Raw genomic sequence first — 144179 nt, 5'->3', positions numbered from 1 at the left:
TTGATCTATATGAGGTGACATTCTGTTTATAAAAGAGTGATGTCAAAGTACAACCAGGGCACACTGGTGACATCATTGCTGTGAGACTCAGCATGGGGTTCAGTGTCTGCTAATTAGTGTACTTGCTGTAGTTGTAGTCTACTAACTGTAGTACTAACTGTAGTTCTAGTAAAGTTTAGTGTCCCAAATGGTATCTAATTAGCCCTGTATATCTGTAAATCGCTATATTGGCATTTGCTGGCGGCCATCTTGGAAAATGGCGGCCATATTGTTTTTAACTCTGCAACTCTGCGCCTCGCAAATACTGTAAATACTTTTAAAAAACAGCTCAAAACCCACCTTTTTAGGCTGGTGTTTGAGACCTGCTCTTAAAATATGTTTTCAATTTTTATTTCATTTTTTATTATTTTTTATTTTTCTCTGTGTATGTCATTTATTGACCCTAGGGTCACATTGTGTTTTTTATGCTTTTAAACGTCTGCTCTGTTAAGCACTTTGTGATGTTATGTCTGTGAAAAGCGCTCTATAAATAAATTTCATTCATTCATTCATGTGTTCTCTACACAATTGTGCACACATAGATATTCTCCTGAGAAAGACAAAACCTCACTTTTACTTTCTTAAATATTCAGGTTTGAGGTTTATTAACATTTTGGATTGACCGAGAGCTCTGTAGTTGTTCAAGAATAAAATGAATCCTCAAAAATACAATTTGCCGAATAATTGTGCACACAGTGTAGATGTGTTGTCCCATCCAATTTTATATAATCCTGCCCTGACAAATGTGAGATTTGAGTTCATAATTCATGAACATATTTTTTAAATCCACACACACACAGGTGCATAAGTGCTTGTGCGTTATTCAATCACAAAACACTGTATCTTATTCACATTACACACATTTAATGGATTATGTAACACAACAATGTGCCTAAGGTCCTGCATCAAATGCAAACAGGAATGCACACACACATCCGGACAAGTATACACACACACACACAGTGAACAGAAATAAAGAGTGGGTGTATTCTTGTCATTCTTTGCTGTGTGTCAGTGGACTTTGCCCTTAGGTTTTCCATCTCAGTAAAAAAGCCTTTAAGACGAAGAAGAGCCATCAGTCATACACCTGAAAAAGACTCAGAGTACATCCACATTACTCCGTTTCCATTACGCCGGAGTTTTAGAGCACCGTAAACGGATACGTTTGAAAACGCTCCCGAGGACGGATAAGTTTGAAAACGCTCCCGAGGACGGATCATTTTGAAAACTCCGGGGTTGAGTTTTCGTGTGGACGGCCGAAACCGGATAAGATTAGAAACGATGACGCCCACACTATTCACTATTTGATTGGTTCTTAGCAGTCATGATGTGTCCTTCCCTGATTCGTCACATGCCTATCACCGTGATAGTATCACGTGACCCTTATCCGGAAGCTCACAAACGACAACATTGAATACCGATCGACTTCCAGGTTAATTTAACATGGACAACTGATTACAGGCGATGCTGAACTTGTTGTCTTTACTAGCAGCTGTTGTTCAGTCTGCATTATTACAGCTGTTATTGGAGCGATCAGTGACCACCGTGACCAGCGGCGTTATCAGCCCTATGGAGCGGACGTCTGAAGTCGCGGTTAGCAGTAAATACAATTCAATAGGACAGATAGCTAAGCCACCAGCAGAGCTACGAGTCAGAACAGACAACAACACAGAGGAAACGAGTGAGAGACGTGTGTTGACCACATTTATGGACCCATAATATAGCGAACTGTTACGTGTAAGTGTTGATTTTAAAGTAAATTTGATATGTGAGAGAGAGCGAGAGATAGAACAAGACCTGCAGCGCTGTAACTAAGTCTGAAAAATAAAACTTCTAAAACTTTCCACGAACTGTCTGTTTGAGTTCATAGAGGAAGACTTTAGAGAAGATCTTAAGTATCAAACACAACCTTTCATTATTAAAGACTACTTTATTACTCTGTCGTATTTTTTTAAACTAAGCAACCAATCTACTTCCTGTTTACGTCGACACCCAGGCGCATGCCCAGTGTACGTGAAGAGTCACATGATATTCGTTTTCAGGCGCGTTGTACTTTTTATATTCAAGCTGCAGCCAAGACTTAAAAGTCTGTCCATTCTGCAACACAATGGCCCTGCCAGAGACAGTATGCCTTACAAATATTCAGTTGAGGACATAAAGGCCTTCTTTTCAGCACCACCTCAGATCCTGAAACCAGGGCTGTTTGTGAGCAGAGCTATGTTAAATGGCTTCCCTCTATCCAGCAAATGTTTGAGAAAACACAGACATGGGTCTGCACAGTGTCAGCACAGAGTGGGGACAACAGGAATACATCTCACAAGAGGAGAGCAAGATCCGCTCCCTTCCAGCTCAAATGGAAGTTTTCTGAGGAATCGCTGGAATGCCTCCGATAGCATTTACGCAAAGTGACAGTGCCTGAGAAAATCAACATAATCTGTCCATAAGCCTTTACTCTGCGGTGGAAGTATGATTTGCACCGACCCACTGACTTGAACTACAATGAATTACTGTACCAGCTAACACTTTCTTAAAAATGTGCCAAACAAACGCAGCAGCCTGGGAGAGTTTAAACACAAAAGATGAATGTAGGGGTCAGCACCGACACTTCCAGTCCTTAACACAAATACAATTCCCCGTAAGGCTGAAAGAAGACAAGAGAAAATGGATCTGTTTGTGCAGAAATATAAATCATTTTCCTGCTGTGACTCAGCTTTGGCAGCTCAAAGTTTGATAGTGTGGATTGAACATATGATGTTCCAGCTGCTTTTTGTGTGCAAATACATTCACAAATTGTCATATACGGTAGTCTAATGCGCTTGCACATATACTAGGGGTTATACGGGTGACACACGGTGATCCATTAAACGGAGTTGAGCAACTAAGAAGCCTCTATTGCTTTACTTTACATGGTGTCAGAAGTGAAAACGGAGTTATGGCAACGTTCAATCCCCCGATAAACTTTTCCTTCGATAAGCCAGGAGAATGGCCGGAGTGGAAGCAGCGTTTTGTAAGATTCAGAACCGCCACTAAGCTGGACAAAGAAGATGGCGCCGTGCAGGTTAGCAGCCTGATATACGCTATGTGAAGCGAGTCGGAGAACATCTTCCGTTCGTTTGCATTTACCGAAGATGGACATAGAGATCATTTTGTTCGGGTGCTTGGAAAGTTCGATGAGTACTTTGTGCCAAGAAGGAATGTAATACACGAACGTGCTTGTTTCCATCTGCGCGTGCAAAGACCGGGAGAGAAAGCTGAGACTTTTATCAGGGCTTTGTATGAGCTAGCGGAGGATTGCGAATTCGGCGCGAGCAGAGATGAGAATATCCGCGACCGAATCGTCGTTGGAATACTCGACAAAGACGTCTCATGGAGGTTGCAGCTGACGCAGGACCTGACACTAGCGCTGACTATAGAGACAGTCAGGCAGTCGGAAGTGGTTGCTTCGCAAGTCAGCATGCAAGGAGAGGCAACGGGGGTGATACAAGAAGTCACTCACGAGCTCAGAAAATACCCCAGCCACTACGGTAAGCCAAAAGGGGGAAATAAAGGGCAATGTGGACAGTGTGGGAAAGCGTGGCACAGTAAAGATGAAAATTGCCCGGCCAGAAAATCCACATGCAATTCATGCAACAAAGTTGGACATTGGAGTAGAGTGTGTAGCAGGAAGACAGTGAGTGAGGTTACAGAGCAAACGGAGCAACAGCAGTCATACTTCCTTGGGGCTGTGAATAAAGCTGGCGGGTCACCAGAGCAATGGGCCGTCGATTTGCTGGTGGGCTCTACACCAGTTGACTTCAAAATCGGCAGGGGCCGATGTTAACATCATCCGTGAGGAGACCTACCACTCACTCATCCCCAAAAGACTGCTGGAGCCTGCAGATATACCGCTGGACAGCCCAGGTGGCGAGCTGCAGTGCATCATAGGACAGATCCAGAGCACTGTGACCTACAAAGGAAAGACTTACCCATTCACAGCATATATCATACAGGACATACTGTAAACAACCAACTCAGCAGGCCGTTGTCTGTGAAAATTAATCTGGTGAGGAGAGTGGATGAAACTGTGTGCGACAGAGAACATCCACAGGCATATGGCGAGCATGGGACATTAAAGACTGAACCGGTGAGAATTTTGCTGAAAGACAACACTCAGCCATATGCTGTATACACAGCATGACGCGTACCTCTCCCGATGCTGCAAAAGGTAAAGGAGGAGCTCCAGAGGATGGAGGGAAATGGCATCATCGAGAGGGAGACAGCCCACGGACTGGTGTGCACCCATGGTGCCAGTCTTGAAGAAGAGCAGAGGTAAAGCCTGCATCTGTGTTGATCTCAAGAGGCTGAATGAGGCTGTGAAAAGAGAACAGATGATCCTGCCTGCCTACTACTCATTGGTGACAGTGGCCTCATTCAGCAAAGCTGAATGAGGCCACTGTCTTCTCTTCGCTTGATGCCGCCAGTGGGTTCTTCCAGATACTGTTGCACCCAGACAGCTGTAAGCTCACTACCTTCATTACACCATTTGGCAGATTCAACTTCAAGCGGCTACCGTTCGGAATAACGAGCGCACCGGAAATCTTCCAGAGGAAGATGATGGAGACCCTGCAGGGGCTGGAGGGTGTCGAGGTCTTCATGGACGACATTCTGGTCTATGGGGCCACAGATGAGGAGCATGACGGTTGCCTGGAGAAGGTAATGCAGCGCATAGAGACAGCTGGTCTGAAGCGCTCCATCAGGCAGAGTCAGCTGCGGTTCCTCGGGCATCTCATTGACCGGTCCGGGATCCGGCCTGACCCCGACAAAGTGGAAGCTATTCGGCAGCTGTCACCACCAGCAGACGTGCAAGAGTTGAGAAGGATACTGGGAATGGTGAATTATCTCGGAAGATACATCCCCGAACTCTCAATGGTAGGACAGCCACTATACGAGCTCCTGAAGGACAAGAATACATAGACATGGAGCCACGCACAACAAACAGCTTTTGAACACATCAAGGAGCTGTTGACAACTGCACCAGTACTCGCTTTCTATGACTTGAGCAAGCCCACGGCTGTGTCAGCGGACACAAGTAGTTATGGGTTGGGGGGTGTACTCCTTCAGCTCCACGGGGAGCAGTGGAAACCTGTGGCATATTGCTCCAGACGCCTCACTGAAGCAGAAACACGCTACGCCCAAATAGAAAAGGAAGGTCTGGCTGGTGTGTGGGCATGCGAGAAGTTCGACAGATACCTCAGTGGACTGGAGCAGTTCAAGCTAATCACTGACCACAAGCCGCTAGTGCCTCTCATTAACAGCCGCAGCCTGGACAATGTACCTATACGATGTCAGCGTCTCCTCATGAGGCTCATGAGATTCAATCCAGTGGCAGAGTATGCTCCAGGGAAAACTCTGGTCGTCGCGGACACCCTGTCACGCAGTCCACTGGGCAGCACGTGCGCAGACACAGACACACACAGTGAGGTGGCATGCTACGTGGCTAGTGTAGTAGAGGGGATCCCTGCGTCTACAAGCAAGATGGATGAAATCAGAATGGCGACAACAGCCGACGCCGAACTGCTGTCAGTTGTGAAGCTCATAAAGAAAGGATGGCCTGAACACTGAAGCAATGTGCCCATGGACGCAAGAGAGTACGTCCAAGTGAAATCAGAGCTATCAGAACACAATGGCCTTGTCCTCAGAGGAAGCAGGATGGTCGTGAATTTAGGGCGCTGATTGGCTAAATTGTAAGTCACTCATTTATTTCTTCAATCAGTGATTGGCTAAGCTGCTTATTAGACCCGTCTTCCTTGGGCCAAATCGATCTGGCCCCAGCACGTGCACGCGCAGTAGAGACGTGCACGGGGACAGCTGAGAGATGCACCAGCGGAGAGGACAAGCAGGGAAAAGCATTTATTTTGCGCAGATATCCTATTTTACAAATATTACTGGGTATATTACATAGCTCAAAAACACAAATATTGACAATGTGTATAATTTATTAATATTAAAAAAAATTTAAATTAATAATATTATAATTTTTTATTTTATTTTTTTGTGGCTCAATGTGGGTGGGGCCAGGCCCCGTGGCCCTCTATTGGCCGGCCGCCACTGCTGGGGGTTATACGGGAGTTCCAGATGCATGTATAGTGAGACACACGGTGATCCATTAAACAGAGTTGAGCAACTAAGAAGCCTCTGTTGCTTTACACAAATGACTTTCAGAAGGTGTTTCTATTACAATGAGTTAAAGAAAATGGTTTGAAAACATGTTTGACTGGTGCTGGATCAAATGTTTCCCTCAAATATGTTGAATATGACTGATAAACCAGATTGACCTGATTCTGATAATAGATATTCAGCCGGTGTTCACAACTTTATCTTCATGTGTGTAAGAGATGCAATTTAAAATATACACCTTGAAAACTGCAAACCTATCGACTTATTTTTTTTACATTTGTTAAATTCTCAGTAGCGACAACTAAATGACATGGTTATTATACATATTCCAAACAAAAACACAAAAAAATGTTGGTCAGACACATATGCAAGGCTGATTACCGTAATATGTGTGGTACTTGTTATAAATGTACGTTGGTACATAGAGGGTGATAAGAAGCTGTGCTGGAGGGACGTAGGACCCAGGGGAATGTAGGTGAAGCATGGGAACCTGAGAAGTCTTGCTAAGAGAACATTTAAGGGCAGTTTGTTCTCACGCGCTTATGTGTTTTATTTAAAAACACGACAATATGTATTTTAATATTGTCACGTTTGATCCTGTAACGAGACGATCGCGCGCGCGCGTGTGTGTGTGTGTTTTTGAGACAGGAGGGACCAACGGTGACGGAGTGAAGGGGGGTTCCGGATCGGGCCACACAAACACAGCTGTTCACCGCTCGCTCGCTGCCCGGTTCTTGTGTTAAAAATGTCCGCTTAATAAAAAAGAAAAGAAAACTGCGTTAATTAATTAATGCGTTAACGCGATAATAATAACTTGCCCAGCACTACTAAAAAGGCATGAATGAATTGGAAAAGGCAGCTATGAGATATGACAAGTATACTTGTTTTTTTTTATCTGAGGTCTGCAGGGTCCCCAGTTGGTAAAATTGAGGTTAATGGTAAAAATATACCATGATATGTTAAGGAATTTACCACAATGCAGTAAAATGACAAATGCCCTTTTTAATAAATTATTGACAAAATGTTACTATTTTGAACATTTCTGAAGTGTTCAATAGCAGCTTGTACATGTTTAAATAAACTGTGTTAGCCTAGCTAGCTAGGGCTGCTACTGTAGTTCCCAAACCCCTGCCAATGAGCCTCGTCTGTAACGTTGTAGTGTTCCCTCCAGGCTCTGCCCGGTGACACCTGTTTTTAATATTTGGACGTAGAAAATGTCGCCTGCCATGATCTAAATAGTTTGTATGTACAGATTCACTATTACACATGTACTGTATGTGCAAAGTCTTTAGCTGTGAGCTTTTCATCATTTTCTCAACAGAGTTTTTGAGTGATGCCATAATTGATTGCCTCTCCACCCCTGTAGAAGAGAATTGGTGCATGATGGCACCCAGCTGACACGTTATCGTCTATTTTCATGGCCTCTCAGCTTCTTGATGTGATGAGTTGAAATGTTTTTTAAGTGGAGTGATTTGTATGGCCCCTGTTCATATTGTAAGTCTGATATTTGTCTCAGCAGTGGAATGTGTACAGTGGCCAGGGTTGTCCGAGGAGTGAGTCTCATCATGCCCACGCAAAGCCAACTCAAAAGCCCCACAAAACTTGACACAATCAATTATTTTTGATAAAATGTGCCGGTTTTTATCCACCTCCTCGTTGTGTTTCTTTACCGCAAGCCGGTGACCGTCGTCCAGCTGGGTAGCGAGAACACGCGAGATGAGAACTAGACATGGGCACTCCGGGAGAAAAAGACTTCCGGGAGGGTCTGGTCCTCCCGGAAGTCTTTTTAGGGCGCTGATTGGCTAAATTGTAAGTCACTCATTTATTTCTTTAATCAGTGATTGGCTAAGCTGCTTATTAGACCCGTCTTCCTTGGGCCAAATCGATCTGGCCCCAGCACGTGCACGCGCAGTAGAGACGTGCACGGGGACAGCTGAGAGATGCACCAGCGGAGAGGACAAGCAGGGAAAAACATTTATTTTGCGCAGATATCCTATTTTACAAATACTACTGGGTGTATTACTATTATTTAAAAAAGAAAACGTCATGTCAACCTAGTGCTTGTGTCACTAAAGGAAAAACCAGGGGATTATCAAAGTCATTAGGATTCATCCTCTGGGGACCATGCATTTCTTACAGTAATTCATCTAATAGCTGTTAGTTAGATATTTCAGTCCGGACCAAAGTGGTAGGCAACTAACATTGCCTTCCCTAGAGTCTTGCTGTAAGCATGGCAAACTAGTTTTTGACAAAACAATGTCAACTAATTGTCCGTTTACTCCGCAGCTTTTGACTTCTTCACATTATGTCCATCAGCAAATGGTGTTCGCTCAGTTACAGAACTGCAATTTCAAGCACTTTTTGCCCATGTTGGCTCAAAATGTTGCACAGCAATCAGAAGTAGAAACCTTCGAAGTAAACAATGGAACGATACCCACCTCACAACTAATAAATACACAGTAACCGTGACTGTACTTAATAATAGTAACTAATAATACAAATAACCAATACAGACACAGTAAGCATCACTGTCAGAGTAGAGGTGTTGTCTCTCTGTAGCCTGTTACCTCTGTCTTCTGTGTCCTGTTTATAAGCGCAGGACCGATGCAGAATGCGTTTATATATTTATTAATTGTGACTGTGACATCATTATTAAACATCCCAGAATATGATTATGGTTTCTCTTAAATGATATAACTCATCAAACAAGACACTCAGGAATGATCAGCCTCACCTGACTGAATGAAATGATGATAAATGATGTAAAAAGCTCTCTCTGACTTGAATTGTTTCCATAATAAACGTTATTGAGGAAATATCAGATCATGAAAAGACAAATCTTTCTGATAAATGAAGAAAGTTGTTTGTGGTACTTTTGTTGTTGAGTTTACAATGAACATCGATTTAAACCAGACGGTGAATCAGAAAACTAATCAAATATGAAGCTTGAGTTTAATCTGTGATCTGTTTCCACTCTGGTATGAAACTCCAGTAAGTCAGCCCGATCAGCTGCAGCATCCAATCACATGACTGATGAACAATGAGGGGGCGTGTCGCCCATTAAAACACTTCCTGGAAGGCTGTTCTCGTGCGTCCTCGCTCATGGCTCCTCGGAGATATCTCCTCGATCATCGATCCTCCGAGCTAAATAAGAGCTTTGGGACGGCCGTCAATATGGCGGCGCAGAACAAACTTCCGGTTCAAGCGAGGACCGAGAAAATAACAATTAAGAGACTTGGGATGTACCCAGCGAGTCCCTGTCTTAGATGCACGTCCGCTCGCAAGTGACTGAAAGCACAACTGGAACGAATGAACGAATGGTTTGAAAAATATTCTGTTCAATTCCTTTCATTCACCCAAAAGATTGGTTCTTTTGAACAAATGGTTCGCAAACTTTCCTAGTTCCTGAACCACCATTTCGATCAACCAATCACAGCCCTCTGACATCATTGCTGTGCTGCTCATTTGCTTCTTTCAAAATTAATTTGTGGTTCTTCAGAGGAAAGCTATGTTATCCTAAATAGTTTTTCAAACAAAATCCTCAAGAGCTATTGCAGGGTTAGCGAGTTAGCTTGCAGCTATGCCAACAAGTAAGCTTGTCAATAGGCTAGAAAATGAGCCAGTTTGCTTTCTAACAAGCTATCTAAGATCACAAATAGGCAGGAATATTAAAGAACATTAAAGAGTAAGGACAATGTTATTTTGCAGTCAATAATCTGTTTAAAAGACCTGTGATAAGCACATTTTCCTACATTTAGTAGGCTATTCAAAGCATTTTTTTTTCAAGATGGAAGCACGAGTGTTGATCCAGGAACATCACTGCCATGTTGATCCTGGTGAATTAGTTTACGTTGATCCAGGACCATGATCAGCATGTTGACCCTGGACAATTTGTTTGTTGATCTATTGGATTATGGAATGGTATAACATGCCACTACCACAGAAACAAATTAACAGTAGAAAAACATAATGGTTGTCCTTAAAATAAATGAACGAAGTAAAATACTAAATATGTCACAAACATCACACGTCCTCTGTTTGTTTGACCCATCCTCCTCAATGAAGTAGTCTATCTCACTGTGTATACTACATCACTAGCTCTGAGCATTGCATATTCACATAGATGCGCTCAATTTGTTTGTCCACTACTACAAAGACTTTTAATGGACTTTCCATTGCATACAAAATAAGAACACAAACGTGCCACCAGGTAGTGCGCTGTTACGAGGATGTGGTAATTTCATGTATTTCTATAAGATTCGGCAACAAGGAATTTTGAAAGAAACAGGAGCAGCACACTGTTGATGTCAGAGGGCTGTGATTGGTTAATGGCAATGTTGGGATGTTGATCCAGGAACTGTCCTACTTGGCTAAATTGCAACGAATCATCTGTAGGAAAAGGCACCAAAAACACCTGTGTGTGTTTCTGAAAATGATACTGAGGGTTTAAACAACAGAAGCAAAACAAACAACCCATCATATTGAAAAAGCTCCAGATAATTAGTGTAAAAACAGAAGCTTTGTTTTGTACCTCCTCTGTTCCTTCTACCTGCCAATTTCAGGTGTTTGTTCGTGTGTGTGTGTGTGTGTGTGTGTGTGTGTGTGTGCATGGAAAAAGCCCCCCGTGGAAACACTATGAGGAAAAAATCAATGTCGAGTGGAAAAACACTCATTAAAGCTGTTAGTGTGTGTGTGTGTGTGTGTGTGTGTCTGAGAAAGAGAGAGAGAGAGAGCGAGAGAGAGAGAGAGAGAGAGAGAGATGCCCCAGGGTTGTGCTCAGATGGTGTTTGGTTTCCTCTGTACGTATAAACTTGTACACACTACTGCACACACACACTGTGTCAGTCCCATGATGCACTTGTGCCCACACAGGCCTGATCAGTGCAAACTGCTCACCCACATGCTCCCTGGTCAATACTTATAGTGCACAGTGCAGGTAGGAGTTACCTGGTTCGTCAGAGTAGAAACACTGTGATTACAGAATTGTAGTTTGGATAGAAGACCTGCTGGTGAACTCAAATCATTATGAAAGGTACATTTAAAGCAACTATGCCGAGAATAAAACAAATCCTGCCTTTGGTGCCCTGTCAGTGGCCGTATTCAAAAAGAGGCTGAGAGACATTTTATCATTATTGTCGTTGGGCCTGTGTCCACATCGTTTATTTTTCTGTCTCGGGCTCACAGCTGTAACGTTAGAGTAAGGAGGACGATCCGTCGGAGACAAAGCATATGAAAGCACAACACTCAACACCAACATTCATTGTCCGCCCGGCTGATCTGCACCAACAAATGGGTTTTTGAGCTTTGTTATGATAGTGTCTGACATATAAAGCTCAGGACAGACAGACACTTCCAAAACAAGGTTGTCTTCCATTCTCAAAAGTGATGTCACCAGCAGTTTTCTGAAAAGTTCGGAGATTTTCAATGAAAAGCACGGAGTAATATTATGGTAATATTAACCAACTGAATGTAAACTACTTTAGAATACTGTTTCACATCAAAAAATAATCAAAGACGTTGCTAATTAAAGTTAACGAAGCATTAGTTGAGAATCAGTCAATAGAAGAAAAAAAATGCTTGTATGTCTTCTATAATTTACTCAAGAAAGTGGAATTTGTGTTACGTTTCTCTGTAGTCTGGAGTTTTCACAGCAGCTATTTGGAGATGTCAGAATGGCTGCTGTGAAATACAGGTGTAATTAATAACATGTATTGTGGCCCTGTTCCATTTCGACCCTGGTATTGTGCATGTTGGTTTGCTGGAATGGCTGTAGAATGGGACCATCATGTATTTGATCAGTTAGACCTCTATGTTGTTCCTGCTATGACATGTCACCAACATACCTGGAATCTCCACGTCTTACAGTACATTAAACATGAACTAATATTGTAGATCGCAGTGTGTGAGAGCTGTGACACAATCATTGCTTGTACATCCAGTTCCCAATGAATGTCTAAAATAAACCGTCTATCTTGCCTCTGGCAATTATGAATTTTATCTACGAATAAATGCTGAACAAGCAGATAATGTGTCCGTTCACTGTGAGAGGAACTGAACTTCAGTCTGTGAAGCAGAGAGCACGAACACACCTCTGACAGGGCCACTGATGACTAATCAGGACAGCAGTTACACTAACATGCTGCCAGTAGCATTCAGCTGATATTCTAGTTGTTTTTATGGCGTCTGAAGGTGACTGAGCTATAATTATAAGCTTTTGCAGTGTATAATTGTAATCAGTTAATAAATGTATCAATTTAAATACGCTATTGCAATCCATTGTTATATTTCCTTATTCTACCTTTCAACGATAATGACACATGAAGTCAACAGTTTGTTACCTTTAGCTTGCTGTGGAGTTCTACTTCAGGTAGCAAATAGCAACGAATAGGAAACATATTGGTCATGACTTCATATGGTGACAGTGTCTCCTTGTTGTGACTGCTTGTTCTGTAATCAATCAATTCATGAAGGCCTTTTTGGCTGATACATTTATTAGTAGAGTATATTCAAACTTTGTTAAAGCCTGTAATTATTTCAGTGGCACACTCCAGTGAGAACCGTATCTAAAATAATACATTTGATGTTGCTTTGATAAGAAACCTCAGCACTGTTCACAAAGAGAATAAATCACCGGAGCCACATTTCCAGCATTCTATTAGATGAAAATATGCACCCATTATTAAATATACACCCATGCTCTCTATGCCCTCAGCGGGCTCCTGTGCTGCATGTCTGCTCTGCTAACTGGATTAGCCCCAACGCAGCAGCCTGCTGAGGAATAGCCAGCAGTTGGTGTTTGGTAACGTGTTGGGGGATAGCTGGTCCTGGGTATCCATCACAATCATCTCCCACCGGGGAGGTCTGCTCTGGATGCTGACGCTCAGCTGGTTGGCACTGTGGCTGTGGAGGGGCGGGTTGGTGAAAGTGGAAGGATGGCAACATGTTTTCTTACTCATACTATGGTATCATACTCCTGGTATCAAATCTAATGGGAAGGAGTTTCTATTTTTGTTTTTTAACTGTCATGGCCAAATACACCAATTTGGAGGCCCCTAGTGACCCACCAGTACCTCCATTCTTTCTGTGCATTGTGTACATACCACAACCCTATCTCCAGACAAGAACATTGATATTGGATCATTCCACAACACATTGGATTACATTCAATGCCAACATCGTTTGTTTGACTTCCAATGCTAATGTTAACAAAGTTCTCTCTTTCTACAATATCAGCCTAAGACGACTCCTTCGAGTCAATAAACTGAACCGAATGTGTAACTGGACCTTAATGACGGGCGAGTCTGCACCGTTGCTACTGTGTTGTTTGTGTGGTCAGTCAACTACTAAGCAGGTTTCTCTCTACACAAAATAAAGGGTTTGGGTAAGAACAGAAACAACTTTACTGTAAACTGCGAGTTGTTGTTGAGGCACAAGCAGAGGGCAAGAGGCACGTTTGAGACAAGCTTCTGCTGGAGCTGATGTCAAAACTTACCAGAAGAGTATTGATGTCAGGAATCAGTACTCTCTGAGCAGATATCTCTAAGAGCGAAACAAAGCGTGAAGCAGCTTGTCCACATCTGTCCACTTCATTCTGGCCTCTCCCCCTGGATCACCACTTTTCTCCTATGTCTCATCTCATTTTTTGAAGTTATTTTTAACCAAGCATTGCTTGCAATAGCTCACATCCTGAAATGGAAATTTGGGATGAACACAATGGGAACTTGGCTCCATCACTGTCACCCCCTGAGGGAATACATGACTCATGTAGGGAGGGGGGGGGGGGGGGGACTAAACAACAGAAACCCAGATTCATGCCAACACTTTTCCATCTCCAAACATCACACAGTGTAAGTACGGACATCTTTGATCTCACTTTTTTTATTTTCACATGATGCAATTGTCGTTCCTGACGTGATGAAGAGCATATGGTCTTTGCTTACATGTTCCCATTATAAAGTAATAACTTCCAAGCGGGACTCGCACACCTAATCCAAATCCAGCCAAAGACCAGGACCATTAATCAAAGCGTTACACCCAAAAGGCTTTTCTCCCGCCAGAGCAAATCTCTCTCTATGAACACACACGACTGTCCACTGTGTTTATATCTAATCAGGGGTTAGAACCATCCTCAGTCACCGCAGTAACGGATGGATGAATGTTTGAAATGCCAAAGGCAACTTTTAATCGGTAACTAAAAGAATTGTTATGAAACCGGTTTAAAGCTGCATTCATTGATCGTTAGCTGCAGTAACAAGCTGTGTTATATTATCACCTTGTAAAGTTGTTATCGCTGATGTTGAAGCAAACAGTTATTTACACATGCAGCGAACACGAAACAAGACTTCGTGACCATTGAACAGTGAAGCCAGTTCTTCAGTATTTCTTACAGGAATATGGAAGTTCTAGCGACCTAAGGGAGTTCACATTGTACAATCAAAACATAGATATGGTGGGTGTTTAATGGGCAAATTGCTGTCTTTTTAGATTTTATATATTTGAAGTTTTCTACTTTTAGGCCAATAACAATATGTTAAAAAAGGATTCATTATTTCTTTACCAGAACTGTGTTGTAGAAATCAACAAAAAAAAGAAATGAATGGCAGAGCTTTCAGTCAACCTAAAATGAAGCAAAACTCCAAAAGGCTGTGGACCTTTTGATGTCCTAATGAGAGTATCCTAATAATACCTTCCAATGGTTGAGCAGCTGAGACAGTTTCCACTTTGCTTCATTTCCTACCAATCCTGTAATTCCTCCACCATGCACACATCAAGGCTCAGAGCTAAACCACCCCTACGTGCTTCATCCCATCCACTTCATTTTAAAAGTCTGCAGCAGATAAACACACGATAATAATAAACAGATCGTATTAAAGGAAACAAAGCAAAAAGAGCCCTTGAGATATTTCCAGCGTTAAGGAGGCCAGATTGCAGTACGAGGAGTGGGACCAGAGCAGAGAAGGCAGAGACCTTATATAGTCAGAACAAAGTTCAGGTAGCCAACAACTGATGCTGACCTCTCGTTGATAAGCCCCCAGAACTGATGAACTGATAGAGAATAAGAGGAAAAGTGTCGGTCCTGAGCTCAGTGGGGAAAAGCATAGGGAAGAAATGAACAACCCTGGTGTTTATGTGAGCATAGTTGTGTAAGAGAGAGATCATTTGATCTTGAAAAGTTGAAAAGGAAACTGAAAGCACAGGGGACAGGAGACAGATAATACAAAAACAGACTTTATCCAAAAGAAAAACTGACCAGTCGACACGCCAAGTTATCCGCTTCCCTTAGCTGATCCGTCCAATCACAATAATACATGGTGAAAGAGGGGGGGGGGGGGGGTCAAAGGTTTCCTGGCCTTAGCTTTTTAAGCTCTGTCCCCCAATCCCTGGAGCCAGTTCAGATTCACTCCACAAATCCCATGACCTCCATTGGACTGGTGCCGCTGCAGGGCGGTGGGATCTGTGCCGACTTTTTAAAGTGACGGCACGTGTTTATTAATGTCTCTGTGGGCGGCAACAATGACACATGAAAAATCATCCCAGGTTGTGTGAGAGTTGACATGCTCAGTATGAATTTACTGAATGAAGCCATGCCACTGGAGGACAAATAGTTTGGACACAAACAGAGAACCAGCTTGACTTGGAACTTTTTGCTCGGAGTTCAACTTCCCCTTGAGGCATTGAGACAGCAGTCCTCTTAAGTTGTGTTTTCCTTACATGCCAACACCACTTCTCTGTCAGTACAGTGTAAAAGTCTCACTCAGAAGGAATTACATTCACATTGTTCCATTAGACAATTATAGTAACAGGTCTGCTCAAATAAAACACACACACACACTCTGGGCTCTTAGCTTCATTACAGTCCAGTCACACAAACTCGTCCTCCTTGAAAAAGCAGAAAACTTTCCAGGCTTCATCACTCTCCCTCACACACAGGAACCTTAAACACACACACACACACACACACACACACACACACGGGAAACGCTGTCATTTGTAGTTGTGGTTGTGGTCTATCTATTCGGCAGACCCCATCCTGGACTGGAGTATCATACTCACCCCATGGCATTAGAAAGAAGTCCTTTTGGATCTGTGTGAGAAACCTCTTCATCTTTAACATACGCACTCATGCACATGGGAGTCTAACAAGGGGGTTTCCTCTCCTCTGTTCTTACTCCCAACCCTCCTGTCCCTAGCTTAAGCGGTATCCTTTTTTGGAATTGGAGGGGAGACAGAAAAAATGATTAAGGGATGCAGAGGCGGTATCATAATAATTGCTCCCTGTGTTCCACACTAGGGACCTTCACTACTCTCCCTCCAATCACCCTTCTTTTTCCCCCGCTCCTCGTCCTCCTCCTCCTCCTCCTCCTCAACGAGTTACTTACCTGTTTGAGGAAATTATTGGTGTCGCTTGCACTCATGGTTACAAACTAGATCCTGCTGATGGAAGGCTTTATTTAAGCAGATGCCTTTGACTGTTACTGGCTAATGATTATCAGTGTCCTATGAGGACAGAATATGACTTAAATATAAATAAATAAATGCATTAATAAATGTATGAATAAATCCAGGAATAAATAAATAAATGCTTAAATAAATGTTTCAATATAGAAATAAATAAATAAAAGAATTAAATGAATAAATGCTGAAATAAATATGGAAATAAATAAATGTATGTATAGATAAATAAATAAAAGTTGATAATCAAACAGGACATAAAGAAATACATATCATATATTTATTTCTACATTTCTGGTCACCTACATTTATTAATTTATGTCTAATGAGGTGGGAGGTCCTGGTTGGCTAGCCCAGCTTCCTCACAAAGTCCGAATTTTATACAACTGAACACAGCAAAACGAAATGATGTTTTTGGCCCCATAGAAGAACTTAAAGTTGGTGCACACCTCGCAGCTTGTCTGTACAGTGCTGCAGAGACTATAGAACAGCTGACAGTATCCTACCTACTGAATAGGGGACAGACACAAAGCATGCTCAGTTCTTTCTCTTTCGAGGAACCGGATGTGTTCAGATCTGCAATTTTCTGTGTGTGTAGGAGTGGCAGGGATTTAAGCATGTGTGTTATTGATGTGCATACATCTACTCTGTCTGCAGGTGTGTGTGTGTGTGTGTGTGTGTGGCCACCTGCTGCAATAGGTGGGGACACTCTGTCTTTGTTCTCAGCCGATGGAAGTAGATGAAAAATAGCCGCTTCAAAGGTCAGTGAAGGTTCAGACAGGACGGGAATAGAACCGGCGACCACGTCTTTCTTTTCGGCTCCATTCAGCTTTTTTACAAAACACTGGTATAGATCAGCAGGGGTAAAACAGCTGGTCTCCTCTTTCATAATCTCTATTGACCCGTTTTAAACCCTGCAGGTGTGATGATCCGTTAGAAGAGGCCCTGTCTTTTGATTGAATCAGATTTAGAGATCATTTTATGATCTCTAACAACATCTATTGGGATTGCAATAAAATATTAACTAAACATTGGCAGTGAACATGAACCGTCAGATGCTGAATCACCCAATATGAGCATAATTCCAAGTAATATAGGCTGATTTACCAATCACATGCTGGGCATTCATATATTAGCTGCTTGTGTTTTGGAGCTCTACCACCTGGAACAGTTGGCAATTCACAACGGTTTTGTGAAACAAAAGACAGCATCAGTTTCCTACATTTAGTGGTTCCAGTAAGCAGTAAACAACCACACGGTGATTATCCTGTACCATGACACTGAGGTTCCTTCAACCAGAGCGCGAACATTTCTAGAACAGTGGCAGAAGGGGTCGTTAACATGTTACATTTAAGAACATGTAGAAAACGCCAGCCTTGCAGCTTTCATCCACTGATGCAAAGTGCTCGGGGGGTTACGTTCATGTCGCCTGCCGCTAAAAAAACAAACCCTGTGCACTGCGATGGCAATGTTCATGAAGTTGCGGTCGACAAATGGATTTCCAGAACCGTAAATCGCTCACAGCAGCTTTACTGCTCAATTTGTCTGTGGAAAAAGTCTTCAGCTTGGCTGACATTTCAACATGAATAAATAACAAACCGTACTTAGTGGACTTTCTTATGTAGCGTTACCTAACAGACGTAAAAAATCAACATTTACTTTTAGTTTCACACAGGACACGAACAGTGGACTCCTGGGTGAAAGTCCACCAAACCCTCCTAATATCCCTGAGAGGACTTCTTTGCTACTCTTTATTATACCACAAACCTTTCAATAACGCCGCTCTATGTATCGTTCTGTGCTACCCTTTCTACTACGTCACTTGCTCTGACCGCATGTAGAAGACATATTCATAAAATGTCCATATTCAATGTATGTGTGGTTTGCAGAAACGTATGAAGCCAACATTTGATCCTTCCTGCCGTTCCATATACCTGCATTGTACCTCTCCACTTTGGTCTGCTGTTTTGATGTGTCAACATAACTTTCATTACAGCGCAGAGCAAAAGCTCCATCCTACCACATTTGATCTTTCTAAATATCTGTTCCGTATCTCTCTGGGCTCATTTCCATTTCAGAGAGAGGAAAGCTGACAGATGTGGATCTTTTTCTGCCTGCTTAGCATTTACATCTCACATCAGTGCTCAGCTTCTTTCAACGCTCTGCCGGCCTCTCCTCCCTTTCTGCCTGCATTTCCTGCTGTGGTTCCCTTCCTAATTTCTCATTTTCATCTCGCTTGGTGTTCTTTCTTACTTTCTTATTTTGCTCATGATTACTTTGCTGACTTCTTGATTTGTTTGATTTCACAAAGCTGCTAAAGTAGGCGTCACAATATGATTATTGTGTTGTGTCCAACATGATCTCAGTTTGTGGTCATCTCTGTGAGACCAGGTTGGTTGCGTCGCTGCTTATAAAGCTGCGCTCATTGTTTTGCCACTAAGGGGCAGTGGAACAAGCTGAAATCATTGACATATGATCACCGAATAAAGTTGTCTTGGACAACATGTTAACAAACCGTTGCCTATTCAAACACCCAGCAGACAATGTAATAAAACTATTTCTTATGTGATGCACATCTGTTATAGAAATAAACATTACATTCTGCCTGTTTTACATTTATTGTCCACTTGATGCACAGTAGAGCAAATGAAGCGCCATGAATCTTCAGCCCATTGGCTGAGTGAACCAATTGGATGGAAAGCTTCAATGCTTCATGAAGCTTCATCTCACCGTCACTAGTCACACCCAACTGGTAATTTCAAGATTATTTAGGGACACCAGTATTTAGAATAGGCAAAAGATAATACATTTAAACTGCATGTTTATTTTCGGGATTATCGTGGAGTGGACTCGTCTGTAGATGGGAGACTTGGCAGTTGGTACCATTGAACCCATTTTGAGTCACATATCTTGAGTTGAGAAGTTCTTCCTCAACCTAAAAAGAGTTCTTGACTCAAGGTTCACATACTAGATTTCTTCCTGAGCCTTCTACTGCATCAAACTCCATCTGCTGACAATGTGTCTGAGAGCTTGTCCAATGCATTCATTACAGTAATATAGGTAGTAGAAGTTTGAATTTAAAAAGAGGTTATTCAAATAAAAGTTAGAATAGAGATGCATTTTAGGGAGTGGAGGGCAGTAAAACATTCCGCATCAAAATACTCTACAACAAAACAAAGATATTTCTCCCAGAAATATCAGAATACATCAAATTGCAAATAACACTTTTAATGTCCTAAGAAGACTTGAATCTGTTAAACACATTAACTCTGCGAGTAAATGCATAAAGTACACAGAGTGTCTTGCAACATGTGAAGCCTTCATGACCTCAAGTGTGTTCAAATGTCCAAAGACAAAGGGAATACCAGAGAACATTGTAAAGTGCTGGACAGCAAGGAACTAGCCATAGCTCATCGCCTTCAACATCACAGTGTAAAATCAGTCACTGTACATTCCACAGTAAGGAGAAGTGGTGCCTTCACCTTTCAGAAACATGAATGAAAGCAGGGGTGTGTGACTTTTCACCACCATCACCTTAAACACAAACGCTTACAGTGCATGATGTAGTGCATGCCTATCGATCTAGTTTATAAGACACTGGAAGTTATCCCACACAGTGAGACACAGAGGACATGAATGGCCTGTACACTGACACCGTTGTTGTTCTGCCACTGTTCTGGAAACAGTAACTGGTTATCCGTCAAGCTCCGGTAAACAAGCACTGTGGGAGATAACGCAACACTGCCATCATGTGGCCAGAGCTAAACTCACCGGATGTTGGTTTCAGCTCACGTTTCAGTTCAAAAAGACGAATCTTGAGGACATTTTGAATGCCATCTGGAACAAAACTTCATGAAACAAGGAGAGCAAAAAGCTGTCGAACCAGCCTACTGACTGAATGATCTAATAACGGTGTCCGGTGTCTGTGCAGGGCAACTAGTAAAGTGGGATTACAGTGCACAGAAAGCTGTCAGGCCAAATAACACATTCACTTGTTTAACTATTCACTTTAACTTACTAATAAGTTTAGGGCTCACACATTGAACACACAACAGTACAGGACAAACGTTTGTGTGTTAAGTTAAAGGAGTATTAATAGATTATATTAAGTGCAAGATGATGAATGGATGGACGTAAAATTCTTGATTCACGGTCCACTTTCGAGATTGTTTCCACAGCTTTCACCTGACTAGATGGATTCTAGACCAATGGGCGACTGTGGCTCAGTGGTAGAGCAGGATCGTCCTTCAATCGGAGGATCGGCAGTTTGATTCCCGGCTCCGCTAGTCCATGCCGATGTGTCCTTGAGCAAAACACTTAAAATGAATGTTAGAGTCCTGATAGGCAGGTGGTACCTTGCATGGTAGCTGCTGTCATCAGTATATGTGTGAATGGGTGAATGATGAAATGAAGTGTGAAAGCGCTTTGAGTGGTCGGAGGACTAGAAAAGAGATGTACAAGTACAGTCCATTTACCAATGTCCCCCTTAAACCATGAACCCTCAGGGACTTAACTGACGTCACCTGTTGGGTGCGAGAGGCTGCGAACAGCACTTTGCTGCAACATATTACATGTTACGTTATGTACAATTGTGGTTTAAAAAAACAACAAACGTTTTACTCCCTGATTTGAACATCTTCTTGTCTTATGAGATGAGAGGTCAAATAATCGATTTACCGGTACTCAGTTTTAGTTTCAAAACAGCTTCAATGACAAAATGAAATGGGTCAAATCTGTGTAATATCGGCTCTGCTTGCATTTCTCTGCTTTCATGTGTTTTCATGTTCCAGTGTAAATTGAATATGCCAGACCGGACACCCATGTGCCGTCCTCTTAGTTTACCCGTTTCTCTTTTTTTTTTACGTCTTTTGCTTCCACGAGTAACCGTGTTTAATGATAAATGTAGCAGACTTACGGAAAGTGTTCATAAAGGGCTCAAAATGTCTGAGAGTCCTCAAACACTCGATGATCTGACAGTGGGACAGTGAGTCTGACAGAACTAAACCCTCCACGTCTGTACAGCCTTGAGTGTGGAGATTGGGATTGGGCCTAATGCTGCTGTGTCTGCTGGATTTGTAACTAAACTATAAGGTTAATATGTCAGATGTCAGCTTGTTCTGCTGGCCCCAAAATCAATGAATGCAGATTTAATTCGTTTTACTTTTGTTGAAATACGTATACTAGAAAAAAACAAGTAAATGGTTAATATTTAGAGAAAAAATGAGTTGTGTTATTGTTGTAAAATTGAAAAAGGCTGCTATATACAGAAAACAAATACCAACTTTGGGTGTGTATGCATTTCAATGAAAAAAAACAAAGGCAAATGCTCCTTTTATGTTGCTTTTTAATCTACGACACTTGCTAACACTGTTAAGAACAGTATTTGAGTTTATATAAAATGACTCGCTTGTGATTGCACAGCTGAGAGACTGCATGAATGCTGAGGTCACTTAGACAGAGCAGCGAGCTTCTTTGCTCTGCGAGCTGCTCCAGACTTCCTCTTAGCTTTAGGCTTCAACAGCGGCCGATGGGAAACACGTTTGCCTCCACTCTTGGCATTGGACCGATGGCTGGAGGGGCGAAACACAGACAGACACACCGACGTAGAAGAACAAGTTAAGACGTGTAAATATTGAATGTTATTGGCACATTGCCAGAGTCCAAAGAGTGGGCCCAACACTCACCTGATCCTGTGTGTGTCTTTGAGAGGACACGCTTTGCGTTTGTGCTCCAGGCTGCCACAGTTGAAGCAGCCCTCCTGCCCTTCACCTTGTCCACATGGGTGGTCTGGGAGAGCACAGCGGCCACAGCGCTGGCAGTGTCTCCAGGCTTAGAGGGAGGACAACACGCACATTAATCGGAGACAACAGATAAAGTGGTGCGACGTCTTTTGCTAGTCTTGACAAGTAGTATCCAATGTGTAGACATTTACGTACATGGTTTCACACATTTCTCACACATAGAGCAGTGCTTCCATTCTCGGCCATCCTGGAGACAGAGAGAAGCACAAGTTGTAACTTATGTCTTCATTAGAGACAGCAGAATGTATGCAGTTGTGGTTTTATACCTTGGATGGACAGACGTTGCATTTAGCACAGTGCTTGTTAAGGGACAACACAAATCTCTGACACACGGAGCAAAATCTAAAAGGAGGAAGAGAAGAGAACAAACATGGTTCTTACAGCGAGCTACATCTGAAATGTGCCCCTGATGGAGGATTGACATTTGGCATCGAAAGCTTCGTCAGATTGTTCATTTGCTCTTTGATAGTGAGTCATAACTTCCTTTAAAGTTGTTGTATTTTGATTGTGTTATAACAATCTTAAACAGCTGTTGGGCTGGTTTGGTTTAATAAACAAAAGAGTGTGCACTGTCTCTACCAAAAAAAAACAAGAAATACATTTCTAAAAGTATGGAAACGCTATCATTACCACCAGCGTGTGGCTGGTGAGGATACCTTTGAATATTGTTTGATAATATCATTTTTTTGGTTTCGCAATTGAAAGTAATGGTATTGTACAGACAGTCTTGAAAAATGTCCAACGGTACTCAGGGTCAAATAGCTCCACGTTTTAATATTAGAAGGATAAAGTATATGCTCGCTTATATCTATTTCTGATGTTTTTACAACTAAAGTTAACGCCACACAGTTGTATGCCTCCGCCAACCAGTCTGTCCAAAATGTCATCCCTTTATCATTTTATCCAATTAGATATTTGTCTGAAATTGTCATTAGTTCCTAGTTATGGCCAAAAATGGGTTTTGTGAGGTCACAGTGACCTTTGACAACCTAATTCTAATCAGTTCATCCGTGAGTCAGAAACATAAAGCCTCTGTCCACGGAGAATAATAAAACACCTAACATTACCAACAATGTAGAATACCGATCTGTTAAACTCAGGAATTATAGCACCAGGGATGAGCATAGTGAGACAGTCTAGACAGTGCTCTCTGGTAACACTGTTTCTATGTTACCTTCTGGACTGAAATGCAGCGTCATTAATCGTCCGACACGTTCATCTACACTGAATTATGGGAGATCATCAGTGTGTTGATACCTGTAGCCCTCGTCTTTGGGCAGGACAACGTCTCTGGGTGAAATGTTAGTGAAGAGTCTGACAGGAGACTGCTTCCTGCCCGTCTTCCCGTGTTTGTACATAGGATGGTTGTCATAGTCCACCTGGAAACAAACCAAATACTGACTAATCGTTTATAGTCCACAAAAAGAAGCATAGTTACTTTACAGTCTAATTACATTTCTACCTATCAATTCAAAAGGAGATCCCTCTAAAGAGGACAGTTAAATATTGATCGAGGATCACAGACAATCCACGAGACTATTCCATTTCATAATCGCCCAAAATATCACTGCATTCTACAAAAGGCAGCAAAGTCTATATGAATTTATCAAGAAAGGAAATTGCATGTTTTTCCGCAGACGTTTCTCATTAGGTTCATCACTGCCACGGTGTTGACACAGTGAAACACAAGGCTCTCCTGCTGTAGCAACAGTGAACCTGATAGCATGACGGGCTTCTTCTTGGGTTCGACTGATAATCGCCAGTTGTTCCCTGGAAGAAGTCTGGCCATCTTGAACTTGACAGTAGGGATGGCACAATGCCAGAAATGTTGTAGTCGATACTAATTCTTGGGAAATACTCAGGTTTTATACCCAAATAGATCCAGGGTAAAAAACTAAATATACGCTTCAAGCTAGCTGTAGGAAATTAAACAAGTCATAATGCCCTCTCTAATATCTACTTCATGTGGCTGTGAAAACATCTGGATATATTCAAGTTCATAATGATGACATTTGAACACATCATGATCATTTTATGAATTTACCTTCATCTGATACTGTTTTTTTTCTTTATGACCTTATAGTGTAACTCAATACAACACCTGTTAACATTAGCTGTTAGCTCCTGACTGGCTGCTAACAGCTAACGTCATGAGCTTTCCTCATGATTTCAACACAGATTTGGAGTTCAGTTATCAGGGAAAAGAGTGCACGTCCCCCGGACACGTTGATAGTGAGTTTGTGCGTCAGGTATTCTTGAATGAAAAAAGGTCCCTCACAGGTGCATGTTTCCTGATAGTAAAGCTCCAAAGCTAAGTATGTCTGTATCAATCAACACTAGTGATGCACTGGCATCACTAGTGTTGGCATCACCTGGTAGTCCAGCATGGTGCATGAGGGAAGACACTCCAGGATGCGAGGCTCAAAGAAATATGGGAAGATCCACATCATGGGAATGTCAGTGTTACTGCAGTCTGCACACAACAACACCTGGAGGTTAGCTTCAAACACTGCATGCTAGCATTCATTTAAAACAGACAATAAGTACCAGAATCATTCAAATATTTGATTGCAGCATGAATCTAAATTGTTATGGACAGTGGATTAAAGAACTTTGCAGTTTTCCTTGTCTCTACAGAGCTTTTTAGCCTCTTCCAGCGCATTGTTTTGGTTGACTGTTGGTTCAGTGATAAGCACACTGTCCTCTACCTGCTCAGCCTGAAACAGCACACACAGCGTTAGAGACTAGCGAGTGAACATTGTGGAGCTTTTAGTAGCGAAAGAGACAGATGACTGTCTCAGGAGTTGGTGGAGACCAAACCAGCGCTAAAAGGAGAGTGAATTTTGGCACAACTCCAAACGAATGCTAAGGGTTGTTCCCTTCTGCTAGAATGTACAAATAACAAACTGTTTGCAAACTAATTATTGCAATATCATCTTTATACAATGATGACGTGTCAATTCTGGGTTTACAGCTTGTTCTACTGTCATCTGCTGGCCAGAAAGAAATGGACTGCTTTAAATATAAGTGACCCAAAAAAGTGTTTCCATGCTTTTCAGCTGTTGAATTTGGTATATAGTATTCACACTTCAATGTCCTCTATGTTTCACTGTTTTAAGCTGCCTTACTGCAAAAAGAATGTCCTCTAGTGCAGTGATTCTTAACCATTTCAGTTTTGCACCTGTTATCAATTGTAGTTACAGCCCTATACTGTCCTTTACCTGTACAGATACAGCCACCGGCAGTTATTTATACTGAAACATACTTTTTTATTTTATGCGGACTCCAAAGGCCCACTGCTCTGTTTCTGTATGACCTGCAGGTGTTCTGACACTTTTGATGCATATAGTCAGAGTGGTTCAGAAGCTACAGCCATTTTAATTTGGGTATGTCATTTTAGGCGGTTTTGCTCCAAAATAGGGGTGGAGTTGAACAGGTAACAATATAGTTATTGAATACAAATCAAAACAAGAGTGAGATCAATTCGTTAAACTAATAGTGTTAATATTTGAATGGGCCCCGGGACACTTTGTACTTGAAAAGTTGGGCCCCGAGTTCAAAAAGGTTCAGAACCCCTGCTCTAGTGGAGCCACAAAGATCAGTGCTAAATATACCATGGAGCTGAACGGTCATAGAGAAATATATGGAGATTAAAAAAAAAAATTAAAAAAAAGACACTTTACCGTGACACTCACCAGAACTCTGCAGCTTCCTCCATGTGTGTGAGATCAGAGAGAAGCTGCTGGCCAGAGGCTTCACCAGGCCACCGAACGGAGGGTCGGCCACCATCACCACCTTCTGGCCGTCACACTCAGTGAGGAAGGCCTGCAGTACTGCACCGGAGGCCTGGCAAGACAAGAGGCTGTTACACTGAACTGGAAGGCAAACGTATGAAACACAGGAGTTTAACTCTTACCTCTCCATCAAAGAAGTGATGGTTGAACATGTTGTAGTGACAGAATTCATCCTGGCTGTAGAACTGAGTGTATCTGAAACATTATGAAAAAAATCATATGATGTATTATTCAGCATTGAACTTTCAACATTCAGACAACTTTCACGAGTTCTGTTTCCTTCGTAACAGGAGGCTGAAAAAAACAGAGCATGTTGGAACTTATCTGCTGTACGTGCAAACACAGTGGATCCTGAATATGTATCCAGGTAACGGAGAGGTGACTGCAGGCTGAAGCTTGTTACACAGAACACACCCTCTGCACATTCTTCACAGAAACACACAGCAGAGACGCAGCGCAAACACACCGCAGGTAAGAAACACGAACACATTTAAGAATACAAAGGGACTCTTTCTGAATATTCATCATGAATATGTTGATGTAAAAAGCCTCCTGTGGACAGGTGTTGTAAATTAGCATTTCGCTTCAAACACTTAACACAGTGCATCTGGGCTTTGTGCATAAATGTATGTTACAATTCTAATGCTACTGTGATGTCCATATCAAATAAAATAAACATAACATAACAGCATGCAGATGTCTAAAAGTTCCCAGTCACCAGAGAACTGTCGACTGTAACAAACATGGTATTTTGCAGCTGTATATGCATAACATGACAAAATTGAATGCTCAACATAGAGGAAGTTGTGAGCTGTGACTTTGTGTTTCATTGGTTTTGTTTTGGTTAATCTGCAGAGAAAAATAAACATCGAACAAAAAGTTGAGAAATTAGTGTTGGTAGATTATTTCTCTGTTGTAACAATGCTTCTTTTTTAATTTTATACCGTTGGAAAGCCTGTTTATTTACCTTTTTAAACGGTGCCCCATTTGTCAGGAACATGCATTTCTGGGCTGAGCAGCAGAGCTGAGTATGTGGGTTGCGCCCATGAAAAATTTGCCAAATCTTCTCTGCCAATGCCAACAGCTTATTCTGCTGTTGCTGTTGCCTCTTGTTTGGTGGATTGGATGATTGAAGTCTATCAGTAACAAGGAAGAAACAAGACATATTGGCAATTTTAAGAACCATACACAGCCACAACGGCCTGGCACCTCCTCCTCATGCTGGTCAGCAGCCTGCTCACACACTGCTGTGGGATGGCATGCCACTCCTCAAGCAGGATTTGTCGCAAGTCAGCCAACGTGGTTGTGTTGGTCACTCTGGCACGAGCAGCACGCGAGATTCTGCAACCAGTGGCAATCCCATTTCTCCACTGTCTGGGACCGAACTCCATCCTCCAAGATGACAACGCTCGCCCCCACAGAGCGCTTTATCAGAGACTACCTCCAGAATTTGGGAGTAGAGGATGGAATGGCCTGCCAACAGTCCTGACCTCAACCCAAGTGAACACTTCTGGGATCAGCTGTTCGTGCCAGAGTGACCAACACAACCACGTTGGCTGACTTGCGACAAATCCTGCTTGAGGAGTGGCATGCCATCCCAAGAACAGAGAAGATTTGGAAAATTTTTCATGGGCACAACCCACATACTCAGCTCTGCTGCTCAGCCCAGAAATGCATGTTCCTGACAAATGGGGCACCGTTTAAAAAGGTAAATAAACAGGCTTTCCAACGGTATAAAATGTATTGCCAAGAAGCATTGTTACAGAGAAATAATCTCTCAAACACTAATTTCCGAACTTTTTGTTCGATGTTTAGATCATATCCTAAACAAGGTTATGGAAGAAAGCTTGGCATGGACTCAAAAACCTGAAGAACTGGTTTACTCTGAAAACATAAGCAGGAAATGCTTTGGAGAGTGCAAACGGGGAATATCTGCTGGTAGAGGTTTAATATGAGTTTGTTGTTTTGTTCAGTCCACAGAAATGGCAGAACAAGAGGCTTCATCTGTTGGTAATGGTCAGTCAGCACACAGTGGTCTCGCTCCGCCCTCTGCAGGCAGCCACAGTGTACTGCAGGACAGACTGAGCTTCACCCCACTGGACTCCAACACTGACACCGTTCAGCCTTTCCCCCGTTCTCCAAAACTACAGAGGAAGATAGCCAGTGCTGGACAGCCCTCTCAGGTGGGTGCGGACGCACGCACGCACACACACACGTGAAATTAACTCAAATCAAAGCCACGTCACTTCTATTTTAAGTGCTGAAACTACGGTGGCCCAGAGAGCTCAATGAACTGCAGCCTAACAAACTAAGCACAGACCTACAAATGGACAAAACGGAAGCAACAACAGGTTGGTTGCATGAAGAGGAGACACTGAGAAACAGATACAGAACTGACTTACAAGTAAACAGGAGGTTTGTGGAGAACAATACAAACAGTAGGTGTAGATGTAGGTGGTTGAAGCAAAGACGTAAAGCAGTGGTTCTCAACTGGTCTGGCTGCGGGACCCACCATCACCCCTTAATGAGAAGCCGCGACCCGAATTTTATATATATATATATATTAGGGGTGTAACGGTTCACAAAATTCACGGTTCGGTACGATACAGTGGAGCCACGGTTCGGTACAGTAGAAAACTATAAATGCCAGAGAAATGTACTTGATTTTAAAATATATTTATTCATTACAACTAACATCATGAAGTTATTCTTTGACTTTGAACAATGATGGAACTATACCTGAGTGACCCATCTTCTGGGGTGTCTTCTTAGCAACACATAAGCATCAAAAACAAAAGCTGCTCCTTAATGTTATGTAGTATTGTTACTTACATCTTGCAAAAGAGATTTTTAATCTCAATGGGACTACCTGGTTAAATAAAGGTTTAAAAAAAAAAATAAAATAAAATAAAATTGATTCAAACGTATTGGGCTCGTCATGCGTACCGAACCGTGAGCCTCGTACCGAACGGTCGGTGTATGTATGTGTATGTGTATGTGTATGTGTATGTGTGTATATATATATATATATATATATATATATATATATATATATATATATATATATATATATATATATATATATATATATATATATATATATATATATATATATGTGTGTGTGTGTGTGTGTGTATATGTGTGTATGTGTATATATATATATATATATATATATATATACACACATACACATACACATACACATACACACACATATACATATATATATACATATATATATACACATATACATATACATATACATATATATATATACATATATATACACACACACACACATAGTCAAGAAGTCTAAAATAAATTTTCACCAGGCCTGACAAGTGTGGAAAATTTGGTGAGTTTTCGAGTGTGGCAAGTCCCCCAAATATGCGGCCGATGTACTATGTGTATTTGAATTTCAATGGGGCCTTCGCTGGCCCGACGTTGACTGTTGCTCGGGCCCTAATTAGCAGAACAATAGGTCCTCCGCGCTGACTACGTCAGAGCTCGGGCCCTAATAAATGTCTCCTGCTTCCTATCACAGTAGACTGAATATCTTTGGGTTTCCGACAAGACGCTTGAACGCGAGGTTGAGGGAATTGTGACTTTTTCGCCGTTTTATGACATTTATAAAACAAAAAATCCTTGTTTTCAGAACTAATTCATTTTGTCAAGGGACAGTGTAGTTTCTAGTCCACATTGTTCATGAGGTTAAAGCTGAAAATAATGTACACTCATGTCAGCACTGATGTAACTCTGCAGGAGCAGCTGTCCAGACGGATGGAGGAGCTGCAGGCAGAGCGGTCCAGGACTGAGGCTCACATCCAGTCCCTGAAGAAACGCAAGGCAGATCTCTCTGTAAGTACGGACCAGAGGCTCTCAATACTTAAAGTGCACACCATACACACAGTTATCAGACCACCAACAAGGAGTGTAAATAAATAGATGACGTGTATTAATCTGGTGTGTGTTCAACATGTGGCCTTCATGCTCTGTGTTCCTCCCTGAAGACGAGCACAGAGGTGATGAAGCAGCAGGTTCGAGAGGACTTCGAGAACATGCGGTGTGTCCTGAAGCAGGATGAGCAGGCCGTCCAGGAGTATCTGGAGCTAGACCTGAGGCAGACCAGGACCAGACTGGACCAGGTTCTCAAGAACTGGAAACACCACCAAGACCAGGTCTCCAAGAGCATTGGCAGCCTCCAGAGAGCACTGAGCACCGGCCCGGCGGCAGAGGAAAAAAGGAAGGTCCGCGCACTGACACCGTTTAAAAATACAGTCACTCAAGTATTTTCCTGCTGTTTTAATCTGTATTTTGTTTTTGTCTCATTTCAAGGGTCAGTCTGACAATCTGAGGTAAAACACTGCACCATTAGACAGAGCTGCTGCAGACCTCTCTGTCCCATTATAATCTCTGTGATCTCTCTCGCAGTCCTAAGAAGCCAGATGCCTCTGAGAAGGAAATCAGACTGAATGAAGAGAGATTTGAAAGGCTCCTAAAAACATTATCCTCCATCTCCAAACAGCTTAAAGCTCAGCTGCAGAGGAAGGCTCTCCTGTTAGGTACTGAGGCCATCAACTCTCCACGAGCTAACTCATTCATGGCAGCAGGAGTGTGGTTCATTAGAGTCAGGTTTGACAATAAGTTACAAAAATGCCATGTCAGCTAGTAAATCTTGTAAATCCAATACTGCTAAGAAACATTGGCTGCAGGAACAGGTCAAGTCACACTGATGCATGGCCAAAGGTCAAATGTCATCAACATACCGAAGGATTCTCTGTATATTTTCAGATTCATCCCCCATGGTGATTGACAGGCAGACTTGCCAAAGCCAAATCACGGTGACCTCAGAGGGGCGGGGCATGTCCTTCTCCGGCTCTGTCCGCTCAGCTCCGGAGCATCCCCTCCAGTTTGACAAGGTGTGCTGCGCTCTGGGCTCGTCTCCCGTCACAGCCGGTCAGCGTTACTGGGAGGTGGACGTCCACTGCTGCTCCGCCTGGGCCGTGGGCGCCGCCTACGGCAGCCTGGAGAGGAAGGGCCGGGACAAGGGCACCAAGCTGGGCCGTAACAGGAACTCCTGGTGCGTGGAGCTTCGCAACGGCCATTTGACTGCCTGGCACAACGACCGGCACATAGCGTGCCAGGGCGCCGGGCAGACGGCGCTGGGAAAGGTGGGAGTGTGGGTTAGTTACGATAAGGGCCAGCTGGTGTTCTACGACGCGGACACCATGGCTGTCCTGCAGAGGTTCTCGGCGGCTGTGTCGCCGGTGTTCGACCGGGCTCATCACCAGTTCACTGAGCCTCTGTACCCTGCCATGCGCTTCCTGAGACCACCGGAGAACCAGATGTGGCCCAATCACCTGGAACTCAGTCACATCAGCACTCCATGATACTGCGGTCAAACTCCACATACAGTGATGGGGATTCTATCCCTCCATATAAATATAGCGTCACATCAGAGCAGCATTACAGTAGAAAATAATATGATAACAAATGAGACAAACCAACCTGAAGTCAATGTCCAGCAGCAGACTCTTCATTGGCTCATGTTTCTGCTCCAGGTTTCTCAACTTGATCAGCTCCTGAAGTCTGGCCCGAACAACAACAATCATTTTGGAGTAAAACTTAGATAAAACACTGATTTCTATCCGTGTTTTAAATCTTAGTCATTTCACCATTTTGTTTCTTATGGCAGTCACTTAAACTTCTGTGTATTTTCTCTAAAATGTCATTGCTGCTCAGGCTGTACCGAACAGGCTGAAGCCTGAAAGCTTCATTCATAATGTCGAGGATAATATTCTAAAGCAACATTTGAGGGCTGCACTGCTTTTATTTTTTTGCATGTCTATTCATTCTGTTTACACCCGGTATTTCTGCACAGTTGCAGATAAACATCAGGCTACACTAATATTATTGGTACTATACTATTTGTAGAATAAGATTCCAGTGGTGGCTTGGTAGTAGTGATGTATATCATGGGTTCAGATTTGTGCTAATGTAATGCAGAAAGTTGGGTGTTTGTGTGTTAGGTGGTCTTGATTTGCTCTTATAACGCGTTGGGGGTGTGCTGGTATTAAACATGTCTGACCCAAGCATCACCTCACGCAGTAGCGTGGGATTGTTTTCAAAAATTCAGTTTTTATATCATGAAATATTCTGCTTATATCCACATCTGTTGGCATTCAGCCTTTCAAAAACAAAGAGTTCACAGGTTTGCTCTCCTGCTCGCCAGTCTTTGAGCAATGCATATCATAATTGACTGTACTGTGATGAAACACAATGCTGGTGTTAATATTGACATGAATTCATAAATAATATAAAATTGTAATGGTTGAAAATGGCTCAAACTGCCATATACTGTTTAATATGAGTCCTAATCTTCAAGGCCAATTCACATAGACACATAGGCCAAGACATAGAGTTGACCATTTGGGACTAATCTACGTCATGAAATAAAATAATGAACGCCGTCTCATCAGACCCCCCACTTCGCCTCTTTCCACAACGTCTAACATTTTTATTTTTAATGTTCAAATCGTGTCTTTCATCTCTCAGCCCCTTGCCTACTTTTTCAAAATGATGCAGTGGGTGGATTTAGGCTAAACGTGGTGGTATCTGCAAACGTAAAGCTCAATGTCTCCCTCACCTGGGTGTGCCCACACACAGCACCTTCTTGTATCCCAGACCAGCCAGGGTGTCCAGCAGAAAGTGGGAGCTGCGGTCGGTGAACAGGTACTGGGCGTTGCTCTTCTTGTTGTCCAGTGGACGCAGCAGCACGCTGGGCCTCCTCAGCTGATCCGTGGAGACGGCCGTGGTTCTGTGAGAGGAGTGGGCCCCGTGCTCTCCTGGCAGGAGCAACATCTGGCAATCCTGACAGAACTTCTTCTCATCCAGTGGGAGGGAGGAAAACTTTCTAAACCTGAGGGACAAATTACAGACCTTTGAGAAAATAAGATCACTTCATGTTCGGGAGTTCAATTTGACATTACAACCATTTGAATCCTGTTAAAATTCAGCCTACAGTGAATTCAATCGTATAATGTTATGAACAGAGACAATAATACAAACGCATGTAAATCTGTGGGCCGAGCGGTTAAAGATACATAGTCCACGTTGTCAGTTGGCTTCTTACCTGCTACAGTTCTCCTGCTGGGTGAACACAGGTCTCTTTGACTGGTTCTCTGCTTCTCTGGCCAAAAGCCTGACCTCAGACACCTTCAGAGCAAATGAATCAGAATGAAACCATTGGTTCGCTCAGGTATCTTGTGTTAGAAGTGACAGAATTCCAGTGAGCCTACCTTTTCTTCCTCCCACTGGAAGAAGTTGCAGTATTTTCTGTCTCGACAGGCGGAGCAGGCATAAAACCTCCTGCCGTTCTCCCCTCCTTTGCCAACTTTCTCAAAAAGCAAAGTTGGACCTGGCAAAACACACATGACATGACTGTTACTGTGTTAACAGTGAGGCTCGATGCTTCGTCAAAGGTGAGCCACACTGTGGATGGCTGATTTAAGCTGGTACCCTGAAGCTTACACACACAGATGGGGCGTGATTAGCTCCAACACGGCTGAATATTAGGTCTGTCACACACTGTGGCTTGGAATATAAAGTGGCATTGTACTGCAATGGGAGCTGTTTTGTGTGCGACACAATTTAAAAAGACTCATACATATAATGTCCTTGTGTTCAAAGTGTGCACATACAAAACAAACATGGAGGATATACTAAAGCTAAGTACTGTTCGTATTTACACCATGAGTGAGACTTACCATGCGGACAACATGGAGCTGGTTTACCGTCCTCCGCGGGAATCACTTCTATTCCAAAACTGTCGTCGTTAGCTTCGCTAACCTCCATGTCGCTAGAAGGTTAATGTTACTAGTTCACGCTTCACTTTTTAACACACGCGCTCAGCCTGACATATGGAAGCCATGCCGTTTGTAGAAGTCGCGCAGATTTGACGTCATGAACACGTTGTCGCAGTACAAATCACAAATAAATAAACGAAAACAAAACATCGCCTTCTTTTGTAAGTAAAGTATAACTACATTGTAATGTAGATTTGTCTTTCATTGCAGATTTCAACAGGAAACAAATATATATATATTTATTTTCTGTTGATAGAATGTGGGTGAAGTTTATCCATTAAAAATAGAGAAATTGAGAAACATTGAGAAATCTGCAATGAAAGACAAAGAAAATGATACATGTATATGAATTAATTAATTTCTTCGAGATAGAAATAGAGAGAGAGACCACGTTGTTTGGCAAGACCATATCATCATATAAGAAATCAATAGATAAAATGATACTTAGCAAACTCTATCCCCATATGGAAAGGATAAGCTCGTAGGCTCAGTGATACGTTTCTTTTCGAAATATGGTTTATTTGTTTTTTATCCATTTGCTTATTTTAAACGTGTCCTTTATTCTGTAAATATGTTTTACAGCTACAGTTAAATTCTAGTTAATTTTGTCATACTTATATATTGTAGATAATTCAATTTAAAATGATATTTGTGTAGATAGCGATGCAGCCTTTAGCTGCTGAATTGTGTCTTTATTTTTGTTGATAAATTCCAATAAAAAAGGAAAACACAAACTTGGCTGGAATGCATCTTTTTCCTGAGTTCAGATGTCAACTCTCAAACTAAATATCACTATATTAAAAGAAAATGATCCAATTGGTAAACAGCTTCAAACCAAATGAAATAATAGTGTAGTTCTGTTCTTTTCTGTTCCTTTATTCCATTTACGATCCCCGGATCTGTCATCTTCCTCCAGTTCCTCCTCCTCAGTTGTTCCCAAGCCCTTGTAAAAACCACTGACCCACTTAATTATGCTTCAACACACAAAGAGGACACAGAAACAAAATGAGCAGTGTGATGTTCAACATCTTCTGTGCTTGGAGATTAAAAGCATTTAAACAAACGAACGCACTGACTAGATCTAGCCATTGCATCCTAACAGATTTTCTAACGTATTTTAAAGATTAAAATGCCGTTATGTCACTGCCAGTCCCTTTCACATTGCAGTTTGTTTACATGGAACAGACTTGTAGTCCAAAACCAGCCGTGCGCTGCTCCTTAGAATGGACATTTTCTTTCCTAATACTACAATTCCCGTGTTGGCCGCGGCACCAGCGCAAGTGGCGCTGTCAGCCCGGGGATGCTCTGTGGAGCAGCCTGCTGGATGCTGAAGCAAAGCAACATACAACCTGAAGTGTTGGATTAATTCTTTCAATGTAAAAGCATCAAGATCGCAATAAAGTAGGGGAATGGAACAATTGACATGCGAGGATATTAGGTGTAACCTACTGACCAAAATTACAACAAAGCACAGGTCTACTTGCCTTATTGAAGGTTTCTCAATCATTTCAAATGTCTTGATGATTTATATTCAAGGCTGGATTACCAACAAGTTACCAAAAAGAGGCAACTGACCCAAAAGCTTTCACTGCATGTCATTTCGTTTTGGTAACTTGATTACGTGCTTATTTGTTTGAGAATTTAGAGTTTAAGTACAATGTAAACAAAGTCAGGTTTTGCCTTATTACTTATGAAGACCAATATAGTTGGCCTTACTCAGTATCTGTGGAGCTTGAGATCGAAGGCTTATCACAAGCTCTTCCTCAGCAGATGGAGCGGCTCAGTTGTCTTAAAAATGTAGATCAAATATCCATTCTCTCTTAAAGCTTAATGTAATGTGATCATCTATCAGTTTACAATGGAATATTTAATTTCAATCATTAATCCCTTTATTACTTTAGTTATTGTTGTGCTTGCATATATAGTCTTAAACATAACAGTTTAGTCAAATTAGCAACAATGATTGAAATATGCGTATTATGGTTTAGATGTTTTAAGCCTATATAAAAAGGTGTAAATTTGGTTGACATTTAATTTCATATTCTATTTGATGAAATATGACCAATGATGGGAATTTAAAAAAAATGCACACTCTTTATTTTTAGGCCTACTTACCACAGTCCTAACTGGCGTACATTTAAGTATAATTGACTTGTTATATTTAATAAACATCCAGAACAGCGTCATACTGATATGGTTTGACCAGACAGTGAAACTAGTGAAATTCATGATTTGATTACTCAAACAAAAGATACATTGAAGTGCTCCAGATTTTGCTGCACAGCAGCACAAAGTGTCCTGAAAGAACCCAGGATTTCTCGAAACCCGAATGTAGACCTCACTTTGAGGAATACTTTTATTTTGATATACTACAGCGGAAACGTTATTCACTCTTCTATGCAGCTTGACTCTAGCCGTGTTTCTCCGCCGTGCGCCCACACCCAACCTGCGCTGTCTGCTGTAGAGTGAGGCAGCGCAGCCCTGCAGTGTATGCGGGACATTGTCTTCTCAGTGCGGTTGTTTCGGGACATCTCTGCGGCATCATCAGCCAGGGACCACCGGGCTCTCTGCAACATTCCCGTGGAAACATTTCCCTCCATTCATTCTGCTGGCTGACTCTGAGGCTCGCGCTCTGCGGCGGCTGGCATCATCCATGTAGGCTACTGTCAGTGTGGATAGTGGCTTATTTACTGTGCATCGTCTGACTGGCACCATGAGTAGCACTGGTAAGCCCATTTTTACTGTAGATTGCACTGGCTTTCCTCGTGCACACTGGGTGTTAATGGCCCAATAAACTCTCCCAATAACAATAACTTTTAATATTCCTGATGTAGCTGGGTTGAATATCCTACCGAGTCTGTGTTGCTCTCTCCTAATTTACACTATTTGTCCCCTGCTTCGGCAGCTCAATAGTATTCTTTTGTGTATATGATGCATTTGCAATGTGTTACAATTGATAAGCAGCCTGCTATCGGCCTATATCTTGTTGTGTCTGCCAATGAAGGCAGCGGCTTCAGGGTGCACCCTGGGATGCTACTGCTAACATTGAGGTTGTCTGATTTTAAGAATGAATGTCATATGGGCTAATGAGAGGGTGTAGGGGGCTCTTGACTCCTGGTGGGCTGCTGTCACACCTGGCTTTGTCCCTGAGGAGGATTCGACAAATGTAACACAAGGCTGGTCCTCATTTGAAACCTGTGAACTGTCAAGTCCTGTAGCAAACAGCACTGTTTGTTCTACGTGCAAATGACATGTTAAAGGTAGGGTCGATATTTTTTATATTTGTGTTGAAATTGTCATTACATCTTGACAGCAATCTCTGAATCAAATGCTGACAAAAGAAAGGGTAAAAATGTGTGTATCTGTGGCCATTGGAATAATGTACTCGTCCAATCATTTCATTCCGCCTGAATGTAATGATTGCACAGGCTACCTGCCTGTCTACTTACATGTCTGCCTGCACAAATTCTGGTCGTGCACGCATCGCTCGTCTCTGGAGTCTTCCACAGGCTGCTAACACTGACAATAGTCATGTTTTTTGTTTCAGGTCATCATGATACTTTTGGGGTAGTGGCTTTGGAGGGAGGCTTGAAGGGACAGGCTGTCAGTGTGGACAATTTGTCGACTTTCGTTTTAAATTTAGAACTTTTTGGAGCTAGTGCTGCTCGCTACTTTAATTACCCAGTGAGCATTTTTCCTTTCAAAAGATGTCTACGCCCACCGTTGAATAGACATCAGAATTGGTTCAAAAGTGAACTTTTTTGAGCAGACTATTTATAGGCGTTGATTGAAGTTCATGCTTAGACCAGATTTCAACGGAATTTGCAACAATAAAAATGTTCGTCATCTACATTGTGCTAATAATAGTATATCATCATTTTAGAGGCTGACCAAAAAACCACCTCCATTTATCAGTTGAAAGCCAGTATTGCACATCCCGTTGAAATCTGGTCAAACCGTGAACGTTTATCAACGTCTATAAATAGTCGGCGAAAACACTTTCACTTTTGAACTACTTTTAAATGTGTTTTCAACGTCACCGTATTTTAAACGTGTTTTCAACGTCGAAATGCTCTCAGATCAATATGTAGCAACTAAATACTTAGTCATAGCAACACATCATCAGTTTCCACTGACCAAAGACCAAGTGACACGGGCAACAGTTAATTGGTATTTATTAAGCACAATATAAATATGAACAATGTTCTTTATATACAACCATAATCTCCTTTGATTTAAATGTAATTTTCAAAGCCACACAGGAGGTGGACATCTGTAAATAAAACAAGTATTAGAAAAACATATTGACTTTTAAACCCGTTGTGAACATCTTATCACCGGAGAACATAGTAGTCATTTAAACGTGTTTTCAACGGAACGATGCTGACCTGGATATTACACAGTATATACTTTATATTGTCTGTATATTGCTATAAGCCAAACAACAATGTTTTGACCGTGTTCTTATTAGACATTACTTTGTTTTACTCACGTCCTCATTTAAACTGTGTACAGCCCCACTCGCTGTCCGCCGTGTATTTTACATGTAAAATGTCCAAAAACTCCTGAGGTTCGACAAAGGGTCGGAGCCTCCTTTCCAGCACCCTGGCATAAGCCTTCCCCGGGAGGCTGAGTAGTGTGTTACCCCGGTAATTCAAGCACACTCTCCAGTCCCCCTTTTTGAAGATGGGAACCACCACCCCGGTCTGCCAGTCCATGGGCACTGATCCCGACCCCCATGCGACATTGAAGAGGCGTGTCAGCCAAGACAGCCCAACCGTGTCCAGCGCCTTCAGCATCTCAGGGCGGATCTCATCCACCCCCGGCGCCTTGCCACCAAGGAGCTTTTTAACTACCTTAGCGGCCTCTGCCAGGGATATGGGTGAGCCCCCCCCTAGGTCTTCAGGCGCTGCCTCTGCAGAGGACATGTTAGTCGGGTTTAGGAGTTCCTCAAAGTGCTCTTTCCACCGCCCGACGATGAACCTCCTTGAGGCCAACCGAAAGTCCTTCTCCGTGGCCTCCCCGAACTCCTCCCATGCCAGAGTTTTAGCATCCACGACCACCGCAGCTGCAGCCCTTCTGGCCTGCCGGTACCTCTCAGCTGCTTCAGGACCAACCAGGCCTTGAAGGTCTCCTTCTTCAGCTTGACGGCTTCCCTGACCTCTGGTGTCCACCACCGGGTTCTCGGGTTGCCGCCATGACAGGCACCGATGACCTTCCGGCCACAGCTCCTAGCGGCCGCGTCCACAATAGAGGCTTTGAACATGGTCCATTCGGATTCCGTGTCCCCAACCTCCCTCGGGATGTGTGAGAAGTTCTTCCGGAGGTGGGAGTTAAAGACCTCCCGGACAGGGAGGTTCCCCCGCCATCTGATCCAACTCACGACCAGGTGGTGATCAGTTGACAGCTCTGCTCCTCTCTTCACCCGAGTGTCCAAGACATACGGCCGCAGATCAGATGATACGATTACAAAGTCAATCATTGATCTCCGACCTAAGGTGTACACTTATGAGCCACCTTATGTTCGAACACAGTGTTCGTTTTGGCCAAACCATGGCTAGCACAGAAGTCCAATAACGAGACACCACTTGGGTACAGATCGGGCAAGCCGTTCCTCCCAATCACCCCCCGCCAGGTTTCTCCATCATTGCCCACGTGAGCGTTGGAGTCCCCCAGGAGAATGATAGAGTCGGCAGGCGGCACCCTTTCCAGGACTCCTCCCACCGACTCCAAGAACGCCGGATAGTCCGAACTGCTGTTTGGTGCATAAGCACAAACCATAGTCAGAGCCTTGATCCCCGCAACCCGTAGGCGCATGGAAGCGACCCTCTCTTTCTCCGGGGAGAACTCTAAGACAGCGGCGCTCAGCCGGGGGCTCGTGAGTATCCCCACTCCCGCCCGGCGCCTCTCACCCTGGGCAACTCCGGAAAAACCCCTCTCCAGGAGCTTGGTTCCAGAACCAGTGCTGTGTGTGGGGGTGAGTCCAACTATATCTAGCTGGTATCGCTCCACCTCCTGCACCAGCTCCGGCTCTTTCCCCGCTAGCGAGGTGACATTCCACTGCCCTAGAGCTAGTCTATGCTGCCGGCGATCGGCTCGCCCAGGCCTCCGGCCTGACCCGCCGCTCGGTCTGCATTGCACCAGACCCCGATGCTTGTCCCTGCGGGTGTTGGTCCACAGGGTGGCTGCTCCACAGGGTGGCTGCTCCATGCTGTTTCTTCGGGCTGATCCAACTCGGGAGTGGGGCCCGACCACCAGACGCTTGCCGATGAGCTCCCCTCCTGGGTCTGGCTCCGGGAGGGTGCCCCGGTTTCCCTGGTCCGGGCGAGGTGGCTGAAGAGTAATTTTCAGGGTAATTTTGAACCGCTCTTAGTCTGGACTCTCCCCTACTAGGGGCTACTGCCCCGCACAACATAGCTCCCAGGATCACTGAGCCACTCAAACTCCTCCACCGTTGATATTGTAACCGTAATTTAGCCGGTTGAAGATACGGGGAAAATAGGTCTAAGACGTTCAGACCCCATTTCGATGCGCTTTCAACCAGAAATCAACGTTGAAATCTGGGCTATTGCTCACTGGGAAAGAATAATGTCAAAGGATACAAACAAAACTCTAGATGAAGATGAAACTACATGTTTGAATTGTTGTGAGTGACAATTAAGTGTGTTCTATGAATGAAGTAACTTAATAATAATAATGAGCTCACATTGAGCTAAGGACTCCCCAGGGTTCTTTTAAGGTCCATTCGGGAACACCACATCTGGAAATAGTGATCACAGGCTGATAAATGTCAGAAAAGCAGACATTCGGACTGTAAGCCAGTTACGTAATACTCAGGGGCACTGGAAGTCAGGCGGAGAGAAAATCAGTCTGAATAACGTCATACTCAATGCCGTGCAACTCAATTTGTTTTTTGCTTTAATTTGAATTGCTGGATCATTTTAAATGATATTTAAGTCATATTTATTTATTAGTTTGTTCTTTATTTATTAGTTTGTTCATTCTTTTCCTAAACCTAACCGAGTACTTGTCTTGTTGTCCCATTGGCTGCAGCTCGCAGACTGTCTCTCCTCCAGGTCCAGATATTTAGTCTGCTAGATATCTGGAATTCACCTGCGATGTGTCTTTGAACAGTTCACACATAGCGCTCGAGCGCCGATGTGTGACGGCCAAGCCGACGCCTGTTTCCTTCGATTTGTGGTTTCTGTCGATGAGGGGAAAACCAGGGCTGACGTCATGTTGCGTGAAGTAGGCATAATGGATCCACTTATGCTGGAAGTTTATTTTGAAAAGAGAATGTATGCATGTACCGAGCGGAAACGTGACACACTGTCCCAGAGTCCAAAACCAGCTCCAGAGGGTCACCTGCAGCGGCTGTATTTGACGAGCTGGGAGTGAGAATATGTTGCTGAAGTAGGAAACCCAGATTTTTCAACATGGGAACTCTCAACAAAATATAGGAGCTGAACCACAATATGCATCATGCTTATAATCCTTAAAAACACCTACAATTGTCATTCTCTACTGTTTAACCTTATATTTATAAGAACATCTGTGTGGCTTTTAACGCTGAGAGGGAGATGACACGCTGGAGGGATTACATCTCCCAGCTGGCCTGGGAACACCTCGGGATCCCCCAGAATGAGCTGGAACATGTTGCCAGTGAGAGGGAGGTCTGGGTCAGCCTGCTTGGCCTGCTGCCACCGCGACCCGACCCCGGATAAGCGGAGGAAAATGGATGGATGGATGGGGACAGAGACACTGAATGAATCTCGTCCATCAGCACAGAAAGCATGGATGGCCCCTGGTTTTAATGGTCAGATCCATCGATGCTGTGCAGCACTGCTGGAGCTGCTATTGACAGTACTGCAGTTAGTCTGGCAGTCAGAGACAGGAGAAATTCATTAGCACACTGCTGTGAACTGCAAGCGAGAGAGACAAAGTCACAAAAGGGCTTGGTCACCAAAAGCACAGACACAAACCGTGGGGCACAGAGGGTCAACACGAGGGAATAACCACAGGCGAGCGAAGAGTCCACGGGAAGGGAAAAGGAACAAATGATAATCCGGCAACTGGAACAGGGCAAGCAGGGGAGTATAAGTAGGTGAGGGTTGATGAGCAGATTGCCGGCAGGTGAGTAGAGATGGCAGGTTTGCAAAGGGAAAAGCCAGGGGCAGGTGATTTGGCAAAGGTGGAGAGAATAAGCATGATCAGGAGACACACACACACACAGACAAACACACACCACACTCACACATAGCAAAACCCAACCGTGACACAAACAAGGGACATGGTTTGTCTGGAACATCTTTTTCATGATGCCTTTTAGAAGTTTGACCTTTGGACTTTTGAAGAATGTCGCCTGGATGTGTTAGTGGACATATTCTCTACCTGTGTAGGATGACAGCTGGTCTCCACAAGTAGGGACAAGTTGCTACTGATCAGTGTCAGGTGTGTGTGAGTATACAAAAAGATCTCAATACACGTAGCTGTCTCGCTATAATTTACTTTTGAAGACATGTGGGCATCAGCCTGTATAGTGTATAACAACTTAAAGAGTGGTGGTTCACGTTTTCTTTTCAAAGCACAGTAGAAAAACTCTTCTTGCTGCAATTGAGTGTTCAACTACAAGTGATCCAGGTTAGCAAACACACTTTACATGGACTTTTAATGAATGAATGAATGAATTTTATTGATATAGCGCTTTTCACAGACATTAGTATCACAAAGTGCTTAACAGAGCAGACATTTAAAAGCATAAAAAACACAATGTGACCCTAGGGTCAATAAATTATCTACACAGAGAAAATAAAAAAATTAAAAGATAAAATTAAAAATAAAATAAAAATGTGAAACATATTTTAAGAGCAGGTCTAGGACATGGGTTTACTTTTACACAAACGCCAGCCTAAACAGGTGGGTTTTGAGCTGGCTTTTAAAAGTATCCACAGTATCTGCGAGGCGTAGAGTTGCAGGCAGAGCATTCCAGAGCCTCTGGGCCACTGCCTCAAAGGCTCGGTCACCACGGGTCCACTGCCTCAAAGGCTCGGTCACCACGGCTCTTAAATTGTGTGCGTGGGACTGACAGAAGACCTAGAGCGTTTGACCTGAGAGTGCGGGCGGGTGAATAGGGGCGAAGTAGATCAGCTACATAAGCCGGAGCCTGACCGTGAAGTGCTCTGTAAGTGATGGTGAGAATTTTAAAGTGTATCCGAGATGCTACAGGAAGCCAGTGGAGAGATCGGAGTACGGGGGTGATGTGAGACCGTCGATTTGTCCTGGTGAGTAATCTGGCGGCAGCGTTTTGGATGACCTGCAGACGGTTAAGAGCAGATACACTGAGTGATGTAAAAAGTGAGTTGCAGTAGTCAATGCGTGAAGAGATAACTGTGTGTATGATCATCTCTAATTCAGGTGTTGATACTACAGATCTCAGTTTACTGATATTTCTTAGATGGAAGAAACATGACCTGGACAGCTGCTTAACATGAGGGTCAAACGACATGGATCGATCAAAGAAAATCCCAAGATTGCGCAGGTTGCAATGGGCAGCAGAGGAGAGAGGACTAATAATCTGCCTGATCATGGGGACAAACTCCTCTGGAGCAATAACTAGGACCTCCGTTTTAGAGTCGTTGAGTTGCAAGCAGTTTTCTGCCGTCCAGTCTCTGATGGCATTGACACAGTCCAGGAGTTGGGTTGAGGAATTTGTGTTTTGGGATTCTGTCCCTAATTGTGGTAGAGTGGGACACGGGAATGAACTCCCCAACCCTTCCAGTCCTGACCATAGTTTTACTGTGCCCATCTGGTCCTGTGACCTTGTCACTTTTACTCCACATATTTACTGTCCAGAGTAAATATTGACAATATACCTATGTCTTATATAAGCTGGATATGTCAGAGTGTATGTAGTAACACAAGCCATCTGACCAAGGAAATTGGTTGGCCCCGAAAAGGATGTAATTTTACCGTTTCATCACTCGTGAAAATACATTAAGCAGCGCTATCACAGGATGCAGCTCTTTGAACACAGTTAGATTAGAAAGCTTTATTAATCCCCGGTGGGGAAACAAGTGTCACTGTTTCTATTAGCAGGTTTCAGTTGAACAATGTTAATAATAAAAAACAACTAATATCATGCCCTCACTTGGAGATTGCAAAACACATTCTTGACTGTGCTGGCTGTACAGGCTTGTGTACAGGCAGTGAATATTTGCATGGAGTGGTGGTAGTGTGACCACATTTAAATCTGCTAGGCCAAATTTACACACAATGTCATTTATGGTGAGTTTTCTTAATTGCATCTCAGCTGGAAGCTACTAATCTGGCGGCAGTGTGTGAATAAAAGCGTTCATCAGATTTTCTTAATTCTTATTGATCAAATAGTCACATCCCTCACGGTGAAATTGTTTTGCATATAGAAAACATATAGACATTGTATCTGTTTCTGGTATACTTCTGGAGCTGACTCTTCTCAATCCTGACAATGAAATGAAATTCTCCTGCGAACCAGAATACCAATGTGAGGGTTCTAGTTTAGACTATGTCCTCAAAACAAAATATATATCCCTGCATCCTACCAAAGTTGTGCGTGACACCCATGAGGTTTTTGAAAAAAATGCCACCTCTCAGTTCAGATGATGTTCTCCCAAAAAGACTAAGAAGTAAGAAGACGCTTCTCTGTTTGAGAAAAAAATGTGATCTGTATTTACTGACGTCTCAGTGCGGTTGTTCAGTGCAACCTTTGTTTGACATTGTTTACCTCATCAAACCACAGGAGTGGTGCACTCCAGTTTAAATACAGCTCTCACAACAGGCTTGGAATGAACACTCCCTGAGAGAAATCAAACTGCAGGCCAGTCTGCATTCTTTCAATTCCAGAAAAATGTTATTCCGCCTTTGTTTATCCCTAGCTGGGTTTGTGTTTTGTTCCCAGGTAGCTCCTCAGCTGAGAAACATTGAGCCCCTCCACCACCTAATCATTAACAGTGACTAATAGGGATGGTTGATCGAAGAATAGCCTGTTAATTCCAGCTCAGATTACTGCTACGAGTCACATGAGGAGACGTTTCATCAATACTGTTCCTCGAGCTGTTCTCGAGCCAGTTTGTGTACAGTTGAACTTAACCTGCCAAACTCAAGTTAACTGAGACCTAAAACTAATCTGTATACCACAACTGTAATGTATAGCAACATTTTATAAATCTGTCATTTTGTTTTCTTTTTCTTATAGACTTTATTTTAAGATGACAGAACCCAAACCCGGGCTAAACACGTGGAAAGATATGTCTGCTTTGAATGGAAACCTTCAGACCCCTCTGCTATTATTTGCTTTTTAAATTTAAAGGAATAGTTTAATATTTGGTAAATACACTTATAAGAAGATTGATATGTTTATTAGCTGGAAGATTGTTGAAAACAGTCTTAATGCTAAGCTAGGCTAACCATGTCCTGACTCTAACTCCGTACTGAACACCAAGACTCAATTCATGTCCATGTTATTCAAATGAATACACATACTTATACACATGTGTACTTCCAAATATTTGGTGTGCTCGTATTTTCAACAAATTCCATGGAAAGACCAAAACCCACATTGCATTATTGCTGCTAACCAGGGGGCAACCTCTGGTTCTGAAGAGTGTGAAGCCAATGTGTCTCAAGTGTCTTAAACTTGCATTCTCTCTACTGTCCATCAGGGAAGTCTATAGAAAATGACTCTACTTCTCTCTTGATTTATTACCTCAGTAAACATTGTAAACATGAGTTTATGGTCTCAATCTCTAGTTTCAAGTCTTCTTCAATACAGCATGATGTTCATTTAGTAAATGATGGTCCATTTAGAGTCAAACAGACCATAAAGCAGGGGATGCTTTGAGGGGGGGAGGGGGAGGGGGGGGGGGCTACCTTGTGATTGACAGGTACGGCCTCTCTACATCACTCATCCGCATTCCAAATATGGTAACTTCCATTCATTGGTTGCAAAAAAGCTAAAATGGCAACGGCCGTAATCCAAGATGTCAACGGCCAAAACGCCAAACTCGAGGCTTCAAAACAGCAGTCCACACACCAATGGGTGACATCAGGATGACTACGTCCACTTCTTACAGTCTATGCTGCTAAGATTTAGCTTAATAAGTCCAAGCTTTGACCAATGGATTCCTGGTTAAATACTAGCGAGTGAGCAAATACACCCACTGACAAACACATGCATGTATGGTTATCTTTTGGCAGTAGTTTCACTGTTGCAGTAAGGCTGGTTCCCTCTGGCTCTGTCCAGCTACAGTAAATGATGTGTGTCACTACTCACTAGCAGTGGCGGGCCGTGTATTTTATACCTGGGCCTGCACTCGTAAAAATGAAGCTCAACACCTACAAATACACTATGAGTGCAGATACATGAATACCCGCATGAGGGGATGTGGCGGCATTAACGAACAATGCATATAGTCAAAATCAATTCAGCTAAAATACGCATTCCGCCATACACTCAAGAGCACGAGCCATTCAAATATTATTCATATCAGAGGGAACAATATTACCCATATCATCAAAACGACACCATAGACAAATGAACACAGTAGTAACTCTCCTATCACTCCCTCCAGGAAATACACGACTCCTTAGTTCTTGTTACTGACGGATTTATTCGTCTATCAACACCGAGAGGGAAAATGAGTCCACTTGAAAACACACATCTTCAAAGTAGATCACTTAAAAATGTTAACACTTGAACTTTAACACTTTGCGCGGAGTATATAGACCGCTGCCGCTTCGCACATCTTCTTGTTGCTGTGCACCGGCTAAATGTGTCCCCAGCGCAACATAGGACGTAACAATAGTTCATATCACATATAAAACCAAACGAAAATCCATATTCATGAAAACGAGTTGTACAAATAATAATATATAATACAAACAAGCATATTAAATAATGACATCAATAATATGTATGGCAGTTAAAGCTACTGTAGTTAACTTACCAAAGCTGCTGTTCACTATTTAAAGACAAAGTCCATCCTCCTTTCTTTTTAATCTCACGGTTGTTCAGTACATCCGTGCGTTTTAGTTCCAGTAAGAAGTCCTTCTCGATTCATGGACGCCAGTGAAGACAGTCGAGCCTCCCCAGTTGTATTTCCTGAATACGTTTTAATGCGTTTGAGGGCTGAAAATGTCCGCTCCACAGAGGCAGCAGATATTGGGATTGTCACCGCCCAACATGTCAGGCTAGCCCACTGACCAATCACGTATGGCTAGACAATATCGTCCCCATTCACTTAAAGTGCAAAGGGATGCACTTGTGAGTCTGCAGGCCTCTGCCTCTCTTCTTACCTAGAGACACAGAGGTGAAATCTGATTGGATAAAAGCTCTACTTAAAACAAGCTGCACTGGAAGCAGAGCAACTGATGAAGACAGTAGCTGTGCAATGAGAACATAAGATAATGGGAAAAATATTTTTATAAATTATAATACATGTAGTGTATTTTAGAAAAATTATTAAATTATAAAATGGCTTTAACTTTGTGATTCTGTTTGGGCCAGCAGAAGGCCCTGACAGCCCACCACTGGTCACTAGTCATTTGTAGCAGCAGTGTGCAGGAGTTTAGCACTGAAAAGCAATTGCCTCCAGGGTGTTGGTCCCTGTGTGCGCTTCGCTGTGTGTTCTCTGTCAGGAATGATGATGTGTTCATTTACACACGTTCAGTTTGTGCTTGATGTTTGTAGAGTGCACGTCCCCATAACATAGATCGATAATAGAATTTAGGGTGAAGACTTGGTTTAGGTTAAAGTTAAGTTGAGGTTTAGATTCAGGTTAGGTCCAGGCAGTGGTTCTCAAACTTTTTTTGTCACGCCCCACTTTAGAGGAAGAAAAATGTTCATGACCCACCGCCCCAACAACATTGTAACAAAATGGTCCATGTTGAACTTTTATTGAAATTGAAATTTTGTGACTCCTCCATCTGTGCTTTTACAAATACTAGAAAAAAGAAAATTGCAATCATTTTCAAGTAAACCAGATTGCTCCATCAGACAAAAACAAATGCAATGTGCAATATCTCATATTTGGCTAAATATAGCTTATTGTGGCTGCAATTAACCTGTTTTACACTGAATATCTTTTCAAGATGACAACAATAAATTGCAACCTGTGAAAAACGAAACAAAACAAGTTCAAATATTTGGCAATAAAGAGTTTTACTGAGTATTACACTGCATATCTTTTCAAAACAACAATAACGTGCAACCTGTGCAAAACAAAACAAAATGAGTGCAGATATGTGTGAGCCATATGCTCACACATACCAGGATAATTTTATTTAAAATATGAGCTTTAAAATGTAGCATTCTGCTGTACTCTGAGAAGAAAAGTAAGTGATAAGACGTTTACTTTAAGCAAAACATGAATTTATTATTCAGTTATTAATCAGTATTTCAGCTCTATTATTATTGACCTTTAAAAGTTGTAGTCATATAAAAACAAAGATCGCAAGAGTAGTGAGATCCATCGCCTGTACAAATAAAGTGATTCGTTTTCATTGAACCCTGTTACAGTATGGCTTCATATTAACTTCCACTGTTACTGTAAAGCTGTTAGAATTGTGGCCTATCTTCTATTTGCAATTAATATGCATTCAATCCAGTTCAATTATTTAAATGAAAATGATAATCTACTCTGGCTAAGGTAGCTTATCAAGAGTAAAATAATAGCTGTGATTTACCTGCACGTGGGACTGTTGGGACCACTGGCTGTGGTCATTACAGTGAACAGTGTCTGGTAGTGTGATGAGAGGACATGTGAGCCCTTGTTGCTGTAGTATCTAATTGGAGCAGAGGCTGCATTTAGCATACCCTGCTTTATCAATGTATCTAGAACACTGTGACAGTGGGAAGCTGTACTCATGTCTGTTAAGACCTCCACCTTTATCCAGGCCCAGCTCCACTCACATCTCAGCCCTGCGTCAAGCTGTGCTACACAAACAGCATCCTCTCCCTGAAGCTCTTTGACCTCATCATCTCATCAGTATGTGGGCCTTTCATTCTACTTTGAGTTAAAACAAACAACCTGCCACCAGATCCGCCGGTGTTCCGGTTTAACGTTAACGAGTGACCGGGTGAACTGAACCGGAACACGGGGGGGCTGCATGTTTCATCACGTTACGTGTTTACCTCCTAAATCGCGATTATGACAAACGTTAACAGTCGACAAAGTTCCGCATGCAGTGGATGTTAACTTAACCCGGCAAGTGTGAACGGTAACGGAACATAACGTAGCGTAAACTGTAACGGAGGGAAAGCATGTGTAGACAGCTTAACGCTAATTGGCCAAGACTTGACACGTCACATCAAAGATGTTTTATTGCGAAGATCATGACATCACCTTTTCTCCTTGTCTCACTCCAATCTGAGAAACGCTGGCTGGCCAGTTGCTCATGGGTTAGAGCCGTGGCATTCTTATGCTGCGTTCACACCGGTCGCGTTGATTTTTTGACGCGCGTCGAGATTACATACAAAGTCTATGCACAGACGCGATGAGACTGGCGCGCCGCGATTTTGCGATGGCGCGGCGCGTTGGACGCGGCAAAATCGCCAACGCGCGAGTTGAAATTTTTCAACTTCAACGACATAATCGCGTGACGCTGTGGCGCGATAGCCTATCAGCGTTGAGTTGCTCCCCCTGTCATCACTGGCTTCCTGCCGTTGTTGAATCAGGAAATAAATCCTGTAGCCGTCTGTGTTCACCCAGAGCTCTACGATACCTCATTGTCCTTATTCCTTTCACGGTTGACAGCGGAAATAAATGGCGGCCAGGTGAACGGCTTCCAGGACGATAAACCACGCCCCCTCTCCGGCACTACAAGATTTTGCGGCGTTTGGTGTGAACACGACCGGCGGCGCGTTGGACGCGATTGTGCAGTGCGTTGGACGCTTTTTTGCAGTGCGTCAAAAAATCAACGCGACCGGTGTGAACGCAGCATTACAAAAGCAACGAGGGGCATCTGTCTAAAAAGGCGTCGGAGTTTCTTTTTTGGAAACCATTACTGGTTAAAATCCCCATATGAAAGTCCAATAAAACCTAGGAAAATAAATTTTAAAAGACGAAAAAGGTTAACATCATAAACAATTAAGATGATTAAAAAACATCAAAGGGGTAAAAAATAATTGAAAGGTATAACCTCAAGATTAAGGTTGAGGTTAAGGTTAGGTTTAGATTAAGGTTAGGTTTAGATGAAGGTTTAGGTAAAGGTTAGGCTTAGGTTAAGATTAGGTTTTGGTTCGGTTTAGATTCAGGTTAAATTTGGGTGGGGATGTAGCTTCCTTGCAGAAGTCACTGGGGGCACGGGGAAGATTCATCTAAAAAGATCTTTGAGTTTTCTTTGTTGTGAGCATAGATCTGCTAAAAATCACCCTATAATAAACACCCCTTTAAAAGACTAAAAGTTTAAAAATAGGAAAAAGGGAAAAAAATAAAGATATAACAAAACTATAAAATAAAGGGGGTTTAAAAAGAGCATCAAAGCCAGTGTTGCCAACTTGGCGACTTTTTCGCTAAATCTGGCGACTTTCCAAACCCTCATGGTGACTTTTTTTGTCAAAAGCTACTAGCGCCAAAATCTAGCTACTTTTTCTGGCGTTGTTGGAGACTTTTCTGGTGTTTTGACTCTGACGTGAAAGCCCCTCGCACAGCAGTCCCAGCTGCAGAAAGAGGAGACCCACACTCTCCGTGTCCAAATTGCAAATGAATCGCGCATGCGCAAAGCCGCCGCTGTTCCTGCCTCTCTCCTACGGCACTCATTACAATTATGCAAATTAGGCGATGATGTCATTTAGCGACTTCTAGCGACTTTTAGGACAGCCAATAGCTACTTTCCTTACTGAGGAGTTGGCAAGACTGATCGGAGCAGACGTAAGCCGGGCAACGGGAGTAGAGACTTAAAAGAAAGCACAGGATCTCCACAGTCCGTCTCCCGAATGGAGGTTCCCATAAAAGTCGGGTAAGTTTAAAAGGCTGTCCAAGATGAGCTAAAATAAAAATATAGATTTTTATGGAAGGGATTTTTTTGAATGATGGCTGGAATAATGGGTAATAGTTAGATATCAAACAATACAAAAGCACACTAATACACAAGTGTTTCCTTGGTATAAGCGCATTAAAAGACAAGTGACTATAAATATATGCAAAATAAATAATAATAGAAAGGACACTAAATAGGGGTGTAACGGTACGCGTATTCGTATTGAACCGTTCGGTACGAGGCTCACGGTTCGGTACGCATGACGAACCGATACATTTGAATAAAAAATAAAAAATAAAAATTTAAAACCTTTATTTAACCAGGTAACCATTAACCATTGAGATTAAAAATCTCTTTTGCAAGATGTAAGTGACAATACAAGATGTAAGCAAGATGTAAGTAACAATACAAGATGTAAGCAAGATGTAAGTAACAATACAAGATGTAAGTAACAATACAAGATGTAAGCAAGATGTAAGTAACAATACAAGATGTAAGCAAGATGTAAGTAACAATACAAGATGTAAGCAAGATGTAAGTAACAATACTACATAACATTAAGGAGCAGCTTTTGTTTTTTATGCTTATGTGTTGCTAAGAAGACACCCCAGAAGATGGGTCACTCAGGTATAGTTCCATCATTGTTCAAAGTCAAAGAATAACTTCATGATGTTAGTTGTAATGAATAAATATATTTTAAAATCAAGTACATTTCTCTGCATTTATAGTTTTCTACTGTACCGAAACGTACCGAACCGTGGCTCCACTGTATCGTACCCAACCCAACCGTGAGTTTTGTGAACCGTTACACCCCTAACACTAAATAAAGGACATTTAAGGACATTAAAAAGAGAAGACGGGTGGTCGCACTGCAGACGGGGTCAACGATCAAAGGACCGGGGGGGGTGGGACCATGGAGATCAGGAAGTGGTTTATTGTTGAAAGAGGTTAAAAATCTGGTTAAAAAATTGCTGTACCCTTAATATTTTTCATTGAGACCGTCAGAGTTTATAGTCTTCAGTCTGTGTATCCATTTCCTCTCCGTTGCGCCATGCTCCAATGTCTGTTGCTCTCCAGGCCCACACTTTGGACATTGTGTGAGCCCACGTACAGTGTGTTTTTAGCCGTAGGCTGCAGGGCCTGCCCCAGATTAAAACCAATCCTCGTATTAGGGTTAAAAACGTGGGGGAGATGAATAAAACCGATCTCTGAACCTCGAAACGCTTCCTTCCTGGTCCTCTCTTTGTTCAGATTTAAGGACCAGGATATTCTTCAGGTTCAAGGCAGAGATTATCCGGCACCACCCCCCCCCCCCCCCCCCCCTTATATAGAATATACCTTCATGATGTTGGTAGAAAAAATGGAATGATCAGTTTGTGCTGTTCATTCTGTACACATGACATCTATCACACTTCATCCTGGTAGAGGATCCTCCTCTGTTGCTCTCAGGTCTCTTCCTCTTTTCTCCCGTTAAAGGGTTTGGGGAGTTCTTCCTGCTCTGATGTGAGGGTCCTGGGACAGAGGATGTCACATGTGTACAGATTGTAAAGCCCTCTGAGGCCAATTTGTGATTTTGGGCTATACAAAAATAAATTGAATTCATCCTCCATTTATTTGATTACTCACAACTGTGACATGTCGAGATGACTACAGTTCAGACTGGGTTATTTTATTTTATTTTCTAAATGTTGTGTTCCACAGTTTCTCTTGCCATTAAAGTGGTGGTTCACACTGCAGAATGAAATAACAGTGGGCAGATCCAGACTGCAGTCAGGCTGACACCACAGCTCTTCTTACTGGCATAATTACTGGCTGACCTCACTGGTGCTAAGCGCAAACACACACACACACACACACACACACACACACACACACACACACACACACACAGTAGTAATTAAGCCTGCAATGCAATGTGGTGTGGCCTTGTGACATTTTACTGCAGACTGCTATTTTAAATGCTGGGCCTTTGATGAAGGCAGGAATGGCTGTTTATTCTATGTGACTCACGTCACAGTTTTCGATGAACACAACTGATATTTTTAGAGCTGATCCAATACTGTAGTAATTTAATATTTAGAGTACACTTTTTACAATATCTGTGTGCCTATATTCGGAAATCAATAAGAACCAATCAAAGTAAGGAGGATTATCTTGAGTAAGTCGGTCATGATTTCTGGAAAGGAAAAACATTACTGTTGAGTTTTTCAAACTTTTTCTTTTTTTTGGTGACTTGAGCACCACAAGCCGATTTATATTTATTATATTTAAGAGAAGGCAGACATCTATATGGCTCAGATCTGCAAAACTAGGCAACTCACACCAAAACATCTAGATTGACACAACAGAAAAAATATGGATCTTTGAAATTTGGGGTAAATTGTCCCTTTAAAAACTGGAAGCAGGGGGGAAAGCTAGCCTGGCTCGAGCAATAAAGTACCCATGGTGAGCTATGCACCAACAGAAAGTGTTAGTTATTTATTGTCATTCAGTTATTTGTCCTGCATGTGTGTGTCATCTCTCTTAGTGTAGTTTTGATGTCCAGATCAGTCAGTGTCAAACTTTTTTTTCAGCTTTTCATTAAATCTAAATGACTATTTTTAGTTTTTAATGGGTTGCTTGATGAAATTGTCTACTGCCTAATTGGAAATATGTTATGTGTCATATTATATTGAACCAAATTGTCCCTTACTTGTTGTGAAGTTCACCTATGTTGGGCTAGCAGCAGCTAGCATAACATTTGGAGCAAATACAAACGAGCAGGTCTATGTTGGCTGGTCTAGCCACAGCAAGATGCTGGAGGATCTGGAATACGACAGCGATGAAGTTTTATCTGCCCACTTTACTGTTTTCTTCTGCCTCTTCACACAAGTTTTGGGGAAAGTGTGAGGTGTTGCATCACCATAATGTATATGCTGTATTGGGCTAAAACCATGGATTTAATTTAATTTAAATTGGATTAAACTTTCAACACCCAATGTTAACATAGCATTCTCTGAAGAGAAATAAAACATGGGTAAGGTAGGGTTAAGGTTGGGCAACAAACACTTGATAAGGTCAGGGAAAGATTTAAAGAAGTCTAAGAGCACATCCATGCAGCTACAACATGCACAATGACAAAGCTAGGTATAATTCAACCATGTTGTTAGTCTTAAGCAAGCAACTGGAGCAGCTTCAGTGCTCCTTGGCATACATTCACCAAGTCTCTGGAACTCTATCGAAACATTCTTCCTAAAGAAATTCCCTCATTTTGTTGATGGTGTTTGGCTAACAAGCTGCTCCAAAATCTGCCTTAGGTGTTCAGTTCAGATCTGGTGACTGTGAAGGTCCTAGAATTTTGTTCATATTATTACATATTACATAATACATATTATCAACTGATCAAACCTGTTGGGCTCTGTATGGAAACACCTGCATTAGTTATGATTCTTCATTCATTTATGCAGGTGTTAAATGTGTCACCTGTCTGTTGCTTTCAGCAAAAGAGATATAGTGTTTGATGATGTGTCAAAATGCTTTTGTAGTTTTCTTGAGAAATTACCTAGAAATCTTACAAATCTTCAGACAGAATTCATGATGCAGAGCAGAGGGTTATATACACTCATGCATGCACAGACAGCTCTGAATTGGACACCATTATAACAATGTTCCCGTCACCAATAGATCAAATGAAATCTATGCTTACGCAGTGCAAAGTGACAAAAAATCAAGGACTCAAAGTTAGTGTTTGATCAAAGGGATACTACAGCTCCTCACAATCTGCCACTGTATATCTGGAAGTCTGTATTGTAGGCTGCAATATGACAAACAATGTATGTAGTAGAGGTATCTTTCTGGGACTGGCAGAAATCATTTACAACATGCCATCCACCTGTCCACCTAAGCTGCTTATCTAGATCCAAAGGACATAGGGATGAGTATCATTAGGATTTTATCAATGCCACTACTGTTGATACTCCTTATAGTTTTGGTTCTTTACTCTTACTGAATTATTGCTTTTTTATATGTTACTGTTTTTAGAAAGCTGCGGTGGATGAAAGACTGCAGACAGAGCAGAGAAATATTGCTTTTCTACATGTTTTGAACAGGTGTACTGGCACTCTACTCGCAAAGGTTTTATTGCACTTACAGTCACGAGCCATGAGTCACAGACTTTGCTGTGTGTGTCGTTCAGCTCAGCCCCGACACAGAGAGCAGAGAAGATGCATGCTGCTGCATGATAATACATGACAACATTAAAAACGTTAAAAAGTATAGTTAAAAGGAGCTCATCAATACTCCGGTCTTCAAAAGTTTTGCACTGGTGCCAGTTGAATACAAGGTTTCAATACCCATCCCTTGGTCACAGAATAAACATGGTACAGATGTCCTTATCTCCACTCCTGCGATCCTCATGGGATCCTTGGGAAATCAGTCCGCTGCCACATTGGATATGTAATCCATCCAGTGTGTTCTGGGTCTTCTTTCTGCTAAGCATGCTCAGAATACTTCCACAGGGAGCCGCCCAGGGATGGGGGGGGATCAAATGCTGCTGCTAAGGCGTAAATGAGCAGATGTTAACTTTTAACTTTTATTACAATTGTCACATACGTGAAAATTGATATCTGCATTTAACCCATCCCAAGCATTTTATGAGTAGTGGAAAAGGGCCCAGGGAGAAAGTTGGGGTTCATTGTCTCGCTAAATGTTATTTCAACATGCGAACCAAGAGGAGCCGGATCAAACTGCCAAGCTCGTGGTTCAGGGTAACCCTCTCTACCCACGGATTTCCAGATAGAAACTCATTTTGTCGTCTGAATCCTTCCTGACTATGGTTGCAGGTTAGAATATGGAGCAGCGGTCAATCAAGAACTTTGCATTCATACGCAACTCCCCTCTTCATCACAGTAGTCCTGTGTAATGACTGCCACACAAATGCCACACCAATCCACAATGTGATCTCACACTTCGCAGTATCATCACTTGTGACCATGAGTTACTGAATTACTTCTTGTTTAACTCCTTCAACCACTTTCAGTTGAAAACATCGGGGCTCATCTAGAAATGCCAAAATTGGGATATATTGGGCAAGATATTTTTGTATTGTTTGAATAATTTTGAATGTCTATTCTAGACAATCTTTAACAAATTTCCCCCTGGGGATGAATAAAGTATCTATCTATCTATCTATCTATCTATCTATCTATCTATCTATCTATCTATCTATCTGTCATTGCACCAGATACAGTACATGCATTTAAGACTATTCAAATTGAGTCAAAAATCTTTAGTTTTTGTTCAAGGTTTATCAACTTAATTGGTAGGAAAAGCTTGAAAAGATCTCAAAGGTTGAAATCTCCATCATGGACCTTGAGATAGGAGGTATGATTAGACCTTGGAGTCCTTGAGCAAGGCACTACCTTTTAGGCCCCTTGGTGGTTTCTAGAAGGTGACTAACCCGATCCTCACCGACATTGATGCAAATCAGCGCTAATCATTTGCGCAATTTAAACTATTGTAGAATTTAAAAATTTGTGCCAATTGCAAACTTTGAGGATCCAACGAGCTGTAGAGCCCTCAGCGAAGAAAGCTGTCATAGACTGCTAACTGTGTTGCAACCGCCACGTTATTAAAATCCTGCCCTCGTGGAGTTATGAACTGCTCCACTAAAGAGGCATTGTTTATGAGTTATGAGACAAGAATAAATGGTGTGACCAATTAGTAACCAAACTTGACTGATTAGCACTAGCGTGTTACAGGCTGGCGAGTGTGTTAGCAGTTAGATCACCAGCTAGCTGTGCAGAGAGTCAGTACGTCACCAAGCTGTGAAGAGAAAAAGAGAACAGAGAGGAAAACATACTAAATGCTTCGTCAGTAATCAACATATTGTTTGTAGTGATTGTTGAAGGCAAACAGTTATTTAGAAATATAGTGTCCCATCAGCTCTGTCTCTATATTGGCCACATACTGTGATCTTATCATGATGTAATGTGTCCCTCTGATGACAATGCAACACTTTGAATGCGATGTACATATGTCTACTGGAGCTTTTTGTAGGCAAGTCAAAAGGAAACAAGACATATTGTCCTTTGTGTTTTTCAAATGCATCATGGGAGTCTGTGCAGCTACCTTGAGCGCTAATCCTGCAATAACACCTGGATCAGATTACTGCTATGTGGGGAGGAGAGAGACACAAATATCAATGCGCTTCAGTGAATTATTCATCATTTCACTTTTGTGTGTGTGTGTGTGTGTGTGTGTGTGTGCTCTTGTGATTGCTGGTACCTTGAGGCTGGATTGTTGTCTGTGGCTGTAATGTCCCACACCCTACTCTGTGCTGAGGCAAGTTATAACATCTCTGTCTACTGTCTACTTATGCTAGTTGAAGAAAAGCTCTAAACACACAATTTTTCCTCTGACCCCACCTCTCCTTTTGTTTAACTTCTTCCCCTCCTCTCTTCTTATTGAAACTCTGTCTTTCTCCTCTTTTTCTTCCTCGCTGATATCCAACTCTCTTTTCTTTCAATCTTTCTCCTATTTTTCTTTCATTTTGTCTTTGCGTATTTCCTCTTCTTTTCTCCTTTCCTTGTAATTTCATTTTCTCTCCTCTCCTTTGTCTCCTCTTCTCTCATCATATCTTTTATTTCCTTTCTGCACCTTTCCTTTTCCCCTCATCTCCTTCCATCTTTATCACTATTCTCTCCACCTATCATCTCCCTCCTCTCCTCTTGTCTCCTCCTTGTTTTTCCTATCTCCTATTTCCTCCTTTAAATAGATTACAATTTAAATAATATCTCATTACAATGAAAGATATTTGAATTAGTGAGAAGGAGAGGAGAAAGAGATAAAGAAGGTTAATATGATAAGGATAAGAAGCAGAGAGAAGGCAAGAAGAAGAAGAAGGAGTTGATGGAGGAAGGAGAGATCTCTGAGTCATTCCTGATCAAACAGTTGCTGTAACAAGCTTACTTCATTCTGGAGACTTCCCCTTTTCTGGCACTCATCCATCCATCCCTCCTTCCCTGGTTGCCATTGGTTACAGCCTCCTCTTTCCAATGAGAAGCTGGAGCTGACCGTGTGTGTATAAGTGTGTGTGTAGGATCTGTCTGCTGTCATGGTAGATATACAATCTGGAGGGTGTTCCCTCATGTTTACATGGATAGAAACACATTCTGACACCACAAAACACAGCTTTCTATCGCTGCAGAGTTTGATTTGTGGTATTTACTGCATTGCATATTCAGGGAGGGGTGCATTTCCAAGAGCAGAACTAAACAACATATACAGTTACGCACATTCGGCCTCATACACAAAGCCATCCACATATGGCCTATAGTGAATCTTGGAAATGGAGATATGATGGAGAAATGTCCGGAGCTCAATTTTGTGACTTTCACTTTGTATGTATCCCCCTCTTTCATCCACTCAGTTAACAGATCTACAGCACCGTTTCGGGTAATTCTAAACCAGACTGACAAGCAGTGCTCTCTGTATAAGAAGTGTGTTGACAACAATGATGTCACGGTATACTGACACCACCTGGAATACACTTCTCCATCACTGCAACAAGGTGAGAAGGTAAACCACTGGAGGTCAGCAAAAACAAGATTTTCAACTTTAACAGAACTGGTCACAGCGTTGAGGCGTTACAATTTGCTCAGTGGCGCATCAAGCAAAACAGTTCAACTTCTGAGTAAAGAATTCAGATAAAAATTCCATGGGCCCATAGAGAAAGCGTGCTAGCGTTTCCCTTTAACCCCGCCTCCCAGTCCCCAATCCAGCCTCGTTCTCAGGCTCATTTACAGGAACGGAGGAAGATCAAAAACTTTGGATTCAGCTATTAGTGCATTTTACATCTTTTAGACCTAATGATTTAAAAAAAGGGGGGCTATTCATGTGTTTGTATGGGGAAGTTGTTTTACCTCAAAAAATGATCTGATGAGTCTCTTTTCCTAAGTCTATGGAAAACGTTTTCGTGAGCCCCATAGCTTCACGTGACGGACCCGGAAATTGTACTTCCATCGTTTGGCCACGATGTCAAATTTGCTTTAAGTCCCACGCTCTTCCTGGGGGTTTGGCTCATCTAGAGGCTCCAGGCTACATTAGCTGCTACTAACATAACACACCAATCTCCAACCAAACTGTTAGCAGTCTAGTTTTATTGTGGGTAATGGAGGCACCAGGTTTTCTTCAAAGAAGTACGTGGAATAAAAAATAAAAATTGTTCTCTGCTTTTACTGAGATCCATTCCAATCCTTTTTCTGGACTGTCCATTGTGAGTCCAACAAAGTTAATGGCGCACAATGCGAAATGAATGCTCTACTGTGAAGTTGTGTTGCTCTTAAGGGCGCTCCAGCAATTTCACAGATAAAGGTCAGTCATTTTGTCGTGGGATGTACTGTTAAACGGTGGTATGATCTGTGGCTCATGAGGAGCTGTCCCACTGTAGATGTCTTTGGTTTGGAGGCTAAGAAACAGAAGCCTGTGTTACACACTGGAGATGTAGTGTTTGGAGGTTTTGAGTTGTTTTTACTAATAGTAACAGTGCTATGATTAAATTAACCGAGACAGAAGAGCGTATTGAATCTTGTTAAAACATTACTATCAGTTGTAAGAAGATTGTAGAAAGGTATGAAAGCATAAAAGTATAACTATTTCAACATATAACCTGTTTTATTTCATGAAACTTATAACCTGTTTTATTTCATGATAGAAGTGATGAAACAAACTGTATAGACTCCTTGTATAAAATAGTGGCATAATGGCATTTTCATTATCATATTTGGCATTTTGATCCTCGTAAATGTCATCGTGCAGCGGTAAATCGTGTTGAGGCTTCATTGTTTTGGCTTGGCTTAAAGCGGCAGCGCTCTTTTTTTGGTCCCACTTTTGGATTTGTTGTTTTATGTTGTAGATGCCACTTGGCAGCTCTGGTGCCGGATGATTTGCAATGCAGATCCTGTGTCTTTTTCTTTCCCTCTCGTACTCCCACACAAACACACACGAGCGTTGCCTGCTGCTGAGTCACATGGCGAAGTCCACCATGCACGCTGTTCCCCTGAAGCTTCCTATCGTTTACTGAGCACTTCCTTTGTCAACATTGTGGAAGTGGCCATTGTTTTCCTGGGGCCCAGAAGATGGAGAAGGTCCAACATCATTCCCATTACCAATGGTGACCCCACAGCAGCAGGATGAAGAATGATCTCATTGTTTTCTCTACAGTGTTCAGTCACAACACAAAACCATTTGCTTTATGCTTTGGCCGTAGAAATTGTTTGAATATTGAATTTCTCATCAAACACTCGCAACTGCTGATCAGTAAGTCGAGTCATGCTACATTATGTATGATGTATAGAACCATTATGTTTCCTTATTCCAAAATAATTTACAGAAAAGTAAAAACAAAAAAACTGCACCATCTACCATACGACTTCAAAGGTCTCCTTTCATTTGTAATCGGGGCTTCAAAGTCCCTTTTTCATGATGAATTATTTTGTCCAGCCCCTCCTTGCACAGTATACCAGCTCTGTCCTTACCTCTGTGGGTGTGAAGCTACTTCGATTATGGCGATGAATCCCTAAGGTGATGTCTTGCTACTCCCTGGATATTGATTAGATATCAGCTCAGATCAGTGGTGAGATTTAAAGCCAGTCTCCAAATACCTGCAAGCACACAGTGGCTCAATATGAAGTCATCTTGAACATAAATCTGATTTCTCGACACAGTAGAACTGCATATAGCTGTACTGTAGATACATGTGTAATGATGCCTATAGAGACAGGCAGATAAGGTAGGATGTTGGATGATTATGCAATCAGTTCTCCATGTGTACTGTTCATTTCAAGCTGCAGTTGCACCAACAATATCATTGCTTTTAGATTGAGGTGTATTGAAAAGTAGTGAAAAATTGTTTTTGCGTAGCTTCAATACAACTAGCCACCTTTTTAATTTCCTGTAGCTCATAGTTTCTCTGAGGGACAGCTGTCCTCATCGAGTCCCAAACCTTTGAAATACTGAGACAGATTGTGATGTGACACACCATCACAGAGTTACTGAAGACAGTGTAAATGTATTTTTCTATGATTGGAGGAAAGTTATTCTTGACCCTGAATGTGAACTTAGTGGTACATCATTAATTATATTTCACCCTTGCTCTATACATTCCCGGTCACTGTCAGCTCCACTAAATTCGAACTCGGTCTGCCAGAAGTTGTCGGTTGGCAGTTTGGGTGGTTTGATAAATGACCACACAAAAAGAGCGGACTTATACTTCCTCATGTCCTGTGCTTTCTACACTGTACATTCCTTATCCTATGAAATCATTCACCCAGCAGAAAGAACATGTAGCTCTTCTCCCATGTTCTACCTGCATGAATTGATTATTTTGACACTTGCAGGCAGACGAATTACAAATGAAAAATGTGACCTCTTACAAAGGTAAAGAGGAGCTGCAGAGTTGGTGATAATTCCCTGTGGGATGGTCACTGAGAGTGACAACCTTTTACATATTATCTAATCCGGTAGCAAGTGGCTCTAAAGTTGACCTCTATTGAGTTATAAGCGTATCAGGCCAATACGTTCAGACTCAGAGACAAGACTTTTAAATGACTTATGTCAAATGTAAATTTGTTTGTGTAGCATGAGGAGGCTCTCGCTGCTTGCCCTGATAAATGATGTTTTCAGTTGTTTCCCTAATCTCTCCAAAAGGAGTAGTGCGTGCAAAGTTAGCATTAGCAGTATACAGAAGTCAGAGTTATGAGAATAAGCAAAACCTAGGTTTTAAACTACTAAATAACATTTGTAAATCGCATTTGGTATTTTCTTCTTTCAAAATAAATGCTTTAGGAGTCCAGCTCTCCAGACACATCTTTTTTTTTTTTTTTCATGAATGACTAATAAGATACACTGTTAAAATAATGATGTCCCCTGATAACATTTGTCACCAAACACATTTTAAACATACTGAACCCTCGTCTGGCTATCACGGGATGTCAAAGTTGAGTTTGGTGTGGACTGAGGAGACTGGGACACGCCCAGCGATAAACTACCAGGAGGAGGTGTCATTCTCTTTGAGCTGCACATGCTTCTATTTATAACAGATAGCTGCAATAACGAGAGTGAGAGAGTGAGAGTGAGAGAGAGAGAGAGTGAGAGAGAGAGAGAGAGAGAGAGAGGGAGGGAGAGAGAGACATTGGGAGTCATATGACCGACAGCTCATTCCAGAGATAGTGGCGGACAGAGCGCTCACTCTGTGCTCTCGTATATTATTGCACCAGAGCTGCAGAGCGTGTGGAAGATGTGTTGCAACACCATCAGAGGGCTCTGAACAGATTTTCGGGTTATTGTCTATCATAACTATCATTGAAGGACATAACTAAATATCATATTTGGGAAAACAGCAGATTGACAATGCCAGAGGAGAAAGGTAATGATGACCTTTAATAAACTATTTGTGGTGTGTTCACCTGCCTGTGAGAGAAGAGAGGTCGTAGCTAAGGATTCGCTTGTACCAGGACATATCTCTTAATATTTCACTCCTATTTAGCAGACAGTTACTGTTTTATCACAGTAAATCATAATAAACTGTAATCCAACAATTAATTCTAGGTCATATGAGTGTGTTTGTGTTTACAGCATGTATGTGTGTCTATGGAAGTACTAAACCCACAGATAAACAGGCCTCCTGTTATGTAAGCCCAGTCTGAAGCATAGCACTTTCTGTGTGAATGTGACTGACAACAACAAGGCTGTGGGAGCAGGCTGAATGCTCGTGATGCAGGTGTATATGCTGCCTGCCTCACTGCAACATCCCTGGCAACAAAAGTGTTGTGTTGGTCCCCTGCCTGCATCTCTAACACTGGGAGCTCAGCCATTTGGGCTGCTTACAAAGGGGTGAGGGCCAGTTGCTAGGAAGAAATCACTCTGATATTCCTACTGATTTACAGTGTGTCTTTAGCATTGCGTAATCAGATTGTAGTGACCTTTTAGGGGTTTAGGATATTTCAATTTTCCTTTAATCCTTATGTCCTTTAATATAGACTTATGGTTGCTTCAACTTTTCCCATAATATTCCTCGGATGGCTTGTTTTCACTGAGGGTGAACAATAAGCTGAGGGAAAGAATATACTATCTTGGTTTTGTATAATATCGTGTATACCTACAGTAACAAAGAACACAATTTATGGGATTTTAGAAACAATTTAGCGGCACCAATGCACAATTTGGTGTGCACTATTCATAGATGTCCCAACATGTTCCAATCATCAACCCCTACTAGTGGTGGTGGAAGAATTTAGAAGTAATACTAGCATGTAAATTACTCTATTATAAGTAAAGGTACTGCATTCAAAATTTGACTTCAGTAACAGGACAGAAGTATTAGCAGCAAAATGTACTCAAATGTCAAATGTAAAAAGTACTTGTTATGCAGGATGGCCCAACAGCGTGTTTGATGCCGCGTTACGCTTGTTTTTAGTGTTTATTTAATGGGGTTCTAAAGATCCAGAAGTAATAAAGTTAAAACAACAACAAAACTTAACGTCATGTGACATAACGTCCTCAGTAAAAAATAATCGTAAAAATACAGACTTTTACTGGTCTGTTTGTCCCATCCACCACCCTTCCTTTGCTTAACTTTCTCGCTCTTAATATGTGTTAAATACTGACACAGATGGGTTTACATTGGACTTAGTTAAAAACCTGGTCTGTATCAAGACGGTGAGGGCCACTAGACAATCGTCGGTATCTGACGCTCTGGTAGTGAAACCAGGATGACAATTTTACTCTGAACTTTTGTGGAGTGCCTCAAAACTAGGCTTAAGTACTTGAATAAATGTACTTTCCACTGCCGACCCCCAACCAGTTACTTGTAAAAAGTAGCCTCACTGTTGGTTTTCATAAACACACCACAATTATTTCCTCTCCTCTCCAGTGTCTGGTCCTCAACAGCCTTGTTAAATCCGATCCAGTGTTTAGTCTGTTGCTGTTGGGTGATGTCTAAATGCAGGACCAGAACTGTGTTTTGTCTACTACCATCACAATGTGACGAAGCTCATACAGTTTGGTGGTGAGGACTTACAGGCAACACCCTCACACACACACACACAGGCCACGTGCTTCCACACACACACACGCACACACACATACTGCACATGGACATACCAGACAGAAACACATGCTTCAAGACTGTTATTAAATTAAATGTTATTATTTAGTCTTGTTCTAATTCGATTAAAACGAATAACCAACAGCAAAAATGTGTACAAATAGACATGCTGCTGTGCACATCATGCATGCATTCACACAGGTATGTAATCTAGAGGCACTCTCACACACACACACTCTCTCACACACACACACACACACACACACACACACACACACACACACACACACACATACTTTAGGCACTAGGCTGTGTCTCAGTCTGAGCCAAGGACAGTGTATGTTGGGTGTGTGATGTAATGGCTGGCCGGTGGTCAGCAGTCACAGCGACGCCCCTCACTATTCTGGACCAGAATAGGACCAGTAAACAAACCATCTGTGTGTCTGCCAGTTTTCTAGCATTACCCTGTTGAGATTTGAATTCAAATAAAAAGGCATTTTATTGTGTCTTTGTTATCAAGTCAGGATTTCTAATTCCCTGCACAAATAATGTAGCTGATAAACACGTGAAATTGCAGTCAGATTTAAAGAACACTATTTTTCAGTCACTGCATAATGAACTCTGAAAATGAATGCATCTGTATTACATTCGTTTAGTCTGACTAATAAGGGTCATTCTGTGCCCACTTCGACACTGTATAATGTCTCTGTGCACTTTAAGGTATTAATGTCCTGTGGATGTTGATAAAGGTCTGTGTGTCGTGCTGAACCTGCTTGGCATATGCCTGTGTTTTTGAACCAGCTCTGCGCAAACAGCTGACACAATGCTTTCTACAGAGAGGCTCTATTCATGAGTCATGCTGTTTCTCTCTGGGCTGCTCCAATCCCTCACTGTCTTTTTACTACAACTCTCACACTCCCTCCTTCACTGGCCTTTGTGTTCCTCCCAATCAGCTGTGATGAACACTTATTAGATGAGCAGAGCATCCCTCACACATACATTTATGTACACGTGAAAAAACACACATACTGTAGCATGCTCAGCTGTTTTCTGCTGCATCTGAGTGTCTCTATCAGTGACATGATCCACGCCATTACACAGCACTTTCACCAGACATTTTAATGACGACAGCATCATATTGACTTTCTCTTTTCTTTGGTCTTTTGCCCTCTCATTGTGTGTATCTTCATCTTTGTCTAAAAATGACTTCGGTCCCCAGGCTCAGTCTGAGGTAGGCCTACTACCTTTTCTTCTTGTTTCGTGTCCTTCTCTCTGCTGATAAGATCACATAAGAGCAAAGTCAAGGTCCACCTTAGGGAGGCATCATTGTTTATGCAAATGTTTATTGCCAGCTTGTGAGGAAACACAAACTCAAGTATCCTGCATAAAATCATGATGTGACCTCCTAACTATTCTTCCTTGCTACAATAAGGGCACACTGGATGTAAAGCGTGACATGGGCATATACACAAAAGGGTAATTGGGTTAGCGATTTTCTTCCATTCAGTCACCAGCACAATAGTCTGCCTTCCAGTTCATCCATAGGTGTTGTTGAAACAGAAAAGGAGCAAACAAACACGCAAAGCTGGAAGCGTATCATAACCTCATTAGGGCTGGGCGTTATGGATGAAATCAAATATCATGTTATCAATTGATGTTTGATAAATAAATAGCCATCAATATTGTGTATATAATGACAAAGTTGTTAAAGGCAACTAGTAGAACAGCAATTTCTGAACTCTGGTAAATTCAGAAAATTGTATCACGTTACTGTAATGCAGCCTTAAAATATCACTTTTCAAAATCAAACCATGAAAAACAGCTCCGGACCGGAAGCAGACAAAGTATGTGATCAGTAATTCCATATGTTTGGTCGTATGTCGCAGGATTCTGTTGGAGCTTTGACAGAGATGTTGATCCAGTTCAGACTATCTGAGATCAAGAGAGGAACATTATGGTATTCATGCTGATTTGACCTCATAGTCATAGTCATAGACCTCATGATTTGACTTGACATGGCAATGTTACAGTAGAACAGCTGCAGAAACACATGGCATATCTGTTTGTCATCCATTAAAGAAATATTCACTGAGTCATCCTTCACAAGAATGAAAGCAATCATATGTTTTCACACAAAGACCATATCCATCAGAAAGCACACTCGTTTTCATGTGTTGCTTCAGTTTGGGCCAAGTCTGATTTATTAATGTTCTGGTTACTATTATTATGACTGTATTACTAGTATAAGTAGTAGTTTTGTATCAACAGCAGTAGTACTGTATCCAGTATCAAAACATACTTAATTTCCTCCACCTCTCTGTCTTTATAAGGGCTGAGCCTACAAAAGTGTCATTTACCAGAGAGGTCAGAGGTCAGCTTTCTGTAGTGCTTGACCTCACGGTCAGAGATCAAATGCTGTTGAGGTCAGATTGCAGGTATGACTGCACAGGTGGATGTCAGGGTCCAGAGGAGAGCAGAAAAAATCAGAATCGATATCATAATCTGTTCTGTGTGTCCATAGTCATGTAAATTGGTCATTCTTTCTCTGCTCCTTTTCCCTGTTTCTATGACAGGACTTGTACTCAGTGAAATCTGCCTACAGGCTCTGTTCATGTCGTTTTCTTGGCAACTAGAGAGGGTGAGATGATGGAGGGAGTTGTCTGTTGGGGTGACGAGCAGGAAACTCTTTAGCAGTGAAGTAATGGCTATACGAAGCTAAGCCCAGGTGTCAGAGGGCTTTTAAAAAGTCTTTCCATATTTTTTATCTTAGCAGCAAGACCCGGAGAGGATGTGAATCCACACAATCAAAGAGTTTTAGCACTTAATATTAATTTAAGAGGTTTTTGAAATGTTTCACATTCTCTCGTGCTTATGGGTCAGTGCTCATGTTCTCTTGTTTTATTTCAATGCCATCAAACTGCCAGGGACTGACAGTGGTGGGCCGTGCATGTTATACCTGGGCCTTCACTGCTGCCCTGCAGCTGAAACACAGCTACGGTTGTTATTTGTTTGGTGTAAAAATGAAGCCAACACCTATAAATACACTATCTGCCGAGAGTGCGTCTCCTCTCTGCTCTGACAGCAGCGCGAGGCTTCTGTGGGCGGCGGAGGAGGGGCTCACGGCAGCTCCCGCTGCTCGTTCATGACAGTGCAGAACGTACTGCTTTAACGTCAAAACACCAGAAAATTCTCCATTAACACCAGAACAAGTCGCTAGATTTGTCACTAGTAGCTTTTGACAAAAATAAGTCTCCATGAGGGTTTGGAAAGTCGCCAGATTTAGTGAGAAAGTCGCCAAGTTGCCAGCACTGCCACCTGCTAAATATGTCCCCAGTGCAACACTGGACGTAACAATGATTCCTATCACATATAAAACCAAACAAAAATCTTCATAAAAACAAGTTGTACAAATAATAATATATAAACAAGCATATTAAAGCTACTGCAGATGTAAAAACAAACGCATTTAACTTACCAGAGCTGCTGCTCACTATTTAAAGACAAAGTGCTTCCTTCTTTCTTTGTTAACAAAGAGTTTAATCTCACGGTTGTTCAGTACATCCGTGTGTTTTAGTTCCAGGAAGAAGTCCTTCTCGATTCATGGACGCCAGTGAAGACAGTCGAGCCTCCCTAGTTGTATTTCTTGAATAGGTTTTAATGTGTTTGAGGCTAAAAATGTCCGCTCCACAGAGGTAGCAGATATTGGGATTGTCACCGCCCAACATGTCAGGCTAGCCCACTGACCAATCACGTACTTGTAGGCCAGCTAGCAGGCTCTGACACATCAAAGAATACGCCCAACATGTCAAACTAAAGATCTGATTGGTTGAAGAATATGACAATCAACAATATCGTCCCCATTCACTTAAACTGCACATGGATTCACTTGTGAGTCTGCAGGCCTCGGGCCTCTCTTCTTACCTAGAGACACAGAGGTGAAACCTGATTGGATAAAAGCTCTCCTTAAAACAAGATGCGCTGGAAGCAGAGCAACTGAGGAAGACAGTAGCTGTGTAATGAGAAAATAAGATAATGGGAAAAATATTTTTATAATTATATAAAATTATAAAATTATAAAATAGATATAGCTTTGTGATTCTGTTTAGGCCAGCAGAGAAGGCCTTGCAGGCCCTGATGGCCACCACTGGGGACTGCAGATGGAAATTTGCCTGCATGGCTTAATCTGTTACATTGCAGGACAACGAACCACTAATATTACTGACAGTATTTCATCTCTAGTTCTTGTTCCAGTTTTGCTACAGAATATAATTCATACTATCTTGATCCCTTTAAAGGGGAAATTTTTCTCTGCATTTGACCCATCCCTGTATATAGGGAGCAGTGGGCTGCCAATGACAGGCACCGGGGAGCAGGGGGTTCAGTGTATTGCTCAGGTACACTTCTACACGTGACACGTCCCAGTCGGGGATCGAACCGTTGACCTTCCGGTTCCCAGACGACCTCTTAACCCCGTGCACCACGGTCGCCCTATAGTTCCTGGTCATGGGATCCCCTTGAGTTGAGGAAATGCTCTATTTTTAGGAAGTGCTTGACATCTTGAAAAGGCCTCTGAGATATAACTGCTCGTGTGTTCCACTGTGAAGAGGGCTGTGCTTCCTGATTACATGTACATGTACCTTTAAAGTAGTAGAGATACTGTAGAAGTTTGTCTCTCTACTGCTTTCAGTGTCGTATAAAGTAGGAAGGTTTTCAATTTCAATCCCAGCATTAAACGCTGTCTGTTTAAGTGTATTTGAGACACTGAATGTTTTCCTTCTCATTTAATGTTAGTGACCTAATTGGATACATGTCTGGGTTCTTCTTCATGATGCTGTATGGTGTAGCCACATGCCTATGTATGGTCAGTACAGTATTCAGTACGTGTGCGGGTGGTAACCTGCAGATGTCCGTATGTGTTCCCAGAGGCTTCCAGTGGTGTGACTGTATGCAGCACAGACATGTAGTGTTGCATTGCTCAGATAGCTGCCTGCCTGGCTGCGACCTTTGGGACAACAAAATCAGTACTGGCGGTCAGCCAGAGAACAGACAACCAGAAAGACTGATTGATGATGTGGACAACTGGTCCTGGAGAAGACAGGGCACCGGCACGGCTAGGGGGGATGGGAGGGGGAAGGCACAGTTACTCATTTTTCTCAATCAAAGAAAGGAAACTCATTACTTCCTCACATCATCAACTGAATTATTTCCACTCCCTATTTTATCTACTCACTCTTCTGAGAGATAAGATTTCTACTTTCCCCTCAGTGCATCATTTCTCCAAAACTTTCTTCAGTCTTTACAAGCACAGAAATGTCATGATACTGAGATCTTAACCTTTGACCTCTTTACTACTAGTTGCTTGGAGAAAAGGACAGAAGGTCATTGGTGCAAAATATGCCTCTGATATCTAGTGTGCAGTTTTGTATCCAATCCTAGTTTCATACTTGATTTGTTCCTCACTGACTTCTGTTAGTGACCTGTGGCAAGTGAATGCTGGGAGATGTTGTAAATAAGTGACTACCCAGCAGGGAACCATGTGGGCACCATCCAGCTAGAATCACAGTGCAAAACTAAGGAAATGATGGACTCTGGGACACAGCATCAACTTCGTCAGACTAAGGAGGAAAATATACTCATGGTGAAAAGATAGATAGTTACCCTGATTGCTTTGAATTTTGAAATGCTCGAAACATTACGATGCAAATCGCTGCCCTGCTGAAACCCTTAATAAGGACATGAGAACAGAAATGTCATTGACCACTCATCATTAATTTTGTCAACTGTCTGTAATCAATAGCAATCAGCAAACTGCTCACCCCACTAACTGATTATTGGATCCTTATCACAGACCACGACAATGTCTCGGTTACTGGCAGCCTGTATCTCTGGGACAACTTGCTAGATTCTACATCTGGCCCAACAGATTATCTCCTGTCTCCATCTCATGCCTGCCCTTCTCTTCTATTTGCTGTTTGAAGAGGAAGTAAAGACGCTGTCTTTATTGGTTATTGGTCTTTATTGGTTAGCATGCCCACATATACTCTCAATTTAAAGTCCCTCCTACTACCAACAATGGACTCTAGGCAACAAAGTCGAAAATCCATATTCTTGTCTTGATTCAATTCGTAAATCAGACACATGGATTGAATCAAAGCAGCTCTGTGGATTTTAGCATCATCCAAAGAACTTCAAGAATATATTTTGATTATATTTCATCATCACCAAGGTCCACTTTTTCACTTTCTATTTGAATAAAAATCCGCTTTGGAATTAAACTTCGGGCAAAAGACCGAGCCAAAACAAATGATGGAAGTGTATCATTCTAAAGAGATCTAAGGAGGTTATGGAGGCTATGTTGAAAAATCGCTTTGGTCCCTATACGGTTGTGAAGATGTCCTTGTGAAACTTGCTGAAACTGTGTTGCTCGTCTGGCTGTGCTGGTGGCTGTTTTTACTCTCCTGTCAAGTAACCCCCAGCCAAGCAGGTCACATGCTTCTTTAAGAAGAGGGGGGTCATTTGCATGTTCATAATTTTGCGAGTTGTAAATACATGAACTTTAATTTGGAAAGAGCCAGGCTAACTGTTTCCCCCTGCCTTTAGTCTTAATGCTAACCATGTACTTAATGCACAGACAAATAGATAATATGTTGTACTAATACGAATATAGTTTTGTACAACAGTATGTGTTTCAAACTCAACTTAAGTGGTTGGAGTGGCCAGTCTGTCCAAATGAAGTGACTTACTTTCACTACATTTGTTTTTCAGTCTCTCCAGTCTAAAGTTGTCACATTATAGAGCTTAGAAAAACAGTAAAATACTGTAGCTTTAACTTAATCTAAGTCAAAATGCTGTGCTCATAAAACCCCCCAATAAACAACCGGAGGACCTGAAAAAAGAAACATTTACCAGAGAAAGAAGTTCCTGGTGAGTTTTTTGCCAGCAGCTCTGTTTGGCTCACGGCTATTATCCCTACGCTTCTTTCTCTCTGTCTCCCTCAAAATCAATTCATTTGATGAACTCCCCCTTTCCAAGCCCAATTGCCGGTTACCATGGAGGCCCGATGAAACCGGTCTGACGACACAGATTTTTCCCGAGAACACAAAAGGCCTTTCATTCAGCTGATGCCCCTGTCGGTATTGAAAGGCCGATCAGTATGTGAGCATATTCTGCCAGGGTTATGATGAAAGGGGAAAAGGGCGAGCTGTACTCAAGATGCTGTTCGGGTGGAGATGTCAGCAGCAGGACTGACCACCAAGGGCCCTGGAACACAGCACAGTAACTGCTTTAAAAGTGATCTAGGCTTTTCCGTTTGTGTGTGCGTGCGTGTGTGTGTGTGTGTGGGTGTGCGTGCGTGTGTGTGTGTGTGTGTGGGTGTGTAAGAGAGAGAGACATCCATCCTCGCATTGTGGGGGCATAAACCTGTCATATACTCAGACCTTCCTCCCTTATAGGGTCAAGAAGCTGGTCCCCACATTATAAATCGTTCAATTTTGCACTTGCTGGCTTGCATTGGTTCGGGTTAGGCATGTGGTCAGGGTTAGGGTTATGGTTATGTCAGAAACGGAAACAAGAAACAAGTGTGTGTGTGTGTGTGTGTGTGTGTGTGTGTGTGTGTGTGTGTGTGTGTGTGTGTGTGTGTGTGTGTGTGTGTGTGTGTGTGTGTGTGTGTGTGTGTGTGTTCACATGAATCTAAGAATATAAAAAGACACATTGTTTTTTTCATATCCTTATCTGATGTGACATCTGAAGTGAAGAGCTGGGAATTTTTAGATTTAGGCAATGTTTTTTTCAGCAATGAAATGCGACACTAAAAAAGTAAGACATGTGAGATTATGTGCTTGAAGCGTGAAGATCCCAATGGAGACAAACACACTTTGTATCAATAAAGGGGTCACTGTGAAGTGTTTAGAAGGCCACAGCTATTTCTATTAATGGTTTAAAGCTAATTACAAGCAGTATTTGGTATTATATATTTTCAATGCCCAAAAATGGATGGGGGGGGGGGAGGATGAAGATGGGTATGGAAACAAAGGGAAATAGGACAAAGACTTCAACTTATATATCATATTAAACAGTTGGCCACACTCTCTGGTAGATTACCTGATGTATCATCAAATTCAATAAGTCCAAGTGTCAGTTTGGCTGTTTTCATCAATGTTTGTGGCTCTATATATACTAGAATAAGACCTGAAATGGTCCTTTCTCTGTCTCTGTCTGTCCCCTGCAGTGTTTCAGCAGCAGGCTGTCCACAGCCCTCTGGAGCAGCAGAAGCAGAAACAAAAGCAAGGAGGAGGAGGAGGACCTATCCCCTGTCAGAACTGTGGTAAGCCGTGCAAAGGGGAGGCACTCCGGGTCCAGAACAAACACTTCCACATCAAGTGCTTCGCCTGTAAAGGTAAGTAACAGCCAGCTATCACCTGGTACCTTTGTCAGCCCACAACCCTTCATTCTCACAACCTCAGAAAAGACTGTGAGACTTTTGGTTGCCAAGTAGCAACATAGACTCTAAGGAAAATCTGTAGTTTTAGAGGATGCATAGAACAGGAAACATGATATTTACCCTTTGTGAATGTTGGAACTGGAAAAATGACCAACATCTACCATTTTGTATGTTAGACAAAATACTTTCAGAGGTAAATAGCAGTGGTGTATAAAGTACTCAAAAGCCATACTTGAGTAAAAGTAAAGCTACCTTACTGGAAAACTACTCCAGTAAAAGTAAAAAGTCACCTATTAGAATACTACTTGAGTAAAAGTCTTAAAGTATCTGATATTTATTGTACTTAAGTAACAAAAGTAGTTTTCTGATATGAAATGTACTTAAGTATTGGAAGTAAAAGTACAAGTAAATGCTGTTAATAAAAAAGCAAAGGGTCAGAATTTTGAGAATGATGAAGTTTATTCTTTTAAGTGCTGTGGCACCATGACCAAGGACATGGAGCTGTGTTGAACATAATTGGGTTGGCTGTGATCCACTCAGGAGCAACAATGTTCAACATAATATATTGTACATGAGTATACGTTTGCATCTACTATGAACTTATCATCATAGTTCTCCGAAAAGCAATATGACACTATGAAGGAGTTGTAACAGTGCGTTTATAAGTCTGCTCATTAGACTAGAGGATGTAGAGGGCAAATGCATAATATTGTGTTCAGCAAAACATATCCACTTGATGCATCAGGTCAGTGTTGTGAGAAAGGACACCTGCCTTGTAAACTCCTGTGGGCCTGATTTGAACACAACAGACAAAGGTTTTGCTCAAGCTGAATCTGCAATTGGGCGACTGCTACCATCATAACTCCATCTGATCATCCACAACATGACTCAAATATCAAAACATGATCAATACTAAAGCAGCAACACAGTCATTACTTGAAACTGAAACATGTCCTGTTCATCTTCAAAAGAAGTTGGTTTTCAAAATTGTGAGAATTCAGTCTCGCTCTTCTTGGGCTGAAGACTAGTCCTGCGATGCTAAATAGTCTTTCACAGGCCGCTGAGGCAGGTAGAGGTGTGTTCAGCGTCACAGACAGCTTGCGCACAGCTGCGAAGGATTTCCCTAATGCTAACGCTAATGCTAACACTAATGCTAACGCTAACGCTAATGCTAATGCTAACGCTGCGCTCTCTCGGCTCCCGTCAATCCTATGGTGTGGTGGTTAGCTATAGCTAACGTTAGCCAACTAGTGCTGCACAACTGTCAACACTTCCTCAGCTCACTAACTCGCTGGCGATCCACTGGTGTTGGTCTTCGTCACCACCGTCGTTTGTTGCGGGAGTAGCAGGTGCTTCCATTTCTGCTTCCATCATGAAATCAGTCATCGTAGAGTGGAATTCTACTCATAGTCGCCCGCTAGCTTATAGCATGTAGCATCCTGGGCATCACTGGGAATCAAAACACCGCGGCTTTGAGAGCACTTGTTTGCAATTGTGCATTAACGTGATTAACCAATGATTTAACTTGCTGCTAGGACCACTGATTCACCAAACCTGCTTGCTTGCAGTCTGTGTTCCACCACAGTCCCCGACGCTGCTCTCATGATTCATTTTTTTCTAAAGATAGATTTGATTTTGTAGCGAGTAACGAAGGTTTCAGGGGAAATGTATCGGAGTCAAAGTATCAGTTTTCTTTGCAAAATGTAGTGAAGTAAAAGTCAACAGAAATATAAATAGTAAAGTAAAGTACAGATACCCAAAAAAACTACTTTAGTACAGTAACGAAGTATTTCTACTTCGTTACTGTACACCACTGGTAAATAGACATTACCACGGCCCATTATGGGAAAACACTGGACACATTCTGAGTAAGAATACTTTGTGAGCTGTGGGAGAAAGGAAATCCATTTAGACTATTTCCTAAACAGAAAAACAAACATTAATGAGGACATTTTATGTGAAAGAGAAGGCATATATGAAGACTAATTTAAGAGCTTTTTCGAAGAGATAATCCATTATGAAGTTTTTGGAGATGAAATACACTTTGTGTTTGAGGAGAAAAGATACCGAAAAGCTCCTCTAAAATGTTGGGCTATTGTTAGGCTGCTGCTTTATAAAGTGCTTGCTGATGAACAAGCTAATTGCTACCCTTATCAACATTGACATGCACAGGGTGACCAGAGTAAAGCTTCAGTTTTTGTGATTTTCAACATGTAAACTCACACTGTTGGCCGATGTGCTCAGCTTTGAGGGGACAGAGAGCTGGAGAGTCCAAAGAGAGAAAGCTATTGTAGCCTATTCGTGGTCTCCGTTATTTATAAGGATATTGTTATTGATAGTTTGGCAATATGAGGAAATTCTCTAAGAAAGTCAGAATGATTGGTCGTTAAGGTCGAATCAGCAGCAGAGATAGTGTGGGTTACGTTGTGTGTATATATATTGTCGTGTATGAGAGGGGTCATATGTGTGTGTGTATGAGAGGGGGTCATATGTGTGTGTGTCTGTGTGTTTGGGGTTGGGTGTCAGGTACTTGAACCATGTGTTCTATGTGTGTGCTTGTGGGTGGGGAACTGTACTTTATAGAGTGTGTGCTTGCGTCCCACCCAGTCCAGACTCTCAGCATGAGTCTCATGTCAGACTGCTGTTGTTGTCAACACATACTCCTGTTGCTAGGCTACCGTTGATGTCGCTACAATGTCGCTCTTAATCTTACACTGACCAGCAGACTCCCTGTCTGCACTCTTTACACCCCCCTCCTCCTCCATCTTCAACTCTATATGAACGAGGCATGAAACACCATGAAAGGATTATTTCCTTTTATTACATCTGGACCTTGGATTTATTTCATAGTTTTGGAAATTATGTTCTAGCAGTAAATTAATAACAGCCTTATGTTCTCACAAAGTCACAGAATCAGTGACTTTAAACTATAGATAAAAAACGCTGAAACATGTAAAAATGCAAGACCCAACTAACGACACAATGAATTGGTAGAAAGAGTGTCTTTAGCCTCTGTAATGTGACATATTTCTGAGTGAATCGTAAAAATTAGAGAGGACCCACAGTAACGTACAGTTATGGGCAGGTTAGCTAGTCACTCCAAATCCCATTCGTTTGTATAAATGGATGTCCAATATAAAGGGTTCATATGTTGTCAATAATGAATGACATGTTAATCAATGTTAATTACAGGTAATTTATCAATTATGTAAGGATTCTGTTTTGAACAGAAGTTTTGTCAGACGCCTTGGTTCTATTTATATTCATTCACTCACTTAGAAAGCTTCGCAATGGACGAGGAACAGCTGACTGGTGAAGTTGAAATGATGAATTACTGATACGATACCTTCTCATTTCACTACAAAAACCTGAATAAAGTGGCAGCTGGGAGGAGATCGCCGGAAAGTTTCCATTACATATCACAATATAAAATGTGTGTACAAACGTCTGGAGATAGCTGTACTCATATAAATGGTTACATCTCCAGTCTGATCTAGAGCGCAGCCCTTACAGGTACATGCTTTGTTTACATGACGTAATGTAACGTCTCTCTCCAAAGCTTTTTATTCCACAGTATAATTGTGTATTATACAATAATTATATTCATTCTTGTATTCAAATGTATGTTTTTACGATTTGAATATATATTCAAATTAAGAAAATGAGTTGACAGCCCTTCTAACAACATATAACCCTTCATGAAGAGTGCTTTACTAGAAACTGATGCTACACTTGAGCAAACATCATAATAAGGTGCATCAAATTGTTCAAAGTATATTCAAATATTTCTCATTTCAATTTTTTTCAATATTACTTTTGTTTGTTTCAGGTCCATTTAGTAGCTATTCTGGAACTTTATATCATATCACAGCAGATGGAGTTAGCCCAGTTATCATGGGATTGTAGATGTTCAACTTATGACTGGTGATATACTTAGAAAAATCCAATATTGCAGCTTTAAGCTTTGCAGCGTTTGATGTTTTCATGGTAGCTGCTCTCAAAAGCAAGCTGTGTGTGAGGAAATGATGTTTTATTTACTCTATATATGCTGTTATGTCTGCTTTAAACTGACACCATCCATAGCAGAGAGCTGCAGATGAAACGACCAGGCAGAACAAACCTTTATCCCTAATCTATTTGCTTTGGCCCTCAAATCATCCAAATAGCATTGGAATACTCGAATGGGAACATATTTGGTTACACCCTGTTAGAAAGCCTACATATAACCAGTAATGAGTTGGAATTGTCATATGGAAAGACTCCTTTATTTCACAGACCACATTCACAACACTCCCTCACAAACACAGGTTTGGTACCTTTTATTGCACAGTGCTTCCCCATAAAGCTCAAAACTGTTCAAGAAGTAGGAGCAGTCTGCCGAGTTGGAATGCTTCTCAATGCCATAATTTGGGAAAAACAATAAATACAAGCTTTATTCTCATAGATGTAGTTCCTCTCTCCCTTGAGACGGTGATTATTACTCACTTGGATATCAGGATTCTCATCTTTGACTGCCTGATTGTGATATCACAAAAAAGAAATACATGTGCTGATGGATAAGATACATGAGGAAAACTGATGGAGAATCTCACTGGTGTTTGAGCAGTCATTGCATGGTCTTCAACAAAGGGAGCTGGCTCAGGTGTCGTGAAATGATCTTTATCTGGGCCTCTGTCACATGTTTCATGACATCACTTCCAATTCCCTTGGAGAACAGAGCACTACATAGATGAAACAGCAAGATCTCTGGAAGCACTTAAAGCTGTCTGGGAACACTGGGCCAAAACCAGTCACGACTTTGATTGGGAGTGGATCAAGAGGTCGTGTCCAGGTGGTAACCCTTGATTTGTGAAAACTCTCGCAAGATGGTTGAGGTCAGACATTGACCTTGAATGTTTATGGTTGGGATAGGTCAATGGGCAGTGAGTTTTTGGCATATCTAAGGTTACCATCTCGACAAGACGGGATAAAGGCCATTGGGTAGTACTCCATGACAGCTGTTCATATCAAATGCCAAAGAGCATCCTTGAACTGAGTTATTGGTTAATATCTCTACCCCATATATGATTGAGTCACATAACTGAAGGTTCAGATTTAGGGCTCAATAACCCCTTACCATTTCTATTTGCTGAATGATGAACATGAGATGTGATTCATCTCCGAAAACTCAATGGAAATCAATCATCCTCTTCGGAAAATGAGTGTGTAGCTCATGTTTAATCCAAAATCTTGGATTTTACCTGTCCTTGTCCTTGCTGAATGTTTTACTATATAACATACAAGACATTTTCAAAATATTTTAGATCCAAAACAATATTATGACCAGTGAATTTTCAAAATCCCACTGCTGGTCAACTAAGATTTGTTAGTACTACTCTGACTTGATATTAGAATGTTGTTGACATAGCAATGTTTACTTACATACAGAAAGAAACCATTTTTATTGTCATATACATATCCACATACACAAAATTTGACTTCTGCATTTGACCCATCCCTGTATATAGGGAGCAGTGGGCTGCCAATGATAGGCGCCCAGGGAGCCGGGGGTTCAGTGTCTTGCTCAGGGACACGTGACACGTCCCAGCTGAGGATCGAACCGCTGACCCTGCGGTTACCAGACAACCCTCTTAACCTAGCGAGCCACGGATACAGAGTAATGTAGACACTTTAAGTGAAAAGATTACAACTGTAGAACTAAAAGAAATCCGACATTAAGTGAGTAAACCTAAGGAGATTGTTACAATGACGTTTTTGAGTTGTGACTCTATTTCATACCAAGACTCCCTTCCAGGTTTTGACAGATTAATGGATTGCATTATTTTTGTACAAGTACCCAACCTGAATGTGTTTCTTCCTTGAAGTCAGCAGGTAAAGATGGCTGCTGGCCACATGTTGAAGTCCTGGCGGTCGGATCAGTGGTGTTATAATAGCAGATGGTTGTGATGTTCAGTGTAGGGTGTTGGCTATTGGATTGTCTCCTTGGAAACAGGCTGACCAGAACAGGGCCAGGGGGGAGTATGTGTGTTCATCATTGGGCCAGGGGTGCTGACCTCACACACGTGTTTGGGGGGGAAGGAAAGCACACACACTTAAAAGGACAATCCTTACATACATGTCATACTGTGCATATGATATATAATACATATGGATGATTGTATTTTACCAGAGATCACCTGTTAATTAAACACTTGGTATGTACTTTTTCCAAAGTTTCAGCTGCTCCTTAGGGTCTTCATAAGGGGATGGAATCTGCTCTGTTGTCATGGAGAGCTAAGATTATTACCCAAACTGTCTGCTGTAAAGTCATCACAGTTTACAGACCAACTTCTTGGGGCAACGTTGACCTGCCATACTTGCCTTACTTACCTATAGTTTTCTTGTGCAATGGATGTAACACCACATCTTTAAAAAAGACTGATCCTTCTTGTTCTGGTTTGATGACATTTTCTATCATTTATTTTGGGTAGTTGTTAGTATGATATCAGTTAGTCACCAAGACTCCTGTATCTTTGCTATCTTTACATCAAGAACCACAGTGGAAATAAGTCTACAGTGCTGTCCTTGACTTGATTGAATGTCCTCCTCTAAAGGTTCATTGGCAACATTTATGCAAGCTCATTTTGGGGTTTAAACAAGATTTGCGTCTTGCTGAACATCCTCATCTCCTTATGAGATACAGTGTTGTCCAGTGATTTAGACAATAGACAGAGCTCCCCTGCTATTGCCTCATTAGATGCCTGCTTGCAATTTAAACCAGTGTAGCAGGAACCTGGATCACTGTGAGCCCATTTGACCTGTCAGAAGTATCAACCTTGGATTTCTGTCTTTCAAGCACACTCCCAGAGCTGGTCAGATCAATGCCAGCAGGCTGAAGACTGTCAAGGTCATGAAATAGACTCGTGATTGACAACACCCCCCACACCCCTCCATCCCACCACTCACACATGGATGGTGAGTCATTGTAAAACACGAGGTGCAATCCAGGTCGCACATTCATGGCAGAAAGCACAGAGCCCATGTATATTTAACCCTGCTCACGCTCACACATGCACAGTGGAAATCATTGTGAAACATGAGGCAGAGTCAAGGTCACACTGACGTAAGGACATAGCACATATATATATATATATATATATATATATATTTTATATGACACCATAACATGTCTGTAAATAATGTCTCTGGAGATGAAATGTGTTGGAAGGACACATTTTCTCAGTTTGTCTTCTACACACATACACACGCACATACACTGCGGGGCGGCTGTGGCTCAGTGGAGAGCAGGGTCGTCCTTTAATCAGAAGATCGGTGGTCGATCCCTGTCTCCACTAGTCCATGTCCATGTGTCCTTGGGCAAGACACTTAACCCTAAATTGCTACTGTAACTGTGCCTACTGTGTGTGAATGGTTATGAATGTTAGTTAGAGTCCTGATGGACAGGTGGCACCTCACATGGTAGCTCCTGTCATCAGTGTATGAATAGGTGAATGATGACATGTAGTGTTAAAGATCTTTGAGTGGTAGGAAGACGAGAAAAACGTGATACAAGTACAATCCATTTAGCATTTGCGCACACACACACACACAGGACAGGCTCTCTCAGATGTGCTTGTATATTTTTATTCCTCCAGAAGGTCAGGGTTGCTGGCTTGGATTAGACCAGATTACATATATTTTACACAACATGCAAATTCAATTATTTGTTGGGTGCTGTATCCTACATTATCCCCCTCAGCCACACACATAATGCAACAATTAACATATCTGTGTGTCTGATAGGGCTGGGTATCATATTGTGGTACTTAAAACAATATTTAAAATACCTTAACTTGAATCTAAATATCTAAAACATTTTTTTAAATAACCTTTCTTTAATTTCCCAAAAGTAGCAATGTAGTATAACAAATTTAATTGTCGAAAACAGCTTAACATGTATTTAAAGCTTTTATATCCATTTCTGGAGCCAAAAATCACAGGTCTGGTATAAAGTTGATAAGTCAAACTGTTGCCTGTTTACACATCTAGCAGACATAGCTAGCTGTCTGTCACCACACACGGCTCTTTTCACACTACACGGAGCCATTTGATTAATTGTTAACATGCAACTATTGATAATGTCCATTTTACATATACATTAGTTTATTTTCTGTCAGAAATGAATCTTATCAATCTGACCAGACATTCAATGGAACTGGACTCTGATAATGGCTGATGGGTGATAGCCACCACCAGTCATGCAGGGACATATATCACTCTTTAACATGGAGGCTCCATACACATTACACATCCATACACATACACATACACATTACACATACCATACACATCCATACACATACACATTACACATCCATACACTCAATACACATCCATACACGTACTTGCAACATGTCCAAATCACTGAATCCATTTCCTTTTTCTCTGGAGACCTTGTTTATACACGAGTAAAAGCGATAAAACATGTTTCATTTACAAATCACACCTGGGCAAATTTGTTGCACATCCATCCATTCATGCATGTAACTTCCTCACTAATTCTACATGCTGAATTAAGAAGAAGAACAGACTCTGGCTCTGAGATCTTCCAGTGCGGAGGAAGCGGATTCAACAGAACACAGAATTCCTCAGAGAGAGTGCATTTACATTCTGTAAGTAGCTTCATGGTGCTCGAGATAAGCCTTCAGAGATGGAAGGTATCAGTTTCCTGTGAAGTAATCTGCCTTTCAGCCTTGGAAAATGTTGTTATCAAGTTCTTTCTGCAGTTTAACCTTCATTAATATTGGTAACCTGAGGAGCATCTTAGCACTGTTATTGCTTGTAATAATGTTTAATTAGCGTAGAGCTTTAATTTTTCAAGGAACTTCTAGTTCTGAAGTTCAATCTCTGTCCTTCTGAGTTGTTGCAGAAAACTGTACTCAAACACACACTGAATCATTTGATCACACACTCCCTACCAACACACACCGTTCATAGCTCAAAAGGTCTAACCCTCTTGGGAGTCATGAAAGTTTTATCACGCTGCAGGCATGTAGCCGACACATTCTGCTGTTCTCAGGACAAAACAACAAATTAATTGCATCATGATCTCATCCGAGGTCAGCACAAACACACCTTGTGTTGTCATGGAGATGAAATGGTTTCAAAATGATGAAATTGCTGCTTGAACATAACGTTTAAATGAATTTAGAGTCTGCCTAGTTTCAGGACAGAGTCTGACACTTTGTATTGCATGGCTGATACTGATTCTTTGCTGAATTGTGTGTTTATTTTTACTCCAGGTTAATCCTGATGAGGGTTGAAAGCTTTTCAGACACTAAAACTCTCCATTTGAAACAAAGAAAGGACATTTTTTGGCTTCAGAGGTTTATCGCTATCTTTTGGCTATTGACTGGAGCATTCCATAGCTCTGTATAGCCCACACGTATGGTACACGTTGATTATGTACCACTAGCCATTTAAGATGCATGTCCTTTGACAAGTCTTTACAATTAAGCAGTGGCGGGCCGTCAGGGCCTGCAAGGCCTTCTCTGCCGGCCTAAACAGAATCACAAAGCTATATATATTTTAAAAAAAAATATAGGTCTGTCAAGACAAGACTCAAGTGAAATTTCAAGTCTTTCAACAAAAGTCCAAATAAAGTCTGTCAGACCGAGTCTTAAGTCAAATTTCAAGTTATTTGAGACAAGTTTGTCAGTCATATGTATTTGTTTCATTGTTGTGGGATTTTACCAAGCCAAAACCTGACTCGTTTTGAATTCTCAAGTCTCAAGACCTTATTTTTCTGAATTTGACTGGAGGCCAAGTCTGACGTCTCAAGACTCTGCTGTACAGGCCAGTTTAATTACACAACAGTTTAAACCTAAAAAGCTCTGTTCCAGAATTAATCAGCGTTATCAAAAGAGCTCTATGTAGTTCCAGAATCTAGTTCTCATTGGGTGTTTGGCTTACCATCATTGTGGGGAGTTTTAGAACAGTTCTACAAAGAACTACACAATGTGTCCTTGTGGAAAAGGTGCTGCAAAGAGTGCTTTAAAATTCACAATGTCCTGAATTTAACATTTTATCAGACGATGACCAAAGAGCCCTTAGAATCCGCTTTTTGTCACTTATGTAACTCATCCAACCAGCGTTCCACTCTGCTGCTATTTACTTCATCCAGCCCAAAGCATTATCTCATTCTAGACAGGTTGCCAGACATCTGAACCGGATGTGAGGGAGCCAGTAGCACCCGCTGGAAAGTATGTCGTCCACTTCCTGTGAAAACATTCCTGCTCGTATTGTTGTAGTTGTTTTATTAGCATGTCGTAACTCCTTTGAGGGCTTGATAACAAAGTGAAATGGTGCAAATACTGGAGGGAGGTTGTCCAACATGTCGGTTAAAGTTTTTACAAGGGGATAAAAGGGTGGGAGAATTAGACTGTTACATAAGTAGGAAAATGTTAAAGTTTCAGTTTAGTGTTTGGGGATTTAGACTGAAGAATAACATCACAAATCTTGTGTCTGCTATATCAGTGTACTGTATGTAAGTGGATGTTCACATGCATTAAGCAGTTGTCCAACTTCCCAGCAAGAAATTGCCTTTACCGCAAAAATAATGGAACGCTACAAAACCCCTAAAACTTAGTCCCAACTTCAGGATTTTCCAAGTGAAAGGAGAGATTTAGTGCTATGTTTTGTACCCAAACAACACAAACAAGGACATCCAACAACAAAAAAAGTAATACACAAGAATGAGGTCTGGGTTGACGGGTGGGTCAAAAAAACATTGGACTTTCATCCAGGTTCTAGTCCCATCTGACACCAGAAGTCAATGTTGACTTATTTGTCATGTAGCTTTGGTACCTAAGTAACATCACTTCCAAAGTTATTTTAACCCAAACCACAATCTATCTGAATTCTACCTATCAAGTAGGTTTGGCACTGATCCCTCTTCTTGCTGGACATTTGTTGGAAAACACATGACAAATAATAAAATAACTTTTCATAAGATATACAAACCGTTGAATGAGGATACGCTGGTTGGGTAGCTATTTACATGGCGAGGTGCCAATTAAAAGCTAACTCTTTATGGTGTACCCCGGAACTACTGCATTTATGGTCCTTCTTTCACTTGGAAAGGTATCCCATGTCTCACAACAGAAAACAAAACCATTGACAGTTGCAGTCATTAACAGCTGAAGTCCTTGTTTTATCATTCTCATTTACTGTGTCACAGTGTAAGGTTTAGTGAGCAGAGCAGTGAAATGGCTTTACGAGATCTCAATCTTCTTTTCAACTTGCTCTATAATGTCTTCACTATCAACAGTTTCCATCATTGAAAAGTTGGAGATGAAAACAACCATGTTGTATCTCTGTACACGTGCTAACGTAACCTATGGTAGCTACAGCAGCTGCTGTTTGTACATAGGTTCCATTGGTATCAAACTGGTTTCAGTGGGCAGAAAGCTGGCCAGGGTTGTACTGCTGGTTGGAACTTTTTGAGTTATCTTCCAGTATCATGGAAAGTTTACACTGAGACCTTGATGACCTCAACCTTCTCACATTCCTGCAAGGATAAACGTGTGTGTCTTGAAAATGTTATGTGTGTGTGATCTCACCCACAGGCTACAAATGTCATACCTTCACACACTCCTGCACGTTCGAGACTGTGTGTGTGTGTGTGTGTGTGTGTGTGTGTGCGTGTGTGTGTGCAAGTTCACAGAGCTGTCATGGAGCACCAACTAATGCAAACATTTCTCATTTATCTTTGCTGTCATTCTTTCCAGAAAGAAAGAATGGAGGGAAAAGAAAGGAGTGGTGATGTTTTTGCTAAAGGAGTGAGAAAACAGAGCGAGATTTCCCCTGAGGGTGTGGCTGGTCTGTGATGTCATGTGGTTGCCATGGTCACTGTGTGTAATTATTGCATGTTCACGAAAGAGGACGATGAGTGGAGTTCCTGTCATGACGTGCCAGACAATATGCATGGTCCAGTCTTTACACACACACACATGCATGCATAATAATACACCCATTCTGAAAGACTGATGTTATTGGTTCTTAAAGCAGGTTGAGGGAAACAAACCAGACGTGTCAATCTGGTTCTTCTCACTGCAATGCCTCCTCTGCTTTTTACTGCCTTTGAAATGAATGTCTATCAATACGTCTGTATGTGTCTTTTTGAATGTGACTTTTACAGTATAGTATAGTGTAGTATAGAGTAGTTTAACAGTAAAGTACAGAGTAGTTTAATAGTAAAGTATAGTATAGTAGTAAAATAGTAGTTAAATATGGTATGGTACACTATATCGTAGTTTAATGTGGTATACTATTGTAAACTACAATACAGTGCATTATAAGTATGATATAGGATTGTATACTGTAATACAATATACTATAAGTATCATATAGTATAGTGGCTCAGGAGCTAGAGCAGGTGGTCCACTAATCTGAAGGTTGGAAGACTGGCGGTTCTAACCCGGGCTCCTCCAGTCCACATGTTGAAGTGTTCTATGTCAGACTCTGCCTTCAGTGTATGAGTCTGTCTGCAAATGTAAGGCAAGACAAGTATATTTGTACAACACATTTCAACAACAAGGCAATTTAAAGTGCTTCACATAAAATCATTAAAAGCATCAAAACATAAGGCAAAAGGAGATTTAAGAACATTCATTGAAACATTAAAAACTGTCATTAAAACACGAAAAAGCAGTGTAAGAAATAAAATGCAGTAGTAAAATGCAGAAATTCCAGAAATTGATTAATATCCTTGAATGTGGTTCAATTAAAGGCAGCAGCAAACTGAAAAGTCTTCAATCTTGATTTAAATGAGCTGAGGGTCTCAGCAGACCTGCAGCTTTCTGGGACTTTGTTCCAGATATTCAATTCAATTCAATTCAATTTATTTTTGTATAGCCCAAAATCACAAATTACAAATTTGCCTCAGAGGGCTTTACAATATGTACACGTTTGACATCTTCTTGTCCCGGGACCCTCACATCAGAACAGGAAAAACTCCCCAAAAACCCCTTTAACGGGGAGGAAAGAGGAAGAAACCTGTGGGAGAGCAATAGAGGAGGGATCCCTCTCCCAGGATGGACAGGCGTGCAATGATGTCATGTGTAGAACAGGATAGTGAATTACAACACATTCAATGTAATTACAGCACATTCAATGTATGACACAACCACGACAGGAGGCAAGACCTGGTCCAGGTAAACCCGGATACACAGGAACCTGTGAGGCGAGAAAGCACAGAGACTCTGGTGAAGAAGCAGGTCAATAATGTGCATTAATGGTATCAGTAGTATGAAATAGTAATGTGAGTAATAATAAAAGTGATATTAGCAGTTGGAGTCAGCAGGGCCATGGTAGGAGGAAGGACCAGGGTCCAGATGAAACCATGCTCCATGGAAACCTGTGAGGAGAGGAAGCACAAGGACTCCGGGGAAGAGACAAAATGAGTACCGTGCATTAATTGTATCGGTAATAGGATTATGTGGTAATATAGATATGTGGATTATTATCGGTAATATAGATATGTGGAGCAGAAAAACTGAACGCTGCTTCTCCATGTTTAGTTCTGACTCTGGGAACAGAAAGTAGACCGGTCCCCGACGACCTGAGGGGTCGGGATGGTTCATAAGGTAGCAGCAGATCAGAGATGTATTTTGGCCCTAAACCATTCAGTGCTTTGTAAACCAACAGCAGGATTTTAAAGTCAATTATTTGTTGGACAGGAAGCCAGTGCAAAGACCTCAGAACTGGAGTGATGTGATCCACCCTCCTGGTCTTAGTGAGGACTCGAGCTGCAGCTACAGTGTAGTATAGTTTACTGTAGTATAGTATAGTGGAGTACAGCTTACTGTAGTATTGTTTAGTATAGTATAGCATAGCTTAGTATACTGTACATAAGTATAGTATAGTATACTTTAGTACAGTAGTATACGATAATGTTGTACAGTATACTTTACAGTATTGTATAGTTTACTGTCAACTATACTATACTGCACTCAGTGGCGGGCCGTGCATTTTATACCTGGGCCTTCTGTGCTGTCCTACTACAGTTGAATTACCTCCTAATAACCTCATTATGACACATCAATCCAGCAAACCTGCAGCAGATCCACGCATTCCACCACACAAGAGCACGAGCCATTCAAATATTATTCATTAAAAATGACACGAAAGACAAATGAACAGTAGTAACGTTACTGCAGATGTAAAAAACAAACGCAGTTTGTCACTTACCGAAAGTTAAAGAGTTTAATCCCAGTACATCGTTTCAGTTCCAGTAAGAAGTCCTTCTCGATTCATGGACGGCAGTGACAGTCGAGCCTCCCTAGTTGTATTTCGCCGGTAGATACCGGACGTGTAGGAACCGGTGCTATATTGGCACAGAGTTTCGGTACCCAACACTAATTCTAACTCATAAAACACATCTATAAAACTCATTTATTAAATTGCATGGGCTGCAGCTTGGGTGCTGCTCGTGGGACAAAAAAAGCAAAACAAAAGTACTTCTTTACCTTGTGGTCAGTCAGCTGCATTCAGAAAAGACGTATAAAAAGAAAACGGCACATGACAGCCTGATGCCTGGCATGACTTTTGTCATAATAGGGTGACCGTGGCGCACTGGGTTAAGAGGGTTGTCTGGTAACCGCAAGGTCAACGGTTTGATCCTAGACTGGGACGTGTCACTTGTCGAAGTGTACCTGAGCAATACACTGAACCCCAGGCTCCCCGGTGCCTGTCATTGGCAGCCCACTGCTCCATATATACAGGGATGGGTCAAATGCAGAGACAAATTCCCCCCTTAAAGGGATCAATATAGTATAATAAATAAATAAAAAACATGTTTGGCTATGGATTATAAATTAGCTTGAAGACATCCATGTTGCAGGGGAAGCAAAGTATTTTCTTTTTATTGTTTAAGTCATCAATTTTGCCTACTATGTCTCACTCTTCCTCTTTCCCCTTCATTTGTCCGTCCTTCTCTTTTCCCTCTCTTCTTCTGTACCCCTTCACCCTCCCTCCCTCCCTCTCTTCGTCCTCTCTTATTGCAGTATGTGGTTGTGAACTGGCCCAGGGAGGATTCTTCGTGCGGCAGGGAGAATATATCTGTACTCTGGACTACCAGCGAATGTATGGGACTCGCTGCTTCAGCTGCCAGGACTTCATTGAAGGGGAGGTGGTGTCTGCCCTGGGAAAGACTTACCACCCCCGCTGCTTCGTCTGCGCCTCCTGCAAGTAAGAAACTGGGAAGTAGAGTTCAAAACCATATTTAAAGGAGCTGTAATTACCATTCTGAACATTAACAAAACAGCTATGATCTGCTTTGTAAAGATATAGTGGAGTAATGTCTACCTGAGCAGAGATTGAAGCATATTATGGCGGTTACAGCCGATATTGGCGTCCCGACCGATAGATGGCCTGTTATTGTGAACAGTGACACACTGACGTGTGTCAATGAGCTTTGAAAATTTGAACATGTGAACATCCGCAATTCCAAGATAACTGAGCAAAGTCCATCACCTGAATGTGATGATTGAAAACTCCAGAACACCTATCAAATTGACCATGATGTGACGTTCTTTTGTGAACTGATAGTTCAGGTGTTTGAAAGTGTGGTTGTATGAGGTACTTATCCATAGACAGTGTATTACCTACAGTAGACGGTGGTCTACTCCAGTTTGAAGCAGACATGGGTACCGGCAAAGCAATGTCCTGCTGTGGACAGGGAAATCACGAAATTACGTTTAAATATAACTGTTTTTATTCATATATCATTAATGGAAATTCTAACCCTAAACCGTTATAACATTTATCGGCCTATTAATCCTAACATTCATTTGTGAAGAGCACTTTTTCCCACTGTGTCCAGGGTGTCTTTATGTCCTTACAGGTCTCCAACTATTAATATACGATAATATTAAATATACAGTATGTGACAGAATTGAATAGTTACTTTAATGCAAAATGTGTATCATCATCAGCTTGTTGCCTGACCCCTCCTTGTAATTCCCAATAACTACAAATTTGAAATACAAAAATGTCATTGGAAAATATTGCCTACAATCATCATTTACAAGTACATGAAACTATAATACACATACATGTCAAGATATAGAAAAGCACATGAAGACACGTTTCACTGCAAGTCAGAGGCATCTTCACCTGTTTCCAGCCATGTGCATGCTTCTATTGACCATGTTGTGTGTGTGTGTGTGTGTGTGTGTGTGTGTGTGTGTGTGTGTGTGTGTGTGTGTGTGTGTGTGTGTGTGTGTGTTAGTCATCCATAGATTCATTTTTTTTGCTACAGCAGCATTTATGGTACAGGAAAACCGGGACATTTTAAAGCACAGCAATACAAATAACAGTAAAAATATTAAATATAAATGCACAATATATACAATAAAATAGAATAATATTAAATTAACTAACTAAACAATAGTGCAAGATTAAACCAAACAAACAACAACAACCTTGTCTCTCAGGCCTAGAAAGGTAATAGGAGCTTCTCTCAGTTTTCTCTGTGTGTGTGCATGTGTGTGTGTGCATGTGCTATCATATCTCGGTGATCCCCAGACTGAACTGAGATCAGCATGTTCCAGTGTGGTGTTTGAGGTTATTATAACAAACATCGCTTTTGTGGCGGAACACTGGCTTGTGTAATATAAAAATAGGTCTGAGAGAAAAAGAGCATATGCTGCCCTCAGCTGTGTGAGTGTCTCATGCTCCCATTGTTGATCATAGATAATTCATCAAGAGCAATCCAGCTCTGTTTGAAACTGCCTGTGTTTCTGCCTGTCTGCATGCGAAGTGCTGCTTCACAATTCACCTGCCTCTGTCTCACTACATACACTCTGCCTGTGTTTCATTCATCAACTCTGATACACTGAGGTTTTCCGTAAAGATTCCATCTGCACTTGCGCAGTTTCAAGTAAATAATTATACAAACAAATACAATAGTTAATGGAACCAACACATATTTGTGCAGAATCAACAAACCTGACACTGATGAAATAAACTAAAGATCATGTAACAGGGTACGATGAAGTATTGTTTATTGAATGTGTTCTGCTGTAAAGACCAGAGGGTTTTTCTTTATCATTTTGAGTTTAAAAGTTTTTTTTTAAGTATGCCACACTAAATAGGCACATTTTAGGGTCCTCCTCTGCATAAGTCTGTGTGCTGCCCCGTAGATGTTCTTATTTTATCTCAGAACCAAATACTCTATGGTGTCACCCACGTCATCTATTGCTGATTTACTGCTAACATGCCTTAGTTTAGCGTGTTAAAATGCAACAATTTCAAAGTTAGCAGTAAACACAAGATACAGCTGAGCTTGATGGGATTGTCATTAGTTTTGCAGGTTGTTTGACTTGACGAGTCAAACTACCTGACTCGTTTTATAGTGTACGCAAGGCGTACACTATAAAACACAGATCGGCAGAGATCTTTTCCAGACGTGGTTTGTGTGCGAGTAATTGCAGAATTGCGGCAGTGTATGGTTGATTGCGTGCAGCGTAATGTCTCAGGGAGACATCAATTATTGTTTCAATGTATGTTTTAAATCTCCTTTACTTTTTACTACTGAATTTTATTTCTTACACTGTTTTTTTAATTGTTTTTAAATTTCTCTTTTAATTTGCCTTATGTTTTGATGCTTTTAATGGTTTTATGTAAAGCACTTTGAATTACCTTGTTGTTGAAATGTGCTATACAAATAAACTTGCCTTGCCTTGCCTTGCCTTGACAATAGCACCAGCACTAGATTAAAATTTGAAGGATCACCAAAGTTATGAACAAATCATCCTAACAGGAAGTCATACCTGAACCACATTTCATGACAATCCATCTGGTAGTTGTTGAAACATTTCTCTCTGAACATCATGTCAAACATGTCAAACTCATGGTGGCCAATATATACTGTAAGTGAGACTTGAAAATAGATTTAACGACTAAATAGACCAACCTTAAAAAAAGGACTCTTTTACTGTTTATACATGAATACACAAAGCTAAAATCTCAGCCCAGTCTGCCTGGATGTATTCCACTCTCAGAAGCTGGCTGTGACAGTGTGACATTAACATTGTTTCATTGTGTTGGTAATGTCTCTCTTTACAGGATAATGGCATTTGTCTTTAAAGGCATTTGGCTGGTGGATACGATGAATCAATTCATTCATTTTTTTAGCAGCAACTTCCATGTCTCAATGTTGCAGCCAGTGTCAATGTGCCTCAATGTGCACTTCTTGTGCAATTGCCTACTAGGTGCGGCCTTCAAGAAAACCCTGTAAAAAAAAGTAGATACCTTTGTCTCATAAAAAAGACAAGCTCTCAACACTGGCAACTTGGTCACACCTAAACATTACAGCCATATGTGATAGTTGAACACCTCATTCCAGAACCATGGCCATTAATATGCCTCTATGACACCCTTTTGGAAAGCCTTTCTACCAGATGTTGAACCTGGCTGCAGGGATATGCTCCCATCCAGCCAAAAGAGCATTAATGAGGTCCAACACTTATGATAAGGACTGGCTCGCAGCTCATCTCAAAGGTGTTCGGTGGATTGAGGTCAGGGTTCTGTACAAGGCAGTTCAATTCTTCCACACCAAACCTGGAAAACCATTTCTTTATGGAGCGGGCTTTGTGGTTTTTGGCATGTTGAAACAGGAAAGAGACAAACACAAGACACAAAGTTGGAAGCACACTATTTATTGGGAAGAACAAAATATGTGCAGGCTGAAGCACTTAAATCTTGGACTCAACATATGACAATTGTGTTTACATTCTGCACATGACACTCTTATTTACCTCTCTGCACTTTCTAAGAAAGATCTTTTATGTTTTTTGTAATCTGCTTTAAACATTGTACAACACTAAATGAATTGGAAGTAGCTCAAGATACCAGAAACAAAAACAGAAAGAACAATGCTGAACACATTCGAAGAAATCAGATTTTTGCCCAACTTATCCCTGTGCTGACATTGATTTGCTAATATCTTGAGTCCTGCTTTTCTTTTGAGGGAAGAAGAATCTTCTCTCTGTTCCTTTGTTGCTGTTCAGGAGTACCCAGACATCACATACAGACATGCACACCGTTAACCACGGTGCTCTGACGTTTAGTACAAGTAGCGCTAGACCAAAGGTGCACAAACCTTTGCAAACAGGGATTTCCACACTTAATGCAAATGCAAATTCAATTCACTAAAACTCTAATGAAAAGGCCTATGAGAATGTGTTGTTACAAGCAAAACATTTTAGGGTTTTAACAACTTATACACATGAGAGGTAATTATTCTCATAAACCTTTTCTGATTGAAAAAGTAAATTAAATTAATATAAAAAAGACGAATAAATGCAGAAATTATCAAATGAAAATGAAATAAAATTCAAGTCAAACTAATATGACATACTAAAATACATGTATGAAAAAAAATGTAGAAATCTCTGGTGGCTAAAAAACATTCTCTGGCATTTAGACACTTGAACTCTAAATTTCTAAAATACTGGCGATGGTCCTGTTCAGCTTGTTGAAACGTTTTGATTACTAAATTACTAAATTACTAAACATGTCCGTTATATGTCCATGCCTTATGATAAAAAAACACATCTAGTCTTCAGTATATTATTTGTGTTTTTACTTCTATGTCTTTTCTGTTTGCAGACAGCCGTTCCCGGCCGGTGACCGAGTGACATTTAATGGGAAGGAGTGTATCTGCCAAAAGTGTACACAGCCTCTCGCTGCCAACAGCCCTGCACCGATACAGGCTGTCCACAGTCAGTACACACAGTTTATGTCTCTATCTCTCTGTGATTGTCTCTCCTTTGCACCCTTCAAACTATGATTTTTTTCAAACTGCTCATTATCATAATTTTCTGTTCCATCTCTAAATGGTGTTAAGTCTTTCCACTCTCAGGACATCAAAATTTCCAATGTTCATTTTGTCCAAAGTACTGTAGAAGGAACTCGACCATGCCGAATAATTCAACTTTATCGTCATTCCTCGTCAATTCTCAACTAAACTAATGTCATCTCCCTGCAGACTGCTGTGGCTGTGGGAATGAGTTTAAGAATGAACAGTCTCTTGTAGCGCTGGAAAAGCACTGGCACCTGGGCTGCTTCAAATGTAAAGTCTGCAACAAGGTGCTCAATGCAGAGTACATCAGCAAGTAAGTCAGTCTGGCTGCTGTATACAGTGCTATAACTACTTCATTAACACTATTACCTCTATGCAAAGGGTGTTAAGCCGATATCAGATGGTTAGTATTGGATGTCACAATACTTACTATCACCTAACGATATTTTTATTTGGTCACAAAAATGTCATCTTTGCTCAAGTAGAGACTGATAAGAGGCACCAGAGCTGAGATTCAATGTAAAAACACTTTATCTTTTATATATATAAATATATATGTCTAGCATGTGGTCAGTTTTAGGTTTAGGGAAAGATTATAATTATTTGAGTATTTATCTCTACTGTCTACCTTTTATCTTTTCTCCTTGAATTAATTGTGGGAATGCTGTTTAGCATTCCAACTATTGTTCTTCGAATCTTTATTGTTGGAATGCTGTTAATAACAATTGTTCTTCGAATCTTTATTCAACTTCTTCTATTTCTTCCATCGCACCTCTTCTTCTCCTTCATATTTTAAGCTACAGAAACCGTTCAACTATTAAAATGTTCAGCTCTTTCACCAGAGGGGTGCTATGACGTTTCATATTTGTAACCTTTAAACTTTTTGAATTATTAAGCTTTTTACTTTCAATGGGATCTCTATGGAGAATATTTTCAAATGGCTTCAGGCACACAGGTGTTCGCGATTGAGCCAATTAGTGATGTTGATAAACACACAGACTCACAGACACGCGCACATACACTCCTCTCCCTCTCTCTCTGTGTCTCTCATACAGTCATTCAGGTCTTAGGGATCTTCAGAGGTATTTAGAGGTCAGCACCTGTCTCCTGACAGGTGTGGACTGTATCTGATGCTCTGTGCTGTCTCTGATCTGATGACTTGTCCTGTGTTGTTCTATCAGGGATGGAATCCCTTTCTGTGAGATGGACTACCACGCCATGTTTGGGATCCAGTGTGAGAGCTGCAAAAAGTACATCACTGGAAAAGTCCTGGAGGTAACAGTACAGTAGAAATGTTCTGTGGTAGCTGTTAGCATTTAGTTAATGGTTCAACGTCCATTTATGTTTAAAATAAAAACGTCAATTTGAATAGCTTGTATGCATGATTATCATGCAATTGACAGACAATGTTGATATTGGCATTGGTATCAGCTGACAAGGTATGTTTATGAATGGCAGTAGCACGGCCACCCTACTCACTGTACCTTACACAAGTTTAAAATAAAAACATGAATATATGAACCATTTGAATAGCTTAGTATTGAATGCACAATAAAGAGGTATGTTTGTACATGGCACTAGGCCCATTTAATATAAAACACAATGGTATACAATATATATAGTAGGGGGTCCCTGCTCCATCTCTCTATCATTTTGGGGGTCCTTGGCCTGAAAAATATTGAAGACCCCTGATCTAGATGGACAAACAGGTGAGGTGTGGAAAGAGAAATGTAAGAAATATGTAAAAAGATAAAATAATGATGGATTCATGAATAGATGAATTAAATATATGTATCTGTATTCTACACAGATAAATATATGTATTATGTTATTATCTGTGTATTCTACACAGATAAATGAATGAATGACCAAGTGAAAGATGGCCTTCCTTCTCTTTTGATGGCATTACGACTGCAGTGTCCATTTACTGAATAAACAGCTCTCTGGCTCACTAGTTACTGTAGCTAGATAAAGAGATACACAGACATTAAGCCGCCACTTTTTCAGAAAACTAATTAACTTGAATACAACTCACATTGGTTGAATTGGTTGAGTACATACTATAAATACTACTGTGCAATATTCAACAAATAACAATGAGAGCATGTCTATAAATGTACAATAAAGGGGCTTTTCACTGATTGTACATGTCAAAGTTGACTAACTATTTTCGAGAAGTACTACTCCTGTTTATAAACAGTTTAAACAGACAGTACAAGTCTAAGATAATAGATTTGCAAAGTGGGAGATATCATCTTAGCCACCTGGAAGTAAAGACACTTTTTAGAGAAAACTGGGAGGTGAACCAATGGAAAAGTGAGTTGTTCTTTCTGTGTTTTACTCTAATTATTTTGCATAATTGTTGGAATGCTGTTAAGCATTCCAACAATTATGTAAGCATTATCCAACAACATACAGACTCACAGACTCACGCTCACATACACTCCTCTCTCTCTCTCTCTCTCTCTCTCTCTCTCTCTCTGTGTCTCTCATACAGTCATTCAGGTCTTAGGGATCTTTAGAGGTCTTTCCCCCCTCCTCCACCCCCCCCCCCCCCCCCCCCACTCACACATGCCATTTGTAAATAAAAGCCCCACAGAATGAATCCTAACTGAAATGCTTGTGATGAGCCTGTCATTTAATAACCGGTTTGTGTTTATCTAACATTATGATTCTGTCTCCTCTCCCCTTCTCCCCCACACCCCACACCCCATTTCAAAATAAAAGCCCCAGAGAGTGAATTCTAACTGAACTGCTTGTGATGAAGCCTGTTATTTAATAACCTCTGTTTATGTGTGTCAAACATGATGATTATGTCTCCTCTCCCCCTCCCTCCCCCACCCAGTCCCACCCTTTCAAAATAAAAGCCTCATGGATTAACTGGATTTCAACGTTTAGCTCAAAATGAGGCATTTTTGTTGAAATAATGAATGCTCTTACTAATACTGCGACAACTACTCCTACTACTGCTAATATTTCTAGTATTACTGCTACTATTACGACTACTGCTATTACTGCTACCATAAATATCATTACTACCACTACTGCTATTACTACCACTACTATTATTACTTATACCATTCTGCTACTACTGCTACTACCAGTACTAATACTACTACAGCTATTAGTACGACTACTATTAGTACGACTACTACTGCTACTTCAAAAACTGACTTTACTATTACTACTACTACTACTACTTATTCTACTACTACTGTTATATTAAATACTACGACCACTACTACAGCTATTACTACGACTACTGATACTACTACTTCTACTACTTCTTCTAATTACTAATACTTCGACTACAACTTCTACTACTACTGCTACGACAAATATCACTACTGCTACAGCTAGTACTTATTCAAATGCTACCAATACTTCTACTACAACTATACAACTTCTACCACTACTACAACAAATATCACTACCGCTGGAATTCTTTTAAGCTACAGAAACTGTTCGAATATCAAAATGTTCAGCTCTTTAAGGAGAGGGGTGATATAACTTCATATTTGTAATCTTTCAACTTTTTGAATCATTAAGGTTTTTGCAATTTTTTTAAAATTGGATATCTATTTTCAGCAATGTTTTTGAGATTCATTTCAGCTTTCAGCATTCCAACGCATTTTCAGCAGGAAATGCATTTTCTAGTGTATCCTGTTATTTTACATTCTTCATTCTTCTCATATTTCCACTGAACAGATTCCAGAATTGACCCTATTTCCCCAAAGAAAATTTCATCAGATCTTATGCACTGCTTATGCAGTTCCATGAGAAATGTTTTTAGAATAGCTGTGTATGTACAGATCTGGGAACATCTCCTTTTCACGTGTAACTTTAGAGTTTTTCCGCTTTGACATGATCAGTAAAAAAATGTCACCGATGCAGAGATTATATATTTGTCCCTCTGCAGCCTGCTGTGTGTCAGTCCGCAGGGATCAACCAGTCTCTGTCTCTGTCTCTGTCTCTCTCTCGCTCCGTCTCTCTTTTTGGCTCTGGGCTTATGGCTTTGACCTCACTCTCTACTACACCCACACACACACATTTTACGTCTCCCTGTTTACTGTCCTCCCCCCTCAGGCAGGTCATCCGTTCATTGTCCCTCACTCTCAGGTCTGTCTCTGTGTTCCTAAAATAAAGCCACACAGCTTCCTGTTCTAGAAATCGTCCACAGCTACAGGACAGATTACACACTCCACTTGCGTCCCTTTGGAAATGTCAGCGTTGTCCAATAAAAAAATGTTGTTTGACAAGTAATACCCAGGTTTTCACTGTCAACCAGTCACTTGACTTAATGTGTGGCATTATACTGCATGCTTGCTTGTGTTAGACCCAGTTCAGTTTGTGGGCATTTTGCAAGCAGTAGACTTTATAAAGAGACGAGGAGAAAGACAGAGCTTCACTGTATATGTGCCTTGTGTGACCAAAATACTGTCAACCAACAGACTGTGAAATGGGGCTATTTCAATATCTGACATTGGGGTGAGATGGTTTCAGATATTTTGTTTTAAAAAGAAGACAGATTTTAACAGAGTGGTTGAGAAAGAGTCCATTTGAGAGGCAGTTAGAAATCAGTGCAGGGGAATGTGGTTCTAGTGAAGCAGTCTGTTGTTAAGCGGTGATGGAGGGATGGGACATGGATACTCTCCTTGGGCGGAGAGAGGGATGAGAGGAGGAGGATAAGAAAGCTTTTAGACAGGGGGTCTCGGAAGCTCCTGCTGTGACCTCAGGACATCAGAGTAGCACTATGGGGACAAACAACAACCGCTCTCTCTCAAGTTCTCTCTTTTCTCTCTTCACATGGCGGTCTCTCCCATGCTCTCCTTTCATAAACACCGATCCTGTTCCAGTGTCTGGAGAGCAACGGGAACATAAGAACAGCAGTGTGTGTATTTGTGTGTAGATGACATCATCCACTTCCATTTCCTACAGTATTGTGTCACGCTATCATGTGTATACCTAACTATGTGGTCCTATAGTTTCTTGAGCAGAAGACAGTCAAGCAGGACTAAAAGCACCTGCTCCTATAACGTGTGTGTGTGTGTGTGTGTGTGTGTGTGTGTGTGTGTTTTGGTTGTGTGTCAGTAGGGAGTGGGGGAGTGGTCTTATGTTTTGTTTTGCTGTAGGCAAGTTTTCCTCTTTCCTCAAGAAGTGGAAAGGAAGGTTTCAGGTGAATATTGTATGATATTAAAGATAATTCTACATTCAAAACATTCAATCAAAATGTCTATAGTGTAATTCCTCTGAGAGATTCTAGCATGCTTAGTAAATACAGGCCCAGCTCTTTGGCATCCTTTGTTATTTTTAAATCAAATGCTTCAGTGTTTCAGGATATAAGCTATTTCCAGCCACTGTACCTGTGCTGCACTTTGAAACAGTAACAGAGAGACTGAGCATTCAAAATGTCATGACATTTGGTTGCGATCAAAGAGTGTGCTTTGTGTGGACGTATGGAGTCATTAACTGGAGCTGGCAGAGGTTGAATTGAAACGTGTATTGTTTGTGCCGACATCTTTGTTGCCCGGCGGCTCATTGCTGTGGCTGTGCTCTTATTTATTGCTATTCCAGAAATCACCCGCCAGTCACGTAGTGTGAGTGGGTGATGTGATGTACCTTTGCACTGTATCAGCAGAATGTGGAACGCTCACCAAAAGTGGAGCACAGAGCTCAGTGGTTTACGACTGAGTGAACACAGTGAGTGGCAGGGGATTTAAACAACAAGCCCAGTCAAGACTGTGTTTCAGTTTAACAGTTTCCAGAATGCACTGGAAATGATTGTCCTTTGGAGAATAAGTCCAGTAATAACCCAACTATGAAGACGGGTTTGAGGCATCCATCACTGGTCATGTTATCTTGTGTTACAGACAGCTGTAAACTCATTGGTTGTAATTTGAAAGGTCACAAATGTGGTCAAAGTTTATTAAACTTATTAAACTTTGAGGCAGGCAAGGCATAAAATCCAAATAAGATGTAACATCCAAGATAGCGCTGCCTTTAGGTTCAGTGTCGTCGCTATCTCTGTCAGAAAAGAAAAGCTCATGCCGGGCAAAGCTGATCATATGCAGGTAGCTCTGTTCACTCTCAACTGTTGAGTATAACAGTACTCGTAACATGTATTGTAAATGCTTGAACTGGATATAGATTGCATTTATTTTTTTTTTGTTTGATTAGGCAGTGAGTCAGATAGAAAGGAAACAGACATTTATTTTAGAGTAGAAAATGCCCCGAACACAGTTTGATGTAGCTACACTTGAGTTGATGGAATATTGACCAAGAGCATGAAAGCATGTGGTTTTCTCTGTGTTTGTGCTGTAGCCATGCCCGACTGATCAAAATCTATTTCAATCTTCTCCTCTTCAACTCTCTCGCCTAACTGTTTCTGCGATTGGTAGATGACGATATGTACACGTTATCAAAGAGAGCGTCATTTTGAGAAAGCAGATGTAAAAGGGTAAATAAGGAGGTAGCAACCTCACCTGCCCTTTCACCACTTGGCTGCTATGATCTCTTCCAGCTCTTTACCACAGCTGTTTCAAAACTCCTAAGCCCTGCAGGACTCTCAGCCACAAACCACCATCCAGCTACAGCTGGTCAGCCAGAGTTACCATTCCTAAGTAAACCTTCCAATGATCAGCTTGTAAGTTCATCTCCCCTCTTCTCTTCCTTGACCAATCAGTCTCGCAAGACATTGAATAGGATCATTTCCCCCTCATGCATCCTTGGATTGTGACAAAAGAAGGATTTGCCTACAGTGCTATCTCTTTTCCGGCCCTCTCATGCTTTCGGTGTTTGGATTTCAATCCAGTTCCAACCTTCTGTTTTGTCAAGTTCTCTTATCTTATCTGTTTCAGTTCAGTTCAAATATGAGCTTTTGGCATGGCGTCCACAACTTGCTGCCAGTTTTTCTCCCAATAATACCTGGACTTGGAGTCTCCCTGCTCATCAGTTATACATGTCTCTGGTTGCTTCCTCTCTCCATCTGCTGCTAATTTTGTCTAGATAAGCATTAAGCAGGGTGTTCACCAAGAAATAGGGTGTCGACTGCCTGTTTGCTGGTGTGGTTCCATATTGAGATGACGCAGCAAAGTGGAGGGACCTCAGAGGGATTGTGAGTAATCAGGCCGCTGTTGAGGCAGATGGGATGCCTTTGGGAGGCAGAGATCAGCAGACATCAGAGGACTGTTTTGCAAGAAGAGAAAAAGAGAAAAAAAAAGTATCCATCTTGAGTCGTTTAGTTCATTATTTAGTCCATAAATCAAACATGTTCTAAACAAGAAAATCTGCCAACAGAGTCAGATCATTCTACTTGATTCCAATGATGTTTCGAATACAAGACAGAATAAGACTCTAGCATTGAGAAAATCACCACTGAGCAAGTGAAATAGTATTTGGATTACTTACAGACTGAATGACTTGTTAAAAAGGAGGTGATTTTGCCAAGAATATTAGGTTTTGGACTAAAGATTTGCCAGTTTCAATCCGAGATTGAAAAATCTAGTCAAGAAAGCCATAGCAACTACCACTGAAGTGCCCTTGAACAAGGCACTGAAACTGCTTAACTGCTCCCAGTAGTAGAGGTCTTCATGGGTCCAAAGTCCTAGACCCAAGCTGATATGGACCCATGGAAAACCTACCCACACTCGACATGCACGCAGACATTAAATAACTTTTCAAAACAAAGAAACTTGATCCAGAGGAACCCAAGGACAGTCAGAGCAAATCTGAATAGACCCAAAGAATTCCCAATAGAAGAGAGCGAACACCAACACTGCCAGCAGCAATTTCGACCGGCCAAGTTTGGGGCCCAGTTTGGGTCTCAGAGGACCACTTGGACCCCTGAAGACCTCTTTATCCCAGTGGCCCTATGGTTTTACGAGCCCATGAACAATTCACAAGATAACTTCAAAGCAATATCACAGACCAACCATCCCCACCATGACGACCCCCTCCCCTCACACGGACTTGTGGATTCTAACTCAAGATCTGGATAACATATCTCCCCCATTAGCTTCTAAATGTCAAGCCATGTAATATCACCATGCTAAACACATGCTCTGCCGCTGCCTACTCACTGTTTAAGTTTATTAGGAGATTTGCAGGCTTTGGACAATTTGAGTTGAAGTGTTAAAGGACAATTTCACCATTAATATTAAAGCTGTTACTGTTTAGTATATGTTCCTTGGATTTTTTCTTTGCTTTTGATGAATACTGATCAGTCACAAGTAAATGAATCATACTCAAATCGCACTCATGTTACTCTCACATTTTTCTCTGCACTGAATGCATCTGTAGGGCACTGTACTCAGCACCAGTGCTCCACCCTGTGGCTAAATGAGAAAACACAACCTCTTCTTTGTTGTCGTTTGTAGATGGGGGCACTTCAATCAAGCAATGCTAATTAGACAAGACACAACACTATCAGTGCTAATTATTTATTCATCAGCATTTTTCTATTTTTCTATAAAGTGTGCCCTTAGACATGCAGAGAGTAAGTGAATGTGTACATTGGTGTTCCATTATGAACTGTGAGGGACAGGCGACAGCACTCAGCTGTGAAATCCACTAAGAGTGTCTTCGTTTTCTATTTTATCTGTGCTGCATTGGTTGGTTTTCATTGTCAAGACTGTACTTGGGCCAAATAATGCCGATTCATCATGTTGCCATGACTCCTAAACAACCACAGGCAGATAGGCTAACAGTGAGCAAGTAGATGATTGTGTGGAATATATGGATCCCTCATCTACAGAAGACAACTTCTGCCAGGAAAAGAAGGGAAAAAAGAATGACAAATTTCGGGAATGCCTGATGAAAAGATGCTATCGAGTTGCATTATGGGAAGTGTAGGACGCTGTTTTTTATATGGACTAAAAGTCAGGACATCTGGGCTCTTCTGCTTTGTCATTATTTCTGTTGTGAGTTCTCCAACTTTATCAAAGAGCAATACAAAGATTTAACAATTCCCCAAAAGTAACCAAAACCAACAAAGTGTGTTACATGGTCATAACCTGTCCTTGTTTAATGCTCAACAGGCTGGAGAGAAGCACTACCACCCCACATGTGCCCGCTGTGCCCGCTGTGAGCAGATGTTTGCAGAGGGAGAAGAAATGTACCTACAAGGTAAAATCAGTTTTTGGGACTTGAGTCTGTCTGCTTGACAATCCTATTTTGCTGCAATAAAAATGATTGCAGTGAGATGAACAGACTGAAAACTTTATCTTATTCGATAAAACATGTTGACAGTTTTCCTTTGGGGACATCATTTGAAGTTGAAAAAAGTAATAAATCGCAATATATGTTATCACAATACTCAGAATATCGCAGTATCGTGAAAGTATTGTGATATATCGCAGTATCGTGATACTATCGTATCCCAAGTATCGCGATAATATCGTATCGCGAGATCTCTGGCGATTCCCACCCCTAATAACTACCATACCCTAGTCAGTATACTGGTTAGTCAGGGGTGTTCTGTCGGAGTCTGAAAGGCTCCATTTCCAGCTGAAAGAGGATCCAGCTGTCTAAACTCATTCTAAAGTTGCTGAGATAGTTCAACCAACCACCATTGTCGTCCCTAGTGACAACGTAAATTGACATGTGTGAAAAGTTGGAAACAATCTGACAGTTCCTGTCTTTGTCTCTGCATCTTTAGGATCTTCTATCTGGCATCCACCATGCAGACAAGCAGCCAAGCAGGAGGAGAAGAGTAAGGTGGGTGGGAAAGACGGCCGAGCCACTACTGTATAAGATAAGATGCTCAAGGCTATTTCTTACACATCCTCAAATAGAAACAAAGTAGATCCATTGGATGCCATGTGGGAAGATTTGAGATGCTGTTGGTTTTTTTGATTGTGCAGCTGTACATTTTAGCAGTTCAAATTAAAGACGAAGAATGTAAAACTACTTTCTGATGTTGTCTTTGACCTCCCTCATTAGCACTAAAACTTTTAATTACTCAGCAACTTTAAAGACATCTTTGGCTTTCTTGTATTCTAATCTGGATCTGTAAGCAGCCAAAGGTCAATGCCGTCTGTTTGTCTAAAATGTCTTTGTTTGTACAAAACAGATCTATCCAACCACAGTCATAGTCTGGGGGGCTGAATGAAAACGGAAAGTTTTCAAAGTGCAAAATACTGTATGCTGTTATACTGAAGCCAACAAGAATACAATACAGTAACTACCAAGAAATGTAGCTTTTGGGGAGTATTAAGACCCTTTTCATAAATCTTTTGACAGACACTTTCCTCTGGATTCTGGACACCATGGAAATAGTGTTAGACCAGTATTACAAGTTTGTAAATCTGTAATTCTAAGTTTTGGAAATATTTAACAAAATAGTTGATTCGTTTTGGTAACTATGACAAGTTCAACCTGGCGGACAGGTTGAACTTGTCATAGACAAATCAGTACAGGGAGGATGTGACCAATCACAATGAAGAGGAGGAGGGGTTCAGTTCAGGACAAATTACCATTGTTTTACTGTTACATCAGCAGCCCTTCAGCCTCACAGACACGTCTCCCATCCTCATTCCTCATCTTAACCCCTCTCCTTCCCAGAAGCAGGTCCGGATACAGCTCAATGACATCCCTGAGCAGCAGGTTGGTGCTCGTGAACGTGTCTGCACCCCACTCAACCCACAACCATCTGCTGCATGGGTTGTTCTTAACTGTTGACACCATACTACTATATTTGCTTCATGTTGAGCAGAAGCTGTAAAGACCTCAGAGCTACGTGACTAATGAAGCTGTAACATTCTGCTCATCAGTCTGTGCATGTACAGGGATTTAATGAGGAAGTAGAGAGGAGGGATGTGTGTCAGTCTGCATCTGTACCATGTTTGATCTGTATCTGAAGAGTCTGACACTCACACAACTTGACGAACACGAAACTGATGATCATGCAAGATGATAAAAACGACCAATATTTAATTTGTTCTGAAGAGGAAAGACCACTCTGTCCTCAACTTGTGTGCTTTAACAATAACTGTGATCGGTGCTGATCGTGCACTAATAGCATCACTGTGTATACGTATGTGCTGTTTGCACAAAATGGAAATAAAATGTGCTCTTTGGTGAACAAAATGTACCAACAATGAAAATAAAACGTCAATCGGTTAAGAAAGAAATTTAAAAGAAAATGTGATAAATTCATGCAGAAAACAATATCTAACTAATTAACTAGGATACATGCAGTGCTGAAGAGTTTAATGTGGTTGCTTTATTAAAGGAAAATAACCAAATATCTTTTCACACAAAGCATGACCTTAAATGTCAGCACAATGAATGTATCCAATATATTTGAAAATAACTGAGTGTGTGTGTATGTTTCAGGTGACCCGGACTTCATCTGAGAGCATAACTTCAGTCCCAGCATCCAGCGCCTCAGGCTCTCCCAGCAGAGTCATCTACGTAAGACTGCACCACCTCTACTCACCACCAGTCTGTTTACATCTTTGCTGAATAAAACATATTAATACCTGGAGATGATGGATCAATTATGAAAGCTTTCTTGTCTCTGCTGCCAGGCCAAACTAGGAGAGGAGAGGCTGGACTACAAGGACCTGGCAGCCCTCCCAAAGACCAAGGCCATCTATAACATAGACAGGCCTGACATGCTGTCCTACTCTCCATACGTCAGCTACCCGTCTGAGGAGAGGCACTACGGAGAGGTAGACCGGCTCACAGTCTTTCACTTCTTTCGAACTTCACACCTCTCTAATCCAGTGACAAAAATCAACTCATCTATTAAAGGCCACTTCTGACAAAAGCTTTGTTGATCCATGTGTTGACTCAACCTGATTTGCTCCTGGACATACCAATATGCATACTTCCCTTGACCTCGTTATCTTGGCTTTAGCCTTATATTTCTTCGATCTATTGCTTGCCTTGTGCAACATGATTGATCCCTCTCATTAGGAATATATTAGAGATGGAGTCATGCACCTACTGGCGATCCACTGGATCTACTGTCTAAAAATGTAGCTGGTGATAAATAACGCTCTAATCTAAATTTTAACTACAATGAACACTTCCTCCTCATAAACACATAATAAACTCTCTTAACTTACATTACACCCAATAAATGATTGTACATACTGAACTACACATGACTTATTGTGCCACACTCACATTCCTGTCTGATACTGTGATTAGTGAGGTGATGTTTGTTTCTCATTAGAAAGAGCTGACGTTTTTTAATTGTATGTGTTTATCCAGGGCGATGGGGAGAAGTCACCCCGTCAGCGGAGGCCCTCCAGCCCCAGCTCTAACAGCTCCCTGGGGGGCTATGGACGCTACACCCCCTGCCGTTCCCCCCAGAATTACAGCCGGCCAGGTATCAGCCTCAAACACACATGACCACAGCCGTTATCCATATATCCATGTATTGCTGTTGCTCCAAGGTTGAATTTCTGTATTTTTTAATTACCCATGTTTCCTGGAATGCTACATGCAGATTACTCTGTCGGCCTACATTTATCTTCTTAGTGAATGACTGGGAAAAATGCTTCCTTAAATTATCTAGATTATTTACAGGTGAACTCACTCTAGACTTGTCAAATACCAACCGGTTATTCAGCGCCCCTCACTGTCTGATACAGACGAAGGAGTCCTTTAGCATCTGTATGCGAGACACATCGCTTTCAACTAACTTCAATGTAAACCCATCCAAATCATTATTTGACTCTCAGAGCAACTGATGTAAGTTGGTGGGAAGGAACTTACACTGTTCTTGTCCCAAGCGAAACTGAAAGTAAACATTGACATTTCGTTGTGTCAGTCTTTGGGCACTAGAGTCGTTGGTGTTGTTCATGTGAAAAAAAATGTACACGCCGTACCTGATCCAAAACCGATGCTAGAGGGGTGCCTAGAGCATCACAGTTTGAAGCTGAGGGCCACTGACCAAGCGTTGGGATTTGACGAGTTGGGTATGATAATGTCTTGTATATGCAAGAACATAATGTCAAAATCAATGCATAGCTTAAATCTCACATTTCTCAATGTGTATGTAGGCTGTTAAGTAAATATTGGCAAGTCACCTGCTTTGCTAAAAAAAACTAAATGTTGTAAGTGGAAGTCCACAGATTTTACACGTCAAAGTGTATTTCGAGGTGTTAGGAAGTTCTACTGCCTATGTAAATAAAATAAAGTAGAATAGAGTCTTTAGGGTCAGAGGGCGCTGTGGGAAGTCTGATAAGTGATGTCACTTGAATCAGTTTCAGTTGGGTCTGAAGTTTTGAAAATATAAAGCTGGAGGTGTGGAGATGAAAAGAAATGATCTCAGCAGATCTCTGTAGCTGCTCATATCTGCTGCTTCAGGCTATATTAGCTGCCACTAGCATTACGACCGAACTGTCTGTGATCAAGTTAAATCTTAAATGGTGGTAATAAAGGCACCAGGTTGAAGAGGATAACCTAGGCACAACAGTAGTTACGAATATACGTCACACACTGTTTTCCTACTCGAAGACGCTTGATAAAGTCCGTCTTAGAACTTATGCCAATGCCTTGTCTCATTAATTCTCCTATTTCACCATTTGAAGAGGGTGATAGGGCTTGCTTTATGAAATTAAAATGGGCCTCTCATTTATACACAGCTAAAATATCATGAGCTTTTAGATCAATATTTAAGGCTTGTGTGATGTGTACGGTGTGATATTGATGTTTTGTAAATGGACCACATGTACTATTCCTAATATTTCCACGAAACTTAACACCTTCACACGTTTAGCCATTGACTCAACATCTTTCCTGTGATCTGATTGGATATTCAGGGCCAGAGGTACACCTTGGTGGTAGACACAGCAGCCAGGCCCATGACTCCAGTTCTCTCCCTTTGCCTCCAACCCTCATGTGTGCAATTAAGTACCCATCCATCTGGGCCAGGGAATCATCTTCCTTCCCTTTGTACTATGCTGCTGGGGCTGAAGGGAGTGGTGGTGATGGTGGAGGTGGAGGTAGTGGCAAGTACTCGCCCACACCAATAGGTGGCATTGCAGGCTTGTCTTTTCACCTAAACCCTACCACCCTGGCCATGCTGCGGCAGCACAACTACATCCCTTACTTCAGAGGTATCAAAGCCCGCTGAGACCCAGAACTGGTCCAATACAGACAATGGACCACTTGCTGGAATCATTACTGTTGTCAAACCTCAGACAGAAACTTAAACCGTCAGCCTATTCAAGATCTACCAGAAAGTTCTTATTTGAAAGGGGTTTCAAAGTGCCCCAAAAGCTAGGTTTCCATGTGTTCCCTAAATAGAACAGAAGCATACAAAACCTTGGATTTAGGATCAAAAGCATGAAACTAAAACTGGTTTCCCCACAGCAGCAAGTGCCAGTCCTCTCTGTATTTGACTGAGACCGAAGGTCCGAAAGAGTGGAGTGCTGTGATACAACCGTTGAACTGACTTTACTGGGCATGGGCTGTGGTTAAGCACCAAATTAACCATGTGTTGGAAACTCACTCTCTGGGTCTCTCGGTTCACCATAGACCCATGAGTCATAATGGGAAACAGAGCGCCTGACCTGGAGTGCACCGCCTTTGGATCTGTAACCACTGTTTGATCGCTCAGGAATATTTATTTTCCTTATTTCTTGAACCAAAGCCATACAACTGCTAATTATATTCATAATACCACACACCCCTGAAATCAACATCACAAACCAGTGCTGTATACATTCCCCTTGCACGCTGTAACCCCTGCAGAAAGGCTTTTCCAACCACCTCCCTTTGCTTCATCTTCCCTCCCCATCCCCTGATCTTCCTCACCCCTCAGGGTTCAAACAGGACCCCCTACCTGACCCTAAACCTAGGACATCCCTGCATCTCAGTTTACCTCCTCCTAACGGTAAAAACACCACGAGTCTTTCTCTTCTCTGTGTCTCCCCTCCCCCAGTGGAATGGTTAGCAGGTTTTGTGATGTTGTCCGATATCGTGGTGTTGGTACATTAGTAGGCCAAGTTCTCATTCTGCTTGCCCTGTTCACTTGTGTCTGTGGACGTGGTTGTTGTCGTGCATGGTTTAGCTTGACCCTGATACATATGGCATTAGGAGGGAGGGACATTTTTGTGCTTGTCTCTTCAAGTTGTTGACCTGATTGTTTGCCTGCCTTTGACTTCTAATCTCCCCTGTTGTTGCTCCTGAATGACCACTTGTTTGTTGTCATGTCAAGACTTTATTTATTTGGTGTTAACCTGCTTAAGCCCTTGATATGAATATGAAAGACATGTTTGGATGACTGATAAAAAGACACTTTGAGGTTTCCAGGCAGGGTGATTTGAAAGTCATTTTTTGACTGAAGCACATGAAATAATATTATCAGCAAATGCATTCCTTGGAAACAGCTCCCTCTACCAAAGCACTGACAAATACTAAAATATAGGGATGAGTCAGCACCATTTCTGAGACTGTATATCTTGTATAGTAGTCAAATGTCATCCTCACTCAATGTTACAACAGATAAGAATAATTAAAAATACACCACTAGTTCAAATAAGACTTTAGAGGAAACTATGAATGATGTTGTAACTAAATACATTTTTCAGAACCATACAAATAACATTAAAAAAGCTCTGATTTGTGAAAAAACCTTTAGAACGATAAGCGTGGCTCTTAAAAATTATTTTTATTATTTGATCTAGTTTTCTTTTCAAACATTTATTTTCCTTATTTCTTGAACCAAAGCCATAAAACTGCTAATTATATTCATATATAAGTTGTCACTTAAAAAAAAGTTTTTACAAAGCTGAAATAAATTTGAACGCATCCCAATTAGCTTTATCCTAAACTAGGTAGTAAAATTCTTCCATTAATTAAGTGATCGCTGCCTCACTTAAGTGACGAGCTAAAGTTACTGTAGGACAGTTGAAATTTACAAAGTCAGCAGCCTTACCTTGAAACACTATTTTTCCATCTGTAGTGTCCAATCTAATGTGCTTCCACTCATTAAGTTTATCCATCCAGTGCGCTTATAAGTTTTCTTGATAGTGTTAGCGAAGCTAGCGTAGTTTACGCTACGCGCCAGGATTGGCCAGGCGTCCATGTCCGCCTGACGCCTGCTACTCAAGGTCAATGTCTCACCCCAACCAATCGTCTCCGCCTCAAACAGCTATGCAGGGCGGGTCTTGCCATGAAGAGCAGTGGGACTCATAATTACACATATTTTAATACAAACGGTACGACTGATCATTTTATACATGCCCCCTGCTTCTGTTACACAAGAGTTTTCAAGGGAAGTCCTGTTGCGTTCATACACTGAAGGGTGTACATTTTCTATTTAAATAGATCATAACTAATTGAAGGTCAAGTTTCTTTTAAAAGTGACAGCCCTAATTTAAAGAGTTCCAACAGCAACAAGAAGTTCTCATGTAGGTTGAGACGTTTTGCCTCCAGAGGCATGTCATTTAGTACAGAACCCCTACAGCAGGAACACATTTCTCTGACACGTGCTTGCTTGGACCCTTGCTGATTAAAAGGAAGAGCTAGAGAGGGAAGCAGCATGAGCCTCCACTCGAAAATTTGCACAGAATATCACGAACACGCGGTCCAGGGTTTTGGCGGTTTTTCCATGACAGGGTGGAGAGGCTTAGAGGGGAGTTCTCCGATGGGGAAGATGAAAGAGAGGAGGGGGAACGGAGGAGCGGGCCGAGCAGTAATTTGGGGTCTGGTTGCCAGTTGTGTTGGCATAAAAGACAGTGTGCCGCTGGCGTGGTTCAGGCCCTAGCGGTTCCTAACACACCGTGAAAGACGTCGATTGGTTTTCAACAGGCAAAAGGCTCACGCTTTAAAGCGCTACCAGGCTTCATGATAGAAGTTGCTGTGGTAGTAAGACTTAAGCAACACTGTATTTAGATGTGTTGTCTTATGATGGAAATTAAAGAAGAGTTTAGGAATGAATAATGCATGCTTTTGTTTTTATTTCCATGATTTCTTGTTGATGATCCCCAAACCATCTTTCATATTTTCTTATTAAGTTATTGTTTTATGATGAATGAATTGGCTCCACTTATTGTCAAATGTGCAATCTGTTCACATGAATTTATCTCATCTCCTCCCTAACTCCCCAAGCCTCCATCACCTCCTACCTTAGCTCCAGATGTTTTATGTTTTACCAGCACTAACAGCACTGCTGTGTATGTCAGTGATCTCATCCACTTGCATCCAGATCGTTGCCGATGGTTCCTCTTGGTCTGAGGGAGAAGAGTGTGTGTTCACTCAGCTAACACTCTCTCTCAATCTCTCTCTCCCTCCCTGTTTCTTACTCAAAACTCTGGATGTAGAGTGTTTATTACTTTTGGTCTTAAGGGTGTCAGTGACTCCATCACCCAGCCTGACTGTGATGTAACACAATGGGTCGGACCCTGGTTGTGATCATAGATACACAACACACACATGCATGCAGTCAGCAAAATGTTAATGTATTTTACATTTACGCTTAAGCACCTAAAACCTAGACCGATGTAATAGAACATCTGAAAGGTTAACTTTCAGTGGCATTTTTTGCACCTACACTTAATACTAATAATCATAAAAATATTCAGAATAAGTTGAGATTTTGTAGTGTAAACTTGAAAGTGATGAGAACAAAGTCTCCAGGATCATCCATTCCTTCCAGGTAAATCATCGCTCTGGTACTAGTACTACCACTAACAAGAACTTTTAGCATTTAGCTCTAAAGCTAAGTGGGAAGTAATTGACCCTTCGCGAAGCCCTGCCTCACTGCTACTCTATCAAGCTGTCAGAGACACAATGGAGCACACACTGTCACTCACCCTGAATAAATATTTTCTATTTTTAGGAAAAAAACTCAAAAGTGATTTCGGAGAGAAGCAGGCAGAAGGGTCTACAATATGCTTTTAAAGGATATATGTCAAACTGATTCAGCAGCAAAAACAGGTTAAAAAGTTAAAGATAGAAGCTAACGAGTTTACTCTTTCACAACATTTAACCATGACTAGCTCCAAATCCACAAAATCAGCCTGAAAATGTAGAAAATCAGAACCGATTGTATGAGAGAGGATCGGACAGAGACGGATAGTTGTCGGACCCGGGTCGTAGCTGGCTGATTTTGCACTATGATTAGCCAATCTGCGTTCAATGGGCAGGAGCGGGAGGTCAATTATTGTAAAAAATGAAGATGAAGAGCTGTTTAGAACAATAGCAGCTCCTCTTCTACTGCTAATTCCGAACATATCTGGGGACTGTCCAAAACCAGCAGCCCTATAGTCTCCTTTAGGTAGGTTTCAGGACAAGTTTTGAAATAGTCACTTCAGCGGCTTCAATGCAGTGTAAAGCAGTTTGTACTGTAAAGCAGCATGATGTTATTTTGTCTGTAATCCACGCAATCAAGAACTTGGAAGTATAAAGACGTAACTTGTGTACTTCAATAACGGCCTTTCCGTTATTATTTTCACCCAAACAATGACTAACATTGGCTTTGGATTATAAGCATCATCAGAGGTTATTGGACTGTGGTTGTGAGCAGGAGCTCCATTGGTCTTCATTCCAGCCCTCTTATAGACATAAGCTTTGAGTAAAAAAATATAATTAGAGATATAAGTGTGGTTTCGGTGAGGATGGTCTCTATCTATGTAAAAGTAGCTGCTGCTTGGCAATGAGATGAGCCACATGAGGTGGTTCAGACGCCTAGTATACCTTCCTGTGGTTGTCTGGACACCTAAAGGGGAACTTCAGGATACTATGGAGAGATTACATCACCAAGCTCAACTAATGTTCGGGGCTCTCCAAGAAGATCTGGAGGACGCCACTGGGGAAAAAAAGATTTGGGCAGAGGGATAACGTGCTGTAACTTTATTTATGCGAGAGCGGTAGCATTCAAAATGTATACTGGATGATTTTTGTCTCTCATCACTGAACAGATCAGTAGGCTGGTAGGATTCTCTACTTAAAAGTCAGACATTGTTTCAGTATAATAGATAAATACAGTAAATGGCTGGGTTATCAAGTCACCTGCATCAATGTAATGTGATCAAAGCTTCATATTTGAGCGTTATTAATATTCTTACCTTAATGCTGCCTGTTTTCGCCCCACAACACCCTTTGTTTTCCCCTACACCTTTTCTCTTTTGCTTTTTTTAATCCAATGCCCACCAAACTCTGTCCCCAACTGAAGGTAGTGAAAGTGGTCGGAGTACCCCCAGCTTATCCACCTATTCTGATGGCAAATCCCCTTCCTCTACATACGTGGCTGCTCCCCGGCATTTCCACGTACCAGGTAGGCCATAACCGCACCGCTTCGCTTACAACTCAACTTCATTTTTCCGACATCTTTATGCATTATATAGACCAGAGTATGCTGTCATTAGTGACACTAAAAACACTGTTACATTTCACTGTTATAATCTCTTGTAGAACAGGAAATATCATTATTTGATTTGATACTAAGGTTTAAGTTAGGTTACCAACCAATATATTAACACCAAGCTGACCTCTTGGGACTGAGTTCAAAGTCAGTTGTATCTCTAACTCACCCGACAGTGATGCTGGGTGTACTACCCACACAGCATTTCTACATTACTGCAGATAGGTTAAAACTTCAACCCTTGGAGGTTAGGAAAGATTTTTACTGAACAAATATACAAATTTTGACCAGATTTGACTCATTTTCCAGTTATTGGGACTTATTTCTCTCTAGGTACATACAGATAAGTCTTCTGAAGCTATCAACGTGTGTTTGTTTAGGGCCCTCATGCAAGAACGTTTTTTTATTTTTATCCTAAACCTCTCACTTTTTGTGAGGTTCAGTAAGTCTGATTGAGAAAACTATCTGAACTGAAAAAACTTGTGGTAAATAGCTTGTTTCAACTTGATGACTGCCACTTGTACATGAGAAGTTGCGTGTTTGTGGGATTTCCTCGTTGACATGGTCGTTGATGGTCCACTCCGTCCTCCAGTTTCATTCACAAAAATGTAAGACAAAATTCAACCTTCAAGCCAAGTTCCCTGAAATCCTTCATTTGTGCATCCTAAGATTGGACCTGTTAGTATGAGCGGTTCTTACATGAGGCCCAATGTCTTTGTTGTGTATAGTAAACAGTTGCCTTTGGCTTATGGATTGTATTCTCTATATTTTAGGGCTCTTTTTTTACTGTTTGCTAATTTCAAAGCAATCTCTTTATAACACAGCAATGATCTGACAAGAGATTGCATCATTAAGTATAGAATTTACACTGCATGTGAACAGGAGTTGACGAACAGTATATCCTTCACTGTCACTGGAAATCTGTTTGATCCAGCATATTGGGCCCATTGACTGGCACTGTCACTCACACAGAGAAATAATTCTTATGTTGGAAGCAAGTTAAGTTGAAAAACAGCCAAAGATTATCCGCTTAATGGCTTTCATAGTCATCGTACTTCAGTGGCGGGCCGTGCATTTTATACCTGGGCCTTCACTGCTGTCCTGCAGCAGAAACACAGCTACAGTTATTATTTATTTTGTGTAAAAATGAAGCCAACACCTATAGATGCACTAGCTGCAGAGAATACGCCGAGAGTGCGTCTCCTCTCTTCTCTGACTGCAGCTGGGACTGCTGCACGAGACTTCTGTGAGAGTACCCGCCTGTGTGTGCTTTGGAGCGGCGGAGGGGCTCACGGCAGCACCCGCTGCTCGTTCACGACAGTCAAAACATCAGAAAAGTCTCCAATAACACCAGAAGAAGTCGCTAGATTTGTCGCTCGTAACTTTTGACAAAAAAAGTCGCCATGAGGGTTTGGAAAGTTGCCAGATTTAGCAAGCAAGTTGGCAACACTGGCACCAGCTAAATGTGTCCCCAGAGCAACACTGGACGTAACAATGGTTCCTATCACATATAAAACCAAACAAAAATCCATCTTCACAAAAACAAGTTGTTCAACTAATAATGTATAAACAAGCATATTAAAGCTACTGCAGACAAACAAATGCATTTACTTACCAGAGCTGCTGTTCACTATTTAAAGACAAAGTCCATCCTCCTTTCTTTGTTAATAAAGAGTTTAATCTCACGGTTGTTCAGTACATCCGTGTGTTTTAGTTCCAGTAAGAAGTCCTTCTCCATTCATGGACGCCAGTGAAGACAATCAAGCCTCCCAGTTGTATTTCTTGAATATGTTTTAATGTGTTTGAGGGCTGAAAATGTCTGCTCGGCAGGGGCAGCAGATATTGGGATTGCCCAACAAGTCAGGCTAGCCCACTGACCAATCACGTATGGCTAGGCCAGCTAGCAGGCTCTGACACGTCAAAGAATACGCCCAACAAACTAAAGATCTGATTGGTTGAACACTATGACAATCAACAATATCGTCCCCAGTCACTTAAAGTGCACATGGATGCACTTGTGAGTCTGCAGGCCTCGGGCCTCTCTTCTTACCTAGAGACACAGAGGTGAAATCTGATTGGATAAAAGCTCTACTTAAAACAAGCTGCACTGGAAGCAGAGCAACTGAGGAAGACAGTAGCTGTGCAATGAGAACATAAGATAATGGGAAAAGTATTTTTATAAATTATAAAACATGTAGTGTATTTAAGAAAGATTATTAAATTATAAAATAGCTATAACTTTGTGATTCTGTTTAGGCCAGCAGAGAAGGCCTTGCAGGCCCTGATGGCCCACCACTGTCGTACTTGTTGCTTTTTATATGGGTATTGTTCCAGATACTGACAGGCACTGAAACCAGCCAGGGAAATGACACACATGGGTTGTTTTATTGTGAGTCATGTTTCTGCTGTGACTTAATGCGTGACAATTTTCCTAAGCATCTCTGCAAGAGTCCCCTGACAGTGAGATGGATTAGATCAGCCTCAGGGAAAAATATTTTGTCCTCCAGGGTTGATGCAACAAGACTTACATTAACTGTCAACTTTCTATATTCTTGTGATGTGTACATTATCAATTATGGGGCCCTTTCTTTTCTTGACAATCTCTTAAGAATGCTAATACAAGTAGACTGATTGATGCCGGAGGGCCATGTGTGGTTCCTGATATTATTCTTCGAGTGCCATAGGATTGTTCTGTATCAATAAACCTCCCTTTTAACAAAAAACAAGATATTGATATATTTTGAATATGTTGCATGAATACTATTAAAAGTACTGATGTTTCTGATGTGCCATAATATTTATGACAAATGTCTTGTGTTGAATCAAGCTATTCTGCGGCCCCCTTTTTGCTTCTTCAAAATATCGCATATCTCAATAACTGCTAACTCATGCATCTTTTTCTCCATTCTCTCTCTTTCTTTCTCTCCCTCCCATGTTGGCTTCTTCCGTTTTCTTTCCTCTGCGTCTGTTCACATCTTCAGAGACTCTGGTCAAAGATAATATCTATAGAAAACCCCCCATCTACAAACAGCATGGTACAGTCTACTTCCTCTTAACACTTCCACCTCTGGTCTGGTCTCTGCACGATGTGTTGCATGTCGCCTGCCAGTCATCTGTTTATCCCAGTTCTCCTCCCTTTTTGCTGTAGCCTTCACTCATCTAGTAGACTCCATGGATCTACATGCATGAGGCTGGTGTAAGACTTCTGCACCCACTGTATGTTATAAAAAATCAAGGTTGAACATTAGGACATTGGGCAATGTGTGACAAAACAAAACAAAAAAAACATGGAATTTTGCAAAACAAACGTTTTGATGCAAGAAAGCAACAACTGACCCTGGCCTCCAGATGTTGAAACATTAACAGTAAGTATGTTGCGTTTCTAACCACACCCTAATCAGTGATGTCACAGGAGATGTTTTCCATTAGGTTACAAATGAAAAACACTTTCTGTGACATCACTGATTGGGGTGTTGCCAGACTCTTAACAGCAGCAGCAGTTTTTGCTCCCTGTGATGCAGTGTAGAGTTGGTAACAAAGAGTTCTTCCCTCCAGTTAAATTCCAATATCTGATCTGACATTGCAACACTATGTCATGTTGACTATTTATCTTGACATTACAACCAATTTGGTACTGGTTGTTGGAATTGGGGCTCTTGGGTGTTACAGTAGTTTGCTCACCTCTTTCGTGCATGTCTGCACTCATCTCACCAGCTCATTTGTTGGTTTTCGTGGTGATGCTGTGACTGTGTTTTCCACTGTGAGAGGTTGGGTACATGATTCACTATGTGAAGTGTCATTAGTGTAGCGCTGATCACTGTTCAAATCTCTTTCTCTCCCCTAACCACTGTCTGTGGGTCCTGATTAAGACTGCTCCTTGTGCTTTAACCATGGAGCTGTGTAAAGTGAAATATTGTGAACAATGGACTGCACTTACTAAACTTTTGTGGGAATCCGGCCCATTGGTTAAGTTATTTGATACATGATACGAGGGTATTCACCAACGTTATCTAGATAACTAATTCCATATGGTAATGCTTTAGCATGCAGTATGTTAGGTGATATTAACATTGTCCAAAAGAAAGGATTCATCCTGTCCAATTAATTTGTGCCCATGGAATGTTAATTCACATACCATAACATTAAACAACAGTATGGAAACAAACGGTATGTAGAAGGGAGGGCAAATGTAACACAATTTTGTTTTGCATGCAAACAGTTTGAAGTATATCCAAAATCAAATCAAAGCAGTTCATTGAGATGACATTTTCCGTGGCCTGACAACACTGTTTAATTTGCACCTTATTAGGTTAAACAGTGTTATGTGTGCAGCTAACTTATAGCTAGCTAGTATTGCTGAAACAACGTCCAATGTAACATCACAACAAAAAAGGAATGATGAATGGACAAGGACAAATGTAATGAGAGTGAGAACATACAATATTAATATGACAACTTGTAACTTAATTTCTTATTGTTACAGTAAATTGACATTGATTGTTACAGACTCATTAAATTGTCCGGCCATAGACAATCTAAATGAGGCTCTTGGATTAAGTAAACAGAGAGTTTGAATATGTTATTTGTGTGCAGGATTTATTGATTCCATAGCACAGATTATAAATTGGGTCAGTCGGTTGTTTTTCTCCAAGACACCTACTAGACTTTATAGTGCTGCAGGGATGACATAGTTTTGTAGACAAACTTAGAAGTTAGCATAGATTTAACATAAATAAGTTCTGTGACAAACAAACGTTTATGATACTTACAGGTTTTGGTCAGCAGGATAATCTTAACACTTTAATGAATTTTTAAGCCAAATGCAACCGCCAGAAGTAAAAAGCTAACGTTAGGCTATAAATGAACTACACCACAGTCACATGACTTCATGTCACCCCCACTAAGCAAAAGGCAGACTAATGTACGGCATGATGATGTTTAGTAGTTTAATTTGGCCACTTGTTTGCAACCATCTTTTTTGAAACACATAAAAGCTTAAAAATGTATGGGTGGGGTATTTACTACCCCACCCTGCATTTGGATTTGGATTGCATTTGGAAAATGCAATACTTTTTTGATTGGATAAAAGATAAATGAAAAGATAAATGATTGGGTAAATGATTGGATAAAAGTTTTCGGTGGACTTCACTCAACCTGGCAACATGCTGTCTGACACGCCCAACCTGAAACCACAACATTGTATCCTGGTGAGGCGCATGTGTTCTGGGAAGCGCGCTAAACTAGCTTAGCAGGAAAACAACAGCAGCACACATGCTACAAACTCAGTGACGGGCCGTGCATTTTATACCTGGGCCTTCACTGCTGTCCTGCAGCTGAAATACCACCTTATACATTATGGCGCCACAGCTATAAGTCATTTTTAAGGCTGTAACTATGTACATCTTTGTATTAAAACGTTCGGTACGAGTCGTTTGAATAATGCTCGAGCATTTAGTAAATGCAAAAGCCTAAATTCAGGAAAATATAATGATCTCAGCTGGTCTGGCCATGGGATCCGCCATCATTCCTTAACGACAAGCCGTGACCCAAAGAGATTATCATAGGATTTTACTTTCCCAACTTGAACGTTGAACGTACTGCTCTGCAATGTCTTTCCTCGTCTCAGTCTCCTGTGTCATGGTGTGGTACATCTTACTCGGGTCAGAATGCCCATATTTGATTGGATGAGCTGCATCACGTGATGTGATTCACTACCCATCAGCCTCTGCTGTTAAGTTTCGCGGCAGAGCTACACATGGACACTGAGCGGCATGTAATGCTGACGTCATTATAGGCCGGCTCGCAGGCTCTGATACGTCAAAGAATACGCCCAACATGTCAAACTAAAGATCTGATTGGTTGAACACTATGACAATCAACAATATCGTTCTCATTTACTTTAATCTGCACTGGCTGCAGGTGAGAGTCTGCAGGCCTCTGGCTCTGTTCTTACCTAGAGACACAGAGGTGAGATCTGATTGGATAAAAGCTCTACTTAAAACAAGCTGCACTGGAAGCAGAGCAACTGAGGAAGACTAGCTATGCAATGAGAAAAATAGATAATGGGAAAAATATTTGTATAAATTACAATACATGTAGTGTATTTAAGAAAAAATATTAAATTATAAAATTGATATAGCTTTGTGATTCTGTTTAGGCCAGCAGAGAAGGCCTTGCAGGCCCTGACGGCCCACCACTGTACAAACTCTCCCCACAGCATTTAGCTGTTCTCTACTTATTCAAACAGGCCTAAAGCAATGGCCACAGAACAAACTCACAAGAACCAGTCACATATATTTATATGACAACAATGCATGACACATCAATCCAGTAACTCTGCGGCGCTAAAACATGTATTCCGCCACACACTGAAGAGCATGGCCCATTCAAATGTTATTCAAATCAGAGGGAACAATATTAACCATATCATAAAAACGAGACCATAGACAAATTAACAGCAGTAACGCTACTGCAGATGGAAAACAAAGCAGTTCACTTACCAAAGCTGCTGTTCACTTAAAGACAAAGTCTCCTTTCTTTGTTAATGAAGAGTTTAATACCGCAGTTGTACAGAACATCGGTTCAGTTCAGTTCCAGTCAGAGGTCCTCCTGCAAATGTGTTCGTTGAGTTGTAGATCCACTCGGGTCTCCAAAAGTTTTCAAAAGCACCGTAGCTTGTAAGTGTCCTGTTGTGCTATGGTGTCGTGTTGCTGCCTTGGTCAGCGTAGCGTAGCTCCAAACAGCTCCAAACACCAAGAGCTCAGTTGCAAATGAAACACAGTCTTAGCCATAAAATGTGCAACGCTTCTCCGACGCTGTCAGCCAGGAATATCGTTCATACAAATCCTTGTCCATGCTAGGTCAGGGCTGCTAGCTGTGGGGTTTACCGACCATTTTTTCCTGAAATGTCCTTCTCCAGAAAGGCGTTGCCAGTAACTCCGCCACCAAATCCGTTTCTCCTCCTCCTTCAGCCATTGAGTGTATGAAACAAAGCTAGGTAAAAAAGAAAAGAAAGAATCTCCACCAAGCAAAACGCTAAAAATGTCATGTCAATGTCATAACTTCTTACATATCTTTCAACTTGAACTCTGACTTCTAATACTAAGTTCTGCTAGCTAGCTTTCTGCTTCACAACAGTCACGCGAGCCCACTGACCAATCACGCCGCACGTTAATGCTGAGCTGCATGTTAATGTTGACGTACTTGTAGCCTAGGCTACCTAGAAAGCTCTGACATGTCAAACAATACGTACATGTCAAACTAAAAATGTGATTGGTTGAACACTATGACAATCAACCGAGGAAGACAGTAGCTGTGCAATGACAAAATAAGACAATGGGAAAAATAATTATAATACATGTAGTGTATTTGTGAAAAATTATAAAATAGCTATAATTTTGTGATTCTGTTTAGGCCAGCAGAGAAGGCATTGCTGGCCCTGACGGCCCACCACTGCTATTTACGTATGTATTTCATGGCCTTGAACTAAACGTTAAGGCATCTAACCAAAAACCCATTTACAGGTTTTTGGGACTTCTTCCTGCAGCACTCTAAAGTAATGGAGTCAAAGCTTCAGGACATAAAGTCGAAATGCTAAATTGCCTCTTTGGTAGATAAAACTTGAGGCCCTTCCGGTGGAGAAAAGCACCCTCTAGGTTGCCCTTTCAGTGGAGAAAATGTGATGAAGCGCCCTTTAGGATGCCCTTTCAGTGGAGAAAATGTGATGAAGCACCCTTTAGGATGCCCTTCCAGTGGAGAAAACATGAAGAAGTGATGGATTCCCTTCCAGTAAGCTAAACATGATGAAGTACGCTCTAGGATGCCCTTCCAGTAAAGAAAAATTGATGGAGTGCCCTCTAGGATTACCTTCTAGCAAAGAAAATGTGATGAAGTGCTCTTTGGGATGCCCTTCCCGTGGAGTAAATGAAATACCCTTAAGGGCGCCCCTCCAGTCGAGAAAACATGAAGTGCCTTCTGCCCTTCCAGTGGAGAAACTGCCCTCTATATATCCCTTATATGTTTTGCCACTGCGCTGATGACGCTTGCGCAGAGTTTAAAAAATGTATTATTTATAATAATTAATTTATTAATCCAATTTAAATATATCTTGAGTACAAGTGGAAACCTTGTGCTGATGGTGGCACTAGAGAAAGGGGAAGGAGGTCAACAAAAATGTATTTAATCCTCTTCTTCCTGGGAAGAAAGATTATTCAAATCTCATAAAAATCCAGCCATTTAGTGTCATGGATCAAAATATTTTGTCATGGGAAAGTTTTGACCATAAACAGGACTGTAGTTGTTAGGATATCTCGCTCTGGTGAGCAATGGGTCAGACTCCCAAAATGTCAGTGACGACCTCAATGTATAACATTGAAAGAAATGGCTGCATCCCACTCCATGTAGATGATATGATGTCATGGTCCAGGGTTGATTTGCTGTAGAGTTAATAGTTCAGCACAGAGTAGCTGAGAGGCAGATGGTCCAGCACAATAACATCTGACTGTTTTACAGCTTCTAGAACATCCTGGCAGGATGGGGAGGATAGCAAGGTGGGTCTGTGTGTGTGTGTGTTTGTATATCTGTGTAATATGTTAGTTTTCAAGTCATTTTTTTAAACTTTACAAATACTGTTCATCCATTTACTAATTCACTAACTCATACATTGCCATCATCCATCACTTTCCATCGCTCTCTCCCCTTTCTGTCTCCCTCTTTCTCTCCGTCTCTCTCTCCGTTTCTCTTTCTCTCTATCTCCGTTTGTCTCTCTCTCTCTCCCCTCTCTCCGTTTGTCTCTCTCTCTCTCTCTCTCTCTCTCTCTCGCTATGTAGAGGACCAGTTGGATGATCTTGAAGAGTGAGATTGATGGACAGATGGGTCCAGAAGAACTGGACCCCCGCAAATCGACCTGCAGCCTGCCTACTGACACCTCCCAGTCTAGTGAGTAGCTGATCTCAAGTTCAGCCGGGTATGAGTGGCATGAATAAAAAAAAAATTGATATTGACGGGTCACTCAAAAAAGACATGAGAATGACAATTTTTTTATCTTGGCAGATTTCCCATACAATAAGTCTGCATCCTTACCCGGCTATGGAAGGAATGGCATCTACAAGGTGAGCTGCCAAATCTCTGCACTAATGCACACAAAGTAGGCTAGTAGGAAATGAGCACGTACTTCAAACAATCCATGCTTCCTGTAATTTAGACATATCAGCCAAAAACTGTCCTTGCACATATTCTTAATTGAGTCAGAGCTTTCAAAATTACTTCTAAATATTGAAAGAAACAGGCACCCTAAGGAACAAACAGAGTAGTGCACATCAATCCAAATCAAGTCAAGTCAATCAAGTCCTTACTTTTTGGTGTTTTTTCAAAAAAATACCAAAGATTGTTTTGTGGTCACAATAGCTGATTGGCTCTGAGCACGTCACCAGTCCAGTTACTCAGGTAATGTGTGTCTCTTCCAAATAGGTTGGAGTAACTTGGGGATTTGCTTACAATCCTTCTGATCGTCTTTTTTTCTGCTTCTTGAGATGTCAGCAAGTACTTTGACCAGAGCTAAGATTATAAAACCCAAACTTTAATAAATCCTAGTTGTTCCTTACATCTTTTACCTTCTACAAACAGTAGCCTAAACCATTGACTATGCCATCTCGCATCAGGACATGCATATTTCCATCAAACCAAAGTAACACAATACCCTAACCATAATTCAATTTTAACCAGTATCCCTTGTTCCCATCTTATTGTAGTCCGGCATAATAAAGACTTGGCAAGGCTCGAGCCACAGCAAGGGGTGTGCTTGATTAGTGTTGGCACAAAGTCTCACAAGGGTAAGACACCCTTGTGAGTCAGAGCACAGATTTCTGGCATAGCTTCACTTACCTCCAAGGTGCATGCAGAAGGAAAAGGTCTGAAGAGGTAAAAGTCAAGCAAAACTGAACCCAATGAAGGCCACAAGCTGAAACGTGAAATGGGGTGTGCCTGTCACCAAATCAAGCACACCCACAGATTAGAGGACCTTTAAACCTTTGGCTGTTTCAACAGAGAAAGAGTTGTCATTGACTGAGGTGTTTGGAGGATCCGACGTTGCTTTCTTTGAAACCGCTTGGTGATGCTGTTTCTTATCCAAGCTCTCACCAGCTGTGTTACAGTAGTCAATTAGGCCTCAGTCTTTACAGTATATGTTTACACCACACTTTCCTACCTTGCACATCCCCCCACCCCTTACTGATCAACACAGGAAACTTCCGAGCAGCATTTAAGTCCATTTACAAATTTTTCTTCATTAAAGAAAAAAGATTTGTCAAGCTTTTCTCTCACAGTTTTAGTATCAGATTACACAGTGGTCAGTCAGTACCAATCACCCGGCACAGACAGGGTTCTGGTTTATTATGAGGGGGGGGGGGTATTTAGTCTATCATCCCCTGAAGTAATATTGCTGCTCTCCCTCTGTGTTTGTTGATGGATACAGGACAGGCAGACAAAACAGAACAGAGAGGGAAATGAAAGATCAGGAGCCATGACAGAAACATATATACATTGATACTGGTTAGTGTTGATGAAAATGTGGATTTATTGTGTTGGAAGAAGAATGAGGAGAGATTTTTTTCTATTAAATGTGCTTTTTAACATTATACTTGCAATATACAGTATTGTTTTGTGCAAGCACATTGCTTACATATGGAATGACATAATGCTTAATATCAATTTAAAGTTTAACGGAATTTAAATTTTACTTAACTATGTAATTATTTGTCATAAATGACATGCCTTGTCTACAGTCACACTTAGTGGCTCTGTGGCGCTGTACACAGTGGTGCTTTAAACGCAATGCTACAGTCAATGTGCTAACATGCTCACAAGGCCAATGTTAATATGCTGATATTTCAGACATTTACCGTGTTCACCATCTCAGCAATGCATGTCAGCAATTTCACATTTGCTAATTGACACCGAACACTAAGTGTAGCTGAGACTGATGGGAATCCCACAAGGTTTGCAGGTATATTGCAGTAACCTCCAGTTTTGAAAAGTGAAGCCAATGCGGAAGTGCCGGAAGTCTGATTGTATAGAATGAATCTGTTTCAAACAGAACAGTAACTAATCATTGGCTAATGGACAACAGACGCAACACAATAAAAGCATCACACTTTCACCCACATTACCTTTCTAGCTAATAACTTCTTATCTACAAGCATAGAACAGACCAGCACATATGGCAGTGGCGGGCCGTGCATTTTATACCTGGGCCTTCACTGCTGTCCCGCAGCTGAAACACAGCTACGGTTATTATTTGTTTCGTGTCAAAATGAAGCCAACACCTGTAGATAGAGTGCGTCTCCTCTCTGCTCTGGCTGCAGCTGGGACTGCTGCGCCTGTGTGTGCTTTTGGGCAGCGGAGGTGCTCACGGCAGCTCTCGGCGGAGGGACTCACGGCAGCTCCCGCTGCTCGTTCACCACAGTGCAGAACGTACGTGCTTTAACATCAACGTTAGCGAGAGAGTTGCCAAGTTGGCAGCGGCTAAATATGTCCCCAGAGAACAACACTGGACGCAACAATGGTTCCTATCACATATTAAACCAAACAAAAATCTTCATAAAAACAAGTTGTACAAATAATAACATATAAACAAGCATATTAAAGCGACTGCAGATGTAAAAACAAATGCATTTAACTTACCAGAGCTGCTGTTCACTATTTAAAGACAAAGTGCTTCCTCCTTTCTTTGTTAATAAAGAGTTTAATCTCACGGTTGTTTAGTACATCCGTGTGTTTTAGTTCCAGGAAGAAGTCCTTCTGGATTCATGGACGCCAGTGAAGACAGTCGAGCCTCCCAGTTGTATTTCTTGAATATGTTTTAATGTGTTTGAGGGCTGAAAATCTCCGCTCCACAGAGGCAGCAGATTTTGGGATTGTCACTGCCCAACACGTCAGGCTAGCTCACTGACCAATCACGTACTTGTAGGCCAGCTAGCAGGCTCTGACACGTCAAAGAATACGCCCAACATGTCAAACTAAAGATCTGATTGGTTGAACACTATGACAATCAACAATATCGTCCACATGTACTTTAATCTGCACATGGATGCAGGTGAGAGTCTGCAGGCCTCTGGCTCTGTTCTACCTAGAGACACAGAGGTGAGATCTGATTGGATAAAAGCTCTACTTAAAACAAGATGCACTGGAAGCAGAGCAACTGAGGAAGACAGTAGCTGTGCAATGAGAAAATATGATAATGGAAAATATTTGCAGGTCCTGACGGCCCGCCACTGACATATGGGTACTTCACAAAATGATTAGGCCACACCCGTTTTGGGGGGATAGAAAATAGATCCCATGGATAGATGTTAATGCAATTTGTTCGTTGATTAGCTCTATTGGTGGACAAACAACAAACACTCTCTCAACATCAGTTCTTCCCTCTCTATTTAGACACGTTTTAGTCACTCCGAACTAAGTGATGTAAGCTTATATGAGAAGAATGTGTCACGCTCACTTCCTATTGGTCTCCCTGAAAGTATGGGAGCACATCAAGAGGATGATGAGCAAAAGGCTTTGAGATGAATCCTGGCTTTGATGAAGACCAGCAATATTCTTGGCACCATGGAGAAAGCACGAACATCTGCATAAAGGTCTAACTTGTCTGTGGTTACACATGTTTGTGTTCCTATAGGCTGCTGAGATAGTGGATGATGAAGTGGACGCAGACTCCCAGAGCTGGGGAGGCATGAGAGGTGAGAGTGAAAATAAATTGACGATGTTTATTTCCCGTTCTTTGTTCTGTTCCTCTTCATGTTAATGGTTTGCAAGCTTTTGTTAGTGTTGATAATCGATCAGCTTCATTCCTAAAATACAAACAATACCGGTACATACAATGCACTCTGCAGATACGGCAGACGGTAAGACTTTCTTATCCTGTTGGCTCTACTCAGCACTTTGGATTTGAAATCAAACAGTCTGAGTAAAGTTCTGACTTTGGTGAAGTTAAATAGACTTGTAGCCCTTTCTTGGACAATTCAATAATCTTATACATTGGAATGTCAATCAACTAACCTTAATCCAGCTGCTTCACTGCTGAGGGGCAGACTGAAGTCTGATATCAGCAAGAAGTAGAGATGTTCACAGGTCCAAGTCAGGTCTCAAGTCTTTGAGCTGGAGTCCAAGTCAAGTCTCAAGTCTTTGAGCTAGAGTCCAAATCAAGTCTTAAGTCTTTGAGCTAGAGTCCAAGTCAAGTATTGAGTCGTTGGTTACAAGTCCAAATAAATTCTTGAGTCTTTGGTCAAAAATCCAAGTTTAGTCTTGAGTCGTTGGTTACAAGTCCAAGTCAAGTTTGAGTATTTAATCACCAGTCCAAGTCTAGTCTTGAGTGTTTGCTCTCAAGTCCAAGTCAAGTTTCGAGTCCTTGGTCACAAGTCCAAGTGAAGTCTCCAGTCTCTTATGGTTGTAATGCATGTTTTATTATCTGCTGCATGCCATCAAGTTTGCTTAGAACACGGCATAGCTATATCTAAGGAATTCAAGCTTGTACTATATCATTCCGAGTGGAGAAACGGACCATTATTGATCCGTACGGATCCACCCTCACGGTTTGACACACATGTGAATTCATTACACAGTTTAACGTTAACCATCACAGTGTGAAATAAAGTTTTACCGACGATCGATATCTGCCAAATCGATATCTGCCAATATTCAGTAAAAAGTGATGAGGATCATTTATGCTTTTCTAGATACAGATCTCTGATAATGTTACATTGTAAACAACTAATCAGTGTTTGAATTAACACAAGGAGAACGAAGTTTCCATTCACTTACATTATGATGCGTTAAGGCTCTGTTCAGTGAAGTGAGTATTGGGCAAAGGTAAATTATAATGGTATCATGATGTGTTCACATGTAATCTGTAAAATTTGGTGAGAAACTTGAATAAATCCAGTTGTTTGAAGGAGATGTTTTCACATCAATATGAAATAGATATTAGAGATGAATTATGAGCTGTTTACACTTCTAATAATACATCATTAAACTACAAATGAAAGGATTTGTTTTAATTCATCAAAATACAATCTTTTATTTCATTATCATTTGAATTGTGTGTTTTTATGAAGAAAAAACACGATAAGTAAAATAAATGGATAACATTTAGAATTTTTGATGGTTTACAGACTTCAGAGTGGTTGAATTGATTTTTGGGACGGTGGCAAAGAAAAGTTAGTCTGGAGCCTTGTAGACCAGCTGCTATAATCAATACAATAACAACAACAATATGGATCAAAAAAAGTTAGATTTGCTCACTTTTTTCTTTTGTGCTGATACGAAATTTGATCTGATCCATGACTCTGATCCGAGACTCTGATCCGTGATCCGATCCGAACCGTGAGTTTTATGATCCGTTGTTTTTGCACAATTTCATTCAATCGACCTTAGCAGCCTAGAAGACATTATACTACATCTGAAGTCATCCTCCTGCTGCTTAGATATTCTACAAACACATTTTTTCAAAAATATTTCAAATTGCATGACCACTGATCTTTTACGAATTGTAAACACATCCCTTCTCTCAGGTGTCTTCCCACAAGCTCTAAAACGAAAGTTACGAACGTAACTACGGTTCTATGAATCCTGGATGACCGCCAGAGGCAGTGCTTAACACTGGATGTATCCCGTCTCGCGCATGCGCAGGTCGAATATTTATATCAACAAAGTCACGTGTGACCTCGGATGACCACCGTCATCTATAAGTTCCGGTGTCATCCTGAGCTCAGTCCTATGGAATCTTCTCGCGAGTTCACGGGATTCCGAGTGACCAAGAACTCTGGCGGTCATCCAGGATTCATAGAACCGTAGTTACGTTCGTAACTTTCGTTCTATTTCATCCTTACTGACCGCCAGAGGCAGTGCTTAACACTGGATGACTTATACCAAAAGAGTCACGAGGAAGCCCAGTAACTACCCCTTATAGCTCCGGCAGAGAAAATTGGCCAAGAACCCTCCCCAGTGGGTGAGGGTCGGCAACGTTAACTCTGTAGTGTTTGGTGAATGTGCTCGGTGATGCCCCTGAGGCCGCCGCACATGTATCCCCCACAGGCACACCACTCAGGCTTGCCCTCGGTGTGGAGACACTCTTGGTAGTGACCCTTCACCCCGGATGGCCGAGCGCAGCCGCTCGCCTTGTATGTATCGGCAATGGCCTCCACTATCCAGTGGGACAGCTGCCGTTTCTCCTTTTTTTCTTAAAAAGGAGCACAGCCCTTCTTAGGCTCACCATAACTGACTATGCAGGCGGTGGCTTCCATATAAGCTCTGAGGGCCCACACTGGGCACAGCAGCCTTGACCTCTCCTCTCCCGATGGGGGAGGGGGGGGTCAACTTTGCCAGCTGGATAGGCCGGTTTATATGTGAACGTATCCACCCCCTTGGGAGAAACACTGCCTTAGGCCAGAAAGTGACACCCAAGCCATCTGAGTTCCACCTCAGACATGATTCTTCCACTGATAGGGCATGCAGCTCGCCCCCACATTGAGCTGAATTGACAGCAAGGAGAAAACCGACTTGCTGATAGCCATCTAGGCTCCGCCTGTGCCAGGGGTTCAAAAGGACAAGCATAAGCTGTCCAGTACCAAGGGTAGGTCCCATGCAGGGGAGACCGGCCCTTATCCAGGAGAGACTGTAGAAACTCAGTACCGCAGGCACGGGGCGCTGTACTGGGACCTTGTTCTGAGCCGCACACTAGTCGGAGAACAGCTTCCACCTGTTTCTTGTACTGCAGGCAGGTAGACCGCGCACTGGCATTCAGAATAGTCCGTCAGACTGGTTCTATGCAGCCACTCAGCATCCGGTCGGGCCCTCCCGTGACCCCTAATTGAAGGCGGCAGGGATTGGAATGCCAAATCCGACCCTCTAGTCGCGACAGGAGATCCCTCCTGTCGGGGAAGAACTGACAAGCTTATAGCAAAAGCGGAGGGACTGGTGGAAAGGCACAAAGAAGATCCTCTGGCCACGTGTGAGCCAGGGCATCTTGACCCAGAGGGCTGGTCCCCCCCGTCAGGGAGACCCAGTGGGGGCAGTGGGTCGACACGTCTGGATGCAGCCGCCACTCTCCCGGTGGAGGCTTGTAATGGAACAGGAAAACCACAACCTTGTACCATTCTCCTGGTGGGTACATTGCCCACAGGCTGGTCAGGCGAGGGGCCTCCCAAGTCAGAAGGCCACGGTGATCCCCGTAGCAACTTCTGCAGATCTGGTGCCCCATCGATAGTTCATGGGAAATCACAGCAGAGGTGCTGTCCACCGGACAAGCACATGCTTTCCCTTCAAACATGGAAGGAAGTGCTCGAGCGCTAGCTCCAGAACCTGGACCCGCGGTCTTTCAGCAGACAACTGCCCCCAGGCTGTCCCGTTCTGTCACCCTGCACCCGCCTTGAGAGGCAGGTAACTGTTGTGACAATCTCCTGGTGGAATGGAACCGAGCCCCTGGGGCTCGGTTCCTGGGACACTGTTCGCCAGATATGCACTCCCTCCATGGGGATAGTGAACAGATGAATAGACACTGTTTCGATAATATTATTGCCCTGTATCTGTGCCACTTGGCATCCAAGTGAAGGCTGTTCAGCCATCCGCACTGGGGCGCCTCTCCATGTTCACCTTGAGGCCCACCGGGCCACGTGAGAGAAGGCGAGCAGTGTCCTGTGGCGCCTGAAGCCGGGACGGCGCCTAGGTCAGCCAGTCTAAGTACGGCAGTATGTTCACGCCCTGCGATTGCAGGGGGAAAGGACAGCAGTAACACACTGTGGACACCCATGGGGAGATGGGAGAGTCCGAATGGAAGCACCCAGGACTGAAAGTTGTGGTGATGCACCCTGGGAACAGGCGTCGATAGACGTGAACCACTCTCCCTTGGAAATCCGCTGATGGGAGAAAGAACCCCGACAGCCGGCCTGGAGACATCTCCTGGCAGCCCTGCCGGGGGGGACGGGGACGTAAGTAGGGTTGTATAGGTAGCGGTCCGGCCTCTCAGCAGGACGCCGAGGCCTGTTGCGCTACTAGGGTAAGCTGGAGGCTGAGAAACGGCCTTGTGGGCCAAAAATGGGACCCCTAGGTCTGGGGGTGCAGGCATGTCCCTGCAAAGACCAGAGAACTGCTGCCAGGTCTGGCTAGCTCTAACAGTCCGCTGAAGCGCCTGTACAGCAGCTGACTCGAACAGCTCACCAGACTCCACTGGGACAGTATGGAGGGTCCTCCTACATGTCTCAGATAGGGGTGACTGCGCCAGCCAAACCTGGCGACGAGTCTGAACCAGCCACGTTCCCTCGATATGAGCGCAAACGCCTGCAATGAAGCATCACTGAGCAGAAGCGTCGAAGTAGCCCGCTGCAGAGAATCTGCGAGGGAAAGCCTGAGGTGGGAGAGGGAGTTGTCGATACGGTGCACAGCGCTGCTGTGTCCTAAGCCCTGGATAGCGGGCCTGACATTGGGTCGAGGGCCCCTGGCATCGGCCTCAGAATCTCCTCAGGGGAAACTGATGGACGCCATAGTCGTCTAACTGGCTGGCATACGTGCAAGGCCAGATTTGCCACCTCCTGCATGGTCTGATGTAAGGCGGGAGAGAGCCCTGGTGTCTCCACCATGCACGCAACTCCCTCAGATATTCCTCGGAGAGAGGAACAGAAAAGGTGGTGAGGGCGGGAAGGTGCCTGAAGAAGGCACTCACAGGTGGATGTTCCAGCTGCTGTGTATGCCCGGCGTGCAAGCGCCATACCAATGACCAGGGTAGGTTGGTCTGGATTCAGCTGCCCTGACAGGGGGAGGTAGACCTCCCGCATCAGGTGTTCCACTTCGGCCAGCCTAGCAGACCTTACTGCTCAAGGCGTGATGCCGCAGGTCCTGCCTGGGTTCTCCCTGCTAGGGCAAGAGGTCAGGGCCGTCCTCCGGCTGAAGAGAAGCTATACAGGTCCTACAGCCGGGAGAGTTGAACATGGCCGCGATTCTGGTGGAACCCTTGTCCCACTAGTTTATGCGGAATTCCCAATCAGTCCGAGCGGGAGCGCTCTGCTGAATGTTGAGAGAACAGGCAGGGGGCAGTCAGTGGCGAGTGATCCTTCGGACACTCTTCCCTTAGCCAGCCGCTGCGGATATTGGTGACCCACCAGTTAGCCTGAGCGAGAGCACTCTGCAACTGCGGAAACAGGTCAGGCAAAGTCCTTATAGTGAGAGGGGCGAGGACACTCTCTAAGCCCACTCTCTTCACTAAGATAGTTGCTGCAGATATTAGTGTCCCCCCAGTTAGCTTGAGCGAGAGCACTCTGTTACCGTAAAAAACGGACAAAACAGACCACAGTCCGTACAGTGAGAGGGGAGCGAGGACACTCTTCACTAAGATAGTTGCTGCCGATATTGGTGTCCCACCAGTTAGCTTGAGCGAGAGCACTCTGCCACTGTGGAAACAGGTCAGGCAAAGTCCTTATAGTGAGAGGGGCGAGGACACTCTTCACTAAACTAGTTGCTGCCGATATTGGTGTCCCACCAGTTAGCTTGAGCGAGAGCACTCTGCTACTGTGAAAAACGGACAAAAAGAACACAGTCCTTACAGTGAGAGGGGAGCGAGGACACTCTTCACTAAGACAGCTGCTGCAGATATTGGTGTCCCACCAGTTAGCTTGAGCGAGAGCACTCTGATACTGTGAAAACGGACAAAAAAACCCACAGTCCTTACAGTGCGAGGACACTCTCCACTTGGACAGGTGCTGTAACTCTTGGTGTGCTACCAGTTAGCCTGAGCGAGGGCACTCTGCTAACTGATATCCGCTACCGATATGTCCATAATGTTTACAACAATCAATGGACACACCGAGTATTAGCTTAGTCTAGTTAGCCGGAGCGAACTCGACAGCCGTAATGCGTCAAAACCATCAATGGGCACAACCTCCATGTTGATTTAGTACAACTAGCATTCACCGAGTTAGCCTGAGCGAGCACATTCCGCTAACTGTGATCGTTGTAATGCTACAAAGTTGATGGCCACAGCCCCAGTACCAGCTTTGTTTATCTAGTTTCCCACTGAGTTAACCTGAGCGAGGACGCTCTGTTAACTGTGACAGCCGTAAGGATACAAAGTTGCTGGACGCAGTCCCAGTATCAGCTTTTGTTTAGCTAGTTTCCCACTGAGTTAACCTGAGCGAGGACGCTCTGTTAACTGTGACAGCTGTAAGGATACAAAGTTGATGGCTACAGCCCCAGTATCAGCTTTGTTTAGCTAGTTTTCCACTGAGTTAACCTGAGCGAGGACGCTCTGTTAACTGTGACAGCCGTAAGGATACAAAGTTGATGGACGCAGTCCCAGTATCAGCTCTGTTTAGCTAGTTTCCCACTGAGTTAACCTGAGCGAGGACGCTCTGTTAACTGTGACAGCTCTGTTAACTGTGACAGCCGTAAGGATACAAAGTTGATGGACGCAGTCCCAGTATCAGCTTTTGTTTAGCTAGTTTCCCACTGAGTTAACCCGAGCGAGGACGCTCTGTTAACTGTGACAGCTGTAAGGATACAAAGTTGATGGCTACAGCCCCAGTATCAGCTTTGTTTAGCTAGTTTTCCACTGAGTTAACCTGAGCGAGGACGCTCTGTTAACTGTGACAGCCGTAAGGTTTACAAAGTTGATGGACGCAGTCCCAGCTAGCATCCAAGTTAGCCTGAGTGAAGACACTGCTAACTGCGAATTACGTCAGATGTAAAGATTAAATCTCCATGTACACAACGCCAATGCGGACTAGTGTCTCACAAAGTTTGCCTGAGCAGGAACACTCTGCTAACTGTGATAGCCGTAACACTGTGAAGGGCGGGCCGACAGCGTAATTCTACGCTCTCGTTAGCGCGCCACTCGATTACTAGAGCGGAAGCGCTCTGCCAACCGTGGAACAAACAACTGTTATAGAAAACAATGTTAATCGATCTTACCGATTGCTGTCATCACGACTTAGCTGACCCTTATCAGACTGGTGACGACCGATGATAGGGGCGTTCACCAGTCCGGGGCTCGATGTCCGAACGGCGAACACACCGTTCCCTCCGAAGAGGGACAGCTCGTCGCAGCCTTTGGAGGGCGAGAGAACCGCAACTCCGACCGGTAGTCACAAGGCTACAGCGACGAGCTCTAATATGTCTTGATCGTAGACACATCCTTGTTTAAGCTACCATGGTAGCTAACCTGCGACGCGAGAAGAAAAAAAGGACTGAGCTCAGGATGACACCGGAACTTATAGATGACGGTGGTCATCCGAGGTCACACGTGACTTTGTTGATATAAATATTCGACCTGCGCATGCGCGAGACGGGATACATCCAGTGTTAAGCACTGCCTCTGGCGGTCAGTAAGGATGAAATAGAACCTGCAGTTATTAAACCACTCATAAAGAAAGCTAGTTTAGACTCCGCAACAATGAAAAATGTTTGGCCAATATCAAACCTCCCATTTTTAAGTAAAATAATTGAAAAGGTGGTTTTCCAACAGCTGAACAACTTCTTGTCCGTAAATAACTGCTTTGATGTTTTCCAGTCAGGCTTTCGACAGCACCACAGCACTGAAACTGCTCTTGTTAAGGTTTTCAACGACATCCACTTAAACATAGACAATGGCAGAAGTTCAGTCTTAGTGTTACTAGATCTCAGTGCTGCATTCGACACGGTCGACCATGCCATACTCCTAGAAAGACTAAACATCTGGACCAAGGACGAACGATTGAAAGTCAGCGCTCAGCTTCAATCACTGATGTTAAAACCCACAAACCAAGCCAGAAATCTAGGTGTAGTTATGGATTCAGACCTCAACCTGAACAGCCATATCAAGACAATTACAAAATCAGCCTCCTATCACCTGAATAATATATCAAGGATTAGAGGACTTATGTCTCAACAGGATTTGTAAAAACTTGTCCACGCATTTATCTTCAGCAGACTGGACTACTGTAACGGTGTGTTTACAGGTCTCTGTAAAAAGTCCGTCAGAAAGCTGCAGCTGATTCAGAACGCTGCAGCTCGAGTCCTCACTAAGACCAGGAGGGTGGATCACATCACTCCAGTTCTGAGGTCTTTGCACTGGCTTCCTGTCCAACAAAGAATTGACTTTAAAATCCTGCTGTTGGTTTACAAAGCACTGAATGGTTTGGGACCAAAATACGTCTCCGATCTGCTGAACCATCCCGACCCCTCAGGTCGTCTGGGACCGGTCTACTTTCTGTTCCCAGAGTCAGAACTAAACATGGAGAAGCAGCGTTCAGTTTTTCTGCTCCACATATCTGGAACAAAGTCCCAGAAAGCTGCAGGTCTGCTGAGACCCTCAGCTCATTTAAATCAAGATTGAAGACTTTTCTGTTTGCTGCTGCCTTTAATTGAACCACATTCAAGGATATTAATCAATCAATTTCCTGCATTTTACTGCTGTATTTTATTTCTTACACTGCTTTGTAGTGTTTTAATGAATGTTTTTAATGTTTCAATGAATGTTCTTAATTGTTTTTAAATCTCCTTTTCTTTTGATGTTTTGATGCTTTTAATGGTTTTATGTGAAGCACTTTGAATTACCTTGTTGTTGAAATGTGCTATACAAATAAACTTGCCTTGCCTTACAAAAAAATTATTCAACCAGGACAGTTCCATATACATGTCTCAAAAGTGCTCTAATGTCAGTCACCTAACATTGTCTATGAACAGGTCTTTTACTTCCAGAACTTTGAACTCTCAAAATAACTGATATTGTTGCGAAAGGTCATGCTCAATCCCCAAAGGGGAAAGTTTCCCCTCAAGCAAAATCTTGAACAATAAAATCTATGGTCATACAGATCTACGGTCAGTTTACAATCCCTGATTATACTGTGACCGAGCCTGGAGTGCCCTGCAGCTCTGGCTTCAGATCAGTTACTGGAGGCGACAGCGTAGAGAGGTGATGTCATATTTCCAGCTGCAGAATTACTGGCACACAAGTGTGTGTGTACAGTGTTGGGATCTAAAGGAGCGTGTTTGGGTTATCAGCATTTAAGAAACTGAATTCTTGACGTCAATAGAATTATTAATGTAAGTAACAATTATTAATGATTATTAATAACAACGGAGCACCACCCTGCGAACGGGGACCAATAACCAAACGATAAAACTAAGTCTCATAATTAGTAGTCACTCATAATGTCAATAGTCTGCGTATGACTACACATTCAGTGACAGTGAAGGTTTCAAGTTCGAGCACAGGCTACTACATACAGTCTTATCAAATACATATGCACAAGTAATCACAGACGACTGCTCCTTAAAGTATAACAGAGTTTATTAAATCAAAATAATAAATGATCAAATCAATTAATATTGCAACCAACAAACGTTATCATACAATTGTATATGCCTAAACTAAAGAATGAATAAAATGGATGAGGGTGTATGTCTGTGTGTGGGTCTGTGGGTGAACAGGAAGGAGAGTCTTACAGCTACCGCTAAAGACTACAAAGATGGCGGCGTCGAGTGACGCGGACAAAAGGGGAGGGGCCTTAAGATACTACAACTAAACTACCACCAGATGGCGGAGTCGAGTGACTCGGGCAAAATGGCGGCGAGCCTGCTGTATGTCATCACGTGTGCCGATGCACACATGTGTTGTGAGGCGATCGTTTGAACGGGGTTTCCCTCAGGGGCAGAGATAGGAGCTGTGTGTGTGAGTGTTTCGGAAAACAAGAGGAATAAAAGGGGAGAGAGAGGAATCAGAGTTTCTGTGTGCGATGTCGCGTTGTAGTGAGAATGAGGATCGCCGATGGTATCTCACACAAGTTGCCGTTGTCGCTTTGCGAACTGACGACACTTATGCCCGATAGTCGCGTTTCCACACTTCACTCACAGAGTCGATTCAAGGAAATAGAGCAAGAACAAAAATGAAATCAAATAATCCCAAAAGCAACAGTCAAACAGTTAATACACAATGCAACGGAGCTTCTCTGCTCCGTAATGATTGCGTAAATACCTCCGTATAATGCGACAGTGTCTTAACACAAACAGAATACGGGAATGCACCCTAGAGCGGATCTTCTGATCCGCGAGGGATTGCGCAATAGTAACTTAAACACACAAAAACACGGGAATATCAACATATAAATGAATGGCCTGAATTAAACTTAAGTTAATTTAAGCTAAGCTATGCCCAGATACCATGAACCTTACTTGTCGATGCTTCGTTGCAACGTTGAAGTGTTCGTGGGGAAGTTGTTCCGTTTTCCTCGTCAGGAAGGGGGGCAGGGGGCTGCTTGCAGCGCGGCCTTGTAGCGGGCGCTGTGTCTCGCACGGCTTTTGCTGGTGCGGCTTCGGTCCGTTGGCGTGGCTCTGGAGCAAACGCAGGTCCGATCTGTACTCGCTGCAGGGAGGACAGTTAACTTCGGCTGAGACGGCGTGTCTGCGCGTCTTACAGGGAATCATCGGTCACGAGCGGAGCGAGGCTTCGTCGGGCTCCTCTGTGCCGGTTTGTGCACAAAAAAAGGGGGAAAAGCAAAAAGCGGAGAACGGATCGCGGAAGCGGATTCGTCTCGCGGGCTGAGTGGGCCTTTACTCAGCGTGGAACACTATTGTTTCGTCCAGCGAAATGGCTCGTGACCTGTCAGGGTTTGAGGAGGGGAGAAGGCCGCCGCTTCCTCGTGGCCAGCGTCGCGCTGGCGGGGGGAGGAGAGTCCGATGTGTCTTCATGTGTCCAGGACGAAGGTCCGGGCGAAGAGAGCATTGTGTGTGCTCCCTGTTCGACGGAGGTCGAAGGGAAAAAGCAAGGAGGTGTGAGTTACAGACAGTTTTGTAGAACAGTGGTTGAACCACAGGGGTCCTGGGGTCTCTTGGCCCTCGGCCAATGAGATTGCAGCGGTGCATTCAGGTGACTTCAGGAACCGTAGTTTTTTTGGGGGGGGAACTACAAATCAGGATGAAACCTTTGTTTGAAAAAGGGAAGGCCTGATTCTCTTTGTTCACAGCACATGTTGAAGCCATATGGTCAGACCCCAACAACAGTGCTGGCTGTTTCTTAGGCAAAGACTAAGTTGAAAGGATGCCAACCTCATAACTGTGTGTCTGTCTGTCTGTCTGTCTGTGTGCGTGCAGAGCAACTATTTGTAAAACTTTTGACGCCTTTGAAAGCTAATATTTCTCAGGAGATTTGAGTCCACAAGGTGTTATTCATTTTCAGGCTCTGTTGTGGTAGTTTTCATAAAGGGTCTGCTATTCAAATAAAAACTTGTTGTCCCATTCGATTAATTCTCTCTTTCTCTCTTTTCCTCCATCGCAGAATACAAGGTAAGATTTTCCTCATTTGTTAATATTCTTGGCAGCTTTGTTTGGACTGTTTATCATCATTGTATTCTCTAATAAATCTTCCACAATGCTTACTTTGTGTTTGTCAGATCTACCCTTATGAAATGCTGGCAGTGACGTATAGAGTGAAAGTGAAGCTTCCCAGAGAAGTAGATCGCACCAGACTGGAGGTGAGCTCTGATCTTCTTGTCCCTGCTCTGTGCCGTTTCCCCTTATATCCACAGGTCATTTAAAAGTCTGAGAACATGTTCAATTGTGGTTTAAAGAAGGAAAAACCATAGTTATGCAGTTTGGGTAAAGCAGCCAGACAGCTCAGCCAGGTGGGATAAATGATGGCATTGTTGCTTTTTTCTTTCTTTTTTTAAGAAATAGATATACTGTCGGGCCAAAAGTACGTGGAGTGGGGTGTCTTTTGTAATTATTTTGTAATTGGCAGTAGTATGGTTCTACTGTCTGACTTGTATCACATACTCTTGCACTGGGACACACCAAGTTTCATGTCTTAAAATATAAAAATTAGGCTTGAAGCTTAATGTCCCGTAATAACTCATTTCCTGCAGCTGTTATTCTTACGCTACCCATTTACAGATTCAGAACTTTCTTTATGTTTCTTCAGTTGAAAACAGGACATATTTAGTCTGTAAAGTTGTCTCAAATGAAGTTCCACACAGGACTAAAACCCAATTTAAAAACTGTAAATTGTGCTTTTTCTTGCGGTGCAGCTGTGACAGTAGGCCCTCCTCTCAGTAGAGTTATTTTTTCACCCCCTTTAAAATATTTAAACTTTCAGTAACCCTAATATGAGAACTCCCTTTGAGCCTTTAGGGAGAAATATTCCAACCACTATTCCTGATCCTTGACCCCAAAGTGCTGCTGGTTTACTCAACCTCAGCAGCCCATCTCACATCAAAACTCAAACTCAGATTCAAGACGGAGTCGCTTCACCGTGAGGCAATACAAAATTTGGGACATTTTGGGCCTGTTACTGGTGGCTGCTGCATGAGGAGCTACACATAAATGTCAGCCAACAAGCTTTAGTACACAGTGCAGAGACATAACTTAAAAGAACAGTTTAAGATCTTTGGATCAACATCGCTCAATTTCTATCAATGTCTGTGTGTTAAGTACAGAGCTGGAGTCAGGATGTAGTCAGCCTGGTTCAGCTTAAAGCCTGGAGCCGGGTCTGTTCTCAGATGGAGTTACAGTGTGCTGATATGTATCCTCCCTGTCTACTATAATAGAGTCTGCTAATCACTCCGCACACACTGAGGTGTAGCCATCATCCAGCCGGAGTGGAAGCTTATTGATCCAAATTGGGATTTGAGCAGTTTTTAATGCACTGTAATGATCAAACAGACCACTGTAGGTGTTCAGGCTAAAAAGTCTCACCAGACATTCATTCACTGTACTTTATAGTAACGACAAATAATCTATAAATCTATCCTGAGATAAGATGAGATAGAAAGTCATCAATCTGTTGCACATATTTTCCATACATTTGAATTTAGATATGTCTATGCATTGCAGCAAACATACGGTATGGTAAATGAACTGTACTTGTAAATCTCTTTTATAGTCTTCCGACCACTCAAATCGCTTTAACACTTCATTTCATCATTCACCCATTCACACCCATTCATACACTGATGACAGGAGCTACCATGCAAGGTACCACCTGCCCATCAGGACTCACTAATCATTCACACCCAATCACACACCGATAGCACAGCCTTCGGGGTTAAGTGTCTTGCCCAAGGAAACATCGACATGGACTGGAGGAGCCGGGGATCGAACCGCCGATCTTCTGAGTAAATCTTATTCACTCCATGATTGCAAACAAAACAAAACTGTACTTTATTTTTATATTTATTTATTTATTTATATATATATATATATCTGAAACAATAAACTGTTCCAGAGAAATGTACTGGGTTCACAGAGGCCACTGATCAAAGACGTTCTTCATGCATCATTTTGGTAACTGTGATGAATATATATTCAAATGTCTGATGATCACACAGAGCTAGTATCACTAACATGGATGCTCCAAAAGGCTAAATCAAACACGCTCAGCATTTTTCACATCTGGCCACACTCTGATTACAGATAGAAATAAAGCGCCACATCCTTGAAAGTTTGCAGTGCAGCAGCGGATTTACAACCACAAGCTTACTGAGGCTTGATTTATTCTTTAACTTGTCGCAGAAAAGAAGGTAACAATAAAAGGTGACTGGATAGAAAGTCAGCCTATAATAATTGTTAAAATGATAACTTTATTATGTAACACTTTGTGTTGAATAATAGAGATTGTATTCTCCGTCATTTTACTGTGTTATTTTCCTGTCAGCATGGCAGGTGAAACATTAAAGGGATCTGGGTGTTTTTCCCTCAGGGTATCGCTCCACATTCCTCCCTCTGTTGGTTGGTATGGAAACCAGGTGATTGGCTACCACACAGCAGTAGCCTGCCTCTAATTTACTATTACTATCATCATAGAGAGGCACACCTGCTGAGCCAAACGTTTACAATAAAATGCCACCTGCTTTTGTTCTGGGTTTAAATCAATACCATACATGGTTTTGTTCATAGCTGGGTTTTGACTGGGAGCTTTGTTTGGAAACAAATCTCATTCTGTTCTAAAGCACAGAATGTGGTGTGTTAAACCTCAATACAGAAGGCATTAGAAGGCCTGCTTTTGTGGTGAACAAAAACATGATCTTAGGTTTGGATGAACGTCTCCTATGTGACGCCAATCTGAGAGTGAGCTGCTACTGATTTACCATACAGCAGAAGTCAGGCTGGCCTGGAGGCAGAAATGATCTCATCGGTTCAGGTCAAAGTTTTGGTTGTCTGAGCCAAAGAACCGCAGAGGATGGTTGTGTTTCATGTGGTTCATTAGAGTGAAGATTAAACACCATTGTTCGTTTTTACTCCAGCATATAGCAGCAGCATTTTAAACTGAAATCATTCATTTCAATGCATTGCTGTGATTTAGTGGATTCGATTTTGCTTCTCAGTGCTGCTCTTTATGGAAGCACAGAGAGCCAAATCTGAAGAAGCTATCACGTTAGGTATGTGGCGAAGTAGAAGCAACACCAACCCGCACGGAGTATAAAAGATCCAGTTCCTGTTAAACTATGTCTAAGCACGCCACAGGTCTCAGAAGAGGTAAACCCATCGTGCCAGCTTCTGAGATGTAATTGCCACTTTTAGCCACAGGATTCAGAAAACCTTACATGGTATTATTTTATCACATGGTTGTGTTATTTTTCATAACCCACTGACCCTCCTGGAGGTTTTTTTCCATATATTCATCAAGTTTTCACAACAGAGAATAGCTTCTTGTCAATACATCCACAGTGGCCAATGTGAGCATCTTGCTGATCTGGCACCCCCTTCAGCAGACCATGTGGCAGTGCATTTCTTAAGATGACGCAACCACACTTGAGTTGAGTTTAGAGAGGAAAAGCTTTGTGGGAAAAAGGCAGTCTCATGTCTCAAACTTTATCCAACCTGAAGACTTTTCAGAGTGGTATGAACACTCTCCATCTTCAGCATCAAAACTCACCAATAATGAGCAGTGGGGACAGTTTCTTCAAATTTGAACATGCTTCATATAAAATACAGATCTATTGCGTTCATTAAGTATATTTTTCCCTCTGTGTTTGACCTTTTCAGAGACACCTATCTCCTGAGGACTTCCAGCAGGTTTTCGGCATGACCCTGGACCAGTTTGACCGCCTGGCGCTCTGGAAAAAGAATGACCTCAAGAAGAAGGCCCGCCTTTTTTAAACAGGAGGGCAAAAAAGCATCTCAACAAGCATCCGTCCTGTGTGGGAGGAAGCATAAAAGAGAACCACCCCATTGGAAATATCTATATATGCAGCACCATGATAGCCCTGCTCTCCACCTGTACAACGCCATGCCATCTGCCTGTGGGGTGCTCCGTGCGGGAACATTTTCACGATGTTGAGGCAGCATCTAAAGCTTTTTGTATGCAAAGTGGTCTGAATGTCTGACTGACGCCCTTTCAGAGGAGGACGAGGAGCTGTGTTTGCATGGCCTGTGTTGATGCTCCTCTCCTCCCGTAAGGTTTCTGCATCCTTCTTCGCCCATCTCGACGCTTTCATACTCCGCGGCAAAATAATGACTCATTACGAACTAAGTCTTATGCAGGCCTTCCCCGGGTTTCTGTGGTTCTGACTGTTTGATGTGCGCCTTCTTCCGCTCGCTCAATTTTGATTGATCTCAAGTTTCCATTCTTCATTTGTCTCTTTATATCATCTGTTTGCTGCTCTGGCTTTTTCTCTCTCTCGCTGTCTCTCCATCATTATAAGTTTTTCTTACAGTTACTGTTACATTGTCACGGCAGTCCATTTGTACAACCCTGCCATTACTTAAGGATATTAAAGAGACTGCAGACTGTACACACTGTTTAAGCATGCCAATGCCAAGGGTATGAGAAACAACTCCAGCTCCTGTGATCTCCTTCTTCAAAAGCTCAAAAAGCACCTTACCATACATTTATGTTTTCAGTTTTCCTTCATGTTCTTCTCTGTCAGAGAAGTAGAGAAAGACTGGCAAGGTAGTTTTGATATGCGGTCCCGTATATTACACAAGCATCTCATAGATCAGCACAGATAGGAGAGCCAGGGCTGAACAGGGTCCTCAACACGGCACTGAATCACAGATAGGCCTGCAGAAAAGACACAGTACAGTCCAGTGTCAGGCTGTGCAAAGGTGTCAAACATGCAGGATTGCCAGAGTCACATGCCCTCACATCAAACAAACAAATTAAATTATTTTTATAAGCTATTTTTGACTTCTGGAAAGGATCATTATTCTAATCATGAGACGCAGCTAAGAGAAATCATTATTTTGCTACCAGAAAAAAAAGGCCCATGCTGACTTTGCAAAGCTTCACAGACCTGCAGCATAACAAGGGGGTCTTGCTTGATTTGGAACTCAATACTCCAGCTGTGTTATATCTTCTCAGATTGAGATTTAACTCCTCATATGTTTGTTGTTTGAAAGCATTGTTGCATACAGTAAAACCTCCACATTTAAGTCCAACAGCTTTGCTTTTTTGATTTCTGGACCGTTCGTCGATCAACTTGCCAACTAACATACCGTAAGATGTATTTGAATGTACACTAGACACATACCAGATATAATTGTCTGCCATGGCATGCATGAGGATTGAGGTTTGTTCACTGACCTCAGATTAGAAATGTATGAAAACATTATCATCACTGTGGTTTGAGTGATTCGTTCTTTTCTGGTTGAGTTGCATCAAATGAAATGCCCAGGTCAGCTGCTTACATTCGCCTCTGTAAGGGATTTATTTAATTCCATTGAGGAAGGGATTTTATTTTGAAATCTTAAGGGTGTAGTGTTGAATGAATAGCATCACAGAGTAGAGCGTTTTTGAAGAGAAATATATCAAATTTTGAGTTTGTGTCAAATGAATTTTCCTCCTGTAAGTAACACACTAACTGTTGTCATGAAGCGTCATGTTCTCTTTCTAATATCCCCCTGCTATTAAAGTGCTTTATCCAAGCTACAGAGTCACTATGGGTTGGAGTTTGAGTTTGTTCCATAAATGTCAAAAATGATCAGAATGACAATACATCAAGTGTAACATATATTTATGTAGATCTTTTTATAGGATGGAGAATGAAGGTGAGTGTTCGACCTCTGACTCCATCATGTTGTTCCAAAGGTAAAAAATCAGAAAGCTCATTTTAAGCTAGAGAAATAAAACACTGAAGAAAAGAAGGTGAACAGAAACACTCGTGTCAGATTTATACAGCTGTAGAACATTAAAGGAGCTGTAATTCACATTCTGACCATTAATATAACAGCAAACAACTGTTGTCCAAGTAAAGAAGTAGTGGAGTAATGTCTACCTGGTTAGAGAATGGAGTCTCTCTGCCTCTGGGTGTATTATCTAAGTATGCATGTGAGCGTGCACCACTGGTACAACGGGTTGTAAGGTATCCTACGAAGCGTTACCCCTTATTGTTCATGCGTTTTCCTACAAATGTCCAGCAACACGTGTCTATTTTGCGTTATATGCGAAATATACGCGTTATATGCATATGGTCTTTTTAAAGTATACTTCAGTCTTCATTTGCTTGAACTTAGTTGGGTTTGAGCAACAAAACTACTTGGCAAGGTTGAGGAAAAGATTGCCATTTCGGATAAAATAACCACGGAAGTGCCGTTTCTGAACTACGCAAGTTACGTGACAAAAACATCAACACTGACTTCTGGTTTCACACGGGCAACGAACAGCGGCCTCCTTGTTTGTTGGACTCACCCACCTCCCCTCCTAACCGCCCGGGCTGTGATTGAGCGGTCTTCCATACGGCCTCATTTAAGATTCAGTGGATAATATACAAAACATTTGGTGGGATATCTAGGAATTGCGGCGCATTATTTTTCATAGGTGCACAGCACCCACTCTCCGGTTCCCCCTCAGGTATACACTGTTAGTTCTGTCAGCACCGCTCGATGCGAGCCGCCGCCCGGCCTATGATTATGAGCTGTCGCCATGTTGAGAGCCGTTGAGAGGAAATTGAAATGCTGCCAATCCATATCTTGCACCTTTAACATGAGATAGTACCATAAAGGGCAAGTTCCACCAGGAGAAAATGCTGAAATCAAGAGTTTTCCTAAATCCAATTTAAACTTGGACTAAGTTTTCCTGCAGTAATGACAAATTATTAGCAACGTTACAGGTTCGCTATACTTCAACCCCCAAATAAAGTGGGAACTAATCTGGCCAAAGCATTGGCTTCTTCTCAACATGTGTCTTGAACGTTGGACTTATTTTTAGCAATGTCGCCAGGTTCCTATATCTGCAACTGCTTTGGGGACCACAGTGTTACAACAACAGATGGTACCAATGGTAAGAGCAACAAAATAAAACCAAGTAGTAATACAACTTAGTTTTATGTTTCAGAGGGTCTGTAGAAGGTTACATCATCTGAGCTGTTTCAAACATGTTTATATTTGTCAGTGGAAGATCTGCCCTGCTACAGTTGTGATTTATACTTCGACTAGTTGTGAGAACGCTGAGCAAACAAGTCAATAAATACTGTGAGGACTCATGAGGGGAAAATAAAATAAACCTTGAAGATAAGACCTTCCCCAAGACTCACGTCAAAATCAGCCAACCATGGATTGGATGGGATCATTCCCTTTACTTGTGTCATCCTACAAGTTCAATATTTCACTGATAAGAGGGAGTTACAAGCCTCCAATTGTGATAAAATGGAAGACACATCTTTCTTTCAAAGTGAGCATGAAGGCTAGTGTGACTGTAGCCAATGTGATGCTACATCAGCGCAGAGACGTGTCATCTCTTCAGGCAAACAGGCCTCTGACCCTGAGAAAACTTCACCCATCATTTGCATTTAGTGAATCCTGAATACAGAACTTCAGAGAGACAGAGTGCATGGAATTAAAATACATACAAATGTAGAAGAATGAATGTCCCGTGTCTCATAACAACATCAATGTATTTGTTTTGATGTGTATTTGTTCTCTCTGGGAAAGTGGTTGCTTTCTAATCGTAATTTGTTTCCCTTGCATCACATCCTCTCTAAACACATTTCCTTTCATATCGAATGCTTTATCCAATTAGAGCTAAACTGTATGCACTGTTCCCTAAGGGGAGTTCCAGGGGTCTCCACAATAAGTTCAATTTTCTTAATTCATAATTTAATTGTAAGCATTTATTAGACAATGAGCAACTTGTTATTTTAGGCTCCTAAACACATTGAGATGAAGGGAAGATTGCACTTCCTGTCTGCTGACCTTTGGATTATTTAACCAATGATCTGCCTCAAACCCTAACTGAGTGCTTTAAGAGGCCTTCACATTACCATGAAAACATGTATCATACTGTAGTTGCTAACACTAGGAGTAAATAATAATGAGAAAGAAAAAAGTACAATTAATAAAATCTAGAAAATAGCAGAAAACACTGCTCTGCATGTGTGTCTATGAAATACTGTGGAAGTGTGTGTTGACATTG

At 42.0% G+C, this 144179-nt stretch overlaps 3 protein-coding genes across 6 annotated transcripts; 2 read left to right on the top strand and 1 right to left on the bottom strand.

Annotated features, from left to right (window-relative positions):
- Positions 1–21989: 21989 nt before the first annotated feature.
- On the bottom strand, positions 21990–34196 carry zcchc4 (zinc finger, CCHC domain containing 4). 2 transcript variants are annotated; one of them, XM_079295666.1, is made up of 13 exons: positions 34009–34196; positions 33541–33659; positions 33375–33457; positions 32889–33161; positions 31751–31831; positions 26365–26437; positions 26132–26294; positions 24821–24921; positions 23706–23827; positions 22715–22790; positions 22584–22635; positions 22332–22476; positions 21990–22217 (listed from the first exon to the last, which is right to left on the bottom strand). In XM_079295666.1, exons 1-13 carry the CDS (start codon positions 34094–34096, stop codon positions 22094–22096), a joined length of 1500 nt encoding a protein of 499 aa, XP_079151792.1. In that variant the 5' UTR covers positions 34097–34196; the 3' UTR covers positions 21990–22093. The 2 variants fall into 2 exon arrangements, with proteins under 2 accessions (XP_079151792.1, XP_079151793.1); XM_079295667.1 differs by having other exon boundaries at positions 26144–26294.
- Positions 26680–31769, top strand: LOC306796628 (uncharacterized protein). 2 transcript variants are annotated; one of them, XM_079295668.1, is made up of 7 exons: positions 26680–26713; positions 28216–28425; positions 30005–30100; positions 30253–30489; positions 30578–30597; positions 30674–30804; positions 31034–31769. In XM_079295668.1, the coding sequence occupies exons 2-7, from the start codon at positions 28225–28227 to the stop codon at positions 31630–31632; spliced, it is 1284 nt and encodes a 427-aa protein (XP_079151794.1). In that variant the 5' UTR covers positions 26680–26713; positions 28216–28224; the 3' UTR covers positions 31633–31769. The 2 variants fall into 2 exon arrangements, with proteins under 2 accessions (XP_079151794.1, XP_079151795.1); XM_079295669.1 differs by lacking the exon at positions 26680–26713 and adding an exon at positions 27939–27950.
- Positions 34197–62344: 28148 nt separating the features above from the next.
- On the top strand, positions 62345–141706 carry ablim2 (actin binding LIM protein family, member 2). Of its 2 annotated transcripts, XM_079295698.1 has the most exons (23): positions 62345–62527; positions 72435–72602; positions 87692–87875; positions 92301–92413; positions 92680–92806; positions 93675–93768; positions 101529–101616; positions 102149–102207; positions 103054–103095; positions 103828–103905; positions 104022–104165; positions 104713–104830; positions 106269–106565; positions 107273–107344; positions 111629–111730; positions 114799–114852; positions 120329–120366; positions 120646–120754; positions 120869–120927; positions 124491–124551; positions 136110–136117; positions 136225–136305; positions 139814–141706. In XM_079295698.1, the coding sequence occupies exons 1-23, from the start codon at positions 62512–62514 to the stop codon at positions 139925–139927; spliced, it is 2226 nt and encodes a 741-aa protein (XP_079151824.1). In that variant the 5' UTR covers positions 62345–62511; the 3' UTR covers positions 139928–141706. The 2 variants fall into 2 exon arrangements, with proteins under 2 accessions (XP_079151824.1, XP_079151823.1); XM_079295697.1 differs by lacking the exons at positions 136110–136117; positions 136225–136305; positions 139814–141706 and adding an exon at positions 122289–122365.
- Positions 141707–144179: the final 2473 nt, after the last annotated feature.

The sequence above is a fragment of the Melanostigma gelatinosum genome (genome assembly GCF_949748355.1).
Source record: "Melanostigma gelatinosum genome assembly, chromosome: 23".
Lineage (NCBI taxonomy): Eukaryota > Metazoa > Chordata > Actinopteri > Perciformes > Zoarcidae > Melanostigma > Melanostigma gelatinosum.
This window is presented reverse-complemented; position numbering and strand designations above follow the sequence as displayed.

Coding starts and splice junctions, on each gene's coding strand:
- LOC306796628 (XM_079295668.1), top strand. CDS start 28,225: ATGGCAGAACAAGAGGCTTCATCTGTTGGTAATGGTCAGTCAGCACAC. Junction 30,101..30,252: donor AACGCAAGGCAGATCTCTCT/GTAAGTACGGAC, acceptor TCCTCCCTGAAG/ACGAGCACAGAGGTGATGAA. Junction 30,598..30,673: donor GGTCAGTCTGACAATCTGAG/GTAAAACACTGC, acceptor TCTCTCTCGCAG/TCCTAAGAAGCCAGATGCCT.
- zcchc4 (XM_079295666.1), bottom strand. CDS start 34,096: ATGGAGGTTAGCGAAGCTAACGACGACAGTTTTGGAATAGAAGTGATT. Junction 33,660..34,008: donor AGCTCCATGTTGTCCGCATG/GTAAGTCTCACT, acceptor GTGTTTTGCCAG/GTCCAACTTTGCTTTTTGAG. Junction 31,832..32,888: donor CTGTGTGTGGGCACACCCAG/GTGAGGGAGACA, acceptor TGTTCGGGCCAG/ACTTCAGGAGCTGATCAAGT.
- ablim2 (XM_079295698.1), top strand. Junction 87,876..92,300: donor TTCGTCTGCGCCTCCTGCAA/GTAAGAAACTGG, acceptor TTCTGTTTGCAG/ACAGCCGTTCCCGGCCGGTG. Junction 103,906..104,021: donor CTCCCAGCAGAGTCATCTAC/GTAAGACTGCAC, acceptor CTCTGCTGCCAG/GCCAAACTAGGAGAGGAGAG.